Below are 123,350 nucleotides of genomic sequence, written 5' to 3' on the forward strand. Positions count from 1 at the left end.
GTATTCACTTTGACTCCAACTTTCCCTTTATACATCTACAGCAGAGGAGGGGTATTTTCAGCTCATCTTGCTTTTTTGTATCTCTCTTAACGGCCCTGCTTCCTATGTTCAACATGTTTTCGTAGCCCAGGTCTGTCTCGTATCATTGTAATTAAGACCAAGAATTAGCAGACTGGAATCGGATGAAAGGCTCATAAAGCAGCGCTGAATTCACTATTCGATATGCCAGAGGCCAGCTCAGTTACAGACCTAATTCATGTTCCCTTTGTTCCTCTCCAATCTCACAGAGGGCTCGAGGCAGCTGAAGTACTAGTGACAATATAACAGGTATTAAATAGACCATTTCCAGTGTCACCATGTGGTAACTGAAGGCTTCAAAGAGCCAACAATTTGCTATGAAATTAAACCAGGGATCAGTCTGGACCACATGATAAAAGTATATCTTCAGCACTGCTATGTGAAATGTTATGATGGAGACATTTGAAATGGCCACAACAGAGACCCCTTAACAATGTTATTTCCCCACAGATATTAGTCCACTGTGGCACTCGTGAAGAGTTATGTTTAGTTTAACTGTATATAAATCAAGATGTGATTTTCTGTGGCATGGACCGGAGTGTGCTATATCATCCATTTCTCCCTTTTTTGGCTCAAACCCTCTAATAGGTTGTTTCAAGTCTATTTCTGTAAACATGGCAGAAATTATGCTATCTAACTTTGCAAGTGAAACGATTCTGTTAGTAAAGCCTGTTTGGTATTCCAGTCATTCCCAGCTGAACCATCTGGTGGCGGTCTTTGCTCTCTCCCAGTGGAACATTACTCTTTGTGATCTTGTTGTCCTATCAACTTGCTACCTCATTCAAATGAGTGATGATAATAAATCCCAAAGGCCACGTGCAATGAAATCATATTGATCTTCAAACACACAAGCAGATGCAAACCCGACCATCATACTCACATATATCAATCCAAGAAAAAAACCCTGCATAAGCAGTAAGAACTCTACTCTCTGCTCTGCTGTTCAAATATTTCATTTCAAATCCCTTTTCACAGCCCTGTAGGTGCTCAGTACATCCACACTATAGACACATTCTGAAGGTTTTCAGAATACAGACCAGAGAGGAATGTTTAATCATCCAAGGTCAGTGAATGTTGCCATGCACTGTTGTTGCGGGAGGCTGGCGGAGAATAGAGGGACCATCTCTCATCTGTATTCTGTTCAGATGGCTAGGATCATGCAGATATGGGATTTTTCTCAGAATTAAAACCCAGATGTCATCAACAAGAGACACACATATCCTCACCACAGTAAAATATTATTTATGGCTCTGCAGTCAGCATAACTAATGCCCCATACTCAGCAATCACTCACTGTGGACATAGCAAAAAATTCTCCTCAATTTGAGCTTGTTGGCAATGATCCATTTCGACCCTCTAGGTCTACAAATTATTTCACAGAAAGCAAACATATGTGTTTTTTTCTTGATTTTAATCTCACTATGGACTCTGCTATTACTGGATGTAAGAGTGAATGTAAAAAAAACAAAACACAGAGTAAAGGGACTTCAACAGAACACTGCATAAATACAATAGCTCTAAAAAGCCTACACTTTAAAGATCCTATTACCATGAATGTTGAAAGCACAGAACACACTGCTATCACATTTCAATGTTTTATGTAATGTTGGACGTGAAAGGTCTCCAGATAATTAATAATTCCTTACCAAGGTGAAAAATGAACACCCTGCATTCACATCATATATGCAATATGAAATTGCCTTTTCACTTTAGGGAAACACAAACACACACACACACACACACACACACACACACACACACACACACACACACACACACACACACACACACACACACACACACACACACACACACACACACACACACACACACACACACACACAGATAAGATGACAGGTCACATATCAAAAGCTGTTCTCACAAAGACATTTTTAATGCATTTCTCTTCATTTAATGTAGTTATGATGAATTCACATGTGCAGAGCATTAATGTATCTGCAGATGAATTTCACAATATGACATGTTCATACATTTTGTTGTGTTGCATAAATCCCTGATCCATCCTGAAGTGGCAATTGACTGAGCTACAGATACGGGGCTGCCGAGAGCCTTTGCAAGAAAACAGAGGCTTTGATGTCCCCCAATAAATTGTGCTGCAATAACTGTGTATCTACCAAAGAGATAACATTAACACACTGCAGGTAGGCTACAAGGAATGTAACAATATGACAACTATATTCATGCAATATTTGATTATGCTAATGCAACAAATAAGGCCAAGGCATGAATATAGACACCAAAGAGCTGTTTATTAAGTCTGTCCTCCTGCTTCTAAGAAAAGAAGCCAAATTAATTATTTTTATGATTTCTAGCTTACAAAAGAGAACAGATATCCAGACTTTTTGCCTTATAAACCCCCAACTTCTTATGAAACCCCTGATGGGATAGAACAAGCTGTACTATGAGCTATTCAGCCCTAAGGCAGAGTGTGGCGCCTGCATGAGCAGTGAATTTGAGAAAAAAGGATTTAATGTTTTCAGGCTTTGGAACAAACTAAAAACATTTATCCTAGAAAGGTTGTTAAGCTTTCCTTTTATATCTACTAAGGCTTTATTTAAAATTGATGGCTTATAACCAACATCATTAAAAAAATTCAGATGCTGCAATTGTATTCGAACAAAGCTATTTCCATAGTTTTGTTGTCCATTTTAATAGCTTGTTTTTTTTGCAGCTGTATTCACTTTGTTTATTTTATTTTTTAAATTTAAATATAGTAAAGCAGAACCGAAGTGATTAAAAAGTCTGACTCAGTTCAGTTCTTAACTGAATTTTTATTAAAATACTAATGAAAAATATGCAAGTCTTCATCCATTAATGTTTGACACACAGTTCTTTGGGGAACCTTTGAGTGAAACCTTTTTGAGCCTGTGCCCATATTGCATTCTCTGTCCTCTGTCATTATAATTCCACACAACGGAAAAGCAGCCTTAGCTCGTGCCAGCCAACTATACTTAAAGCGGAAGACATTAAATGGAGACATACCTGAAGTGACACAAACTTGGCAGGGCCGAAATAGTTTCCAGATAGTTAATTAAGTTCAGTGACTGGTACAGCATTCATGTGTGGCTGGTCAGTTGCAACGTGTGCAAGGATAAATACAACCAGTCATGTTGACATGTCACAGTACATACATGTCATGTGTGTACTGCCAGCTTCAACACTTTGTTTAGAGCTGAGTTGCCGCTGTGTTTTCATCAAGAAGCGGAAAACTAGGCAGAGACGTAACGCTGTGCAAACATACCAGAAGTCTCTCTGGCCATAATTACCTCAGGTACTTTGTGAAATTATATTTATGTAGACTGGTCAAACTATGTTTTCTGGTAATTTTTTAAAATCATAACAAATGTATATTATCTATACCTTAAGGTTCAGCTCACAATATGACAGAAAAGGTTTTACATACTGTAATAGACAGACATCAAGTTTGAATTCTTAACCACCAAAAACACACAAGTGTAGCTTCATATCACCAAAAGCAGGGCTGTGTGGCTACCTATTGTTTATTTTGTGATAAAGGCAACACATTTGTATATTTAGATTAATACATTTAGAAAGAAATATTGACATCAGGCCACTGCAGATCATTACTCTGATGACAAGCGGCAGCAGTTTTCCCAAAAACGACTGCATGCAGTTGTAGTTTTGTTACAACCAAGCTTCTGGTTCAATGTTTTCAGCCACCAGAAATATCAATAACATACAAGTGACAGTAAAAAATGTATTCTATTATAGTGTAAGGCAATAAAGCAATAATAATTCAACCCCCTGCCAATAGGCGGCTGTATTAACAGGCAAAAGTTTAACCAAAAGTTGATGACACTTTTTGCACAACATTAAAAATGATTATGATGTCACCCCACTTTAAAGTGCATCAGTTTTTATTTGGGTAACTTGCACATTCAAAAACCCAAATTACATCATACCAGTTTAGAAAGATAAGTCAGTCCACAGAGTTAATCTTCAACTATTTAGATCAATCATTAATTAATTATTGAGAAATACTTTTCAGGCTCTAGCTGGTTGAATATAAACATTAAATGTTCTTTCTGAGATAGCAAACTGAATATCTTTTGTTTTTGGTCTATTAGTCGGGCCAAAAATGATATTTAAAATGAGTCAACTTGGGAACACTTTTTTACTATCTTCTGACATTTTGAAGACCAAATAATTATACTTTAATATAAAAACAACTTTCAAATGGCTAATGATAAAATAAATCTAGTTGCAGTCTTGTTTAGATCACTTAACGATGGTGAGTGAGTGAATACATTATTGCATTACTCTGTTGGAGAGCAGTTTAAGTGCCGATAGGTATTGAAAACCACGCTGACATTTGAAGTATTACAGTGGTTTTGCTGCATGAAGTCCAGATGTCACTCTGCTGTGATTTTATGGGGAAAAAATGTCAAGCTAGAAGGTGGCAGCCCGAAGTAACTATTAAGTCCACAGCGCGACACAGACATTTATGAGAATATCTCTCCTGGTTTGGACCATTTCCATGTTTCTCACAACCATCAAATATAGTTACATTTCGACAAGATAAAAGCTAGTCTCCAACCGTTTCTATAAATGGACTAAGAGTAAACATCTGGCGGGTAACACACCTCACAAATTCTGGGGAAAGAAAAAAAGTCATCAGATTTGTTGAAAGATATTGCATGTGTCAGAAAAAATTGATAGAAAGTTGCTCTAATGAACCCTGAAATGAAATGATGATACTTGCATGGCTATGATTAGACAAATGAATAGAAAACAGGTGGAATTGGCATGCACCCACGAGAGACACTCAATTTTGCAAGCGCTAATTTTTTCCAGGCAGTTTTTCAGCCAATCCGATTTTGGGGGAATTCAACAAAAAATGCACATACTGTATGCTTCAGCTGCAGAGCCTCTATGTATCTTTCTAACTGTGTGCATGGCAGTTTCTCATACCAGGTTCATCCTCTTAGTTCAAACGATGGGGATTGAGACTTACACCTGGAACAAGGCCAACTACATCAGAGGAAAGTTCAGCATATGACTCAGTTTAATCCCGAAACAGTTGCCTTAAGACTTTTGTCCAGACAAACAAAATCAAAGTATTATTTTGCAGCAATTTGTTAAGCAAACCTAGTCAGCTTGTTTGAAAAGATATATTAGCATGATATTGATGTCAAAAACAATCATGGCTCAAATGTTGGAGATCCCAACTTCTTTCCTATGAAAGCTCTACCGACGTCATACCCCCACATCCATTGCCTGGTGTACCCCTGTCAAATTGCACCCTGATATTTTGTTTTAGCAGGGCTGAGGTGATTTAAGAAATGCTAACAGAAGAAGACATGCGGTTTGTATTCTCATGGCTGTCTCAGCTTAAACGGCTCCAGATTCTTTATGTAAGGGATTGTACGGGGTGATTTGCTGACGTTATTTACATGGAGAAGGGTTTGCAACCTCCCTGTTGGCCAGAACATCAGGATTTTGGAATTTCTTGGCAGTGACCTACATCTGGATTTCTGCACTAGAGGGTGCCCCACCCCCTGTCAGCCTCACATAGAGCCACAAGCGTGATTTCTCCCTCTTTCTTCGAGTTACACCGCCAGCCACAGCATTCTGAATGTTACCCTTCAATGTTGCCTGTCACACCTATCAGAGCAGCAGACCTAAAACAAAGTCCTCGATGGATCTCTGTTACAAATGTGAAGCTAAAGTGAAAAAGAGACAGAAAATGTCCTTCTGAACCTTTTTTTTCGTTCATGCTGTATGTGGAACAGTATGTGGAGCACCAAATCTGGTTTTCATCCTCGTTGCCCCACCCTGGCTGAAATACGATGGATTGGGAGCAGGCCTGTGACTTTTAACTCACTCTGCAGATTCCACGCTCTGCCGCCAGTCTGGCCAATCTGCAGCCTAGAGAATTCCCTTGATGTGTTGGCCAAAGCAGCTTTGAATCTAATCATAAGGCCATAGGTTTCCTTGTATAGTACATCCATGTTCTTTCAGTCAGACACAGGGGAATTGCATCTATGGTCAGCAATGTGGAAAAAGACTGATAGATTTTAGCCATGAATCTTAGCTTCCAAATCTATTGCGAGTCACAGGTAGTTTAGTAAACCATCTTTCTCTAGTTAATCAGTGTAATTCTCTTTTCTGTATTCTTTGGCTTGAAAAACAGTTAAAATGTCATTTTTCTTGAGTTGTTGAAATTTTACCATCATTTGAATATAAGATCATAAATAGCCTACTGATTGACATACTGTCCAGGGTGTAATCAAATCTATATTTGTCTTTGTAACTCCAGTCTGTTATTGCAGCACAGTGTTCCACAATAGGAACAAGAATGGACACTTTAATTAAAGAAAGCTGGGATGAATGAGTGACTATGTCAGTCTTTGAAAGCCCAGTTGTTCATCCATCAAACTTTGAACTGCAGTTCTACAGACATTCGTGTCTCCGCAGTGGGTTTTGAATGATTTTCTTGTTGTAGCCACCGTACAAACAAAGGCACCCCTGTAGATTTATGTCTCATCCCTCTCTCTCATATTGGACTCTGAGGGCTTTAAGGCTGTAATTAAATTCCAATCCCCACTCTCACTTCTCCACTGACTGTCCCCGTCTCTGTGGGAGGTTGAGAAGCTGGGTTTACCGCCTGTTGTGGTTTGTTTGAAAGATCCAGACTTCTCTGGAAACCCCAGCCATTACGATAGAATTCACACATGTGGTGCAGAGAGAGAAAAAGAAAAAGGCCTGAGCTCATGCACAGACCAAAGACTGGTGTGACATCCGGTCGGCTCAAGAAGTTGAGACATGTGTGCGTGTTTTCCCTGCATCGCCATCTTTCCCTGTGAACTTCAAGATTTGAGCATTCTCACGTCAAAGTCAGGGATCGTCATTCCAACACGCTGCTATTTCATGCATATGATAGTGCTTTTGGGGTGTTAAGATGCCCATATCAATAACTCCATCATTGTACCTATCAAAGCTTTTGCTTCACCAGGCGGCCACCCACTGCCAAAGCACAGATTGCTGGCATCAGCCCGAAGCAGCGCCAACAAACCGGAATCAGCTGCAGAAGCAGGCTGTCAGTTGGGAATCTTGACAGCGATATGAGGGGCGAGACTGAGCAAGTCCAGTCCGGCGGGGACCAGCGGGAGAGGAAGGATGAGTTCTGCACCACTGATCCAAAGTGACAGTGATGGACAGGTTCAGAGAGGAGAGCTGATGGCCAAGGTTTTTCTCCTGTCTGGACAGTGTTTGAAAAGATGGACATGACGGTCGCAAGGCTTGGAAGTCCAATAGGGCATGTGTGCCTGTGTGTATGTGTGCCCGTGTTTGTGTGTGTGTGTGTGTGTGTGTGTGTGTGTGTGTGTGTGTGTGTGTGTGTGTGTGTGTGTGTGTGTGTGTGTGTGTGTGTGTGTGTGTGTGTGTGTGTGTGTCTGTTCTAGAATGTTGGTGTCTGTCAAACGGTCAAGCAGAGCAATAAATGTGAAAAGTGACACTGAAATATGAGATCAGAAACTTGTTTATTTTCAATTTTAGCTTTAGTTTAGTTTCAGACAGCCATGTGTTGAATGAACATGTGATGTAAAAATACATTACATATACTGTTCAATAAATGTGTCTATAAATCTACTGATTATTTTCAAACTAAGTGGTTAATAATCATTTGGGTGTTAATTGTAAAACAATGTCCAACCAATAGTCCAAAACTTTTGTATTAGAGTAAGATTTTCTTCCATTAAATGAAACACATTTTTTTCAGCCATAAAAAAGCAGAAACATATGTTTGGTTGTTGTCATGACAACAATAGCATTTATTTACTAATTACTGTTCAAGCACACGTAACAGAGGGACATATTTGCTCTTTATAGTGTTGGGAATCAGATCTGTCTTGTAAAAACCAGAATTATTTGTCACTAACCGTGCTCCTCTGCATCTCATGCTTCATAGCGAGTCAGGGTTCCCTTTGACTGGTTATTATGTCAAGAGCAAATGTTCCCAAAGGCACCAATTAATGCTGAACTCATAACACGCAATGATGCCCAAGGGCCTGGATCTAATATGAACGTTGGCACCCCTTGTTGTGCGGTTTACCCCATTGTCTTCTTTCATGACTCACATACTTACACAGTTTTTCTTACTAAGTTGTGTGTGTGTGAGTGTGCTTGTTTTTTTTACATTTGTTCCTGATTTCTACGAACTAAAGTCCTAGAGACATATTATATGTGCTCTCCTACTCATGGACAAGTAGTAGAACTAATTTTTTTTGGACACATTATCGAATTGTACAACTCCAGGACACAACCTGGCAATATATCCCCTTTATGGTGAAATGAATCTCTTTTGACTACTACATCTCCTTCAAGATTTGCTGCTCCTTCGGGATATATATGTCCCGCACATCCAGGAAGGATTCCTTTATCCCCCTCCTGGAAATAAGCTACACAAGCCCCATCCTCCCTCCTTGATGCCTTCAAGGTCTCTCCACTAGGCTATATCTCACACACCGCAGTCCAAATTTGAACGATTTTTATTACAATTCATCCGTGGTCAGGAGGTGCTTTCAAAATCAATACTTGACAGGCTCTGTCAGAGAAAAGAAAGTGAAATGACCATCGCATCTGCCCTACGTGGAAGATTGACATGCAGCATTTAGAGGCTGCAGTTTGAGGGACTGCTTTCCCTTTTCGTGAGGTGGTCACAGACAGCTCTGGGTTTGGGCTTTAGAGGCTTAGCGAGGTTGTTAAAAAATGTTCCTGTTCACTTTTCCAGCTGCAGCCTTTTAACGGTGCATTAAACTACAGTTACCCCCGGAAAAGTCACCAGGGAAAACAAGAAATGCTGTTTGAAAATCAAGGGAGGGTCAAGAACAATCCTTTAGGTCTATTCAATCTTTTCTTCTGGAGTTGATGGGATGTGCAAAGAGAAAAACCCAAACGACTTTTTTGGCCATATAAGTAAGGAAAGATTTGCTTGAACGCTTTCAGCTAAAGACATTTTTCTGTTAGATTTTGCACAGAATAAAATGTATCCTATGATGACATATTAATACAACTGTCTTACTATATTATCTACATGAAAGCTCAATTATATCTACATTATCTACTACATAAGAGAAGGCGTTTAATGTTGATAGACTAGAAACATGCCTGTTTTTTAATATCATCCTTATAAAACTTTCATAGTCTAATGTAAATCTTTTAAATGTACATATTTTAAATAACAGATTAAACAAACATTTTAAAACATTTTTACTTTAAAATTGAGTTTTGAGATTTCATTTTCTACTGTCACCATTCTTTAATGTTCACAATTGTGGCAATACTGATTCCCTGTAATAATTATGAAATAAAAGATAATATGGACACGTGTTTTAAGTACACTTTCAATAAAAACAAAACGATTTGAAAATCAAGCCTGAAGGCTTTTCAGATAAACGTCATTTTGAGAGATTAAGTTACTGAAAGAAACTAATTTTTATTTTTATCATTAACTCACTTTTCTATGAAAACTACGTGTTATTTTGTACAAACTTGAAACTTCAGTTTAATTCAACTTTAAACTAATGTTACGCATTGTCTCTTTCAACTCTGTTTAGACAAAAGTAAGACACAGGTTGGTCAAAAAGTTCACCAAGGTGTAAATGTGAAATGTTTGCATTTTTTTGTTTTCATTAAACATGACAATGTCCTTGTTAATATTTTATTGCAAACGTATGTTTCTTATCTGAAGAAATTAAATGTTGGATATCATCAAACACCAAGAACAGTTTAGCTCTTACAGACATGTTATCAGTTCCAAAAAGTTGTATTATTAATAACATTTTTAGATGTGCTGTATTGTACTGGGGAGAGCGCGGCTGGTATTAGGACTCAGCCTCAAAACCCTCGTCACCTGCGAAGCTACCTGGGTGCCCTAATTAAAATTTTTCATTCATTGTCACAGTCCTAACAGATGCTGTGCTCTGCGCCTTCAGTAAACGCCTCATGAGTCCTTTGCAGACAAAAGGGACACGGCACCCCAGGCAAAAATACCGTTAGTGGAATATGACATACACAGGCTTTAATAAATACTGTAACACACACAGTGTGAACGCATTAGAGGCTAGGGGGGGAATAAATGCTGTTGTTAGTGAGAGGGATGTAAGAAACATGTGTTATTTTCGTTCTGAGTCCTCCTGACACATAAACCTGACGTGCTGCCGTGCTGAAAAACTCTGACATGGTGTTTCAGGGTGTGTTGAAGAACTAAATAATCAGTCAAATAATCATGACCATAACTCATAAAGAGATAACTCAACTTAAGTGAATGTACAGTATTTTCAATGATCTAAACCTGTTTTTCATCACATAACAACAGTATGGCATCCTTACAGGATTTGTGGTAAAGTGTCAGAGAATATCGCCATCTAACTCTTTTGCGGTGGCTCCCATACTGAAATCTGCCGTGAGAGGAAAAGAGAATATAATCCCCAGCAATCAATAATGTTAAGAGAGAAACATATCAACAGGACCTGCAGTTTATGGCTGAACATTTCTACTGAAAAAAGGTCTCAACCTAATCAAGGAAGGATCAGAATGGCCTGGGTGCGCAATTCCCTACTTCCCTTAGGACTTAAACAAAGCGTTCCCTAAATTTAATTGGGAAATCCCAACTATTACTAAAGAAGGAGGTCTGCCAAAGTTAAGCTAACATATTGTTTTCCATGTTCTCTATCTTGAAATAGAGTGTTGGCATGCTAACATTAGCTAATAAACGATAACACAAAGCAGGCCAACAATTTACTTTGTCTGATGGTGGTGCTACTGTAAAACTCAGGGGATATCCAAAGTGAGTATAAGCTAAAAAATCACTTTAATTCATCCAACAGTAAGATTTATAGTGTTAACTAAGATATTTTAGTTAGTTAATAACAAACCTATCTATCCATACAGATCCATGCTATCATCAAAGACTCTGCTTACTCAATTCAATATTTATTGTTGTATTAGCCCAAAAGCTACATTTTGATTGGACATTTCAACAAGAGGTACATTTTTTCTGCCAATTTAAAAAGCCCACACTTACGACCAAATTCTATTCATCATATTTCTTATAAGTATAAACCCAAAAGAGAAACAGCCTTCTGTATTGCCTTCTCGCTTTGTATTTCTCTTATTTCTTTTAGAATGTTTTATTTAAAATCACAATACAGATGACTCACATTCTCAACACTTCCTGACTCAAAATTGTGACAAAGAAAGAAACCGAGGGCACACAATAAAGGCCCCATGTGCAGTGGTGGATTTTCCCTTCTGCATTTACTGAAAATGTTTTCCTCGTTTCCCTAACAAAGCAAACAAGGGCGAACATTGTGTGGGGGATAGGGGATTATGTCAACCCTAATATGTAAAAACATTTAAATGTGTACGCCTTAGTATTACAAAAAATAAATTGAAAACAATATGAACAATTTGAACATTTAGTGTTTAATCAACTCGAAAACTCTGAATGATTACTAAACTCATCTTCTATTTAATGTGAGTGTTCATGCCAACAACAGGGAACACAACAGGCGTGCTGAGTTGATCACCTACAGGTCTGCTGCGAAGTGCGTTTAAACAACAGGTCTCTAATGCAAATGTTAAGCGTGAACCGGTTTGTTACTTGTAAAGCACATGTTATTGGGTGTCAGTGTAACAGGCTGTAGGATGATCGTAATTCATGTCACTTCAGGTCTGTAGTTCTCTAAAATTGTTAGTCACCTCTGATGTCTGAAGTGCTCTCCAGAAACAAAAATCCAAACAACGTCTGTAGGATGGGGGCGAAAACTTAAGACATTGTTGGTAATGCCTCAAGCTTTTATTATTTGATCTCTGTAAGAACCGGGAAAAACAGCGCTGCAGCTTCGAGTACATTGCCACAAAAACTCTTGTTGACTACTGAATTCTTTATCTAACATTGCAACAAAAAAAAAGAAAAAGAAAAGCTCTCTCTCTGAACAGAACAGAAGCAGATATTTGCACTTGGATTTATTATTTATTTCTCCTTCCATCCATCCATCCATCTTCTCCCGCTTTTCCGTCAGGGTCGCGGAGGTAACAGCTCCAGCAGAGAGCCCCAAACTTTCCTTTCCCTGGCCACATCAACCAGCTCTGACTGGGGGATTCCAAGGCGCTCCCAGGCCAGCGAAGAGATATAATCCCTCCACCTGGTCCTAGGTCTACCCCTCGGTCTTTTCCCAGCTGGACGTGCCTGGAACACCTCCCTAGGGAGGCGCCCAGGTGGCATCCTCACTAGGTGCCCGAACCACCTCAACTGGCTCCTTTCAACGCGAAGGAGCAGCGGTTCTACTCCGAGTCCCTCCGGGATGACTGAACTTCTTACCTTATCCCTAAGGGAGATGCCAGCCACCCTGCGGAGAAATCCCATTTCGGCCGCTTGTATCCGCAATCTCGTTCTTTCGGTCATGACCCATCCTTCATGCCCATAGGTGAGGGTAGGAACGCAGATAGCCCGGTAGACAGAGAGCTTTGCCTTCTGGCTCAGCTCTCTTTTCGTCACAACGGTGCGGTAAAGCGACTGCAGTACCGCTCCCGCTGCTCCGATTCTCCGGCCCATCTCACGCTCCATTGTTCCCTCACTCGAGAACAAGACCCCGAGATACTTGAACTCCTTCACTTGGGGTAAGGCTTCATTCCCTACCTGGAGTGGACAGTCCATCAGTTTCCTGCTGAGAACCATGGCCTCAGATTTGGAGGTGCTGATCCTCATCCCAGCCGCTTCACACTCGGATGCAAACCGATCCAGTGAGTGCTGAGGGTCACAGACCGATGAAGCCATTAGGACCGCATCATCTGCAAAAAGCAGTGGTGTAATCCTTAGCCCACCGAACTGCAAACCCCCTCCCCCACGACTACGCCTCGAAATCCTGTCCATGTATATCACAAACAGGATTGGTGACAAAGCGCAGCCCTGGCGGAGGCCAACCCTCACGTGCTGCCGAGGACCCGGACACAGCTCTCGCTTTGAGAGTACAGAGATTGGATGGCCCTGAGCAGAGACCCCCTCACCCCATACTCCCGCAGCACCTCCCACAGTATCTCCCTGGGAACCCGGTCATACGCCTTCTCCAAATCCACAAAGCACATGTAGACCGGATGAGAGTGAAAAGCTGGTCCGTCGTTCCACGACCAGGACGAATACTGCATTGTTCCTCTTCAATCTGAAGTTCGACAATCGGCCGGACCCTCCTTTCCAGCACCTTAGAGTAAACTTTCCCCGGGGAGGCTGAGTAATGTGATGCCTCTGTAATTGGCACACACCCTCTGATCCCCCTTTTTAAAGACAGGAACCACCACCCTGGTCTGCCACTCCTTCGGTACTGTTTCCAACTTCCACGCAATGTTGATGAGACGTGTCAACCATGACAGTCCCTCAACACCCAGAGCCTTCAGCATTTCTGGGTGGATCTCATCCAACCCCGGGGCTTTGCCACTGTGGAGCTGTTTAACTACCTCAGTGACTTCCCCCCGTGAGATTGGAGTTGATCCCCCTTCACACTCCAGCTCCACCTCTAACATAGTGCGGAGTTGTCGGATTCAGGAGTTCCTCAAAGTGTTCCTTCCACCGCCCTAACACACTATCAGTTGAGGTCAACAGCGCCCCATCCTTACTGTACACAGCTTGGATGGTACCCTGCTTCCCCCTCCTGAGGTGTCGGACGGTTTTCCAGAACAACTTTGTTGCCGACCGAAAGTCCTTCTCCATGGCTTCTCCGAACTTCTCCCACACCCGCTGCTTTGCCTCGGCCACGGCTGAGGCTGCTGCCCTTCGGGCCTGTCGATACCTTGCGACTGCGTCAGGAGTACCCAGGGATAACATATCCCGGAAGGCCTCCTTCTTCAGTCGGACGGCTTCCCTGACCACCGGTGTCCACCACGAGGTTCGAGGGTTACCGCCCCTTGAGGCACCTAAGACCTTGTGACCACAGCTCCCTGCCGCAGCTTCGGCAATAGAGGCTTTGAACACCGCCCACTCTGGTTCAATGTCCCCAGCCTCCACAGGGATGCCTGAAAAGCTCCGCCGGAGGTGTGAGTTGAAGGCCTCCTGGACATGGGACTCCTCCAGACGTTCCCAGTTCACCCGCACTACACGTTTGGGCTTAACAGGTCTGTCCAGAGGCTTCCCCCGCCACTCGACCCAACTCACCACTAGATGGTGATCAGTTGACAACTCCGCCCCTCTCTTCACCCGAGTGTCCAAAACATGCGGCCTCAGGTCCGATGATACGATAACAAAATCGATCACGGACCTTCTGCCTACGGTGCTCTGGTACCACGTACACTTATGAGCATCCTTATGTTCGAACATGGTGTTTGTTATGGCCAATCCATGACTAGCATAGAAGTCCAGTAGCAAACCACCACTCCGGTTCAGATCAGGAGGGCCGTTCCTCCCAATCACGCCCTTCCAAGTGTCTCCATCATAGCCCACGTGTGCGTTGAAGTCTCCGAGCAAGACTAAGGCGTCCCCTTCAGGAGCCCCGTACAGGACTTCTTTCAGGGTCTCCAAGAAGGCCAAATTCTCTGAACTGCTGTTTGGTGCATAAGCACACACAACAGTCAGAGTTTTCGCCCCAATGACCCGCAGGTGTAGGGAGGCAACCCTCTCGTCCACTGGGGTAAACTCCAACAAAGCGGCACTCAACCGGGGGCTTGTGAGTATCCCCACACCCGCTCGGTGCCTCACACCATGGGCAACTCCGGAGAAGAATAGAGTCCAACACCTATCCAGAAGTAAGGTTCCAGAGCCGACGCTGTGCGTAGAGGTGAGCCCCACCAGATCCAACTGGTAACGCTCCACCTCCCGCACAAGCTCCGGCTCCTTCCCCCCCAGAGAGGTGACATTCCACGTCCCCAAAGCCAGCTTCTGTCGCCTGAGTCTGGTCCGTCGAGACCCTCTGCTTTCACTGCCACCCTTCTGGCAGCGCCACCCGACCCCATCGTTGTTTCCCGTAGGTGGTGGGCCCGCGGGACAGAGAAGCGGAGGTGTTGCCCACGTTGCTTTTTCGGGCTGTGCCTGGCCGGGCTCCGTGGCTAGCCCGGCCACCAGACGGCGGCTGATGAGTCCTCCTTCTCGGCCTGGCTCCAGAAGGGGACCCCGGGCTTCCTCCGGGCCGGGTATCCTCACTTCCAATTGTGTTATTCATGGAGTCTTTTTGAACCAATCTTAGTCTGGCCCCTTACCTGAGACCAATTTGCCATGGGAGACCCTACCAGGAACACAAGGTTCCAGACAACACAGCCCCCAGGTTCATCGGGGCACACAAACCTCTCCCCCACGATAAGGTGCTGGTTCTCGGAAAGGCTATTTCTCTTCATTACAATTCTTATATTTTATAATCTATTCTATCTAGGACATCTAGCAAGTCTGTGTGAGCATGCTGGCTTTTTATCAGATCTCTGATTTATATTCATACAGTCATTCACAACAAAGAAAATCTATCGAGCAGTTGGAGGAAAGATCAAGATGGTCCAACTGTGAACGCTGCGTCTATGGATTCCAGGACTGTGAGCAAGTAAGTAGAGAGTAGGGTCCCCACAAAATAAGATGCCTCATATCCATTAGCAGTCTTTTTTCAAATGTCTTTATGTGTTTCTTGTATTGGGGTAATAACTAGTGGTAATTCAACATGCAAGGGATTTTTGCTTGTTGGAGAAGATAACATTTAAATAAGCCCTATAAAACGACATGAAATTGATAGTAATAAAATATAACCTGTAGAATAAAACTGAAAACATGACCCTCTTGTGTTGGTCGTGATAATGATTTCAGTTATTGGCATGTTACTAATTTCATACTGCCTTCTAAACATAGACATGATTATTTAAAGCATGCGTTTTTCATACCTTTCTAATATTAAAATGTTAGTTTTTTTTAAAAAATGCTCTTATTTTGAGAAAAAGGGTTTTAAATTAGTTGTAAAATTAGCAGTCATATTCCCTTTTATATTAAAAAAGGACAGAAAGGGAAATTACACATCTTACTTCTAGGGATCCTGCTTTCTTCCCTTGGCTCACAGACTTGGGATCTACAGACGTTAGTTCAGGCCCTTCTTGGAAAGATGCCTTCAGGGAACGCTGATATTGGGAAGTTAAAACGGCTGAGCATATTCACTGAGGTTATGAGTACGAGTTTCTTTATGATATTGTTAGCAAAACCTTTCCAAAACAAATTTCACAATGAAACATTTTGGTTTGTTCCCGTTTGTGTTCAGTTTTTCTATATTTGTGGGTGGTTTGGAGCATGTGTCAGCCTTAACTTCTAAATCAAATATTTCGATGAAATATGAACCGTTGTTGATGTATATGCAGTGAAGTTTCATTTAACAACTACAAGAAAGCAATATTAAACATGTCACAATGTGTAGTGGCTCTGTTCATCATAGTTTCAAGGCCGAAGCTGAACCTTTATTCAACCTTTTTTCTTTTTCTTTTACCCGTCACTTTGATTTTCTAACCAATGGTCCAACAAAAAACATTGCTCTGGGCATCTTTTGAATGCAACTCCAACCATGACATTGATTATCTTAGCTTCATAATTATCTCCACATGCTACTGTAACTGTACCGCTGTATTAAGCAGTCAGACAAGACTCGGTACATCCTAGGTGAGTGATTATATCAACTGTAAGTAAATTAGCTGTGAATAAAAGCCTTTTAATTATGGCAGAGAAGCCCTGCAGTTTAATGCTATGGATTTTCTCAGTGATCCAACTGTGTAGTCAGTGGAAGCAAAAAGAAAGTACTTCTGCGACAAAGCTATTGTAACATTCAACTTTCCATTATAAAACAGAAAAGGAAAACTGAAATCAGCAGTCAAAGCCTCATTTTGATGTTTCATCTAGTTTCTTTTCCTTATTTGGTGATGAATTTGAAATACTAAAGACGTACAGATGTGTTTGTATAGTAGAGGTTTTTCGTGTAGATAATGGCTATACAATTTCATAGATACATGAAAAACATCTGTGAGAATGGTCTGTAATTATCACTCAGAAACCCCAATGAATAAAACATTTATATTATATACTATACAAGTTTCAGCCCAGAAAAGAAAAATATCTTTCTCATTCATCAAAGATGTTTCTGTTCCAGTTGTTTTTGACAACACTTTCTCCCTGAATTGGCATATCAAAAGGAACTTTGAAGTGGGACATGCAGTAAAAATGACCATATTTTATGTTCAAATGTGTTTTTGAAGTCATGTTGGACATGTTGGACTGGAATTTATTTTTACATTAACATTTTTTTCTCTCCCAGTCCTGCGTCTTTAAAATTACAATCATTACGTTTTGTTTCAAATAGCCAAAAATCGGTGGTACCAATTTATTAAATAAGGGAAAATTCCTCTCTAGAGTTTTGAATAATAGCATTCATATGTATGTACCTCTATTATTTTAACAGAGACAACCCAACACTAACACGGGCCTCTGTTGAGTGTTTACTGTATAATGGGTGTGACAGGCTACCTTAGCCCAATTCTGAGGTCACTGCTGGTGTTTCCTACGAGGTATGGCAGTTTTACAGCGGCAGGGGCTCAGACTTGGATAGTTTCTGACATTTCAGACTGCTGCTGCTCTGGGGTCTGTCTCGCAATTTCACCCTTCTCTTTCTCTCGCTTTCTTCATTCCTGCCTCTCCAACTCTCAATATGAAACACTCGCCTTTTATTTCCTGCCTTTATTTTCTCACACACACAGGCAAGAAATGATATCAAGTGGTTCTCAATCGAATTCAAAGAGGACTCTTGAGCATATTTTAAGCCCAAAAGTCTTAATCTCTCATAATGGGCTTCTTCGTGGTTGTCGAGGAGAAAGCCCATATTTCTTTTAAACAGCTCTCTGTTGGTGTTGGAGGGGACTAGATGTGGTTATTTCTAACAAGCACTCAAACAACAAACTAAAAATGCTAGAAGGCTTAATTTATTTTTGGGGGAAACGCTTAATTTGCAGTAATTGCACCAGGAGATTTTGCAGGAGAAAAACAATAGCTTACTCTAAAAGCTCACCGGGATTTTCCCATAGTGTGGTTTCTGTATAAGTATGTGCAGCTTTTCCTCTACACACATGCTCTCACATTTACATCCACCCTATAACACAGGGTATAAGTGCTATTTTATTTATGCACCACAGCAGTAAGAAATGTGAGGGACACTGATTACGGCTTGTTTTGCTGTTTTTGCAGACAGGCATTCTCTGTCTTTGCACAAGCTTTAAATGTGCAGAGAAGCCGAGTCAGCCAAGACGCAGCAGTGTGTTCGGCGGGACAGTGGCAGGAGTGATTCAGATGTTCTTTATCTTCCTGCTGCAGAGTGAAATGTAGAGGAATGTAAGCTGTACATTTACAGAGGCCCTGAGGAAATATAATACTCTTTCTGCATTGTGGCTGTGCTAATGCAATTATGCATTGTTCCCCGCACTAGCTAAAGATTGAAATCCAAGAATATAAACATTGTCTGCAAGAACACCTTTTTCATTTTAATAATATTATTATTATGTCTTTTTTTCTTTTAAAGGGCGATAGCTGGAGCGGGTCAAAAAGCTGATCCTATATGAACATTATTTTCATTCCAGTTTTGAGCAGAGTTTAGTATAGCTATATGAAATCTGCAAACACACACAGACACACATACACACTGGCCCCGGCCCTGTGATCTGATTTTGAATGCAGCATCTTGTTTGATGTCTTTTTGATGATGGACATGAAATAATGTCCAAATCACCAGCGGCTGGAACATCAAAGAGATTCAAATGAAAACACGGTAATGTCTTTTTGGACTGAGCTTTATTGCTCCTTCATTTGCCACTGCCCCATGGAAGCTGGGCTTTGACTACACAGAGATAAAAGATGAGTTGATAAATGAGGCACTTTCATCTCCAGCAAACTTTGACAAGTTTTTCATTTGCAGTGCAAACACTGCATGGCTAATATGCAGCATCATAATATAATCAGATAATCACAGATGGTAATGTCTGAAAGTCAAAAGGTGCGGGGAGCATCTGAAGAGGATGAATGGCTGGTTATCATCACAGCAGGATAAGGAGAGCCCAGGATATGCTGATCTTCGTACCAAAAACCCTTCCAGTGTTATTGGGGAAAGGATGTGATCATTTATATATTGTTCAATTTCAGAATCAGAAGTACTTTAAGATAATAGGGTGAGAGAGCTAATACAGGTGCACAGGTGACTTAGTGATAATGAACCAATATATATGCATCATGCAAAACCGATCCTTATGCTTGACAAAGGGAGCCCAGCACATTCATTCATCACAATTTTGTCTGTTATGAAAACACAGGTGAGAAAACTTTCTCTCCTCGGAGAGACATTACACACCCCCCCGAAGAGATAGTCTCATGTGAAGCGGACAGTGAGTCGCTTTGTCGATTCTACAGTGTTAATAAGAAAGAAGCTTTCACAGACGATGCCTGGCCCAGTCTCCGTGAAGCGTGAGGGGGTCATTGACTTTGCATTATTTCTGATTTATATTTGAGCAGAAGCCAAGTTTCCGAATAATTCAAAGAGCAGTTGGGTGTCTCTCTGGATTTTCTGGACGTCTCTGTGTAAACTGAGAGGCTGATGTTCAAACAAAGAGGCAGAGAGCCATAGTGGACTCAGAGCTTTGCCTTGGCCTCAGCGTCAAGTCTCTTGACAGCAAACTGGCATCAAGCTCCAACTAATAAAGTGCACCACCCATATTCTACAGCGGCTGCATGTACTGTTTGTCTGCTGAGTGTGTGTGTGGTCAGTTGGAGCGGGACACTTGGAAAGAAGAAAGTCACGGATGAAAGACATATCGAGTGCTAAATCTGCTAAATCTATGATGCGAGTCCCATCCACTCTGTCTCCTCTTCAGATGATGTGCTAACTGTTCAGCACATGGAATGATTTAGACGGAGATCAAAAATGATTATTGGAGATCTTGCTCTGCATAATTACTGTCACGGTTTATTCTTACAGTGGCAGTTATACGATGAGTCTATCCTGTATTTTAGTTACTGATGAGATATTGTCACATGCGACACATTTAAGCAAACTTTAACATTTAAAACATTCTTTTTTATAGGTTTATTTAATTCAGTATTGACTTTAAAAGTAATTGAGAAAATATCAATTATCACAGGGTTTCATAAACTGCTTTATAAATGTTTGTCAAGGGACATTTAAAAAAATAATAATTTTACTGCTACATATAAATTACATAAAAGTTAATTAAATTATTAAAGAAAAACTTGATATTTGACTTTATTATTTGGTTTAAATCCCAATGATAGATTACATGAAGAAACACAATTGTAATGTCTATTGTCATATGGACAAATTCAGTACATTTTGAAAAATGTTTGCCGAATAAAAAAATAAAATAAAACATTTGCATGGATATAAAACATATTAAACTGGGCACTTCAAAGATTAAACCAAAGAAAAGTTTCTCTGAAAGAAGCTTGGTCACTTATCACCTTATATAGATTTCTTCAGATTCAAATAACTTCCAAGTATGTGTGTGATTATAAACATGAGAAAATGGGACACAGTCAACAGTCTTTCAGTAATGTGTAAACAAAGATGGAAAAAGTCCTATGTTTTGATTATTATTGATGCATTTAAGTGTTTATCAAAGCTGTAAAAAGTGCAGCTAGTTTGAACTACTTTGTATACTGCAGGGTAGATTGTTCATTTACTCCAGGTGTAACTAAAGTATAATTTAAGTGTTGATTATATTTCACATCATTAATCCTATTCTGTAATCCAAGTAACGAAAGGTAACATGGTAAAGAGTAAAAGTGCAAGATTTACCTCTGAATTTTAGGGAAGTAGGAGGACAAAGTAGCAAAATTGGAAATACTCAAGTAAGGGAGCTCACCTGCCTGTTTCAGTAGAGGTGTAGATCCGGGTTCTGGGTTGGTTCCAGGAGATCAACCTGGGAGCTTAGTCTTTTCAAACCGATGGCTGGGACACACTCACTAACTCCTGGAATCTGTGGATCTCCTCGCTTAATAAAATACTTTTTAAGAATCTGAAGTGGAACTCAATAACATCAAAACTGGCGTCTGTGGCTTCTGCATGATAACCGTTTCCTTCTTACCTGAAAAAGCTCACCTTAAATAATTTTCTTAACTTTGATACTGTTTCTCAATTTCTGTTCATCTGTCAACGCGCACGCAGCTGCTTCAACATTCGGAAAAAAATCGCGATATCGCGGATGATACTGCTGTGTGTCATATAGCCTACCTCGCTACTTGCTTGCAAGCTGCACTGAAGAACTTCCAGTGGATTTTACTAAATGCACTGCAACATTTTTTGTTTATCTAAGTGAAAAAGGGCATGGGTGAAACACAACATTTGATGACGTTAGCACAACTGTGACGTCTAAGAAAATAAATAAAACCAACAACTTAAAACTGAAGTCCACAGTTAAATAATGTATAAATTCTTCTGTTCGGCTGGGTTACAGCAGTAATGCTATTAGTAAAAACATTCAAAACATGAAAAAGGAGCCAGACATCTGCGAACAAGAAAAAATTCACATTTATTTGATATCAAACAGGAGTTGAATTAAATATCAGCTGATGATGGGCTCTTACAAAAGAAATAAAATGAACCTAACCAGTGCTGCAACAACTTTTCACACTTTCCAACCATGTTCTTTTTTTCCTTTTTTTTCTGAATAGTTCAGTTAATAAATTAATTAGTGTCAAAGGATGAAATATGTCCTCAAGAACGGCAATATCGCATTGATGTGAACATAAGTCTTTAAGCTGACAATTTCTTAAAGTAAAATAAATTACACAAGTTTCCAATTCACTCCAAATTTGTGCATGGCCCGGGGTTAACAAATATACTACTGGCAAAACTCATCATTCATGAAAGCAAAAGCACTTCACAAGCAGAGACGTGAGCATGATTTCATATGGACTGATATCTCTCCAAACTTTTTTTTTCATATTCAAACATAATACAATGAGTCAAGTGTGAGAGGAAAAAGTACATTTCCACGACTTTGAGTAATCTTGTCTGAATAATCTTATTGACATTGAAAGGGCATAACTACTGAATGGTTGCCTTTTTTTCTTTTGTTTTTCTTTCTTTCTTTTTTTGACTTTTTACACTAGTGGTACAGCAAAATATAGTTTCTTTAGCTGTTACTTTGACAACAGTTAAATGTGCAATAGAGAAAATAAAGGCCTGAGTCTGAATTAGTGGTTTCTTAACTTTACAGTCTTGACTGTGTAGTGGAGCCACACTAGATCTAGTTCTGTACTTCATGACTAAAAAGACCCTGGTTCTGCAAAGTCCCCAAAGGATATGTCAGGAGTTTCATAGTTCTTTGCTTGGAGTATTTTTTTAATCCCTTATTCTTTGACAGTACAGTACAACAGAAATGCCAGACTTATCTCTGACAGCGTGTTATTCTCTGCACCTCTTTTGTCCAACAGCAGAGCTCTCACAGTCCACATTTGTCTGGCCTCGGATGAATGTGTTTTGTGTGTTAATGGTATCTGTGTGCAAAAGTCATTTCTTCATTCGTTTTCCCACCCAACAACATTTCACTTCCTGTCCTAAGAGAAAGGGCATGTGGAGTGTGTAGCCAGACTTGCCAGCTCTCTTGACATCAACGGAAAGGCAGCCATCTGTTCAAACCTGTGCAAACAAAGAGGGCCGGCTCAGAGGCTAGTAATGAGCTGCATTTGTCCGTCGCTTGGTGCCTCTCCTTCCTGTGCACAGTCTTCATTGTTGGGCGGGATGATGCATCCGTCGCTGGTGCCTCGGTTTATGTGGTAGTAGGACATGGGATGCGGCGCATCACCGAGCTCAGGCATGCTTTTGTGATACGCGTCCTCGCTCTCACTTCGGGGTGAGGGGGAGAGCTCCTCTTCCTCCTCAGGGGGGTACGGCGAAGCTGAGGGCGAGGGTGAGTCTCTCAAGTTTGGCATGCTGGTGTAAAGGGAGTCTCTGTTATTGTTGGGTGAGTTGGAGCCCATGTCCTCCAATGCAGTAACAGTCTCAGAGCCATTGCCGCTCTGACCCTCCAGGCGCCTGGGGGCCTTCTGGGCGCTGTAGAGCAGGGAGTGAGTCCTCTGGGGCAGAAGAGGGGCCTCCAGCACCTCCTTGTGGTGGGGGTGCAGGAGCAGCTCCAGGGTGGCGTGGCCTCCTCGTCCACTTCCTCTCTGGGGGGATGATGCCTCGGCGTGATCCGCCACAATGGCGTCATCCTCGCTGCCGCTGCCACCCCCACCTCGGTCCACTGTGACTCTGGTTTGCGGAGGCAAGGCTCTGTCCTGCTCCCTCGGGGCGTCGCGGCCTTTTGGGGCCCCACGGGGCCTTAGGTTGTTGTGGACAATCTCAGATATAATCATCTTCTCAAAGGCGGCATCATCAAGGTGGAGACCCCCCAGGTCACCCGTGGCTCTGACACCCACGGTCTCATAGTCGTCGTCGCGCAGGGAGTAGCTGTTGTTGAAATTGCCATTGAGGGGGAGGGTGTCCATGGCACTGATGTCCCTGCTGTTGCTCAGAGAGTGCTGCCCTGCAAGTAAAGGCAAAATGAATGTTTGAGATGAGATTTTTGCCTTTTTTGTGTAACAAAACAGTGTCCACTACACAATCCACATACAACTTGATACTGCTCAGGACACTTCGCTCTTTTGCTCTTTGATCTCTGGGTTAATTTCATTTTTATGCAAATATTAAAAGCTTTGAAAATTCAAAGGAGAACCCAATCAGCTCTCCACCATGTCCATCCTCATTATGGCTGAATATCATTAAAGCCAATCTAAGAGATTATCCTGAACAATATTGGAGAAATGAGAACAAAGAGTGAATTAAAACTTTAAAAATATAGTACAGCAACACGCTAAAGAGTAGCACATGACCAGGTTGACAACACAGCAGCGCACAAAAAAAGCAAAATGGATAAAATGAGAGTAAAATAAATAAATGATTTCAAGCTGATGGGGCAGTGTTGTGACATTGACAATGAATAAAACATTCCACCTGTTTAAAAGAAGGCAAGACAAAAGAGTAATGTCGAACACAGATGGCCAGCCACCTCTCCGCACCAGGGCCCCACAAGCACAGCAACAACCCCCAACACACCATGACAGACAGGCACGGTGCAATGACTCACTTTGCCAACACTCACATCAAGTGTGTCTGCTCAGGCTATCTGGCCTAAGAACAGCTGATGTGCAAAAAAAGTAAAACAGATGCTTTTTTTCAATTGCAGCAGAAACAACAGAATCAGTGAAATAAGACCAAAGTGGAAAGCTTGTAACATCCAGCCTGGATTCAGTCAATCCAACACATTGTGTCCTTGCTATTAACTATAATTTAGCTCACATGATGCATAGCTCACATTTTTGAAGGTGGATGTAGAATGACAGCAAAATTGTGTGTTTATCAGTTTGAAAGAGCTAAAGGACAAATCAAGGACAACTGAATCCTGGACTACACAGGTGAGAGGGTTCAGCAGCAAGCACAGCTTTGCTTTAAAGGTCTACAGTGAAAGAAAGAGCATTTCCTGATTTCCTGAAAGTATTTCTTTGAATGCCGCTTTGTTTTCCTTCTTTGAAGTGTACATCAATTTTACGTGAACAAAATACGCGCACACACACACACACACACACACACACACACACACACACACACACACACACACACACACACACACACACACACACACACACACACACACACACACACACACACACACACACACACACACACACACACACACACACACACACACACACACACACACACACACACACAGTAGAGTCCTCTTTCCTGCAGCCCGATGACTAAGCTCAAGTAGCAGGATGACAGTGAGGGAGGGGGTAGTTTGATTTGATATGAGGATTTTTTTTCTATTTACTGGGTAGACCTTGGGACTGTAAGTTAAAGGCTGATATTTTACAGGGTGAGGGCGATGTCGTCACAGGGAGAAAAAAAACATGGGTAAACTGTATAAGCATGATAGCAACTGAGGTAAACACAACAACGACATTTCGAAAAAGAGTGAAACGAGCATAGAGAGCAAAAGGGGAAATTGGAAGGTTATTAGACATCTCTCTCAAAAGATCCGCCTTCAAATTTGCATTTTTTATGTTCAGGCAGTGATGTTATTGCAGACAGGTACTGTCTACCGGGAGAGGGGGGAAATGATGTGAACAGAATTCAACTGGACGCGGCGACAGCTGCACTCTGGGAACGGTTCCAGCAGCGATTCATCCAAGATGTTCTCCTTACTGATTTTACTGCATCGGATGAACATCTGCAGAGCATTACTTAGCATTAATACACTTATAATAGAAGACACGCTCATCCTTTCCAGGAGCCAAATGTAATGGCTATAGCAGGCAACATTTTCAGAAAGCTTATGTTAAACTTGACAGTCTCTCAGCGCTTATTTCATACTTGGTTGGTGATCTTCACACCAGGTTTTGACATTTGCGTGTCATGCTGCTGCCTGCTCTCCTCAAACTAGTTTCCATATGTTATATTGTTTTATCCTGTTTGTCGCTGCTTCCTGACGCTCCTGTGTAAAACACAGCTAAGTGCAGCGGTACGCCTCAGTGGGAGAAGTGGTTTCTACAGGCAGAGGAGATGTTTATTTCTACTGACGTTCAAAATGACGTGCTAATTAAATATCAACACTTTTTATCTGTCTCTGGTGCACCAATGTTAAAATGTAATTACTACAATGATTAAGCAGGTAAACATTTTAGGGCAATAAAGCACAAGCTGTCTGAACACACACAGACTTGTGCATCGAGGCTGCTCGCCTGCTGCTGAGCTCACAGACAGATAAAAAATGGTCTTTGATTTTCTTTGCAGACATTGTTTGGTCCCAACCCTGCTTCATTATCTCCGAGTGAGAAGTGCTCTCGTTGCACTGTAAGCGAGCTTGTAGGTTAAAGCTATACATTATCGCAGTGCCTATACTTACACACTCTGCCATTCTGCTGTTTTTGTATATTCTCTTTTATCATCAAATGCTTGGAATATCTGAGGGCTACGACTCTGCCCGCATTGCGTCATGAGCTTCTGTTTTTTCTTCTTCTTTGATTGGGTTTTTTTTTGCTCTTCCAGTGAAGAACTAGGTCACCATAAACACTGACATGATTTAAATCGATTTAAATCGTAGAAAAACTGAAGACAATCTAAACATATATAAATATAATGTATAAATATCATTCATGCGAAAAGAGTAAAGCCATAAATGATCCAGAGCAACATGTGAAGCTCATATTCAACAGAGAGGAATTCCCACCTGACTGCTCAGCTAAAGAGAAGAGATTGCATTGACGTGAGTTTATCTGCTTCTGTGTTTACAAAGGGGAAACATGCTTAGAAAAGAACTTTTAAAAATTCAGAGGTGTGAATGAAGAACAACAAACAGTGAATCTAGAGTAATTATTCAAAACATTTTAAGTGCAAGCTGTGTCAGAGCCCTCAATATTCTTCATGTTTTTTATAAATCTAACACACTTGAAGGAAGTTCAATGAGAAGACTAATAGCACTGAAGCTACAGCTACAGTGGGGCAAAAAAGTATTTAGTCAGCCACCAATTGTGCAAGTTCTCCCATTTAAAAAGATGAGAGAGGCCTGTAATTTTTATCATAGGTATACCTCAACTATGAGAGACAAAATCAGAAAAAAAAAATCCAGAAAATCACATTGTAGGATTTTTAATGAATTAATTTTCAAATTATTGTGGAAAATAAGTATTTGGTCAATGACAAAAGTTCATCTCAATACTTTGTTATATACCCTTTGTTGGCAATGACAGAGGTCAAACGTTTTCTGTAAGTCTTCACAAGGTTTTCACACACTGTTGCTGGTATTTTGGCCCATTCCTCCATGCAGATCTCCTCTAAAGCAGTGATGTTTTGGGGCTGTCGCTGGGCAACACGGACTTTCAACTCCCTCCAAAGATTTTCTATGGGGTTGAGATCTGGAGACTGGCTAGGCCACTCCAGGACCTTGAAATGCTTCTTACGAAGCCACTCCTTCGTTGCCCTGGCGGTGTGTTGGGATCATTGTCATGCTGAAAGACCCAGCCACACTTCATCTTCAGTGCCCTTGCTGATGGAAGGAGGTTTTCACTCAAAATCTCACGATACATGGCCCCATTCATTCTTTCCTTTACACGGATCAGTCGTCCTGGTCCCTTTGCAGAAAAACAGCCCCAAACCATGATGTTTCCACCCCCATGCTTCACAGTAGGTATGGTGTTCTTTGGATGCAACTCTGCATTCTTTCTCCTCCAAACACGACGAGTTGAGTTTTTACCAAAAAGTTCTATTTTGGTTTCATCTGACCATATGACATTCTCCCAATCCTCTTCTGGATCATCCAAATGCCCTCTAGCAAACTTCAGACGGGCCTGGACATGTACTGGCTTAAGCAGGGGGACAGGTCTGGAACTGCAGGATTTAAGTCCCTGGCGGCGTAGTGTGTTACTGATGGTAGCCTCTGTTACTTTGGTCCCAGCTCTCTGCAGGTCATTCACTAGGTCCCCCCGTGTGGTTCTGGGATTTTTGCTCACCGTTCTTGTGATCATTTTGACCCCACGGGGTGAGATCTTGCGTGGAGCCCCAGATCGAGGGAGATTAGCAGTGGTCTTGTATGTCTTCCATTTTCTAATAATTGCTCCCACAGTTGATTTCTTCACACCAAGCTGCTTACCTATTGCAGATTCAGTTTTCCCAGCCTGGTGCAGGTCTACAATTTTGTCTCTGGTCTCCTTTGACAGCTGTTTGGTCTTGGCCATAGTGGAGTTTGGAGTATGACTGTTTGAGGTTGTGGACAGGTGTCTTTTATACTGATAACGAGTTCAAAAAGGTGCCCTTAATACAGGTAACGAGTGGAGGACAGAGGAGCCTCTTAAAGAAGAAGTTACAGGTCTGTGAGAGCCAGAAATCTTGCTTGTTTGTAGGTGACCAAATACTTATTTTACCGAGGAATTTACCAATGAATTCATTAAAAATCCTACAATGTGATTTCCTGGATTTTTTTTTCTCATTTTGTCTCTCATAGTTGAGGTATACCTATGATAAAAATTACAGGCCTCTCTCATCTTTTTAAATGGGAGAACTTGCACAATTGGTGGCTGACTAAATACTTTTTTGCCCCACTGTACCTGTTAGCTTGCCACAAAGAACGGAAAGGCGAGAAAACCTAGCCTGACTCTTTTTGTTTAATCTACAGAATCTATATTTAATGTACAGAATATTAGGTGTCAATCATAATTTGGGAGATTTACAGGGATTATGTAGTGGACTGTTTTTTTTTTTTTACCAGGACTAGTAATGTTTTTGAGTCTCCACTGGTTTCTTAGCAACTGGTCAGAGCCAATAAATAGTCCAGCACACCCCCTTCATAAACTGGCGAGTTAAATGTTTATATTTTATGCATTAAATCAGCAGTACTCCCACAGAGCTATCAGATGTTGTACTGCTTTATCAACACCAGCTATCAGGTTCAAAATGTGTTCATTGGAATATTTGATCAACTGGATGTTATAAAACACTAATTAACAATTTGTTAAAAGATTTTCTCATACAATTAAATTGCCAATGTTAAGGATGGTTTGGATTTTTAGTACAAGTGGTAAAAGCTAAAGGTTTAGCTATTTTAACGATTTACTTTTAGTTAGCAAACCATTTTTAGCATACTGTTTAGTCTTCTTTGTTCATTTGCCTAATTTTTTCTCCAACCCTTTCAATTGAAACACACTGTGTTCATGTTGCAGCTGACTCCTTATATGGATATAAACTGTATATATTTAATATTATTATATATTTAATTTACTTCTATTGCAGAGGTATAGTTGGTAATTACTGAACTGAACAAAGGAGATATAACCTGTTCATTGTTGAGCTTTACAGGGGCTACTTACAGACGGATATGAAAATGATATTATCTTTTTGTCCCCTAAAAATGAATTTGAAGTGTATTTCCCAAACTGTCAAACTTTTACCTTAAAACAAACACACACACACACACACACACACAAACATCTGCACAAATCAATGTAAGAATAAAGTGGAGGGAGGATGTGCACCTGGGGAGTGAAAGGCCGGTGGAGAGGGGGTGTTGCACACCACCGTTTCTGCCAGCAGGTTGTTATAAGGGTTAGTGTCGTGGGTTCGGAGGAGAGGGTTAGTTAGGAGGTAGTTGCCAGTCATCCCTGAAATAACAGGAGAGAGAGAGAGGGGAAAAAACAGTTGAGGTAAAAGAGCTGGAGGTACTGTACTTCATGGTCTGTGGTGGTGCGCTGCGTAGATGTCGACATAAACAAACACTGACATTTGCTGTCCAAAATCTGACATTGCACAGGATTTATAACCTACAATGTCTGCCTTCTATTTCTGAACACAAAGCAGCCATATAAACATTGCTCATAGCAAGACAATATATAAACAGTCAGCTGATTTAACTGACAAACAATATCATCGACAAGTGTTGACCAAAGCATAGCAACACAATCATCTCCAGTGTTTATGTGACACAAATCTCTCCAAACAAACTTATCCAGTCGAGAAACTAGACAAAACATGTCTGAGGGGCCCACCACAAATAATACAGTGCCTTATCATCCTGAGCATGCCTGTGGAAATCCTCAGAAATGTAATAACTACCCTCAGTTATTTGGATGGATTGCTTAGAAACTTTGTTCTGGCATGTGTTTAAAAAAAAAAAGAAAAAAAGAAATTGAAATGAATTCATAACTACAGCCAAATCTGCAAAGGCACAGTCTGAGAAGCTGGGATCTCTCCCAAAACCTTGTCTGACCTCAGCCTGACTTTGCTCATCTCCCCAACCTCTACCTCTCCCGACAATCACTCAAGTGAAGATGAGTCAGTGAGGATGCTGCTAAGCTATAGTCGCTGAGATTTGAACTCAAGTTCTCATCAGTGTCTCGCAAATATCACGCCTTTTCTGTCTCAGCTCCTCGCCTTTTACGTTATCCAACCGAGCAGGAAAGTGTTGGAAAAATTCTGTGAACTTTAGTACACAGGTAGCATTAAGCGCTGTCTTTAGTTCAGTTGCTAAACATTAAGAGAAATGCAACATTCAATCGGGTCTTATCTACCACTTTTCCCAGGCGCTGCCTCGCCGTGTAAGCTCCATTGAAGTGTTTATTGTGAACTCAGATCACAAAGTGAATGGCAATGTGTCTCTTCTGGTGGCAGTGGAAGAAACGGTTGCTTACCCTGGTTGAGCGTGGAGGTGCTGTTTATGTCTCCTGAGATAAAGGATGACTCCGACTGCTTCCTCACCGTGTCGTTCCACATCCGCCTGATGCGGCTCTGTGAACAGAAAAAAGCAGCCATTGATCAGGGATTCAACATTGTACCGCTGTTATTCAAGGCTTTTGGGGTAGGAATGAGAAGCTACGTGGGTTTCATGCCTCTACACTTGTACATATGATTCAAATAACCCCTGCCTTATGACAAAGTCAAAATAGAAAAGACCAATGTGTCAAATTCAAAGATATTTTCCTATCTTTAAAAAATCCTTTAGGTTTAAGGTTAAAAAGATTTTTTTTTTAATAATTACAACAATGCTGTCCGTCTGCTAGCTTCAATGTAGTGGCAAATATACAAAATAATCTACATTAAAAAACTAAATAATATTATTCGACTGGAAAAGGAAAGACAGTCCATAAATAAAAAAAAACAGATTTGCCTGACGTATAATTAACTAGAATGATTTCACATTAAAACATTTTCACGCATGGTGTTTCTAAAGACTAATCCCCAATTTATCTCATTCCCAGGGGTTTACACGCACCTGTGTTGCAGATGAGTAGCGTGCCGTGGATCGAGACGTGGCGGTCTTGGCTGCACTGTGGGGGCCCTCTGATGGCAGCGCGCCACAGCACTGGGACTGACGGAAACATTTGCTGTACTCTTTGCGGACCTGCAGAGAAGCAAAAGACGGGCACAGACTGAGCACACAGACGGCGAAACAACAATCCCCCTATGGGGGATGCAAATCCCAAATCTTTATCAAATGCCAACCAGCTGACAGCAGTTTAAATGCCATATCTGTAAGGACAGGGATTTCAAACACTGTCATGATGTGTGGAAATGTTGTAGAGAGGAAGCACTGTGATGTAAGGGTTGGAAGTAAGGATGTATAAATATCATGAAAGAAATATTTCAAAATATTGCAAAATAAATATTTAAAGATTCAGACCTGCAGAGCAAGGATTAGAGAGATATGGAAAGTAATTTGCAATTCTTGACGGTTCCATGTTTTACATTTATTACATGAAGGCTTTCAATAAATATAATTTTCATTGTCGATTATTTATTGGTAATTAATAAATAGTTTTGTTTATGAAATGGCAAAAAAGTACCCTGGGCCAAAGATTATCTGAAATCATGAAATGTGATTTATTTAAAAGTTAGCTTTAATGATGAATTGATTATCAAAATAGTGGATTCTGTGTATGGAGTGATTGATTAATCGGCTCCATTATTATGTAGAATAGTCCATATTTGAATTCTTACCTTTTTCTGGAGGAGGCAATGGAAGATGAAGATAAACATCCCTTGCAAAGTGTTGAAGATAGTGAAGAGGTAAGCCATCACAATGGACGATTCATTGAGGAAGAACAAGCCAAAGGACCAGGTGAGGCCCAACAGACAAAGCAGGACAAACGCTCCCAACACCCACGACCTACAAAAAAAAAAGTAGCGAAGTATTAACAACTGAAACTGTAGAGAGTTGCAGAAGTTTTCATGTTAGTTTGACGTTCCTCTACTCCTGGACAGCAGCTTGTTAAAAAAAGAAAGCAGAAGCTATTTTGCTTTTGGGCAAGTTGCTGTAGCGGCGGCATGGTGTGTAAATGCTGATACTAAGTTGTGGAATGAATGTGCATTTCTTATTTGACACTGAGTCAAAAAGTATTTCCTTGGTCTTCCTTGGAGTTGTTGGCTAAAGAGCATGCAAGCACAGCAGGTTCTTCCTCGGAGGCTTCCAGGAAAGCCTAGAGGAAATCAGACAACTTCAGTTTCAATAAAGATGCCTATTCGTTATTGATACACCAGAGAGAAGTGAGCCATGCTGAGAGAGATAAGGTAGAGAGGAAAGAAATGGAACAACAACATGTCACTGAGAGAGGATCCACACAAATAATGAGAGTGACGGCTCATTAGATCTGCTGTCCAGTATTTGGTGCTTTTTAAACAAGAATGAAATAAAAAATACAGAGTTATCAAACCAACCAATGCAACCAATTATTTCCTTCCTTTTTTGCGAGTTACCATATTTGACACAACAAATAAATAAATAGCAGATTTGAGGTAGACCCTAATTAATGAGAGCTAATGAGTTTTGACTTCTTAAGATAATGTGTGATATCCAGCATTCCTAGACGTGGGCTTTCTGTGTGCCAAAAACAAACCTTAAAGCCAATCCAATGCCGCTTTTTGTCTGTTTTGGACCAAAATCAGAGGGGCTGCTAAAAAAAAATCAAGCGCCCACATAACATATGTTGGCCTGCCCTCAAACACATTGTAGAGCAATAATCCAGGCAAACAAACGGACAGGGACCTGTCTTTTTGTCGAGCTAATGCAGCACACTTAAAATGAAAATATGGAGGAGGGAGACTTTAGTTTTTCCAGTTTTTACCATCGTTAAATCTATACCTGGTTCTCTGAATCCGTCTTCGGAGGAATTTGTTATGTATGCCAGTAGAGGAGCAAAAAGGCCAGAAATGTAGAAATGAAGAAATAAAATAAAGGCAATATAACCCTGCATAGTGCAAATAGTAAAATCATAAAATGAGCAAAAAAAGGCAGCCCCTTAAGGGGGGCAAATAAAATCTGAAAGGGAAAAATGTTGGTCCAGTCGGGTTTAGGAGAAAAGGAAATCAGATAAATGTGTTGGTCAAATGTGGCTTTTGAGATTCCAGGCGGGAGGCAAAAGCAGTAATGGTTCATATTACCCCCACTCAACACACACACACACACACACACACACACACACACACACACACACACACACACACACACACACACACACACACACACACACACACACACACACACACACACACACACACACACACACACACACACACACACACACACACACACACACACACACACACACTCTCAGAGCAAGCAAACCACAGTGTGGCCACCTTATCTCCCAGTGGTCAGCCCTCACCTGATACCCCCAAGCCTGGATGAGTCGGGTTTCATGGAGGTGGAGTGCTTCACCATCTTGAACATCGTCACCATCAGGAAGATGACATTGACCTGTCAAAACAGACGCGTATCAGGGTTAACAGACAGCACTTAGAAAGGCATCAGTTTTCTGAAGCTGACAGTGGGTGGAGGAGGTACTCAGGGGTCTTTGACTTAAGTAAAAGCACTAAAATCACACTGAATAAATACTCCTCTACGGGTAAAAGTTGTTCCTTTATCGTTTTTTAACTTAAAGTATGTAAGCATAATCAGTAAATGAACGTCAAGTATTTACAGAAATCAAATACTCAATTAAAAATAATAATCATTGAAAGCACAAGTAGGAAAACGCAATTCAATACACAATCAACTTGTATATTGAGTTGGGTTGTTTAATCAATAACTAAGGATCGTATTCTATAACCTTTTTATGTATGTCCTCAAGTAATATTGGAAAAACAAGTATGATATTCCCTTTTCTGTAAAGGAGCGGAAGTATAAAGTGGTATGGTAAAAAATACTTAAAAACTTAAATATGTAGTACTTATGTGGAATTTTATTTGTTTTGTATTCATCTACAATAGTTGTTTTTGCTCTATTGTTACTGAGCTCCGGAATTCCTTTACAAGGAGGATTAAAAAATGTTTTGCCTCATCGCAGACTATAAACTTTATAGTATAAAGTCTACCGACTTCAAAAGAGAGGAAAACTGTGGGAGTTTGACTTCTTTGGTCTAATTCACAAAGCTCTGCCCTTTAAAATACTCTACATTCAAAATGTTTCTAGACTTGTTTGACAATATATTCAATCCAAAAGTTCAGATCCTTGTCGAATACAAAAATGTATCTCTGAAGGAGTCCATGCAGACCTTAATAGAAAAAAAAAACACAGAAAGGAAAGAATGGAGCAGGGACCTTACGTTCGAATCAATTTTTACAGAAGCCAGGAAAAATATTTAAGTGATTCAAGCCATACGTCCAGAGAGTTTCCATGCTTTCGGTATGACTCTCTAATTACGGGACAGCCCGAAAAGGAGGAGATGTGCTCTTATTTGGCGCCATACCTTTGAAATACAGTTCTTTAAAAGTGCTAAGAAAAACAAGTATATGTGCGAAGCTATTAAAAAATGTTTATCCTCTATTTTGTCTGCATTTCAAAAGTGTGACCGCACATGAAGGAAAATGAACATAAAAGTAGAGTTGGAAAGAAAACAAAGTGTAATGATCTCGGTTTATACTTCATTTTGGATTCTTCATTCACAAATAAGCAAAAAAAGGATCCTGATTGTTTTCCCATATGGATGCATTCTGAAAACTACAAGGCAACAAAAGAAAGGGTCTTAAAATGGAAACAAAGAGAGTGAGTGGAAAGCAGATGGAATCCAACTACAGCAGGGGAGAAGATGGAAGAAAAAAGGAGTGGCTTAGAAGACAGAAAGAGGCTTTTAGATCACAGCTTAGAGTAATGCTGAGTTTTGTCTCCTAGCCACTGGGGCCGATTCTCGTCCGCATGAGTCGAGTGGCTGTAGATGCATTTAACACATCCGCGAGTGATGACACAGATCCGATGAGACAGACAGACGCACGGACAGTCGGGGAGGCACTCTGCAGAAAGCTGAGGCAAACTACATATGGACTCCCCCCACCTCAGTCCCTGTCTCCAAGGGGCTGTCCGCTACAATATTCAGGTCTCTCTCACTTTTCTGCCAAATACAGCGCAAAAAACAGCGCTGCCGACACAGCACTTCTCCCTGTTTCTGCATGTATTTACAGCCTATGGACAGATTTACATGCGTGTTACCATATGCGCTTTATGGAAACGCAATGTTTGTTCAGGGCTTTGTGCATACATTCCTGCATGTGTTGTGTGTGTGTATTGAGAACACCCTGCGCACCACATAAAATATTAAAAGGTGAAGATGGAGATGTCTGTGTGCTGGGATTGGCTGGGGACGTGTCATGATCCTCAGCAGGGCTACGAGCTGTGATAATGGTTGTCTGGCCCACCCACTCATTACTTCCATGTTCACCCCCCCCACCACCATCATCCTTGTTTTCCCACTGAGCAAATGACCTTCATGCCTGAGATGATTTCCCCTCCTGATTGCAGGAGGGGAGTATTCTCTAGATGTACAGCAAGGACCAAACAGCTTTGAGTTGTTGCTGCGTACCAATTCTGATTTCAGAGGATTTCATAGCTGAGTGGACACTGATGTCCTCGTGTCAGCTATAATGGGACCACTTTCCTTTCATGCAAATTGATCTGAGAAAGTAGAGCTAAGAGGCTGTCAGTACAGAGAGAGGGAGAAAATCTATAAACTGTTTTCAAAGATTTTCTTTGGAAGAAGAAAAAAAAAGGGGTTATCACAAAACCTTACAACTCACCACAATTATTACGGTCACAGGTCCAATGAAGCTCCAGATGAAATGGTTATCAACCCTGAGCCAGCATCTATAGGGTGCAAAAGAGGATATTCAGTTCACGAAATTATCTCATTGCCAAAACACAATTGTGTCTCATCGATCAGGGCCCAGCAGAGCCGGCTGGATGATACACCACAGCAACAGAATAGAGACTCCTCTGACCACAGAGAAGAAAACCCAACCTTGAGGGAGCGCTGGCCCCGTGCCATGAGAATCTGCAGTCTAAAAGCCAGCGGTTATTGGACTCATGACTTCACGGCCTATAAATGTGGGATGTCTGACTGTGTGTATACCTTAGAGTCTGAACAGTAAACAATGTATTGTAGACAGTTCGAGAATGAATTGCAGTTGGGTCTGTGTTTATCACCAGGAAACAGAAATGAAGTGAAGACTACAACGATAAAATAGAGTTTGAAAAAACGTTTCCCTAAATTCCATAATTTGGAGGATTGCAGACTTACAAATCATAAAGCTTGCTGCTTGGATGAAGACCAGCAGAGGAAGTGCATAAACTTTTAACTGACAAGGGCGGCAATTATCCACATACAAAGAATAAAAAACCCAGCAGGCTAGTGCAGCTAGCCAGCGCATTCATTAAGGTTGCAGCTTTGCTCACAGCCTGTCAACGCCCTGACAGGGTGTAATTCTACCAAGGGGCAGAGGTTCACCACTCTTTGTGATATTAATATCATTAGCACACACATGCGTACTGATGGGGAGAAGGGAATACTAATGTTCCTCATTTTATCCAACAAAAGAGGAATCCCTACAAAGATGTCACACTTACGCCCGCTGCGTGCCATAGCCTCTGTAGTCGATGGCGGCTGAGATTCCCACAACCAAAGCCGGAATGAGGTACCCAGAGATGTAATAGTACTTCCTGCGTGAGAACTCGCTTTCAAACACCTCAACCAGCATGAGGTACAGCTGCACACCCTCCAGACACATCCAAGCGAACGCAGCCAGGAAGCAGAAGTGGAGAACGCCGGCGATGATGGAGCACACCAGCTGACAGGAACAAACAGGCAGACATTACACTCAAATGTAAGAGGGTGTTCAAAGGGATAGTGGAATCTGTCTTTTCCTAGTTACTTATAACTGTTTGATGCTTTTAGTTTAAGAGATCAATAATTGGTGAAACTAGCCAAAATTAGTAAGATCTGTACAGGATCAATTAGTGGCTGTATTTGAAGCTCACCCTATCAATATTTGTGATTTGATCCAATGAATACATTTATTGTGAAAGGAGTTGCTCAAGGTTTTTAGCATGTTTCAGCTCAATATTTTTCTGCAGCAGCAGGCAGCTGTTTACAGCAAATAACCTTTGATAAACCAACTACGCACAACCTGCCTGGAACACAGACAAACAGCTTTAGCTGCCAAAGAGCCAAATATTTCCCTCAGGAGTTCTTAGAGACAAAATCAGAGCTAAAGAAGAGTGAATATTGGCCTGACATTCATCAGGTGGACACACTGCAGTGCTCTGCTGGATGTGTTGAAATGCTTATACCTTTATAAGCTGATAAAGTGGCAATGTTTAAATGTATTCAATTCACCACTAGTTGTCCCAACAACTCAGAAATGACATTACAGTTTATATGAAAACACAGATTTGGTAACATTTTTATTATTAGACCTTAATGAGCAAATATTCATTTAAGATGGGTATTTAACAATTAAATAAATTAGCTTAGCTACGCTAATAATAATAGTCAAAAACAGTATACATATATATAAAAGTATTAATACAATGCACTGTGCAACAAATCTTTGTTCAAAGCCACATTTTTTTATTTGAAGTTTTACTTAAGATGTAAATGTTTTCAAAGACCTAAATAATGCAGGACAACTGTGTATAAGGTCATGTATGGAATATTTGTAATTGGTAAAATAGTGAAGCTTTAGCAACCCTACACCAAAAGAAAGTATGAACATTTACTCATTTACTCATTACAGCATCATAGATATATATTGAAGTGTTGCCACTATAAAGTTAGATAATCTATATGTATTTAAATATAATGTGTATTTGATGCTAACTTAACAGCCACTGAATGTACCTTTGGTTCTGTCATGTTGATGCCCACAAGGTAGACAAGCTCGCCAATGAACAGGTTAAGGCAGAGGTTTTTGTGGATGGTGTTGCGGTCGCTTTGTAGACCTCTGAAGAAGAAGAATGTGAAGAGGCTAATGGCAAGGCAGACGAGAGACACAGCGATACCCATCCGGGTGATAACGGTGAGCAGAAGATCATGGACGCTCCCTTCCCCCTATAGAGAATGAGACACATAGTCTTAGAACAAAAGCAGAAGCAGGTTTTGCATGCTGTGTTCCTCCTGTTCAAAAAACCCATTAAAAGGCCCCTTTCTCAGAGTTGGTGCAAAATCCAGTTCATTTGAGTTAGACAAAAGACGTAGATTTCTATCAAAGTTAAAGTCTTGCTGTGTGGTAACTGTTTCACTGTTGCAATGGAGGTAGTATACGTTAACAGTGAATTTTTAGAAGATATACAGTTAAATTGAGCAACTCAGACACCGTTTGTGCCTTATATTAGATTCAGAGAACCTAATCCTTTACCCTGATCCTACCTGATTAAATGTGGCACTAAAACACGGAGCATGCTTTGATCGCATGATGGCCATGTGGCAGAAAGCATCAGTTTTAAAAAACGACCACAAAAACCACGTGATTGAACGTCCACATGTTGGTTCTCCTTTTTGAGGTGAAATCAAGCAGTGTTTCAATAAATGTAAAACTTAGCCTGTTTCAAGATGGGCACCATGCAGGCAAATGTGAAAATAGCAGCCCTGACCATACAATTATCACTCAAGGACATGGTGGCCCGAAAGTGAGGCAATTCCTCCTGTGATATTCGTAATTGTATTGAGGGCAGGAGTTGCAGTTGAGGTGATGTGCAGGGAATTGGTGTGAGGCTAAGCCTTTCCTCGGGGCTCTGGTTTCCAGCTGTGGTTAAGGTTGAGGTTAAGACAGATGACAGGGACAGAGTTCATGAAATGGGACGTATTATTAAAAGAACCACAAACTTATCCTTCACATTTATTACTGGCAAGGTCCCCGCTACACATGCTATTCATCATGTAATTGGATTGTAATTGCATTTCTCGACCAAATGGTTCCTACACCACTTCAAGCAGGGTGGAAACACAAGTTAAATTTGAGGTTACACAGTGCCTTATGATTCGCAGGAACATACGCATGGAGGAATAATAGACACGGACCATAGGTAAAATATAATTACCTCTGATAATGGTATGACACCTCCTATCCTGATCCACAATCTCGCTCTTTTAAAGTGACAGCACGCTTCCTATTCGCCACCTCCTCCCCCACCCTTACCTTCTCCTCCAGCAATAATCTAATTATCTCCACTGAAATGCCATTCTTGTTCTTCGCCGTGTGTACACAAATCTGTCAGCGAGACGGAAGAACAACTAACCTGAGACAGAAAATAGACCCTGCAAACCACAAGGAGAGGGCCACTAACCACATTTCCCCGATGAGCCATGAGGATGGCAAAGTTGGTCAAGTGACTGCAGGAGCAAGTGGTGTGGCTCTTGTTGGTGTCCACCAGTTTACAGCCCTGAGTGGACCAGTATCCCATCATGCTCCGCTCTGAGTAATTCCAGAAGGAACAGTTGGGATTGTAGTAGTGCACCTTCTACAACACACAAACAAAGAGAGAGAGAGAGAGAGAGAGAGAAAGAGAGACACACATACGTTAAAACATATATGAACATGCACTGCAATATGCATGACTGTACACAAACACACCTTGTGTATTTCATGTCTCTAGCTGTAAGAAACAGGAAGTCAGTGTTCATGATGTGTAGACTGCGTTTTATGTGCTTTACCCAAAAGCATATATTGTGCTATTAACATTAGACTAAAATACTATGACACTTGAATTTCCCTACAGGGATCACAAGGTGCATCCTATCTTATCTTATCTTAACTACAATCTACGGTTGGAAGAAAAAGATCCAAATAAAGACATACAATGTTAATATGTTGTGATGTGGTACGATATGGCAGCTTCCAAACACAGACGCAGCTTGACTTGGATCTCTATCTCTTCTATTTTCACCACCCATAACACTTGTATAATATAGATGGCTTCTCTTTACTCCAACAGTTTTTCTACAACAATGATCCATCAAAAGGCTTCATTTGCCCTTCACTTCAACAGTTTTTGCAGCTGTTTCAGCTCTACAGTGAGGTGTGGGTGAGTCCCAGGAGAAGGCTTACATCCAGGTGCTCCAGTGTGAAGATCACGGGGTCTGCCACAAACACACGGCTGGATTCCTTGGTTATAGAAGCTGACAGGATGTGGGAGTTGACGGTGAGGGAGAGGTTGCGTTTGCTCAGGTCCCCCATTCCCCTCAGTGTTGCGTTCTCGGTGCTGAGGAACTGACCCAGGTGTTTGTAGAGAACGAATACCAGCTTCGCCACACCTGCAACCGGCAATAAAACAATCATCAGACCTTCATACAGCAGCATAAAAGATATATTTTGTGAAAAGAGATGTTTTAATTCATTGATTTTGTATTCACGGACCACATTTTTAAGAAATACTTCCACATGTTTGGGATCACTTATCATAACAATGAATAAATGTTTTTGCAGCAACTGTATTTCCTCACCATTTTTGCTGTTGACCTTGACCGTGTTGGAGGAAAGCTGAAGAGATGCTCCACCCTTGCTTGTCTGAGGAAACCTGAAGTCTTGCACCTGACCATCGGTGCTTAACACATACACATCCAACACTGAGAGAATGTAGAAGGTGAGAGGAATGAGAAAGAGATAGAAAAAGAGGGATGTATTAGTCATTGGGAATAATCTCAAAAGCAATATGTGGTGTTTAACACAGCTCTACCGCTAATTCTCAGCGGGGTGTGTGTATAGACTCAAGGTTCATTGTACCAGTAACAGAATCTTATGTTATTGGCAAGACCCCGTAGAGTGTCATTTACTTAAAAAAAACATGTCGCTAAGCTGTTAGTTGGCATTGTGAAAGCCTCCGAGGCAGGAGCTAAAAGATAAAATTACAACAAGGGCAGTGATCGAGGATGAGCAAATGCAAGCATGCAGCCTACTGCAGCATGAATGTCAAATATTCATAGGATCAAAAATATCATTGAGCTTTTACTTTTACTTTTTTCTCCCCTGTGGGTTCAGATAACTCTGGGCTCGACAAGCAAATCTCTGAAAATCCTCCAAATTCCAGCTGCCCCTCTCTCCGGTATGGCAGCTGCCGGGTGGTGTTCCCTTTGATGTGTGAAATTACTGAGGGGTCAGGAGGACACACGTATCAGCACACTCCCTCCCATCAGAAACGGCCTCACTTCCTCAGATAGATGGCTTCTGACAGTCGGAGATGAGGAATTGTTTCTGGTTACACCCCTCCTCTGTCTTGTTTCTACTTCTCTTCCCTTCCCCTCGTCCTGGCCTTGATGCAAGCCTCGGGGTGCCATTTCTTTTTTTTTTTCTTCGACAAACTGCTAATTAGCAGCAACAATCATTTTCACATTTTTTTCCCCAACTCTTCAAGGAAGGTTAGGTAAGCTGCTCTCAGAGATTGTATGTTTCTGCAAGTGGCTGTTTTCATGTTTCTCCACTGGAATATTATCTCTAATATGCAGATAAGCAAGAGCTTGACAAGCTCATAGAAACTGCCTGAATGCGCTGATTAAGTGTCCAATATAAAGCATATTACACAATGTATTAATCAGTGCTTTTGGAAGAGACACAGCAACTAGTCCTTATCAGCTTAGCTAACTACCACTTAATGGGAAAGGCTTGGAGAGAACCGATAGAGTGCTGTGTGAATGGAACAATGCTTTTCAAATGGTTTCTTTGTTTCCCCCCAGAGGTCTGGACAGTTCATCTTTCAGCACACATTCAATGAGGTGACTTTACTATGCACAGAAAAAAGATTAAAAATCAATGAGGTATAAGACAAAAGGGGTGAGTAGGAGACCATAACCATAGCAACGAAGAGCTATGAGTAGAAGTATGGCACACAACACAATACAGACTTAAATGAATGAGATCATGTTGCTAATAAACTGCCTGTCAGAGCATATTTCCTTCTTGTGTTGGATAAATCTATCTCTATTTGGATGTCAGTGAGATGTGGCCCTATTAAAAAAATAATTTCTCCTTGGGGAATAGGTAAAAAAAGTGACAATTTTATCACACAGTTTAAAACTCTTTTACAGATATGTTAACAGCTCCAAAAACATAACTACGCATTAGCATCACAACTTGTGACTGACAGAAGTGTTCCTGTTATTTTTGTTTGTTTTTAGAGATGTTGGAGATGGACTTACTGATATTCTCTGCGGGGACTTTGACTATCGCTGGCTCGATCAGGTTTTCGGCAAGGACAAATGCCCCTTCCTCCAGGGTATCCAGTAGCATTGTGGCGGCATGCGATTGTTCCGTGGAATTCATGTCTTTCCAGGATTTCAGAGCTTCCGGCCTCAGGAGGTTGTCAACAGTGTCCACGATTGCCTGTATCCATGGAGACAATGAAATGTCAGCTTGCTGTTTCCACCGATCATAATTTCAGTTTAATAACAAAAAGCGGGATTGGGCAGCAAATAACACAAAGGGCATGCATGGCTAACAGTGACAGCAGCAACAAGGACTGACACTGAAATATCAAGATTGCTCTGACTGAGGGTTCAAGGAAGTCAGGGGTAACTAAAATAATAATGATGATAAAAAATGCAGTATGTTTTATTTAAAATTCTGTTTATGAAAAAAGGCTTAATCAAAGGAGACCTCTTTTGGACCACTTTCTTTATTGAATAATGTAAAAATGCTTCAGGGGACGTAAAATACAAACCAAATGTTTTGTTATTCTCTTAACTGAAGGATGCTGCCTTCTTTCTCAGTCTCTTATTTTAAGCAGCTATTTTCCAAAAGAACAATTACCACCATAAATAACAGTGCTATTTCCCTAACCGGATCTGCACATAATGGCCTTGAACACTATTCTCCTGGAGGAAAGTGGGCATTATCATGTAATCCATGTCCAGAGTGGCAGTTTGAGTCAAGATGGGGGAACATTTCTGCTTGTTTTGAATGGCAATCCTTTCATTTCCTGGTTTCTGATAAGCAGTAAGTTAGCAAAACATTCCACCGAACCCACACAAGTATCATATGTTGATAAAACAGGAGTTTCCTTTGACCCTGGAGGAGTTCATGACTCCTGCCTGACACAACAGCCCCAACCTCAATTTCCAAAATCCCAACAAACACAGACAGTTGTACAAAGATTCAGAATCTAGCTCAACCCCTGGTACAAATCAGAGTGACAATTTAACCATAGGTGCCATTAACCACAGCAAGGCCCACCACAATAACGGTAATTAACCACAACAAGCACTACTCACTGTACCAATTAGTCACAGCTGTGATTATCCAAAACACTAATTGACCACAGACAGGATTATCCGTTTGCCTGAAATAACAAGAAAGGGAATCAACCAAGTCTGCACCACTGTATGATTAACCGCAACATTTACCCACTGAGCTCATATTAAGCACAGCCATGATGACTGTTTCCAGACGCAGGGCTCTCAGCGTGTCTTAATATCTCGTCCAGAGCACAGAAATCAATCTCTATGGCCCTGACCTTGCAGGCCACTGGAAGCCTGTGAGCTGTGACTATGATGGGAGTCAGTGTCCGTGTCCGTATGTGTGTGTGTGTGTGTGTGTGTGTGTGTGTGTGTGTGTGTGTGTGTGTGTGTGGCAGGAGAGAGAACAATGGCTATCATAGGGTAGGAGCCATTACAACGAGACAGACACTAAATGCCCCCCTCCCCCGGAGAGCCATCCTCAAAGGAGCCATGAAATCCAAAGGGGGGGAATAAAATCGTGTCTCTAATTTGTGAAGCACGGGAAGAATCGGTGTATGGACTGACTCCTCTTTAATTCTCGCCTTGGTGGAGGTCACTTTGCAAATCACAGGGGCGCTACCAGAGGAACTACCATAACTTGCTATAGCTAGTGAAAGGAAATGAGCTCGGCTAACAAGCCAGCACTGTCTTGAAGGGCTACAACCGAATAATGAACGATTACACAAAAACTAGCAGATCTTTGAGGCTGTACTTGTATGCTTTTCTTTGCGCTTAATGCTAACATTAGCATTAAAACAGGCTCCCTAATACGATGCAATGTTTGCCAGGTGTAATGGGCAGCGCTTAGTGTGATAGCACGTTAACATTGCTAATTAGCCCTGCACACAAGGTTAAGATGAGGCAGATGGTACCTTTTTGCACTCAAATTCAAATTTAGACCAAATGATGTCACTGGAATGAGAGTTTATGGATCACCGAAATTATGTAGGATGTGAATGTCTGCACTAAATGTTAAGCAAATCCTTCAGATAGCTGTTTAGATTTTTTTCTTACAGGGTAACCTACATATGAAAGTCTGTTTACAGGTTTTGAGATGATGTTTGTGGTTCAGCTGCATTGATTTTAATATATTCTTCAAACTGTCTAGCATAAGTCTGACAATGCATGCAGGAGTCCAATGCTAAACCCCTGTATTTCTTAACCACAAATGCCAACCTCATAGGGCCTCAACTTCAAAAGTGAAGTGATCTACAAAGTCATTAGGATTCATTCTCTGGTCATCATGGATGTCTGTAGAACATTTCCTGGCAATTCATTCTGCTGTTATAGAGATATTTCAGTCTGGATCAAAGTGGTCTAGGCCTAGAGATGGGCTAGACAAGACTTTCCATAAAGATATGCTGCTAGCACTGCTAAATATATATTCTTAGGGAAATGTAACGACTTTTTCTCTCAGTAAAATAAGACCCCAAGAAAAAACAACTCAAACTTTCAGGGGCCCCCATGAGCCACTGAACGAAACAAAATCTGTTCATTTGTATAATGCCATGCAAGGCATCTTCTCCCCAGTGTTTACACCATGCCCTTGTCTACCAGCAGAACCTAACCGAGGAAATATTTCTCAGCACAGCAGAGGAAAAAAAAAAACGTCTGGGGGAAAGATTACAAATTTTGAATTGAACACAAACATATTAATGGGCTCAGAAATTAATCTCACAGATAGCACACCGCTGCAAAGGTAGAGGAGATTTTTTTTTTTATGGGGACAAGGGAGACTAGAAATTGTACATTATAAGCAAGTGAAAATTGAGCACACTGCCACTTTGATCACACTTCTGGCTGACAGGGAGGTGCAATTACGACCGTGGGAAGGCAATTATTCACACAATGTATGAAGAGTCGACAAGAGAGACGGAGAGAGGGAGGAAGAGTGGGGGAGGCAGAAAAGCAGGAGAAATGAAAAAATAATGATAGATTTACAAGTGATAGCACGCAGAGGAGGGGAAACAGGACAAAGACGGAGGGATATTGACAGTGGAGTCCTCAGTTGGACAGAATGAAGGGAGAACACACAGCCGAGTCAGAGGAGGAAGCAGCTACATCTTGTACAAGCAGGTAACCAGGCACATACTGTAACAAGACAATCAAGGACATGGAGACAGACACTGCTGCATGCTGTTGGTATGGCATTAGGGATAGGGTTACAAAAGCAACACGGAAAGCCTGCAGTAGTAGTAGTTATACCTTCATGTACGCCCTGCATGTCTTCTCTCTTTTTTGAAGCTTTTCCACACAACAAGAGGATCAAGCACAAAAGACAGATTGTAGAAAGAGGTGGTAAGAACACAGGAAGCATTAAGTCATGCCACTTACCATAAAATACAGAAGTAATGAAAAGAAGAAAAGGCACAGGTCTATAGACTACAACCATGAAATGCTCCGTCGGCTATAAATGTTTACCGGGGAATTCTAAATATGAATATGTATCACATTAGTGATGGGAAGAGATGAAAAATGAACAGCAATGTATGGTAAATGCTGAGACTAGATTCTGATGCTCCCAATTAGTGATGCTTTAAAATAAATTGAGAGATAAAATATGCGTGATGAGGTCATTTGTATTTCATGGCATGGAGATAGATGAGTTTATATTAAAACCCTTTCTTTCTATCTTGGGATTAAATAAGTCTATCTCCTACCTAATTGAGTCCAACCGAGGCAAATCACATACAGTGGCTCTCACACAGAATTGGAAAACAAAGAGATAACATTTTATTATATATTACAACCTTTACATAATAATAAACGCCTCCTGGAAACACACAGAGGAAAATATTTCTTCAACAAAAACAAGGTTGCTGCCATTTACAACTCCGTTAACCACTAGTTGCTTTGTGGGAATGGACAGCTTGACATAACAGTGTTTAAGCTACTTCAATACTAATCATGAATGTGTGATTTGTAGTTAACCCAACTAAACTTGCTGGTCTCCTTTAACTGTTGTCAGTGTTGCTTTTCATCAGTCAATCACAAGCTTTTTTTTAATGTACACCTCAGTTAGAAACCTGTCCTGATCTTCAAACACCGTAGGTGTGTTGAACATAAAGGCACAAAAATGGGGCATCATTCTGGTGCAAATAACCTTGTTTACAGAGTAACTGATGTCTAGAAAGTCTGAATAACAATGTAATTTTTCAATCTGTCACTCATCTCTCCATGGGACTGCCTGCAGCTGAGAGCTGTAAGTACGTCTTGGGCCTACTCCTTTCCTGAAGAGCGAGGAAGCAGTTCCACACTTGTCAGCATTGAAGAGTTATTCTTTGTGTTGTAAGGGGGCTCATGGCCATTAGCTTCTTTAAGGTAAAACTGCCAGGTGAGCCTGGGTTTCCAAAGCCGGTAATTACTAGGGAACTGTAGAGGAATGAGATCCCCTCAGGGCTAGACCTGCCTCCCTAACCCCCTCACCCGAGACTCTCCGTGTCCATGAATGTGTGTGAGTGCATGCACATGTTTTGTGTGTATTAGTAGGTGTCCTGCTAATGAACGTCCTGAATCACGCTGACAGAGTTTGGAAGGGGGGAAAGAAAAACAGAGTTTTTTGCTAGACATGAATTTCACAGTACCTTGTTGAAGCTGCGCCCAGCTGAGTCTTTCTCGCTGGGTCGGAGCTCCTGCAGCTGAGCATCCAGGATATCCACGAGCTGCTCCATCAGACGCACTGAGGAGCTGACGTCTCCGGCAAACACCGGGCCCTGTGTGTGCCTTGCCAGCTCATTGGCTAAATTAGCTGCATTTTCGCCACTCCGAATCTAAAAACAGCAACGAGGGAAAACATGGGTATGTCAGAGAAGCAGGCCTGAGATTCTTCTGCACGCTGAAGCTAAAATAATCTATCCCGTATACACCCTAAGAGTCATCATCCATTGCTTGTTCAGGAGGAAAGAAAGTAATTGTGTGCAGGCTGAATATGAACACAGGGACGCATGTTTACCACGGAATGTAATGACATGACTGTAAAATAAATAAAAAATCTGAATCAATAAGCTGTCAGTGTTTCCTCGTCAGTGATCAGTGTGTTTACAGCTGTTGTGATAAGTGTTTTTTGGTGCCTTAACTTAGCTGTGACCCAATTCCATACTAAATCTATAGAGGATATACTATATACCTATCTCCAGGCTATAAGATTTTTGCACTTCGTATTCAAGAAATCAATTTACTCTTCCATTTTGTACTGAGAGGAAATGAAGCAATACATGCACGCATCAATCAAAATGTGACTTTGGACTTGCACCGCCAATTAAACTTCACAAGGAGAAAGCTAATGCAGCGTTCATGTCATTTCATACAAGCAACGGTTACGAGTGACTGAGTGGGAGCAACATGCATGCCATTCCGATTCCAAGGTGTCAGAGTCAGATATATCAGTATATCTCCCACTAGGAGAAAACAGTCTGTATAATGGCTACAAACCACCATTATGTGGAATTCCATTTAAATAAAATTCAATGCCATTTCTAATAGAATCAATTCATCCAATCATACACATTATGCATCTGCTTTCACTTGAATATGAACAAATATGTTTTGAAATAATGTCCAAACAAGATTAATATTACTCTCTCTAGTATCACTGCTAGAATAGCAATGTATAAAACCACCTCCAAATATTACTGAGCGTTTCTAAATTGGAATTCATTTCAGGTTTAACATATTCCCAAAACTGACAACAGCATGTTTGCAGTTAATGTGTTTCCAGACCTATCACATTGAATATCATCACCATCCACAATTTATTTGAGTTTTTTTGCATCTGTGAGAAGTTTCAAAAATGGTGTGATGAAACACACTCAAACATTAAACTGATTTCCTGTGGAGACTGCTTGTTTCTTTAGTACACTTTTAAAACCTATAATTATTAATTGTGGCAATGCCAGCGACTTAAAACCCTCTGTGAACCTCCTGCAGGTGCAAAGTGTTTTTCAGGTCAAGGTAAATCTCCTTAGAATTCAATATGTTGTGTGTTTGTGTTGCATTACGGTCTGTTCAGGCTACAGAAATCGTTATCTGTGCGGGTCTTCATTAGATTTCTACCTGCATGACTGTTGAACTTCAAAGCAGACGAGTCAGAAGAGAAAGAAGCTCTGGCTCTTTGATTCTCAGATACTGACTGCAGAACATTGCATTTACTCTTGATAACTCATTTCTTTTTGCCATCACAATTATAAGCTACATTTTTTTTTTTAAAGGGGAAAAAAAGGCTTTTCATGTTATTCACTCCTGGCCAGTTCCCTGCTAGTATACGAAAAATAAAGATAGCAAGCAAAAAGGGCAAAAATTGCCACTAGATGTTTTATTTTTTGGCGTGTAACATGTTTTTTGTTGCTATATTTTGTAACTGACACATTGCTGTTTTACCTTTTGTGCCACTTGAGTCACCCAGTGGGAGGTGCAGTTGCTGAGGTCTGGTCCTTTGGAGCACCAGGCCCCTGCCACAGTGCAGAGGAAGGAGGCGATGCCTGCAGTAACACAGAATAAACACAACAGTTGGAGGGAAGCCAAAACCTTTGCTCAGATGCAGTTCCTCCCGCTGATACCTCATTCATACAGGCTCTCTGGTGCAGGAAACTAACTGTTTAGCAGAAGCAACCACTTCCAAACAATTTGAAAGGGTTGCAGGCTTTGTACGGTCTCCAAAAACAGAAAAAGACGTAGGAGGCATACTAAAACATTATCAGGTTCCTACATAGCTTGGACAAACCTGGCAGAAAACAAAGGTCTGTGATTGACTGTAAACATTTCAGTATTGTAAACACTGTGTATGCCATGCATGTCTAAATAAAAAATATTCCTAATGAACACCACTTCACTGACAACAGAAACAACATACATTATACAAACTAAGACTCGTTCACTGTCACCCCCACAATCAAAACATTGTCTCTTTTTCACTTTCATCCCACAATAGCCCTGCTTTTCATGCTGACAGTCCTGTCAGTCTCTGTGATGAGGTGTTAAGGTAACTTGTGAGAGATTTCTGTGTGAGCATCATTGTAAACTGAACTGCTACAATAGCACAATGATCCCTTCACTGCTGACTTCCTCCACTCGCAGAAGAAATTATAATGTGAGAAATAACTGGGAATACACTGTCTGAATGTAATTAAGACAAAAACAAGACATTGGATTTTGGCGGCGCTTTCTATTTCATAACTTCCCAAATGATATCCATTAACTTCATTAGTTTCTGTGCTCTGTTAGGAGGGAAATGAGGCAGAGTCAGAACAGATAGATCCGCACACCAAATAGCTCCTGTTTGAAGGATTTTGTCACAGTGTTATGGGGAAATGGGCATTTTTCTCTCTCCCTGTGCTCTGATAGGGTTTCAAAATTACACACAAACAGGAGCAGCTTTCCCATTTTTTAGGGAAGAGACAAGGCTCTAATCATGCTATATTATAGTTTAAAATCTGACATGTCCACTGGGTAAAATGTCATAGACTCAGAAGATCGATGCAAATACGGGCATAGCCATATTCTTTAAAGCTTCCTTCCTGATCATTTGTATGCTGAGAATGTGATTCTGACTTTGATTGTTAAGGAAAGAACAGGGGGGAAAAACTATTCCGGTTTGCCTCCTACAGAGTCGTAGTAGCGAATAATCAAGAGTTTTAAAAATAGCTAGACTTGATGAAGATGAAAAACTAGCAAAAACATGTGAACATGATTGTACAATTGACCTTTTGCATTTCCTTATTCTTGTAAAAACCATAACACCATGTAGCTCCATTTTTATGTCTTTGTTCACAATACCATTTCTGAAAATGACGCAACTAGCATCCTGCAGAGAGAACATCGGGGAGTGAAAGAGTTTAGAAAATCTAATCTAACTTTAAATCTAAAGAAACTGTTACATAAAGTTAGACCATCAATATTTATCAAACACTAACACACAGATGGGGGGCCTACCTCTGGTCCCTTTGGGGCAGGGCCTCTCGACAGTGCTCCCAGTGTGGGTCTGGGGCCAGTCGATGGCTCTCCTCCTGGTGGCCTCACAGAAGCGTCTGGGTGTCGGTGGCAGCTCAGGGACGGTGGGTTCTGCTGTACTTGATCCACGATTGTCCTCAAACGGGTCCCTTCCATCTCTTGGATCTGCTCCTGCTGCAGTGGTGTCGCCCTGGCCCTTCATGGTGGACACAGCCGTGGTCGTGATGACTGTGGTCTTGCTTATCGATGGCGAGACAGAGAAATCTTCACTGGTTGGCACTAGAGAGAGGGAAGATTGTAGATGTTAGTCATAAATGTGCTTTTACTTGAGCTGCCATGGTCTCTAGCAATGGGGAACTGCGACTGTTTGGAGTCCTGTGGCTCGTTGGTATTGAGTTACTGCTGCCCATGATTTCTGGAAATAAAAAGCTTCATGCAGCTTTCACCCATAACTCCACCTCTTTTCTGTTCCTTCACTAAACAAAACAAGGCAAACCTGCCAACACTAAACATCTATCTCTTGCTATTTTTAGTTTACTTAAGGCCATACATAAGACAAGCAGTGGTGGTGGGGCATCCTTTGACAAAAGCAGCGATTTCCTTCCAACAGAGTCACTACCTTGGGCTGATTAAATGTCAACAATGAAGATAAAGCCTGTCTGCATTTTGCTTTTTCTGCCTAGTTTATCTCTGTCACTTTAATAAAGCTGCTGTGCTGAAGGAGAACTGCAGTGCTCCAGGCAAAATCATACATCAGCAATAATGTGATTCCTCTATATTCAATCCACGCCCACCCTGCGAAGCAAATCTATATGTGAATGTGCACATGCCAGTGTGCAAGTGCGCTTGTGTTTGCTCCATTGCTCAGGTGTGTTTCTGCTTAAGACCACTGCGTCCGCAACAGATGTATAGCCACTGCAAAGAGCCTGGAGATAACTAGGAAATGAGAGCCGGAATAGGAAATCTATCAATTTTATACAGTATGAATAGCCAATATAAATAAAAAAAGAAAACACGGTGAATGTTTATATGTATGTGGGTCTATAGGATAGTATCCTCCTATATTAATCATCACACATTTTGACCCCACAACCACCTGATTGTATTTAGAGCTAAAAGCAACTGCTCACAATGAGGTCTGCCATTGTGAAAGGCCCTATAGTGTTGTCTTCACGTTCCCTGGTGCTTCTAGGAAAATGCAATATCATGCTATCAGACACACTCCATCATCAGACAAATATCTCCATTTCCTGAGAGAGAACGGTGACAACGCCCAGATTTCACATTTCACACTAATCAGCAAGTCAGGGGAATCTTTGCTTTTTCATTTCAGTGAAATATCTGAGTTTATTACAAAGCTGATATCTGGCGATGTAGTCAGGGGGCCACGGCAGGGAGGTAGCAGTATTTCTGTGATGCTCACTGTAAGAAAATAAACTGCAAAGCTCCCTACAGTGCCGGCTGAGTTGTGACATTTCACTAAATGACCTTTACTCCTGTCAGGAGCTCCGGCTAATTACCTTACACTCAGTCATTGTGTGTCTGTTATCCACTCGTTCACAGGGCAGCACGGCTACAAAAGTAACAGCTGACGTGCGGTTAACTTCGGCAGACTGTAATGAAGTGTTCAGTTATCACCCAAAGCTTTAAAGGTATCACAATTACTCCCAGGAAACAAGGGAGTAATTAGAAATGTTATATCTCTTAGTGGACACGATCACCATTGTCTTTTTTTCAGAAGTAATATCAAATAAAGATATTTATTTATATTTCAACATAAATTAGTTGAAAGGAATATTCCATATAGAAGTAAACTTAAACACTTTCCCCCCTAAACTGAAAAAAAACTTGCTATTTAAAAAAAAAAAAATGTTTCGAATATATTATGTATAGCCTTTGAAGCTTTTTTATTGACTCAGGAAAAGAGAGATGATTCATGGGCTGACTCTTTTGATTCAATATTCAGGTATAATGCAATACAAGGGCAAGTGTAATTAGGTTTGAGAATATTAAACCTCTCCATACCTGAGCAAACTTCTGCTTTCCACAGGCTGATATGAACCCTAATTTGCATCTGCCTGAAACGACTTGCTTGCGTCAACTGATTAACCTGCTCCTGAAACCATATTGCTCCAACTCATGAGTCCAAAGCCCTCTGCCACCCACACACACCCTTGATCACAAATTATCATACAGCACAGAGACTTTTTTTGTTCAGTGTTTCTTTGTCATTTCTGCAAAAGCTTTTTAATAGCCTTAATTATAATCAGTGATTGAAACAATTTAGAGAAGCAGCAAAAAACTGGGATTATTAAGTGAAATATAAACAAAAATATGTGTCCACATTTACATGTTAGTGCTGCAACAAATTACTACTATCATTTTTAATTAAACATTATTTTCCTTCCTCAGTCTTTTAGTGTCCATAGTTACCATAGCGTCATTTGGGTATTCAGACTGCTCATACAAAGAAAACCTGAAATATAAAAGGAGACAGATCTAGAAAAATAGTTGATGTATTACCTGAGAAGATATTTGGCAGAGTAATCTAAAATGTAAATATTATTTGCAGTCCTAATTCCTTTTATCCCTCGTAAAACCCAAAGGAAATGAAACCCTAAAGAAGATTGTAATTTTGTTTGTATTGGTGTAATTTCATAGATATTAAGTCATTGTCTAATTTTTCACTCTGTGACCAGGGGTTTTCAGATGTACACTGAATCATTTTTATTAAATCAAAGACGAGATACAATCTTCGTGGATATTTACAGTCAGTGTGTCTAGGGTTATCATTGAGTAATTATGAAGGACATCGAGAACATCACATCAAAAAACCTACTCATTTAATATTACATCAAGCAATGCGCTTGTCAGATGTTGAATCATTTGGGGGCTTATTTTGATGTCTCTCCAGCATACGTGCTACAATTTTCTTTGATTGTTGAGAGCACATTCCCCTCCAGTAAGAGCGCTGTGTCCTCTGATAGCACTCAACCAAGAGAGGGCTGCACCAATTAGCTGCCATTTCTCTCAAGAGGCAGTGAAGTCACTCTTTATGGGCAATCTGACACCAGAGGCATACTGTCGCCATATGCTGAATAGTACCTCTTGTAAATAATAGAAGAGTTGGAGATTGAAGATTTGACAAATGGCTGTCACTGAAGTTCAAACCAGAGTGTGTAAATTAAAACAGAGCTTAAAGAAATAAAAACCATTAAGCAAGGTCATAAATCAAGATATCAGAAATGAAGTAGAATTAGTTTCATTACTTTATAGGCCCCTAGAGTAATATAAGTATCTGCGGGGAAGATGACAAAACAATATTAAAAGAGAATCAGATGATCAGAGATGTAGATAATGTATTTTTCCTTGCTTTTCCAGCTTACACTGTAATATTAAATGAGCCTTTTTCTAAAATCACATACAGTCAAAAGCAGTTCAAATTACAAACGGCAGGAAAAATGCATCATAAGCTTTCCTAATACCGGCTATTACGGAAGAACAACGACAAGCTCAAAGCCGAATATTGCTGTTTTTAATTGGTTTAAAATGTTGAAATCAATCACATACAAGGCTTATCCTCCAAGTACAATGACAAATAGACACTTATAGTTGTCAGGAAAAATCAAATAGGCATTGCTCAGTTAAAAGAATATCTCTACAGCAGGGTTTGTTTGCACTGAACAAAAGGCTGAAAGCAATAAATGTGTGCCGCAGTCCTCTTTTCTTGCCCTTGAAAGTTAGCTGTTGTCAAAGTGAGAAGCACCTGATTCAGCTGCATACTTTCTAAACTAAATGAAAAGGTGAGCAAAATGAAAATGAAAAAAAACTAAACAATCAAGAGCAGTGACAGGTTCTTTTCATTTTTCAATGTGTTGTGAACTTGAAATTCAAGAACAAGAAAAAGGAAAGGTAGGCATACAGCACGATACATATAAGGGTGTAGCCAGTTGCTAGCTAGCTTAGCTTAGCAGATGGACTGGAAACAGGAGAGGCAAGATAGGGTTTAAGCACCTCTAAAGCTCAACATTTTTAGAGTAAAAATGTGATTTTTCCCTTTAATGATGGGTTATCTGCCTACACCAAATCACCATGACCTTGTGCTAACAAAAGCAATGTATTCCAGATAGACAGCTATTTCTGTTGTCATTTCAGACGTAACTTTAACGTTTAAAGATTATAGTTAAACATTATGGACCAATCTATCTGACGTTCCTGCCATTCTAAGAGTATGTGCGATGCAGCATTGCAAGCCTAGGAGAAAGGAGGGAATGAACACATACAATCCCAAAATAGCCAAAACTTTTGCTTTAACTAAACCAATAGGAATGTTGCCACTGACAGTCCTTATACACCATGAGTAAGACACGGTGTGCCTCCTGTGTGGGGCTTCATAGGCTATATCTTTATTCATTATGAATTAAAGCTTGACTCAATAACAAGACCGTCTCAGAGGAGAGAAACCGTGTGCGAGCTACAGTTGGTCTTTTTTGTCTCTTTACCTAGAGCCAGTGCTGGTAATTAATGACAGAGAAACAGGTCCCTGAAGACATGAATTTTACATTAGGCTGTTAAATGCACTCATGGTGTTCTGCTTTATCCAACCCTACGTGACAGGAGCATACAGCTTGGCATGGAAGGTAAAAGGCCACAATTCAGCCGTGGTTTCTTACCCAATGCTGTGGAATATGTCTTTATTTCTGCTTAATGGAAAAACTCAAGGCATCGATAAATTGTTTCAGAGCCTCACTGCTTTTTTGACACTTGTTCTTTAAAGAGCACTAGACGGAAAAAGCTCTGCCGGACATATCCTGTGTCTGTGCAGGGTAATTTATGATGCCTGAAACTGAGTACTGGGGAGCAGCAGAAACAGAGCAGTCACAACTACATCGTCTGAGTCAGAGGAAGGCTCACAATAAAGACCCATGCATGCAGACAGGAAGATATATGTGCAGACAGAAATACACTCGGAGCAAAAACACTTCAAACATCCCTGTCGTCTGCACATATATATGACGACTTAAACAATTTTCTGCCATAATCTTGCTGGGGTTGATACAGGCTGAGAATAAGAATAAGTAGAGCTATTGCAAATCTCCTGACTCCCTTACCTTTGCCTTTATTCCTGTTGCTGAACATCATGCTTCAGAGGTGGAACACAGGCTTAGTGCATGAGACATCTATAAATGTCCTCAGTCTTGACGGCCCTAACGGAGGCGTCGTACAGGGATATAAAAGCATTCCAAAGTGCATCAAGATGCTCAGCTGGGTTTACTCACAAAATGGCTGAGCAAAAATAAAAAAAACAGCAGCTTTGTGATGATAGATATCTATCATGTGGCATGCAGGATATGAAATAGTGCTTTTGCTTGACATTTCAATTCAGCTCTGAGCCCACTTGTGCTCACTGCTACCAGATTAAGCTGAGTGGCTAAGCCTTTCGGACAAAGCCATTCATTTTATGCCTCTCGTCTTTAAGGCTTCAGATCAATGCTACCTCAAATACAAATTAATTTTCTCCTCTCTCTCCTTGTTAGTTTGAAATGCTCTCGGCAATTGCCGACTCCCCTGATTGGTTTTTCTGAATTCATTCGACTGAAATCAGTTAATGCTTTCGCACATCAGAGAGAATACATTAACAGTGTCCCTTTCAGTTTTGTAACAGCGCCGCTTTGGTGTGCTTTTTATTGGCATGCACTTCTTTCAGACGGACCTCTGAGAAGGTGGACTCTGTAAGTATTGATCATTGCTGTTTTGTGTTCACAATGAATTAACAGAGGGTAGACATTTTCTTTAAATGTGCGTGAATTGTCTGCAGCAATGAGCCAAAAGATCAATAGGGGGAAAGATCTTGGATAATCACTTCAACCAGGGCCAGAATTAAGAAACCCATAGTTTTACAAACACTCTACACAAGGTAAAGCAAAATGCCGCCAAGTTGCTAGGGTCAACTATTTCTGCTTTGATCACTTTGCTCAAACTATCTTAATATAAACCCCTAATCCTGCCGGCACTTCAGCACCCCTCTAGGATGAGCAATACAGTGAAGGTCGATGCTGCTGACAGAAAAGGACACTGACGCTCATTGTGTTTCATGAGTTGTACAAAGGAGAGAAATACAGCGGGTTTGGTGTTCGAGGTAACTTCTCTCTGTGGTCGATGAATCTTAATGGGCACAATTAATTTTCTTTACGCCTCGAGGGCCCCTCAGTTTCAGAGAGAGAGACATTATTTCAGCACCATTAGATTACTCTGCAGAATAGGTTGTTTAATTCAACACCATATCACGGGTAGCAATAAATCCTAATAGCTACACAGTAAAGAAGTTAAAGGTGTAGATCCAGACAAAAAAAAAAACCCCTAATAAACAAGAACCAATTATTTTGAAGTGCCATTCAAAAAAGTGTGGGTGCTGCCAATGGCTGTGGCACAATGAGATGTCCCCTCTCTCCTTCTTGAGCTTACAACATTTCGAAATGTTTCCATGAAATACACTTAATGATGCACAGTGACAAGTTATGTTGCAAGGACGCATTTCTGATTGGATCCCAATAACAAAACGGCGAAAGGATACGGGTATTTAGAATAATGAGTGTGAAATCAACTACTATGTTCTGTTGGGTTCCTTCATTAAACGCACTGTTCATGAAGCAAGTGGCAACTCTGCGCCTATGTGGCATTTATGTTTACCGAGGCATTACAGTAGCTGAGAGAGCACATTAAACCCTTCATTGAAAATGCTCTGTGATGGCCACTTTCCTCTTCTCCCTGAGCCTCTTTTGAAACAAGGAGGGTAATTATGATAATTCACTTGTTAATTACATTTACATACATCAGGACTTGAACAGTTGAGCAGGCAGTTTGCATGCATGGAGAACTCATTAAACTTTGAGTATTTTCATATCTCCTCAAACATACTCTAAATGGAGGCTTTGGTTGTTCAGCAGAACAGGCGTAAAGTTGTACCCCCACCACCCCCACCTTGTGGGTGTCGAGTTATCTGGGGAGATTCCAGGGAACGGCAGGAATACAAACAGACTTGTTGACAAGAGGCCAGAGTTCAGGAGCACACAGCCGCCATTGAGACATCAACGCTAACCCCCCCTTCAGCAGCTCAGGTCAAGACTCAAATTTCCCCCCGGCAACCCCTCCCGAATATCCAGAAGTTAAAATCATAATTTAATCCAGACCAGTGCTCAGGGGCAACATGAGCTTCTAGCGTAACTAGACTTGGGGTCAAGATCTTGATTTCCCCATTTCACACAGGAGACGTGGCCCGGCTCTATGGGATAAAGCGGCTGCTGTCAGGTAATTAAGCCCATTATAATCCTAATGCAAGGCCTCTGTCTGATGACACATATGTCACCTCTCAGCACTTCACAGATTAATTTAAGCTCTCTAACCGCCTGACAAGATTCTTCACTGTAATTGATCTCTCTTTTTACAGCTACTCTTGCGTGCTGGTTCACCATGTGGTACACAACTCACACACACTTCAGCCTGGTACTTTACAATACCAGGCTACAATAGGATGGCTATTATCTCCTGATCTATTGTAAAAAATAAAAAAAAAGGCTGTGAAGTTGATGAAGTAGCCATGGCTGGCAACACAACTTGAAATCCCAAGGCAATGGGAAGAGGATCACCTTGGTCAGTCTGTGAACAATACTTCTAAAATGTATTCCCGGTATTTCATATTTATATTCACAATGGTTTCGGGTAAAGCCTGAGATTAAAGAATTTGATAAGGTCCAAGCTTCAGCTCGTGTGAGTGCCTCAGCTTGCCTCATGGTAATAAAGAAACGGGTTTCTGAAGAGGCGCAATCCTTCCGGGAGCTATCCCTCATTCCAAGGTGAATGTGTAATTTCTGTCTGCAAATGAGCCCTTTCCCCAGGACTAACACAGCCCTCTTTTCTTGATCACACCTGAATTGCATCCAAAATTAAAAGGCAGCCATCTGTGATAGCTGTAACCAAACAATAGACAAAGGAGAAAACTTAAACAGAAAAATGGAGCAGCTCTCACTTTCAGCAGGATCCGGGGGCCCGAAGTCCAGGTCGTAGCGCAGGATGTAAAAGTTATTCCACACGTATAGCTGGTTGTCCCTGGGGTTGTAATCCACAGCGGTGATGTACTGGTACTGGTTGGGGAAGAGGATGTCGGTGTACTCGCCCTGGCTCATCTTGGTGTTGTAGATGTAATCAATTTGGCTCTTGCTGGCCTCGCTCTCGTTCTCTTCGTAGGTCGAGCGGACCACGTGCAGCACGCCGCACACCATGAAGGCGTTGGAGGCAGAGCGCTTGTCGTATGCCGTGTCCCATGTGGCCTCAAAGCGGAGAGTGTACGGGTTCAGCTGGCTCACCACAATGCGCCCATTGTTCTGCTCTGTGGCGTAGATTACCCATAAACCCCTCTCATCTACTGCCAGGTCAATGTCCGTCTTGCCACCCCAGCGGTAAGGTGAGGTGTCGTGATAGTTTGCATTGTTAACAATAGCCTCGCCGCTTTTGATGCGTGTGCGCAGGTCAAACTTGACAATGTTGCGAGTGCGTTCTTTGTTAAAGAAGATCGCGCCATCATAGGCCACAAAGCCTGTCCCGTCCACACGGTGCGGCAGTTTATAGGTGGTGGTCTGGCGACCGTTTTTGAAGTCTTCAAGAGAGGCATACTCAATGAGGGTGTCAGTGCGGTATGGCGTCCAGGGCATGAAGAAGACTTTATCACCGGCCTGCAGCGGGTCTTTGCACCAAGACCCCGCTTGCTGCTCTGCCTCAAACAGGAAGGTGGCGTCTCCTATACCCTTCAGAGTCCCGGGACAAATGAAAACTAGTGACAGAGAAAAGAGTAAAACAACATACAGTAAGTACAAAGTATTTCAGACATATGTAACACATTTGACACGCATCATTCTTGCTGCTGTACAACTCAAGTGCAGGATAAAAAAGATCAGGGATTGTGTGGGATTTGGAGGAATGCGCTTTTGTACTACTGCTAATGAATGGGGAGAAAAAGAAAATAAATGAATGTGTGCGTTAACGTCAACTTGCATCTCAAGCGTCTGCTGCTACATCCTAACAGGGACAAAACAACATAAAATGTGAACAAAAAGGGTAAAAATCCTGCAAATGAAAGACACGGGAAAGGGAAGAGTAGAGTTCACACTTTTTTTTTCAAATACCAGCCTGTCTCTGACGTCAAATGCACATTAACAGCTGGGTATATGGACACACTGCACATGCATACTAACATGAATGAGGTCATAAACCAAAATGAAAAAGGGAACAGACTTCACATCTTGTGATAAGAGTGAACAAAAGGTTGTCAATGATGGTGGCGGCAGCAAAGCAGAGGTAAAATGAAAGTGGAGGTTGGGAAATAGATCGAACAACAGTGGTAAAGGATTTTCACTACTTCTGTGGCAAAACACAGGAGTAATCACTGATGGGTGAGGGAGGCCATGGCAAGGATCCAGTTGAGACGTTTTTAAATTAAATTGGTTCTGGATAAAGAGGAACAGAGTTGAATTCTTGTTTTCCTTTAAACTTTTATTTTTTCTGTGCCAATCTCACTCAGCCATCATTGCTATTTCACATCACGTGCTATGGGTGCAGCAGAAGTTGGGCCAAGCAGGACTATGCCAAATAAGAATATATAACACAACTACTCATTCTTCAAGGGGTTCACACAGTGCTAGGCAAGAGTCCCTGGAACAAATCAACACCCAACAGTTGGTGTTTTCTTTCATATTGCGAGAAAAAAATCTACTTTCCATGACCGTGGATGTCATATGAAATTCAGTTTGGAAATTCATTTGTACTCCAAGGGTGCAACAAATCCTCCTATGGGTCTAGCATTTGACAGTAGAGGCAATCAGGAGGGGGAGGAGACGTGAGGGGAGCTGTACTCAACACCACAGAACAAGGAGCCAGAGGGGAGGGAGGGGGACCAGACCACTCATTTACCTTTTTGCTCCACTTCTATTTCAGGCATTGGAAAAGAAAGCAAAAAAGAGTGCAAAAGGGAGAGAAAGGTTATCATGAGTCAACTACCAGGTACAAAGAGAAGGTTTAGCTGGAGGATATGATCATGAGATGAACTGCAGGGCTGCTTTGGGAAAAAGAGCTAGGGAAAAAAAAGTGTTTGTTAGTGAAACAGCCTCTCTTCCTAGGATATAAAAACAGACAAGTTATGGCTGGAGACAAGCTATGTGCAAGGATTTCCAGCGCAATACATTTTGCATTCCTTCTGTCTTTAACTGCCAACAAAATACTGCATTGGCCGATGATAAAGCAGAACAAATCCCTCTAAAAATGCTTCTCCTAAGAGGTCATATTTAGATGGATAACATTCTTAGTGAAACATCGCAGGAGTTATCATTGGCATGGATTGGCTGAGGGTGGATTTTGTTCAAACTTTATAAACATAAATTAAAATTTGATTCCAAATGTGCTCGCCCACACGCGTAAAACATGACACGGTGCTAATGTTACAGACCAAACTCTTAAATGAGCCAAGGAGAGCGACAGCACATGAGATGACTGATGAACACTCGGCCTAATATGGAGTTTCTTTACTGGACTGTTGAAACTGCTGGTAGAAGAGGAGAGGCTGGAGACAATATAGTGTGAAAGATTATAAGTTAAAAAAAAAGAGCACAGAGGTTAGTCAGGGGGGGAACGAGACAGGAGGTGAAAGGGAGGTCTGTTTGAAAGAAGAGAAAAAGAGGTGAATATTTCAGAAAATGTTTACAATTCATCAACTTAACTACTAAGTACTTTCACAGGCAGGAGTGACGCCTAAAGCTGCTTTTATAAACTACTCCAAAACACCTTTTTAAAAGGTAGATTAACTCATATCAGATACCATAGATAGAGTTTATAATAGTGTTGGATTTAAATAACTCTGCAGTACATTTAATTATACCATGTTCACAGCGAAACACTTAAGCTGATCAATGACCGAACACAGGAATTTGGTTAAATTTGTAGGATTATTGTCGCTTATGCTGTTTCACTTTAGTGGTTTCTGGAGTACGTTTCCACAGGACATTAAGGAACACAATGTACTTATGTAAGACCTTTAATGTAGCCATTTCTTTGAATAGCCTCCTTTTTCTATTTCAGCTAAAGATACAAAAAAAGGCAGTGTTATTAAAGCAATTTAGAATGTGAAATCACCTTATTTCCTCAGTTCCCTCCTTATGGTATCTCGTCATGCAGATAGTTTTGGCTGTATTTGCCAGGTTTAGAAATACCTTCCACTCAAATGTGAAAGAGTTGAATGGAATTTGGTTGGGAGCTCACAGCACTACTGGGAATATTTATACTTACGACTTCAGTAGAAAGTTGTTTAATCAAAAGTGTTTCATGGATAAACAGCAAAAAATGTTTCTGTTGTTGAAATATTTTTAAATCTAGTTTTAAAAAAACTTAAATTCCATTTACTTTTTTGAGTTGGAAGCAGAAATCTCGCACATTCAGGAATGGGGTTTGTATTCAATCTTATTTAGTATCCTGAATTATTTCAAATTAATAAAGTTTAGCTTCCCCATCTAAAAGTAAACTTCTTTAAAACTAAAATGTGAATTTCCATTCTTAACTGTCACCATTTTCACTTAATTACTATACTTCTAATGTCATTCATAAGGTTTAGAGAATATCTAACTACCTAAAAAGACATGTTAAATGGGTATAACTATATTATAATAACAGTCAGATCCTACTTACTTTTACACCTTATTTTTCACAAGCTGTTTGGCCTAAAAACCAGAGACCCGTCACAGAACTCATGGATTAAATTATTGATATGATATGTTTAGAAGTTGGTCGCGTTGAACGAAAAAAAAACATCCGGTCCACTTGCGAGTCTCCATCACAAACAAACTTGAGTTCAAACACTGGCTTGCAGATAGCACATTAACCAGACAACAAACAGAAGTTTCAGATAAACTATAACTAAATTAACATGAATTAACATAAATAACAAAAGGGTCCAATAACGGAGTCTTTAGCCCTTGAGCTTAACAAATCTGGGTGCTTTGCCAACCGGGAACCAGATTCAAAAAGGAAGTAGCTATCAAAGCCTGAAGACAGAAAACTCAGAACCTGCCAATTTTAAACTGAAACCATCTGCAAGGCTGGATTCCAAAGGAGATAATTGAAAAATATATCTTTTGTTTGTAATTTGAGGGAACTGATCCTTTAAATGACAGCAATACGTCAATACATCAACTTAATTCATCATTGTTAATGCCAGTCGTCCGGTTGAAGTACCATCTGTAAAATAAACATTGTCTTCCAACCATAGAAACTGTAGTTACAGCACATCTGTCTAGTCTACAGAGACACTTTAAACACACAATAAGAGTTCAGTATGAGATTTGGATGGCGATACTTACTATAGGGAACACACTCATACTGGACCTCTAAGTACTTGTAGGTGCCAGGGCATGGATCAGGAAAGACATCAGAGCCAGTGATAACCACACACTGCGTACGGTTGTTGCACCTAGAAAAAGAAAAGATTGACCAGAGATTTCATCATGACTACCCACAGCAAGAGTACTCCGCAATGACAACATTAATAATGCAGAGCGGGGGGAAAGTTCAATGTTACAGCTACAAAGATATTGATGAAATCCCAGCCAGGACTGTCACATATGCATTCAAGATTAAACCTTGGCAAACAGAGAGGAATGAAAGCATTAAAAGGAGAGTAAATGAATGTAAATGGATGTGATAATGAATAAGAGAGTGAGATAGCAGCAGCTAAGGCATGTTAGGAATTAGCAATGGCATTTCCTTTAACAGCGTCTTCATATCGCTATTGAAAGGGAAGACATTCATTAAACACACGGGACAGGTGGCGATGACATGTGAGTGGACTGGAATGGTGGCCTCTGGTGAAACGGTGCCCCTCCTTTGCATGTGCGCAACAAACGCGACTTGAATGTTTCCTTCTATGAGAGGTTATTTGTCCTCCAGTATGAAATAATGCACATCGGTAAATCAACACAGTTGTGTGAATTGCAAAGTTAGTGTGTGTGTTTGTGTGCAGATGTTTCTGGGTGCTTTGAAAGTTCAAGTAAAGACGGAGAGGGGGAAAGAAGAACAGCAGAGGACTGAGTTTGTGTAAATACTGTATAGGGTGAAATTGGCTCCACTTCAATCAAGTTCTCTTGAGGCCGAGGGATTGAGAATATTGTCAACGATTACAGAGGCAAACAAGAAAAAATTGGCACCAAAGTAGGACATTCAACAATTTGCAAGCCTGAGATAAATATTTCAAAAGGTCAGTAGCAGTCATGCAAGCTGGACACACATTTCAACATTGAGCATGACTTTCAAAGAATCATTAGTAATTCAAGAGGCTTTTTGTTGCTGCAAAATGGGTTTGTGCAGCACAACATCCTCACAGGGCCTTGACTGTGCAATTTCAGCTATGCAGGACGTTAAAGTCGCGAATAAAGAGGTAAAAGTATTTACATGAACCAGAAACATACGTTGCTTTCAGGCTTCACAGCTATGTATTTTGATTACAGAAGTCTTTGAACTTGAAACTAATGGATTATTAAACATTGCATATGAATAAAAAGGCGCAAAGGCCATTATGAAGTTAAGAAATAGCATCTGCTCAAACATCACTGACAGCACCGTGCCGCCTGCACTTAACAGTTTCACTCTCAAGGCTTCACTGCTGTGAGATCAGCTGAGAGGCACAAAGGTCACTGCATGAAAATGTGAAGAGACTGGCGGCAGATACAACGAGTCAATCGATTTAATGTAGGTATTTTAAAGTCTGAATGACACATTAGTAAAACAATATAATACAAACTACATTTATTCAGGTACTGTCCATATGTAACATTTTGAGATACTTAAGTTAAGATTTACCATAAACCAGTTTTTAACTCATTTAATAAAATACATCTTTAAATATAATATCTATGAAATGGATATATAATAATATTTGATCCACTTCCACCAGCTACACTATTGAATTGTGGCTTGCATGTTGCTGCAACAGTCAAAATAAAGCTAAACTAAAATGTTTACAGTAATAAAGTGCTTGAAAGGAGCCATTAATAGCTCATCTTAAATAGTACATTTTTAATACTTAAATGATTTGACTTAAGTCAAACTTTTAACACAAATGTTTTCACCTGTAATGGAGCACTTTTCAAATGATTCTGCTACTTTCAAAACCCACAGTTAATGTTGTTCAGTTAAGGTTTAAAGCTGTAAAAAAACAAAACATGTTCTGAAAGACGTAAAGCTGTGCAAACTGCAAGTAGATGGATCATTCTCCTGCCTCTCTTCAGTTTATTTCAAAAAGATTGATTTTTCAAGGTTTGTAAATTATCTAATACTTCTTCCACCACAGCACATTTTTTTACATTGTGAGAAACCACAATGGAGTTTTTTTTGTGGTGCAATTTTTAGATCCTTTGGAGGAAAGGGAGGTGTTGTTGCTAAGCATTTAGACACGCTTCCTCAGTTTTAAACTGCTGCTGAAATTGCGGCATGTAATCTCCCTATTGCACTGAGCTCATGAAGTGTTTGAATCTTATTTCTTTCAATCTAAAAGCTACTTCTCTGACGAGGGGAAACATTTATTACGTTGGTCTCACTGGGTCAGAGGATTTATGGCCATTGGATGAGGTAATGTTAGTCTGCAAAGCAGCTTTATTTAGATGATCTATCATGTCTTTTGTTGGTATGTGGGTGTTTCTGAACCTACACTAGTAGAAAAATGGGTGCATGTAACAATGTCGACATAAGAGAAAGAGAAAAAGAGAGTTCGGATCACCTCGCATTTACCAGACATCTTTGATGGAACGATCACCTGAATATCAAACAGGGCATAGGTTTCCATCAGTGCCTTTATACATTTTTCATCCAGTCATGTGTCCAACCAAACATTTCCAACATTGAGAAAACACTTTCATGTAGATGTTGAAGAAAATCAAGCCATTTCAATCCTGCCAAGTTGCTTTTGTTGTGAAAAACGGTTTACTGATGAATACTTTTCTTGTAATTTCAAACCGACAAACTGCTATTCTATTCGACAGACTTTCCGCTGTTTCTATCTTCCCAGTCTTGTTTAATATGTTTGTTTATCTGTCTCTGGTGCTGCCTTTTGTTAATCTTCCTCAAAATGGGCAGAGAGCTGTCTTAATGTTTCGCCATTTAAACATCCTCCTTGTTTTAGTTTGCTGCAGACTGAAAGAGGACTGATAAGGGTCTCCCAAAGCTTTGTGACTACTTAAACTTGCCTGGTTATCAACCTTAATTATGGTCAGGAGCCCATTTCCTCTGATCTGAATCATTAGAATAATTCTGGCTAAGGGCTGGTGGTGCAGAGTCTTCTCAAAGCCTCTGTCACACACTGCCTCCAGGGAAACTTCTATGGAGATAAGTTTGGAGTTCAGCAAGAGGGAGTCTAACTTTGTCGACAGATGTGGTGCAGAATGTAGCAGGTTGCAGTCAAACAAAGGGGCATGGACACTGTAAGAGGAGTATGAGAGTGCTGGGACCCAGCTGTAGATTTTAAAAAGACTATTCTGTAGTGCTGCACCTCTGGGAGTAAATACAGAGGTGAATGAAGGAAAAAACCCAGAGGAGTAAGATGGTGGGGGAAGTTAGCCTAAGGGGGGGCACGGTAGGACAGAGCAGTGCCTTAGAAGATGAACAGTGCTGGTTACTATTTATGAATAGTTCATCCAGTGCCCTTTAAAAATACACACACCTCTAGGGGTAGGCAGCAGTAGAGTTATGGTGTTGCCGTGCTGTCGTTTGACGGAAAAGCAGCCTCTGAGAGAGGGTAACCGGGATAAAAGGCATGATGATGGGCACTGCTCACTACCTGAGGCAGAGCCACTTCAATGAGGAACAAGTGTTTGAACAAAGCAGGGCCAATGTTCCAGATAGGGAATTAAGAGGGTGTTGATATGACTCGCAGTCTTTCTGAGGTACACTGATTATGACTCAAACAGCAGCAACAACGCGCAGCTGGTGTGAAGAGCTCTGCCGCATGGATGTCGATTTCTGACTGTCAGGAATGAATCTGCGCCCCAGTTTTCTGACTTTAAAAATACCACCTACATAATCTAGTCAATGAGGGAATAAAGGAAAACATTTGGGAAAAGGTGTGACATGTTGATTTATTGTCCGGTATTTATGTGGGTGCACAAGCAGGGTGAGAAATTAAGCGTTTCTTTTGTGTGCAGAAATGTTAGTTGCAGCAGGAAAGAGAAAAAAAAGAAGTTCATATGTTGCCAGCTCCTGGTTTTGTTTGTGAAAAAAGATCCCTCCTCTGCCCAGCATTTTACCTTTGTGATATAATCTTGTAGGCATCGGGGAGGTAGCAGTTGACGTTCTCCATCTGGAATGGGTCAGCGTCACAGATCTTGTCGTCAGTTCGGCCGTAGTTGGCCGTCTCGATCATAATGACATCACTCCCCGGGCAGCGGAGATCAATTGCATATCCTTCACATGAGAGCTCCCTCCTGACCAGCCCGAAAGGCAAGGCCGCACGGCTGAACCCTGACAGAGACACAAACACAGAGAGGAAACTTTAGGCAAATAATAAAAACTAATGAGTTGAAAGGATCACTGCTTCCATACAATAAGACCACACATCATGCAGATAAATCCCCTGGCAAAAAATAAATAGGCAACAGCAGTCCAATGTTTACCACAGTTTCAAACAGACGGGCCATTACACGCGATACAGGAATGGAGAAAGACGAAACAATACATCTCTCCATCTCTCTGTGGTCTTGGATGTTGGCTAAGACATCAGATCTGTGTCACTGGAGACCATTGGTAACCTCATAAATTCTTGTGCAAACACAAAGGCTACAGAGCATCAGGAAGGCCTCCATCTAGAGAACATCCACCACGGAGCCAAACCTATCTGGACGGGGAATAGTTTGTTTTACAGTCTTACAAGCCGACTGATTTGTTTCTTTTTTGCTTTACTGGCTCTGTCAAGAAAAGATAGAAAAAAAGGCAGAATCCCGGCAGAATGGAGTGTAATACAATCCATTTTACAGTGTCGGGGATCGAAGAGTCTGGAGTCCACACAGTAGGAAAAATCTATACGTGGAACACAACACAGCAGATGGGAGCGCAGCCAAATAGCTATACTGTGGGGGGAAATTAACTATTCAACTCTAATCTGTCCCATTTTCAGAAAATAACAATGAAATAGGTTACTCCTCTGTATCTCTCTCCTTCTCAATAATAAAATGTCCTCTCACAAATATGGTGGAACTACAGATATGCAGATTTTCGAAGAAAGAGAAAAGTAAGTAAAAACTAAAGAAAGAAAGAAATCCATTATCTGAGGTTAAAATGATTCTGAGTAAAAATGAATTTAAGTGTCTGCAATTCTGACAAAACAATTAGGTAAAATCTAAGTAGAACATGCAAATGTGTTCCATTTAAGAAGTGCAAGCAGAGCTCTACATGAGCTGTCAATAATCACTGTTGTTTGTACCAATAGTGGGTCCTCGAGGGGGCAGCTACCATTTGTATTTTCTGCACTGCTCTCTCCTAATTAGCCCTTCTTTCAGCCTGTTGCCTTTTCCATTCTCCTATTGGCTCCCGAGCATTGTCATGTAGCAGCACTTACCACCTCGGGTTCACTTTGCCCCCTCACTCTAATTATCCTCATGCTTCTGACAGTCAGGGCCTGACGCAATTAGCATTGTTTGCACTGCCCCGAGTTGAAGTGGTTCTGGCTTGAAATTCCTACCCTGAAACCCCCGACCCACATTTCTGCTAGTCATTTCAGCCTGCTGTCCATGGCTCACTTATAATGATATTCCATGTCGGCCTGCACATTTCACACTAGCAAACAGACATCTGTGAAACATTGTTCAGAATATAATGTTGGAGTCATCCCATATTAGGGAAAAACTTCTGCACGCACTAGCAGTAGTAGCTCTATAACAAAATATGAAACTAATGGTATAAATTGTCTGGCATTCGGCCACTAGACATTTCATTATAGTGCCATGATCTGTCTAATGGCCAGTAGATTCTGCTTAGCTGGACTGTTTATCACCTCATTAGGAGACGTCAGTGTAGCCGAACCATAAGTGGAGGGCTGTGGGGTCACTCCATCTATTCCAATAACCACTACAATTACCCAAACCTTTCGAAAAACCTGTCCAGAATGGTGGATGATAAAACACATAGAGAAATCGCCGGCTTTACTGCAAAAACTAATGATCATCCCGCCTGCTATTCCTCATGGAAGGAGTGACGGGTTTATCGCGGCAGCTACAGACAGCACACAGAAAGAATGCATTTCATGGGGTTTTAAAATTCTGAGCGGAGCCAGAAAGACCGTCTTTCGGCTAAAAAAGCCCTCACACATGTAGAAGCCATCTGCCTTCATAACCTCTTTTTTCTGGCTGTCCACTGGCAACTCTGCCCATCTATCAGACCACTAAGGCATGATAGCATGCTGCTGTCAACAGAGGCTAAGCGATTGATTGGGCTTGTGCCCTGCCTGCCTCCTCCTCCCTCGCCTGTATAGATCTCTCTGGTCATAGGCTAACACTGCATCAATTAGGGGAGTATCTACACTGTACTGGCGTCCTAAAGAACAAATTGCTTCTTCTCTAAACTGCGGATGGTCTCGGCCTCATTAATGACCGTCTTTTTAACTTGTAATGGGGCAAGTAACGACAAATCTGTCTAAATATTTAAAATGTATATAAAAGAAAATATTTTGCTCTGTAGGACGAGAACTGAATTTAAGGGAATATTTTTGGGTGGACTCAACTGTATGTTACTAAAGATCACAGGCTTTAAGCACAGCTAAGTAAAGAAAGCCTTGGTACAACAAAGGTTTCTGGATGTAGGTATTTTTTGTCTTGGTTTAGTCAAGTTTTGTGACATTTCGGAAAAGGGGACGAAGATTGTTTGTGTGCACAAATGTCAATGTCTTAGGGAGGTATGAAAAGCTTTTCATCTTGCGTTCTGTGCTTTGACTGCTAAACTTTGCAGCAGTTGAAAACTGCGACAGAAGGGCAGCAGCTGCAGGGAAAACGGTGGCAAGAAAACTGTATGAAAACAATCTATGACACGGTCCTGGGTTGTGTGTAAAAAAAGAAGAAGAAAAAGAAAAGCCTGCTCTCTCTGTGTCTGTACCTTAGATCAACAGTAAAATTATACAATCGGTGAGGGAATTGAAAAATGCTTTATATGACCACTTTGCCAAATTGCCATGGTAACCACTTTGACTTAGCCATAATTGGCTGTGATCCCTATTCCTGGCCTTGTTGACACGAAGCCTTATCATGCATTCTGGTCAGTGAGTGACTGCGAGGGAAGTAGCTTTTGAGATTCCTCCCCCTGACCTGCCTGCTAAGCCGTCTATTGAGCTCAGGAGAGCAAAGCAGCGACCAAGGACTGGTTCTCAATATGTTGTATTCTGGGAGTTTCTGTTCTTCTCCAGTTGACAGTCTATAATTCACTAGCGACAATCCCCTCCCTCATAATACATATTTTGTTTTCTATCAACACCCCTGAAATTGGAAGTAGTACTGTGGCTCACATGGATGCATCTGAAACCATCCACAGAGATACACTTGGTGGCTTTAAAACCCTGGAGATGAAGGGAAAAGATAATTGAGGTTTTGGTGTCGGTATTGCCATTTGGCAAGTGCACGCACCAGACCATAACACACATGTGGAGAAGATGTTCTTTGCTGCTCTGTGTATTAGCTGTCGCGACTAACCTTTAACCCTAAAAACTCCACAGCGTCGGGATATCAGACAGTGGGAGAAAGAGCTAAAGGAATGTTTGATCAGCCCAAAAGAAAAGAAAAAAAACTAGGCCATTTTTTGGAGGGTAGACGGAGTGGCGAGGGCCTGCACAGACAGAGAGCAAAGGCGTTGTTTGACGCTTGTCATCCTCCATTAAGGCTCCTTTGATTGGCCTTTGTGGTCCTGGAAACGGCAAACAGCTGCATGCAAATGGCCCTTTTCCCCCAAGGCTGGCCCCCATTGTTCTGGGCTTGGGTTTGACAGGGACGCTTTCTCTGCAGCATAAAGGAGAGTGTAGCCTTTAGTCAAATAAGAGTGCCCCCACCGTGGTCCCAGCAGGAGTACTTCAAGATTGTTTGTCTTTTTATGTTGTTTTACTCCCGATATTACTGGTAACCAACATCTTAGGAAGAAAGCGCAGATCTTAAGAGTCAAGCTTTTCCTCCATCAGCAGGGGATGCCGCCGTAATCCAATATCCGGAGGGACAAAATGGTCTTACAACATCTTTTGCTCTGTTGGAGATTTTGAATGGGAATTAATAAAGTGGGGAAAAAAAGAAAAACATATTTAAATTCTGAGTATTAAGTATTACGGAACAAAGCGTCATCTATGTTTGCCTTTCCAGCTCTTTTCTTTTTTACTGCAGTATCTCTAGTCTGTTCACTGGACCTTTTTGATCACTTGCCAATAAATAAAATTAGCTTAAATTTTTTTGAATCCAAGAGTCCATTGTGTTAGACCTTTTATGCATTAAGCAAAACAAAACTACACATCACTCTCCATGCGCATGCCTTCAAACCGACAACCCTAATACAAATTCGGCTTACACTGTACAAAGAACAAAGACAACACTCAAAATTTCCATTCCCTCATTCCTACATTTTAAAGGCATTCACTGTTGCTGCCAAAAATGTGCGACACATATTCACAAATGCAGTACATGACCTCCCGTCAGAAGTGAGAGACACAGAGGACCGAGGTGGGAGATGAGAAAGGAGATTTGGGATTCACAAAATAACACCTGCTTTTCATATACAGACAACACCCGGAGATCTCCTCATTCTGCCACAAGGGCTCATATTTCATTTCAACTGCCAAAATGCGGTGCAACACTGGAAATCTAGTTGGACATATGGCACCATTTCCCATGACACTTTAGTCCTCCTCTAGTCTACCTTGCTGGGAATTGTTTCTAAAGACGATGTCAGACAAGACCACAAACCCCGGGGCTACTCCTGCCTTTCCCAGACAACTGCTATCAGACACTCTTGATTCCGATATAAGTATTCTAAAATAGAAACTGGCAATATAGGAGTCACATAGATGGAGTCCATTTGTGGTGAGATGAGGCACGCTGAGTCATATCTCTTTTCTCCTTTTGGAGATACATTAATTCTCTGTAGCCACTTCACTTTCCAAAGCCACCATTTGTATTCATTGCCATGGCCTTTCCTCTAATTCATGTTCTGAATGTTTTTTGTATTAAAAAAAATGAAGGAGGAGTAAATCACAAGCTCAATTTTGACGCATGTCTCGATGAAGGGGTTTAAGATTGAGGATTTATCATATTGCTGAGGATAAGCATGCAGACCCTGCTGTTGCCTCTTAACTCCTCAGGTGGGACTATTTAGAGAAAGCTTTAGCGTATCACACCAGCTGCAGGCGTGAAATGTAATGCTTTTTTAAAGGTAAGCATCATTCATTTAAAGGCAAAATCTGCTTATTCTCATAATTGTGATCATTAGGACTAATGGGACACGCTCTCACCTTCCTTTTAAAGATTAAAAAAATGCATACAAGACATTAACTAAAATTAGAGTGGCTTCCCAATTCTCCAAAAGCTTTCAAAGTTACATTTGATTTACATTAATCTGCTTTGAATATATTTGTATATGCTGTTGCCGGAGTCACATTCCCTGGATCTCTGGAACAGAGGTGGCGGCTGTTTAAAATGTGCCTGAAAATATAGATCTCTCAAAATATCCAATTATGAGAGTAAGACCAAGGTTGAAAAATACACCCGTGCAAACCCCTTTATGAAGCATCTAACAACCCGTCGATGTTCATGAAGTACTTGAAATGCACAGAATGTTTTATTTTGATGTCTGGAATTACAACAACTCACAGGAAATGCTGAGTTTTTGACAAAACTGATGCACAGTCTACAGAGCGGATTACTTTGGTTCAACAGAACAGCCGGCTCAGCTGCAGAGTGGAAACCAGATGAAGAACTTCTCCCGAGGGAGTGACAACATAAGTAAAAAGTGGAGGGCTATAATGACTGTGTCTTAATTTGGCCTCGAGAATCAAGTTTTTTCCCCTGTCGATTAGTAGGATGATCCCTGACCCTGCGGGCGCACATCAAAGAAAACCAGCAGAAAACAGGGAGGCATCATTACATCACCAATATAATCCTCTAAATGTAATAAGGATCAGTGCTTAATATAAGTAACAGGGACAAGTGACAAGAATAATTCAGTTGCAGAGATGCTACGAGATGCAATCTTGTCTTTTGTCTGGGTTCATGTACACATCACTCGGATAAAAGCAAAGTATAATTCGACACATTGTATAGTCTACTGAGAAAACAACCCTTTAATAAAAGATACAAATAACTGTCACAGAGGCTAAACTTAAAAATTTAAAAACAGTGTTCGACTTAGAAGATAAAAAACACCTATATGCTCCCGGGGGGATCCACTCTGACAGAATTAGTTCATTGCATGTTCAATCTCTATCATATCTGTTTTTTGCAGGGAAGTTGATGAAACATTCAGAAAGAGGTGAGTTAAAGAAACCCGTCTTAATGCATCAGGGGGTATAGTTTCACAGGTTTGATCTACCCTGAGTGATGCTTAACTCCCCTCAAAGCCCATATTTTACCCTTGCACTTAAACCCCCGCTGGATTTTCCGCTCAAGAAAATGTCTCAGAATAAGTCAGGTGCCTCCCTGAGGGTGCGGATGGAGAGGGGAAAAATGGAGGATGGGAGTTGGGAAAGAGGAGGAGGAGGAGGAGGATGTGGGTTTGTCTCCATCACATGCTTGTGTCTCTGTTCTTGTTTGCTGGGGCAGAGGCTCCCCACTTCACCCTCTTAATCAACCATCCTCCACCTAGCCCTGCACGTACAGAGCCGAGCCAAGCCAAGCCGAGCCGGCTTACTAAGTACGTCACATAGACATGGTGTCAGGAGAAGCTGCAACTGGAACACGGATTACATGAATAATGAGCCACGGACTACAGGGATGACAAGGAACAGAGATCAGGGCCTCTCGGTGATAATGAACAGACAATTCTGATAAGAGACACAGTCTTTATCTTCATGCAGAGCCTGAAGTAGCCTTTAATGCAGTGGTGCTATCACTTTCACTGGGAGCAAATCCATTTTGGTGCTTTAGTGTCTCCAAATAAACCCACTTTAGCCAAAGTGAGTAGCTGAAGTTGTGTTTATGTAGATGAACTTGCGCAGTGCAATTTTAGTGCCGTTTTAGCCTAACTCAAGAATGTGATTTTATCTTTTTCTCATTCAAATGCAAAATGAAATACAACTTTTTTGCACTTAAGACCGAGTCTGTGCTGGCTTAGATTAATGGATGATTCTTATCAGAAAAGTCTCCAGGACACATCCTGAGCTCCTGCTCGCAATGTTTATCTGGCTGCAGCCATTTTTCCAGACTGCATACACTGCAACAAGACTGGACTTCTGGTTGACAAAATGTAAAAAAGGTTTAGCACTCCAGTTTCAGGATAATAAAGTCGACACATACATACTAGGGTGACTCTCATGGTCTCAGCTGCAATCTGCAAGGCGAGGGTCACGCAGCAGTTGCAGCCGAGCTAGCATTACCAAGAGCAGGCTGTGGGTTTGATGATTTAGTTTTATGCTTTTTTATTGAATAAACGCCTTTAGCCGTCTCCATAAGGCATGTAAGCCAGGCTTTGCAGGTCAAAGAGGCCCGTCAAAAGTCCCACTTGCACACAAAGACATTGCTAGCAGACCGTGTATATGCACACACATGTGAATGTACATACGGTGCAACAGGGGAAGCCTTTGTGGAATTTTACACAGCTCTGTTTGGAGGCTCTCTGAGATTTACCAGGAAAGTCTATGAAAAAAAACATCCAGGCACATTCCTTGGCAATAACCCGCTGCTATCTCTGGAACACTGACCACTTTGATTGGCTTGAGCGTGATGACCTTGCCCCATTCCCTTCCACCAACATTCCGGTCAATGCGAGCAGAAAACAGGAGCACTGATAAGAGACGCACAGATGGAGAGATTTTGATGACAGACAGTTTCCTGCCTATGGTCTTCGATGAGGCCATTGTGACCGACGCACTCACTGGGGATATATAAGGTACAAGAGGGGATCAATACCAATAGTGCTAGGCATACAAAAACTTTCTTTGTGCTTTCCCGATTCCCTGGCATTTTTCTTGCTGCCTACTTATTCAATTTCCTGCACGGCAGGAGAGGGATTCCTTATCTTATACTGTTTATACCTGCAAATCGGCTGGTGGCCTTTTGTTTGCAGGTGACCCACCCTTAGGTGACATTTAATTCCTGGACAAAAAATGTGTGGTCATGCTCTATGGCACAGCCTCTAGCCTGAGGAGATTACTAATACAGTGAAAGCAACAGAGCTGCATTCATGGCCTGTAGCGAGAGCTAGCCGACAGACACAGCCAGAGAGAGCGACTCAACACACATTATTACACTGGTTTGAACCACACATGACCATAAGCCATGAACAACTGAGTAAAATAAAGGAAAAACCACTGGAGAACCAAAGTAGGAACACTTTCATCTTATATTCACCCACTTGTACCTCTCCTTCTGTGTTTAAAGAAAAGACACATCAGAAAATCTGTGCGCACTAAAATCACACTTAAATGGCACAGAGAAGCACATTTACAGAATCCATCATCATTTCTTCTATTGATCGCCATCCTTCCCCTACTGTCGACACTAGTCTTACCCCCAGCTGTTACTTTGTAAATCATTACCAGCAAAAACAAAACAGTAAGACCTGAGGTGTTATGACATATCTGATACAGAGGGAGGAGGACAGAAAAAGCATGGCATCTTTTTTGTTTTTACGTTCACACCGAGTAAATATAACTGATGACTCTTATTCTTTTGTAATAGCAAGGGTTGTTTGTAGTAATGGCCTTTGTGGTTTTTGTACACATGATGTGTCTCAAAAATGAAGGTCGCTTCAACAAATTAATGCTTCAAATGTACTGCAATTAAAACAAAAAACAACTGCAGGAGCGGCTGTTCTGAAAAACAAAATTTGCTGCCGCAGGTATTTAGTGAAAGTAACAATCTGCTTTTTTTGCCAAAGCACAAAGTCCCTTTGGTGTTAAATGTTATATGACTTCCTTTGTTTTGAAATGTTTGTTTAGCTCCTTTTTTTTCAAATTAAATTAGTTCTGACATGCCTCCGAGCTATTTCAAAGTACTGGGTAAATATGGAACCACACTGAAATCCAACAGGTTGTTGTTGCCTCCGTAAATACCTGTCTTTGTTCCAAACCTGATTTTATACTGTTGGCAATGACCTCCCCTCACACTAATAAAGGAAAGAAACTCAACAGCTTTCATTAGAGTAGACTTATACAAAACCCTTCTGCTTCCACTCAAGATTAAATGCATTACTTTGTTTTGACAGCTGAACCCTCCTGTGAAGCAAACTTACACCGAGCAAATCCAAGAGTTTAGACTCTGAGGCAAACTACTTTGTGGTTGTAAGCGGGACTCATCTATTATTTGAATTAAGCTGCCTGGAGAAAAAGAAATGTGCGGACAGCATTTAAGAAAGGAAAGAGTGAGGTAGGCATCTGCTCCAATGTTTATACAACTTGTTACCATAAGGGGTGTGAATGGAACGGCTCCAAGATGCTCCGAGCAAGAGAGATTTAAGGCGTGCTTAACAAATGAAATCAAACTGTCAGAAAACTGCTGCTCCTAGTCAAATAAATTAAGTGTTAGTTCATCAGCTGGCTATGTAACAACAGCTTTTACAATCAAGTCCAACACATAATAAAAAGCAAGCTTCTCATCTAAAGGGAAAAAAGTGTTGCTCTCACAGTCGCATACTGGATGGAGACATGTCTTGCTGATTTTGCTATACAAAAAACTAACTCAGGAAATCGCTATTGTAATAAATCTAAGCTGACCCTATCAGGGGTGATATTGTATTTAATTTCCTCTGAGTGAAATACTGATCCTCGAGATTCATCTGTCTTAGGCTCATTTCAGTTTCGTGTTCTCCCACAACATTTTCCAGTTCTTCGGTTACTGTTAATAGCTCATTGTTGTGAAATGCTTTACAGAAATACATCTGGTGCTCCGGACATTGACTGAAAAGCTGCATACTGCAAGGATTGTAGCAAACGCTTATACAACAGATTTGAAATTAAAGGAGACAAACTATGTCATATATCATTTATCTGTCTACAAGGGGGCAAGAAAGTCCATTTAATCCAGATGATGAACCCAAGCCTTTTTTCTTGAAATACTTTCATTTGGGCAGAATTTTCCTTCAAGGCGGACGTATCAGATTTTTTTTTTTTCCTTCCTCACCACACAGATTGACCAGTCATCTGTGAATCTCCCATGGTTTAGCTGATAAGTCATGATCGCCCTGGCATGGACATTCAATATGAATTATAAAATGGCAAGCCAAGCATATCAATGGATGACAGACTGGATGTGTATGGCCCGGGGCCAGAGAGGAGTTAGAGCACAATGGCTTCTCCATTCAGTCAACCCCACGACTGGAAATGCCAGTGTGGCACAAGGGAGTTTCCTTTATCTGCACAATGTATGGCACTGCTTGAGACAAATGTTGTGCTCAGATGTATTGTTAACCTTTACAACCTTTTGGGGAGAAACACAAGCATGATGGTATGTTCAACCGAGGAATATTTCACAATCCCCCTTGGAGAGAAAAGTGCAGCATTTTATCCAGAGCAGTGGGGGGGGGGGGGTTCAAAACTAACAGAAAGAACAGAGCAGAATTTTTTTAAGGAATTTATCCTTTTTTCTTTATGCAAGATTTGTATTTCTACTGACTTGATTATTAAAATAAACTGAATATTAATGTCCCTCATTCGTTTTCTCTGTCCATACTAAACAAACACTGACTTTTCACTCTGATCCCCATCTCTGCAGATATAACACAAGCCCCTTAATCTTTTACTTTTCCCTTTTGTGCAATATTTATATATGAAGGCCAAAGTGCCCTCTCTGCTTTTGGCTTTTAAATACATCAGTCAACTAAAAGCGTTGACACTAGACTTGCAATATAATCCTCCCTCAAACCTGGCTTTCTTTACTTTAAACACTCAAATAACAGCTTTCATTCAGTCACAGCAGATATGTTCCTGTGCGAATGCCTCATCTTTGTGGCCACTCCCTTTGAATCTTGAAGTCTTCTTTCATAATGGCTAACTGGGCAGTCTGAAGCATCTAAAACAAATCTGAGATCTGCATGCCCTACTTAACTTTAGCAGGAGAGTCCAGATCTGTTACACGACATCCCAAGGATAAAGAAAAATGGAGTAAAAAGATTGAGACCAACTAATAGTATATACAGAGAGAATTGTCTATGTGATGTTGCATCTCTCTCCTCCATTATACCATTTAAAAATACTAAAATAGAGTCATTAAGAATAATAATAAGTGAGATAATTTAATGCCATTTTTCATAATAAATATGGTATACATTTTCAGAAATAGTCATCAGGTGTGATGCCGGGTACTTAAGAGGTTTGTGTTAAAACTTTGCTATTATCAGTTATCACAACTGGAGAGTATTTCTTCACAGAAACAAGAGCAAAGAATCGCTGAAGGCTTTTCCCAATCGAGAAGATACGTTCACTCTCTATTCCCGATTGACTACAGCTAAGGACTGCTTTGTTGATCTGATTGGTTGAAGTAGCCCATGATAGAGGGTAATAGACAGATGGTTCATCCAATAACCTGCCAAGCACACTTTTAAAATTACCTATCCTTTTCCAAACCTTATCTCAATGACAGCTTCTCAAACGGTTCTGCGTACCAACCATCTGGTGCGTCAGGTGAAGGGTCCAAAGTGCCATTGCTGGATTCAAAATAACTTCACACACACCCAAGAAATTCCCAGGAGAGCGAAGCATGAACACAACCTAGCGTTAGTGTATTCATCTCAGTGATAATAATGTGAACGTTTTCTATTTTCTTCCTTCACACCATATCAAAGCTGCCCTTGGAGAACAACATTAGCATTTGGGGTCTTAATTCTGGCAACCAGCTGAATGTGAGGCCAATATTACATTTCTTTAGCTATGTTTTTGGTAACAACTCCTGAGGTAATTTCTCTTAAGATACTAAATTATGTTCAGCAGCAAGTCACACATTGTGTCTGTTTGCTGTTTCATAATGAGAAGTTAGGGGTCAGAGGTTTTTTAAAAACGTTTTACTAAACTTCGCTACGACCTTAAAACTGAGGGGAGCTTCAGATTCAAAAGATATTTAAACTGTCAGTTCAACACTTTGATTATTTTACCTTGCTATTAAAAGTATAGATTAAATCTGTTTTAAGGGTTATACCTTTAACTGAACACTTGCAAGTGATTAATCTTTATTAAGTTTGTCAGAACAGGCCCAACCGATATTCATCCTCCCCACTGGCCCGTGAGGTCAATACCAAGAGAAAGAAAACTCACTTTCTTTCAGCAGAGCATTTCATTCAGAGTGAGGAATGTTTTGGTTGAAAGCGATAACCTGATTATACTCTCTCCTGGTAAGGGACAGGAGGTAATTATCAAGTGGACTTTTGTTGCTGGCACTATGATGGAAGCATAGATCATAAGGATGCAGGCCCTCAGGGCTGGACAAACTGGAAGTGAGTGGCATGTTGATAGAATCAGATATTGTTTTCAGAAGGACACACGGACACACACACGGGGACACACACACACACACACACACACACACACACACACACACTCCTTCATTGATGGATGGGCAAATATGCATTCTTAGACCGGAGAGCCCTCGCATCAACTGAAACCCAAAACCTGAGCGTTCTGCATACCAAGCAGTATTCTTCTTTAACAAATCCAACAGGACTATTCAGTTCTTCAATTGCCTCAATAAGACTTTTATATTATCTAAGATTGCTTATCTGCTAAAAAAAATGCATCTCTGCTTGAAAGCTGGGATAGCGGGCTCTATTGCAATATGTCTTTGTTAACACATTTTACACCATAGCCTAAAATAAAACTGCAAGAGAAATCTATCAGAACAAAACAGCCGATGGAGAAAAAAGGATACATTTAAATTGAATAGGAAGCCCCGAAAATACAGTGATTCAACGATCTATCTGTAATCAATGCTTGGCACACAAGCATGTGATTTTGGGTTACTTTGTTCCCCAGTACAATGGGATAGAAAGAGGGAAAAATCTAATGATCATCATTAAGCAGACACACCAACATCAGTGGTTTTGATGGGCATGTAACAGACAGGAGTGTTTTGTGACAATACTTGTAATTACAGCCAAATGCACTAATCAAAAGTGAGGGAAGGAACCAAAAAAGAGCCTTGGGATGTCATTGCAGACAATTAAAAACACTGACACATACTTTCCTAGTTCCAGCGTCTGGCACTGAATCAAGTATCGTACTTTTGATGCTTTCAGGTACCCCTAATGTTCAGAATGATTTGGTTTAGGCAAAAATAAAAAGGAACGTATTCTCTGCGGCTACAATACCTCCAAATGTGCAGAAAAGGTGCAGCTATGAACAGTTATTAATGGGAAGAACTATGACAAACCGTTTGACTGTTGTTCTGAAAGTGAATACAATGTGTGAGTGAATGTGTCATTAATTAGCACTCGATTTCAGTGAAAGTGTTTGAAACACATTTTTCACTCTTCAAGGGTAAAGGCACTGGAGGAGATTATTATTACGTACAAAAAAATGTGTGCTAATAAATTCCACTCATTCATAGCTGAATAATAAGTGTTTTTTGAAAAAGGTTGACCACAATAACATTAGCCACGTAACTCCATGGTTACTCACCTTGTGAACACTGAAAGCAAAAGAGGAAAAGCAAGAGGCAGCGAAACCACGGACACCTCCACAGTGCAGAAGCCATTGTGCACTGTATGCAGACGATCCAGGGAACCTTTTCGCTAATAATAGTGGTTCAATGTGTTGCAGTGGAAAAGTGGAAAGCTGGAGCGATGTCAACGATCAGTAGTTCTCAGAGAAGCATCACCAGTCATCTTCTCATCTGGAAAAAAGAGAGGAGAGCGCATAAATTTGGAGGTAATGGACTGCTATCATGAGTATCATCACAGCCTTAGGTGCCACATTTATTTATTTTTCAAATCTGGATTCTGCATGTGTGCATTGTAAGACATCAAATCCAAACCCCCTGAAAACAACATTTCTGACTGCTGTTCAAATGAATAGACAAACACATTTTGGAGAAGTTTGCATAAATATTAAAACATCCTTTACAAATTTGTATTATGGCAAGGACGTTATATCGAGCAGACAGGGTTCCTGGTTATATCTGCACTTATTCAGATCTGTGGGACGTGTTACAACACAATGTTTACACAGCTTCCTATTCCAAATCTTCCCTGTTCCACCTTCCCCATTTACTCTGGTTCCCTGAGGGAGAAAGCTTGTCGCGCGGGCAACACTTTCACATAGGACGCCATTAGAGACACAGACGCTTTCTGAGCTACTTTTGTCTCCTTCCTTATCAAGGGGTGGCAAAAACAGCCCTTTGTCTGCAAAAGCTGCAAAAGGTTAGAGCCTGAGAGACGGATGAACACACCAGACAGATAAGCTGCTTACTATAGTCAAAAGCCGAGGAGGGATGTGTTGTGTCATATGTGAAATGCTACACACACACAGACACACGTATGTATGCCTGCACAGACATATAACCAATGACACACTCCTGAAGACGTGGACACTGATGCAGAGACAGCAACACACACATAAATATATTGTATCTTGTTTATTCATATCTTGTTGCCATTCAGTATGTCCCAAATGCGCACACACACACACACACACACACACACACACACACACACACACACACACACACACACACACACACACACACACACACACACACACACACACACACACACACACACACACACACACACACACACACACACACACACACACACACACACGCAAACAAGATCGGTCACTGGGTAGCCGTCGCTATGCAGATGCAAGTTAATGTTTCAAGTGACTGAATGCTGCTCCTTCAGAGCAACTCGTCAACTAGCCTGATTATTTTATAATGAACCTAAATTTGAGCTGCACAGCAGTCAGCTCTGATCGCTCTCCAGGCCCCACTAATCACTTGGATATTTTTGGCAACATGAGAACCCACAAAACATGGGAAGCTTTTACATTAGCATACTGAGTAATACATCAGTCACTATGAGGTATTCTATACATGACTGAAGCCTGGTCGTGGGATAATGGCTGAAAAAAAAGCCCACCGGATAGGCACCTAGCAGCCTGAGAGTGTTTATTTTCATTTGAGATCACCCTGGCCGAGTAGTTGTACAGCACAGTCTGTGCCAAGGAAACATACATACATACATACATACATACAGCTAACTTGTAATTTATCAGATAAACGTGGGTGGCTTTCATGGCTTTTGTGGTTATATTTGTCTTCCAGTTGTTTATATGCCAGTGGCGCCGAACCAGATCAGATGAGACAGAATAGGTGGGTGCAAGCCCTCCTGCAACACTTCTAATAAGGCTGCTCACACTCTCAGGTCCTCTTACAGGATTGCCACCAGTTTAATATTGGGCAGAAAACCAAATCTCCAGAGACTTGTGACTTCTTCCTCAGCCATTTATCTTCTGCAAATATGGGGCCTGGGGCCACGGGTAACCATAATAGTGGTTGACAGGAGGAGATTGGAAACTGATGGGGGGGACATCCCCCTGCCCTTCTGGCCTGCTGGGCAGGCTGAGCTACTCAGCCCCTCCAGACACCAGGGGGCGAGGGCCTGCTGGCCTCTCGGATGCAGACCTGCCTTCACCACCCCGGGGTTCTTTCTCCCAATCGGCTGTCTCCCTGCTGAGTAACATGTCTCCTTTCTCCCTTAAGCTGGTAGAGAACACAGCCCTGCTCATCTTCCCAAAAACTGTTTTGTTGGGTGGGATTCCTGTACTGAATAGCTCTGGACTTGAGATAAAAGGATTAGGCGATTAACATTTAGATGCTCTACACAGGAGGGATCCAAGATGGTGGCATAGAAAACAGATGCAGAAATCAGGTCCCCCACAAACTATTGCTTTTTACTCCTACTTAGTTTATTTTAATCCCAGGACAACTTTCTTGCCGTTTTAACTTAAGGTATACCAATAAACTGGAAAAGCTCCAAAAAAACATAGACGAAGGATGTAAGTAAATAACTAAATCGCCTACAGCTAGCAATAGCATTAGTCCTGCCAAGGCTAACACTAAAGTACCACCGACATGGTTTCTTGAAGAAATGGAAAAGGGGTTTGACAAATTCCAACTCTGAAGGACCACAAGCTACACTTTAAACATTGCTGTAGAAACACTTGTCAATGAAAATCGAGCTCTGGGGTCTTGTGTAAAAGAAATTGAAGACAAGCAGGCTAACCAAATAGATAGTCTCAAATTCCTACACAGAGGCCTCGCTGACTATAGAAGATAAACTGAGGAAGAAATGTGTGGAATAAAGGAAAAACCTTTTTACAGGTAAGGCCAAAAAGACCTGAAAGACCAATATTCCCTTTCAGCCACCCACTCAATGTCTTACATACTTAGGTTTAAAAAAAACCCACAAACTGGGAGAAATCTTTTTACTTAATCATTACTGCTTAGAGAGGTTGGGAGGGACAGGGCAGATGGATGCATTTTACAATGTCCCTGATCGAAAAAGTCCTACATTTCTTAACCTATTTCAAACCCTTGCCATTTCTGTACATAAGATTATTTATTTTAAATTAGAGAGAATGATGAACTGCCTCAGTGGTGTTGTCTGTCTGGAAGTAGGGGTAGGCAGGACCAATAAATAAAGTGTTAAAAAAAGAGGCTCTACAAAAGCAATGACAGACTTATCATGATTTTACATCAGGGGACAGGGGGATGGCGGTTATTGGGGGGTCAGATGTTCTCAAGCAGAAAATGATTCGTAAGTGAGGCATCGTTAACCCCCCTGAGATGGTGCTAAGGAATTATCTATAACAGCCCCCTCCCCATCGAGGCTTGAGAATTGAGGTTACTGGCCAGCAATTTGCGCATAATGATCATCATGTTCAAGGCCAGGCAAAATATGTTAAAAGAAAAGAAAATATTCACAGTTATGACTAACTGTCACCACCTAGACTAAATCTAATGAGCAAAAACATTTAAATGTACACCAGAAGACTAAATAATAATTATGTATCTTTATCTGTGCCTCTGGGTCTTCTTCCTAGGAAAATACAAGTACATATGTATATTCCCTCAGGTTTTCTGTCTCTATTAACAGTATGTCTTTCTGGAAACAAGACCCAAAAAAAAACAACCAATGAAATGAAAAATGATAGGCAAATATTCACGACATCTGTTTTTCTTTTGTCTGCCATGCATACACAGTGGAAACCCAAGGAGAGAAATCTATCATCAGTTAAGATAATGGAGAGAATCACAGTCCACAGCCAATTTTTCACATCAGCCCGATAGAAATAATAAGCAAGCATTTAAAAGAGGACGGCAAGCAATTAAAACATAATTAAAATAAATGGATAGAAGGAGACAGCCCACATGTCTTCACATGAAATACTAGGCTGTGTGCAACAGCCGGCTGAATGAATGTGGGTCTCCTTTGACAAAGCTTGTGTCTGCCTCACTCAAGCTGGAGAGGCGTCCAGTGAAAGAGGAGTGCGAGAAGGGGGGAGTTTGGGAGTTTCTAAGCCGGGAGGGACTAAATGGATGGGAGAAGGAGAGCAGAGGAGGAGAAGAATGGAAGGGGGAGAAAGAAAGGGGCGGTCGGGTCACCCAGAGGATTGACAGCCTGTGAGTATGGCCTGACCTCCTGGTTTCGCCTCCAAGTTTTCTCCACAGGCTTAGTGAAGACAAAAATAAAGACCAGGAATGTTAATTTATTTTCGATTGTCAATGGCGAGAAGAGAGATAAAGAGTGCATACATACATATCAAGTGAGACTGGAACAAAACTAATGCGCAAGTCCAAGTGTAAGCTGAAAACCTACAAGTGAAATAGAGATGTTGAGCAGGATCTAGCCAACACAATGATTCGTCTTCCACTCTTTTGAGTAACTGCTAATTTGGAGGACTTTCTGCCCCGCCCACATGCCCTACATTCAGGGCAAAAAAAAACCCACACATGTGAGAGGGGAATTTCAAACATCAGAAAATGGTTGATGGGCTAAAAGAGGGAGTCTGGAACTACAGGAACTAAGAAAACCCAGCCTCCAGACACTTTTTTTTCCAGTCCTTGGTTCACCCTGATGTTCCCAAGGAACTCTTTTGTCATGACAGTCCTGTCAGGGCTGCGCGTTCATTCCCTGCAGGGACGTGATGTCATTTCCTTGGCTCCATCGCAGATGTAGAGAACTTGCCATCAACTGCCAGAAACAAAGATGAGCTGACATTGAGCTCAGTGTACAGTGTGTTTTCTCAACACTGCTGATAAGATACACTGTTGGGATGAACAGGTTGTAAACTCTGGCTTACAGCTGCACAATAAGGGTTTCTCAGCTGACTACAAACAGTCCTTTTGCTGAACAAAGTTATATTTTATTGACCAAATTACTAACCTAAGACAAGTCTAAATTTGTTTTAGAACTGTTAGAACTTTCATTAGCAACACCATATCCTAATCAAACCCTTTTTTAGCTTTTTTGATTAAAGTTTGGAGTTTTTGAGAATATGAAAGCTTCTGTGCTTCTCACTCATAACCCTTTTCAGGATTTCTGAGTCTTTAATTATGATTAAAGGAATACGTTTGAATACATTTTGAGTTGTTGATTAAACAATGCAAGCCATGTTTTTTGACTTTTATGACTAATTTGTTAAGTGAGAAAAGCCTCACACATAAAGAGGTTTAAAAGCAATAAATTCATAAACTAATTTGAGAGCAACAAAAAATTCAGCGCAATTATTTTTATTCTTTATGGATGAATTTTCTATGAGCAAAGAAACAGGATTTAAGAGATATTATATTGCTTTGCGATTTAAATTTAATCACAGTTTCCTTTCAAATATTTCAATTTTTGGTAATCTACAAGGTATTGCCTCAGTTAATTGTGGGCACACCATTTACCAAAACTAGTGAAAATATATATTATAGTCCAAGAACAAGGTGACATCTCAAAATGTCTTTATTTGTCCGACCAAACGACCAATATTATAGAAACTGAGAAAAACTTATTATTGGAACAAGAGCAAAGATTTTAGCCATACAATGTAATTTGGTAATTCCTGTCTTTAAAGAGGAAAGAAACAGTTATTTTTTTAAACGGTTGCTTATTAGTATTTCCTCCTTTGAATTGATACATTGGCCTACAATTTCAGTTTGAGTTTGGCTCAAATTATTTTAGGAAAAAATAGTATTCTTCGTATGAGCTGGTGTGTGCTACTTATTTCATCATAATTACAGCTTGCTTCAGAGCCTATAAATAATTTATGGGCCAACAGATGTTTATAAAATGGTTCATAGATCATGAAACTTCTTACATCTTTTGTTTAGGTGTGGGTCAAAATGACTTCCTGTAGCATTAAAAGATGCACAACTCTAATTCAAAGCACTTAAATTCCAGCTTTTATGTCTTCTTTTGTTTTCAGGATAAATGGCTCTACATTACAAAGGCGACATCTGTAAAGAAAATGCTTTTAAGTTGAAATGTTCGTTAGTGCAGCTTAAAAGGCCCAAACAGAAAACCCCTGAAAGGTGCAATGCTTTACTGTTTTATTGAGAAAGAGCACAACAGTTGGTGTGTTCAGTAGCTCTCGGCCAAATGATTGAGGCAGTAGATAAGATAGAGTGCCAGCGGGCAGATGGACATAGTGAAACAGAGAGGGGTGAGCAAAGAAGCTTAGTAAAGTGAGGAGAACAAAGAAGACCCAGACTGAACAACCAGGTTAGTGTCAAGCAAAATGAAGAGAGGGCAGTGTGAAGTCTTCAAAAATGAGCCGTGTGGAGAAGCAAGCACTTATACACAGGGCAAAAGTGGATCTGTCAAGGCTTTGTAGTTGAAATCATCTGTCAATGAAATAATTAAACGTCCTACTATTATTATCTCTGCCTGCTTCATCCATCAATAGCCAAAATGACCCAAGAGTTGAAATTTAATATAATTAATCCATGATTTACTTTTACAGTTCATTTATTTATTGCTTGTCTACTACATTACATTACCCAAAAATTGTACAAACTGCTTAAAGGTTCAATTAAGTGTAATGGAATAGAGTTTGTTTTGCTATTTCACTTCCAAAAGCACTTAAATGATTATCAGACGAGTTGTTTCCTTTTATTCGTAATTTTCTTTTGCTAAATCGACAAATTGTTTCAGCTCTGACTGACATGTTTGTAAATATTACTCTTTCTATAAATGTTAACATACTTAAAGCAATTGTTTGCTGGAGAAATGTTTTATTGTAAGAATCTAATTTTAAGATTCAGAACATTTTTCAAAGGTTACTTGGGCTTATTGAGATCATTCTGCAATAGGCTGAATTACAAATGTGAAAATGCGAGGGGGGAGAAAAGGAATGAAATGTCTTTTTCATTCTCCAGTAATTTGCCACAGGTTACCCTGAGCTTAGCAGCCAATCCTGCTTGGCATTGAAATGAATAGGCTGACCTCAGAGCAGTTGGTTAAGCAGTAGGGTCACCGGAGAGGAGCGCAGAGCAGCTCGACACTGACATGGAAAAGAGAGGGTTCGCCTTTTCAATCAGTCTCTTAATAAATGCACTGACAGCCTCACTTCTCGCCTCCTCCACGCATAATTCTAGCACTCCCCACACAAACACACCCACACACACACTGCTCACCTCCAGCTCTGTCCAATGTTCAAAACACATTTTTACATGAGAAACTGTGATTGGCCCCGCCAGTATCACCCCCCACCTAAGTTCACAAAACACTCACAACAAATTCATTCACTCCTTCAACACGTTTCCAGCAGGTGATGTGTTGATGTTCACACCTTCTGGGGTGAAATGCATTGACACCATGTTAAAAAATGTTACACACTGTACCCCATTCAGACTGGATTAGCTTTCAGCAAAATGTACATAAAGTGACTGCTAATCCATAACATGTGTGATGTTAATGAACAACATACAGACCAGGAGAAATGTGTTGAATTGGTTTAGAGTGTTACAGAACCCTATTCATGTGCTGGCAACACAACAAAAATGCATCATACTAATAAAACATGTTTTACGCAACCAATATAAAACTTGTTTGAACTATGAAATGAAATCAAGCAGTAAAGGAGAAAAAAAAGTTGCATTTGGAAAAGTCAGTCGAGTGTGCAAAGCCCCTCTCTCCTCAAAATAAAACTGAAAAAACCATCTCAGGGTTGTCATTTCAGATTGGCCTAGCTGAGTTCTTTTTAGAGGTTATTCTGGAGGTCCCAAATTTAGCCGGCCGTTGAAATCTGCACAACATACTGACATGGCAAGATTCGGATGGGACTAAAATTTGCAGACATGCTCCAATTTTTCGATTACACTTTCCCTTCCTCCCTCCCCGTAAAACTAATCCTATCCAAATGGGGCTTACAAGAAACTGGTACAATGACAAAGTGACATGTTTGTAGCCAAACGCAAAAAGCTGTTTCTTTTTTTTTAATCAAAAATATATATATGCAAATTGAGCAAACACCATTTATCCCCGAAGGGTGCAAGTAGTTGGTGGTGTAACCGAAAAACTAACCCTGAATTGTATGCTAATTAGCTGATTTGGTTTCAAAAGTGGGTGAGGGGCAGAATAAGTAAGAGACGCTTTGTTCTAAATACTTCTATCATGCTAGTAAATAGCACATTATTATGAAATTGGTTTTGGAGGTTGCCAAATAAATGTTTTTCTTTTTTTCTTTTTGTAATTATATGGAAATTCCCACATCATTAATACTGTAACGCCACTAAAAATCCAATTTAGATCTCCTGACACAAGAGACTTGATTTGACAGAATTTTAACGGAAATATCAGTAGCTCTATTGAGTCATAATTCAGAAAAAAAATGAGTTTAAAAATGGAATATTTCCAGCTTCTTTTTCTTGTCTTCCATTTTCGTAAACTGTATCTCTGGGTTGTGGACCGATGATATTAAATTGGGCACACCACTTTATTTATTTTCTATTTTTAATTCAAGAAAATATTAAAATATTAAAGTTAAAAACGTCAGTTGCAGCCCTACAACTTGTATATGACAAATACACATAGATAGATGGATGTTTAATAATTGTTCACAATTTGAAATAATATTGACAGGGCAAAACGGAAACATACCATAGATAAATGTTTTGTTTTCACAAAAACTAAGGAACAGAGGCGTTGCAGAACATTTTCCAGTCTTAAATACTGTCCTCCTTTTAGGCTGCTGAACAACCCCTACCTAAAGAGTTTAACAGGCTTTTTTCATGTAATCCTTGCTGAGCAAAATAATCTTTAAAAAGTTTAACAGTTGAATTGTCTTCGTATAACACTTATGGAGTAACTACAATGCGCTCTGCCAATAGGAGCATCTCCATTCCCTCCTTCAGCCACACAGATGTTGTGTTATGTAGTGAGGCTTTATTTTTAAATCACAAGAACATTAACTGTTAATCAGAAATGTTACATCACTCTAACAAGCTGCTTAATTTTCTCCTGACATCCTGATTTACACTTCATGCTCAGTGCATCTTATTGATTTAGAAGCTATTTAAAGCTGTATGGTTCCCTTAAACTGGAAAATACTTTAATTTAGTGAGGATGACAACTTCATGGCTCGCTTCATGTTCACTGACACATACATCCCCCTGGTTTCATCTCATTCTGTAGTAGATCCATTGTAAAGTTTAACGTTTTGCCCAACTGAAAGCACATTTGGGTCCCAAATCCAGTCTGCTTTGCATTACATGTTCAGCACATGGGCTGCACCCATACTCTGTGCGTTTTGTGTGGTCCCTTTTCATTCAGCGTCTTTAGTGACTGACACGCATTCATTTGCCTTAATTCAGAACTGCAATGTGCACTCAGGAGCATGACATTATTGGATTGTTGCTTTAGTGTTACAGTTGTACACAATGTAATAAAGGGACATTTTGTTAAATAAATTAAGCAAAAGAGCGAAGTGTAAAGTTAGAAACAAACAGAGGCACACATTCCTCCATACCAGGGCTGAACACAATTTCCTATTATCAATATACAACCATAATTCAACAAAACCCTCTAAAATGAAGATTTAATCCAATTAAGCCATTTAAATAAAAAACATTTGAACTGTCATTATGTAGGCGTATAAAGACTATCTATTGTTTTTCCGTGTTTCATTGCAAACTGAATTTTCGGGGGATTTTGGAAAGTTGGTCAGACGGAACAAGCTTTTTGAAAGGGTCACTTTGGATTCTGAGAAATTAAGAAAAAATTGAAAAGAATTGCCAATTAACTAATGAGGAATATAATCATTTTCTGCAGCCTTAGTATTGTTTGTAAATGCACATAACTGCAATACTATTATTTCCTAAAAAAAACAGTTGACACATGTAAAACAAAAATGTCCGCTACTCATTTTGTTACTTTTCAATTAAAACTTGGTTGGAATCGTTAAATTTGTCATAATATTGTAAGACAGTATCACAATGTTAGTAAGTAAAGTCCATGTGTTAATATGACCTAATATTCAAGACTTACTTTACATATGGCAATCTAACAAGACATTAGAACCACCTTAAAAGGGGGCATATACGGGATAATTGGCTTATAGAGGAAGAGTAAGAATACGATCAATGTGGAAAAGCTAATATAGTGAGTAGAAACCTTTGAACATATAAATATCAAGAGTGTAAGAGGAAGCTGTGACTACATTCCCTACAAGTCTCAAAGTGTGCAATTTTCTTGGAGAAGTAAAGTCTCTGAATAGAGAGCTGAAAGAGGTGGAAATCTGCTCCACACTCTGCACTGCAGGATTTCCCTTGATGTTAAATACTGTTTAGATCTGCTGACGGGGGAATTTGATTAAATTCATGAAACCACTGCAAAACACGGTGCAGCTACAGTAGTCCTGTAAAATTGTCTTGTACACCTTGGACATACACAACGGAGTGGAGTAATAGTCAGTCCTAATGAGTCCCACGAGAAGTCTGCCAATGCTATTATAGACTCACCACCGTGTTTAACAGTCAACAGCATGTTATCTCATCAGAATGTGGGAACATGTGAAAGAAACACGTCTTCGCCCTGGACAAAAGTGTTTTCTAAAGGGCATCTTTAAAATCAATACCTGCTCTTAATTTAACTTTTCTTTGTTATTTGAATCAGAAAATAATAAAATGTTCATTAATCTGTATCTTCTCTGTGATTTATTTTCAGCTCTGTTTTTGGTCTCTAATAATTCTTAAGGAAAATATCTGGCTTTTTACCGGCTACCGGTTATCCAGTTTCTCACTTAGTTTATGGCACATGGCATGTGGCACTGAGCAGGTAGTGTACAATGGGTTTTTGTAGCTTTTTGAAACTAAAAACACATGATATGAGAGCCGTGTGATTGAACCAAAACAGTAAGGTTGTGAGTTGTACCATAAAAATAATAATCTAAAAGAGTTGTGGGAGAATTGCAGATTTCAATGATTACTATCTGGGTTCTTCACTAAAAGAAATCCTGCAATCAATTTTAATGTTTTTTAAAAAAGTATGTGAGTAAGTGCAGCATCAAATCTTGATTTTTACAGACTATTTTATTTAGGCAGTGGTTTTGTTTGGCTAACTGTGCCTGAAAAACACTTCACATTCGTAGGAAAATAGTTACCGTTAAATTATTTTTAGCTTTAGTGGCAGACAACCATCTCTGTTTGGAATTGGTAGTTACGCCATTTCAATTGAAAACATTTGTGATTAGCCTCTTTTAACGTGGAAACATAACTGATAATTTAGCCTGACATCAGCTACCGTATAAGCAGCTGAAATTGAATTACATTTAATAAAAAGAAAGGAATGAAAGGAGATGTTAGTGGCAGGAAATGTTGTTGTGTTTGCTCTGATTTGGAAATTGGGGAACATTAACAATATGTTATGAATCTTTGAAAGCAGGAAAAAATGACAAACGTGCAAATGTGCTCCATGTTCAGTTGTGTGTATTTTTGGTTGTAATCATTTTAGAAAGAAATTCTGAGGAATCCTGGAGGGATTGGCCTGGATATACATTTTGATTCAATTTTTCAAAACATTATTAAAAATGCTTTATAATCTTAAATGAAAACATGTTTGCACTGGCCTGTTCATATCTCATAGCATTCATTAGAGGAAGATCATTCAGAATTACTGCTCTAATTAGAATATTTATTTTGTAGGCTTAAAATATTATTATCAATTTCTAAAATATGATATTGTTTGGCTCTACAGTTTGGCTGTATGGATTTGGAAATTAGCCATTGACTTAATGTGCACCCACGCTCTGAAAGCCTAGACGTGTTGCTTGTTTCAATTGAAAGTCGTTTTCTTCAGTATTGGTTTGTATTAATTTGTCCACCCACTTTGTCTGTTCCTTTAGAAACAAAGACATAGGCTTCAACTTGCAGCTCTTTCAGTGGGAAATGGAAACTGGATGGACTTGTTTTTCTTGTTTGTTTTTACATAATTACTTCCTTTCTTTGCAGTGACAGTCTCAGGGTTATTTCTTAAGACTTAATACTCCTGGTTCAGCTGTAAAGCACATTTTCATTTCTGAAAGATGTACCACTACAGGTTTACCAGTGGGCTTAAAATGCCTCCTCCTTCATATCAGTTAGACTAGTAAGACTCACCCCTGCTGTTAAACAAAAAGCTGAAAACATACTCTTCGTAAGGACTGCTTACAGATGCAACCTGAGATTTTACTTTTAAGTCAGAATCGACAAAAATACAACATAATTAGTACACAGCATAGCCTCTCAACAACTAAATAACTCTGGACTTTTGGAAAGCAAGATTGGCCAGACTTTAGGTTTTAAATGCACCAAAATTGCAAGATTTTGACCAAAGAAAGACGGTTTACAGAGCCAAAAGTGCGACTTTAAGGCTGAAAAATGGAGCCTAGAATGCATCTTAAAAGGACAATACCGCTGAATTTTAGCATGCCAAATTATACGCTTTAAGCATTTCCACAAAGTTTTTCTGCTCGCTCCATTGTGATGCAAACTTAAGGGCCATGCAAGTGTGGGGAGACTGAATTGGAACAATGATGAAAGTGCGTGCTATAAGAATCAGGACAGCTGTCAGGCTGTACGGGCGCACATTTAGTGGTGAAGGACAGATTTGACTGAAATGCAGCAATGTGTCTGTTGCACAGTTGCTCTATGTGCAGCATGTTTCACTGTTTGTCATTCAGGGTCAAACCTCCATTTCACAGTTTAAAAGCAGATTAAACTGGCTGTGCGGTTTCTTCCTCCAGAAATGCTCATAAATACTGTTTATGCTGCCTTGGCCCATGGACATAAAAATACAAAACCCCCATATATAAATAAAAAGGTTCATTATGAAATGTGGAAGTATTTACTTTTGGCTTAACAGTTTAAGCGCTAGAGCATCTGACCACTAGACTGTTCTTATAAGGTTTCAACCTACAATTATTTTAATTAGCTTAATCAGTTGATCATTTTACATTTAAATAATGAATCCTTTACAGATTAAAACGTAAAACAACAGGCAAAACAGCATTTACAAGTTGCAAAACCTCAATTTTTTTTGCTTCATTTGTCTGACAGACAGTCCAAACCTATAAGATATTCAGTGATACATAACAGGGAAAATCATTTCAGCTTTACTGGCTACAATGTTTAATTGTCAACAAAACCTCTTAAAACATTTCTGACTGAATGTCCATTTTACAAAAGTAGCTAACTCTCCATTTTACAGAAGTAGCAGGGCCAGAGTGTTATGTGTACTCCCGTAGAAAACCAACACATATAAACAACAAAACAGCCACCGTAGCATACTCAATACTTCAGAAAGAGAGAAAATGCTTCTATAGATTCAATGCTATTCCTTGCTGCCAAGTTTCCCTTGTGCTGTGAGGCTTAGCCCAACAGTAGTGTAAAGGATGCATGCTTCTTTTATTTTATTTTGAGCCCCCCGCCTCCGTTTTTTTTCTCCTCCAGTACATCATTCCTTTGGGTGTTTGTGCGGTGTCCCTTAGTTACCGGATAAGAGACCCAGCAGCTCAGAGAGTTAAAAGCATGACCCGTCCCACTCATGCTAACAAGACCATCAATAATTCACCCTCATCGGGAAGCATTATCTAACAGCTTTATAAAAAATTAAAGATGGTGGGTGACAACACGGAACCAGGAAGAAAGTGCTCAGTAAGAGGACACTTCAGGTGGCGACAATGTTGGCTACAGATATGTTAAAGTAGAGGCAGAGGGAGGACGTTGTGTCAGCCAGCTGATTTAACCATTACACATAAAAGACTGAGGCCTCGCTGACTTAGAGGAACATCAACAAGAAGAAACATCTCCTCTTGCCTCAGCCGTCCCTGTGTGTGTGTGTGTGTGTGTGTGTGTGTGTGTGTGTGTGTGTGTGTGTGTGTGTGTGTGTGTGTGTGTGTGTGTGTGTGTGTGTGTGTGTGTGTGTGTGTGTGTGTGTGTGTGTGTGCAGCACAAAGGTGTAAGCATATGGCAGGCTGTATTAACGCCCAGGCTCATTCTCATTGACAGTGAAATCCCTCTAAGCCTAGATCAATTAAATCCAGCTCTGATGTAATTAAAATGTCCTAACAAAGGTCTTAGGAGCACAGGACAGAAACCTACCCATTGACAATAAGCTCAGTTCAATCTATAGCACCATCTCAAAGAAAATAGTCTAAGATTAGAACCGGGCTTTCCTTGGTCATGCAAAAAGAATCCATTCACGGCTGCTGTGCTCAAGACAAGTCTTTTTATGCCTACATAATGTCAAGATATCACTTAAGATAATGTATAAAGTACATGAGCTCACATGAAACACAATTATGCTGTAAGATTTTCAATCTGTTACATACATAAAATACAAATATTCATTAGTCTACAGTCCTAAAGAAACATTGGCTTGTTTATGTAGCCTGGACTTGGAAGAAAACAAAAATGATTTCTTCTTTTAAGTACATCTGATGCTCGACTATGCTCTGCTGAGAAATGACATAATGCTTATGAGTTTCCTAATTAAAACTCGGCAGTGGAGTGATTAGCAATCACAACTTCACTCTTCAAATATCAAGATCTGATTTGCTTGGCTGATCAACAACAAGCCTCCTTTTCTCCCTGCAACTCACAGAGCCAGCAGTTTCCCTCTCTCTGTAATAGGGAAGCTTTTGAAGTAGAGGAAATCAGCACAACTATACTAAAACAGGGCTCAGCTGAAGTTAGATGTTTTTTTTGCCCATGTGTCATTTATATTCTAAAAATATTAAACGTTTTTAAATGTTGACTGCCAACTTCCATAAAGTGATTACACGCAACTGATGAATATGTTAATGTTTTTAGTTTTACATTATAATTCCTCATAATATGGATCGTAAGAATAAAAAACATCTATAAAATTACTTATGGCAGCCTCCAAAATTAAACTTGAAAGATGTTCCCTTGCTGCTTCGAAGAGGGACTATTCAACAGACAGAGAGAGAGCAAGATGGCTGACTGCACTGACACGTTGTGAAAGCATGCCCTGCCATCCTAGGTAATAGATTCTCTTTGCTGTGTGACTCCCACTGCTTCTCATCTTCTGTGACGACACCTGCCAATCACGGCCTAGGGAATGTTCAAGGTCTTTGACAATATATTCTCATCTTAAAAACACATTGGCTTCATCACAAGACACCAAGTGACACCAAATAGGCTTCAGATAGCCATTAGACGTGGCAGGCGAAGAATAGACAGTTTACGGGTAATCCAGTGCGTGTTTTTTAAAACAGCACTCGGAAAACTGGCATTAAAAGCATTTTTATCATAAGATACTACAAAAAATGAATATGACAATGTTAAGAGAGTACTAAAATATGGAAGGATTTTATGATTATTTTAGAGAATCCGTGGTAAAAATAATCAATTTAGCCTTTTAATACACAGAGTAACTGGTTTCTCTGGAAACAAATGTACCTCTGCCGTTCATATGAAAGCATTTAATCAAATAATTCAAGCTTTCTATCACCTGGAGTCCCTGCAGATTGCTCAATTGGAATATAATAGTTGAGTTTTGTTGTATACCTGTTACAATTTCTTTTCAAAGTAAAATGAGAAATAACAATGTTACACCACATCAGCAGAGTGATTTGCATTTTTATGTGATTCATGAATACATTGGAGATTTTTCTGCAGTGAAGCATGGCTTGAACCTCAATTTCTACGATAATTATATGATACTAGTTAGGAATTTGAGGAAGAGAGCATTTCCCAGGTTGAAGACAGATGACCTGTCAGATACACCTAATAGCAACACAAAGCCTTTGGCCTTTAATCTGCACACTTCCTGTGACCCATACTATGACAGAACCAAATAAAGAACACTATCTTTGTTTCCCCCTGAGAGAGACCAGTGTCCTCCTATGCTAATATCAGTTAGTGTTGGAGAAGAAGCTCTGAGGGCGGCCCAGACAACTCACAGGTCAGTGCTAATCTTCTGATATATGGGGCCTAAAGACCCGGGACACATCCATCACACGCCGCCAACGGCCTCCAACAGGGAGAGATCTGCACACACCGAAGGGTTAACACACAACCCAAAGAGACCTCTGATGATCCATCACTCGAGAATCAGCCTCCTTTAGAGCAGGAGCGTCCTTTAAACAACACAAAGAGGGGAGCTTTCTTAGCTCTGCGTTGAGAGCAAGCGTGACTGCTAGACCTTAGCTCCAAGTCTCTGTTGATCATTAAACATCCATTTTAAACCAGTGGGGGAAAGTTAACTGTCATCTTAAACACAGGAGGTGGTAGCACGTGAGAGATTTTTCCCTCTCAGATGTATTTTCTCGCTGAAAGGGGCAAGACTATATATCCATCCATTGAGTTAACTACCCCAACACGTAATCATTCGTTCCAATCATCTGTCGCTTTATTTTTGAGCCTAGCCACCAAATGGCTATGATGGGTTTTTGCAGTTAAATCGGAAACTCACCCCGTAGCACTTTGTTGAATAAACAAAATGCCTTGTGCGTTTCTTCCGCTCCTCTGCTGCATATTTTTCTTCTTTCTCGGGCTAAATGTTAACAGCTTCGATGTTGCTTGAAAAATGTTTTTGGGGGTTGGTGCCTCTTCAAAGAATCCCGGTAAATGTCAGGTTTGGTGATACCACTTCAGAATCAGAAACTACTTTCTAGACTCCAGACCATTTTGCAGTAACACTCAGCCATGAAGAAATCCATCGTAGGATGAGCACTGATGCCTATTTCTCCACTGATGGCAGCCTCGAAAGAGCAGAATACATGTACCTCTCCTCTTCAGCAGCTTTTTAATAATTTGAACAACCAGACTTGGCCCGGGACACCACATTATGATTTCCACTCCTCTCACACCTTTTCTCCTCTTAACAAACTAACCACACTTGCTATTGCTGTCGCCCATGCCCTCTCCTCCAACACATATGCTATGCAGAGAGAAGTCTTTTCTATGGGCTTTGTCAGATGTCATTGTAGGAAACATAACTAAAAAGGAAAAGACTGCTATAATAGGCAGTACAACAGGAAAAAATGATTCTACAATTCATCAGAAAGACAGGTCAAATGCAATCAAAACTGTCTCATCTACCATCATTCATCACTCCCTCTTTCTCTCCATTTGTTTGTTCAACTTTTTCACTGTGAGCGTGTCAGAGAAACTGAACAAGACAGCTGTCAAACTCGTCAACCATGAGTGAAGATGGCAGGTGGAGTCCTCTCTTTTTCCTTACCCTTCCTGCTCTCTGGGTTCAAAACTCCCACTCTTGGCTCCTTTTTTTTACTTTTGTGAGGTTATATTGTCCGAACAAAGGAAGGAGCAAGCTCTCCTCTATGGCAGGTTGGTTCATGTTATTACCCAGGAGTGGATGACCATGAAGGGGCCACCGACCCCTACTGCGCTCCAAATGGCATTTACATTCCCTGTCTCCGTGTAATAACATCTTACACGCTGTACTTTCTTTTACTATTAACCTATGTTGATTCTACTTCCAAAGTAAGGGCATGCACAAAGGCAAGAAAGCACTTTATTGTTTCTCTTTTTGCTTGGTCAAAATGCTCCTCTATTAAACCAGCCTTAAATTGCAGAAAACATTAGGCCGTGATTCACAAGACAAAGAAGAAATCCATCAAAAATAAAGAGTATCCTGCCACAGTCTTTCCCTGACAAACAACAGCTGCACAGAATGGGAAATAAATATTATCTCTGCGACAGAAAAACAATCAGACACCACTAGGTACTCAGAGTCGCTCACAAAGCTTGAATACTCTCCGTCTTCACATCTACACTCGCTGAATGTGGAATTAAGCAATTTATTTAGCACCTGAAAACAAATTCAGTTTGGAGATTTCTGACATGCCGTGTTAAAATTACCAGTCAAAATAAGTAAACAGATTTTCGTCAAGTTATTTATGCTTTTTCTTTTCTCGCCATGGACGCAGTGGGTTATCCTTCTCCCTGTAAATCCAATAAAGACCTTCCTTGAAGTGTTATGCTCTTGCTAAGAAATAGTGGGGTAAATGTTTTAACAGAAATCTTTTTAACATAACCACGTCACTGAACGGCATCCAACATTTCCGCTGAATACATGGCTTCTGTTCTGGTGTTAGATTATGGCCAACAATTTCTCCCAATCCACACTAAATCTGTTTCCAACAAAAACACTTGCTTCACACACACACACACACACACACACACACACACACACACACACACACACACACACACACACACACACACACACACACACACACACACACACACACACAACCAACTGCAGTGTCCAGCAATCCTGTCAGAAGTCTCTACCAACACCAGCAGCAGCGGCAGCAACACTCTCAGAACAAAACTGCTCAGAGGAAGGGGGCTGGAAGCTCAAGTTCTCCCTATTGAAATTCAGACACTTTGATATGGAAATTGGCAGCTACAAAAACGCGCTAGAATTCACACTAGCAAGCATTGAAACCATTTGCGCAATGTGAGATGAGATGGCACTTCCTCCCAAGACAACACAGACAAATGGACCAAACCAGCACGTCTGGGGCGGGTGAGAGATGGAGTGAAGGTAGAGAGGGGAGGGGGAGGAGGATAAAGACGGAGGGAGAACATTTGTCCCCCTCCTCTGTTAGAGTTCCTTCAACAGTCCCAGCATTTTGTTTTAAGAAATAGAGTTGTATCCTGAGCTGAAATGCAGAGGATTTTTCAAAGTCCAACATCTGTATTCACCAGTCATACATCCCATCAGCAGGGGGATAAAATGACCTTTTCCTCTTCAGGAATCACTGATGGGCATGTTAGCATCAAGCAACCACATTTAACTTCACCCAAGCCAAGGAGACTTTTTGTCTAGTCCTCCAAAATGGCTGTCATGAGAGAAAAACTTCCCCGCCACGGTCAAAAAATGCTTGGATTAGTCTGGTGAAGAGTCCATTTCTCACACTGTGCATCTGTCTTATATAATGTTGCAGTTGTCTTTGATCAAACCTGAATCGCTGAATGCTTTGGGTTTGCTTTTATGTCTAAAAAAACTGCTGGATTTAAGGAGAGTCATCATATGCATGTACTCCCCTGCCTGTAAGCTGTTATATAAGTATATGCAAAGGGGAGCTCTCAGTTGTTTAAGTTGTCAGTTATATAAGGTTGCACCACGTTCCACATTGGTACTGACAGTATGGATTTTGTGTAAATGTTATTTAACCTTGATATTTCAGTCTGCCACAGCCTTGCTCTCCTGGGGTTTCAAGCTCAAGTCTATACGTCCCTATCTCTAAGAGCTTCACGTGCGAATGAGATATGGTTCCCTTCGCCTGTAAAAACTCTATCTGTCAATGTGTGTGTGTGTGTGTGTGTGTGTGTGTGTGTATCCCATCATCACACATGGCTGGCTCAGGTCTGTGAATTATACATGCTCTGTGAAATGATCTTATTTTATAGCCGCAAAATGGAGAAGTAAATGGAGACAGTAAGTGACATCCAACTACTTAGCTCCTGGTGTCCTGAAACTGGGTGGAGATGTTTGTGTGAGCTCTTCTTTTTCCCATCATGTTAATCTCGCTGATTATCACCGCTGAATTTAATAAACTCCCATTTGGCTTTTTACAGGCTTTTGATTCATACACAGACCTTTTTGTGTAAGGGTACATCCTACATACAAAATAATCCAATTTTTTCCCCTTAGAAATCCCCTTGAAAACAAGCATTTTGAGAATTCTTTAGCGTGTACTGAAGAAACCATTTTCAGTGAGCTTTTGATTTACACTTAAATAAACAACACTGGTATGACCCTAATGGCCAAGTAATTTAATATTTATCAAAAGTCTGGAGGCTCCAGAGACTGTAGGATAACATCATAAGCCAGTATATATTGTATATTGATCTCATCACAACGGTTTTAAACTGCTTGAGGGGCCCGTGGACCCTTTTTCTGACATTTGCCTTATGATATCCAGGGATTTTAAATAAATGGTATTGATTCGGCAGAGGCATAACCCGGCATCTCCCTTGAAACACTCAAATCATCCGCTTTTAAAAGGCTACTTACTGTGATACGCTGTGCCAAAATATGGATCCCGGAATGGAGTGTGAATTTCAGATCAACACCAGGAGCCCCCCTCCTCTCCTTTTTTCAGAAGAGGCCCCCAGAAACTAAGCAGCGGGTCGCACAAAGACGGCTTTGGCTCGGCTGCATGCTCTACTTTCTTCACAGGGGAGAGATGGTGGGGTTTGCTGTGGCAGGTATCTGTTCCTCTTCAAGCCAGAAGGTCCGGGACCGTACGAATAGCTCCATGGCGAAGGGTCTGTTCAAAAGTAATGATCGTTAGTCCCCCCCTCCTTCCTCTTGTGCGTGCAGCCAGGCTCCTTCCGACGCGAGCGCTATACGGGTAGACTGCATAAAAAAAGATCACTTCAAGGAGACGAGATGCGCCCCAGTCTCGGTACAAAATGAAACTCCGATCACGTCAAGTCTGTGTGGAGGTATCCAGCGGCCTGGTTGTGAGAGATAAAGCCCCGGAGAGGGTTATTATGACTTCTTCAGACTAGCTTTCGCTGCGCTGCTGGTTGTTCTCTCTGTGTCTCATCCACACGCCGTGCAGTCAGTCGGAGCTACAGCCGGACTGGAGGCAAACAAGGCGAGGAGAAACGGCGCACCGGTCCCCTGCTCTGCAGCAGCTGGCTGTGGAGGGCGGTGCACAAAACCTGTGCTGGAGTCCTGGCGAGGCACGGACTGGATCCTAATGCTAATTATGACAGCCCGCATTAAAGGCTAATATTATAATATTAAACCCTTAAGGCCTATCTGGTGCGTGCTCAGATTGCATGCAAGTGTTGAAGCACAAACACAATCTGCTATATTTTCTCCTAGCTTAAACAAACCCGTGATTCCCCACTGTTTGATCAGGAATGTGAAAAAAGGCCAATTATTGCCAAAAGCATGTTAATGATAATTAGTATTTTATGATAAAAACATTCAATAATGAGGATGAAACTAGACTTGATTTGATTGGTAGATTCCTACAAAGAAACCCTTTTTCATGAAGTGCATTTCTTAATAAAAGTAGTGCTCCTTGTAACGGTCATGTTAGGATAGAGATTCATCTTAATTTAGCACTTGAAACTCATCTTGTAACTATTCTATAACATTAAAGCATCTCATCAGATGGCACAAACAGTAGGGTGTAAAGACAAAAGCATATGAAGATGAGAGATAAAGTTGACTGATAGAAAATGATCTGCACCTATATTATAATTAACTAATCCTTTAAGATAAACAGTGTATTGTCTCAGCTTCCCACTTATAAAGATGAGCAGTTCTCTTTGTCTTTATGTGACAAAAACAGAATATCTGTATGGTGTTTGAGTGATGATTAGAAAAGTAAAGCTATTTGAAGAAGTCAATTTGTGTGTTATAACATTTAATAGATCAAATGATAGTTAATACTCATCAGTTTCATTCCTAAAATGGACAAAACTACCATTAAGGGATGTAACTGCAGCTATGGTATGTCAGCGTGGTAAATTCCAATTGCGTAGAGAATGTAAAGAGTCAATAAATAGTGCGTACAATAGAAACAAATCCAGATATGTTATGTACAACATAGCCAATGAGTGGGTTGTTTTGTGTACAGTGCAAACATTAATATGAAATACACGAAAATACTTGCTGAAAGAAAAACCCCAATATACAATGGGAGTCAACCCTCACCCTTCACTTTGCACACAACAAATCCAGTAGTCATTCATACAAACCTGCACCTAACCTTCCTGAATACATTGATATTCATTCAGTTTCTCAGAGCAGGGGGTGATACACAACGTGTGTAAACATTCAGTGTCCTTTCGTATGTTCATGGCAAGATATTTCAATGTTCAGGGCCTTGCATTTAATTGTATTTTTATCAACACAGAAAAGCATCTGAAACAGTACAATCATGTAAAAAAAACTATGTTGAGCACGGAAAGCTTTTTATATCCATTCATAGGTAAAACTAATGAATGAATCGTCTGCCTGTATTGTTTGTTGTAACACTGTTGTTGCTGCTTTTCTTGGCCAGGTCTCTCTTGGAAAAGAGATTTTAATCTCAATGAGACTTACCTGGTTAAATAAAGGTTATATATATGAATATCATTTTTGAATGGTTTCTCATAGGTTGTAAAAACTCCAAATATACTATTTACAAATATATACTATTTTGGGTCTTGTTTTTTGCATTGAGGAGAAAATGCTGTACAGTGGTTTAACCAGTCTCTCAATGAAAAGGAAGAGATACAGATACCTCTGAGCAACATTTTATCAGGAATAGAACAAATGACCTGTCACTGGTAAGAGAATTGGAAGCTTATAATCAAAATCTGAAGGTTACTTTTTCAGTGTCAAGTGCACAACAATTCCTAAAAAAAGCACTAGAATAAACAGGTGAAGTGCTTTGCAAAGCTATTATTAATACTTCAAGATATAAGGTTAGCTCTGATTAAATTGGATGAGGGAATATCAACTGGAATCAATACAACATTCATAATAAAAAGGTATATGGGGAAAAACATTATACTTCCTTGTCAAGCACCACATTTCAATAATTTAAAGCCGTAGACATTTAATTATTTTCTTTTGGGACCAAAACTACTCCAATACAAAGCCATTAATGGGTGTGATTTGGTAGTAGAGGAGTTACAGCACACCCCACTTACGAAACAACTCTGGAGTTGATGCAAGCATTCACACGTTTCTCTTGTAGACAAAGGTGAAAAGAAAACATGTATATAATAAAATAAAATAAGTATTTTATTGAGAGACAGCAGGAAAACACCAACGATAATGAAGATGTTTCCAAATGTATGACTACCTATTTCACTAAATCATGTCTACTTTATTCTTTCGCTGACAACTTAGCATGCTTTCCCTTTTCCTAATGCTTCAGGCAGGCATAGTTTCTATTCATTTACAGTATGAACATATAACACTGCCTGAGCAATTATCCATCACAGATCAGCAAAAATAGTTCTTAATTGTTGCATCATATCAATTGAATTTGAGCTGGATGAAGTAGAGGCTGATATCTATTCTTTAAACCGAGGCCTAGTGGATCACAAAACAACTTTCTATAAATGGCATAAGTGGCACAAGTCCATGATCTTGTCCTGTAGGCACATCACAAGTCCTCATAGGATATGGATTTTTCAGACTACGGTTCTTTATCTTCTGTCATTGTGTTTCTTATGGAAAGGAAGATAACCACTATGGATATAATTATGTGCAATATATTTGCCTTTGTTTCTACAGATGCTTAACTTGGCACCCCAAAAAATACCTAACTATAACTGATCACTGGACATGTTTTGATTTGTTGGTGAAAATACACTTCAAAGCTGGACCCCCGTAAGGATTTGACTGTAAGCTGCAAAACATAAGCATTAATACGCCATCAGCAAACAAATATGATATAATCTGAATGACAAACTGGACATTAGCGTGTTTCAGCAAAGCAGATCCTTAATTATTTAGTCATGATTTGTCGCCTGCTTCGATTTGCCAGCTGCAGGCTACATATTTTTCTGTCTTGGAAAAAACAAGAACAAATAATGTATTTCATGATGTTCTGATTTATTCAGACATCACATTAAGGCTATCATTAGAAGCCATTATGCCGTTTTAAGCCAAAAAAAACGAGCACAATACCAGTTGATGAAATGTGCAATGTTTACCTGTGCAGTACTACCAGCTGTGTCCTCATTTTGAACAGAGGTGTCTCTGCACAGACGCCTTCCTGCTTATCTGAGACGCAATGTTTAATATGCTGTCTGAGCTCTATCATTTTTCTTCAAAATATCATGTGAAGTTTCTGTTGTCATTTCTCAACAATCGATGTACTGTAAGAAAAATGATCTGCCCAGCTGGGAGCAGGTTTATGGTAACATTTTCCTCAGGTTTCTAAAGTTCAGCCCCATGCAGCTCTCTTTTGAACATGATATTATACTGTGAGCGGGAGCTTTCGTTCTTCCCTAACACTACGCCTATTTTTAGACTCTAACTTCTCAGCATAAAAGAACCACCTCAGTGGTGCAAATTTAGGCGAAGGACATATTTGTCTGAGAAAAGTCTGAGAACAAAAACATAAAATCCAAGTTTGGAACTATTAATGTACCAAATATCACATCTCTTCTCTTCCTCTTATGAGCCAAAGTACATAGTTGGGTCAGTAGTCTCAGTTACACGTGGCTTCAATAAAAAACAGTCCCCTGGCCGCACGGGGGGAAATGTGAAATTGGGTCAAATTCACCAGGTGGAAAGTGAGAGGATTAGTGCAGATCTCGTATGTTTTCTGAGGCATAGTTTTACATAATAAAGAATCGAAGAGTAAAAAGAAAAACAGATGTATTGATGTTGAGTCACTGGAACATATTCTTATTTAGAGAAAGCAATGTTTATGTATGGCCAACTACTGAAAGTGTAAACTCTGTATTTCATTTGAACTGACCCAGCAGTGCCTAGCTTGCTGGTGTTTTATTCATTGTGGTCATGCAGTATATATGTAAATACACACAGCCGGCCCTTGTCTCTGTTTTTCCTTCTTTCTTTTTTGCTTAAAGGACTGATGAAGTTGTCAGAAAATGCTGGGCTTCACTTTTTTGCCGCAGCATTCATACTTGTCTGCGTTCAGTATGCAATCAAAACCTTTAGTAAACACACAAAAGAACAAAGAGTCAAGACTTATTTTTGCTGCTGACTCATCCAAAGAGTGTAAATAAAATTCACTGCGGGAGATTAGACTTTATCATAAGAACAGCCTCCATGCTGTAAATTATAGGTATTTATGAGCCTCCAGTGTAAGCCACATTGAAATTACAGCAGTGCCGAAACAAGTCGCTCACTTTCTCGTGTTTACTTTCCTAAGTTTTTTTGCCAAGGCTTAACCTTCACATTTGACCACAGTTTTGCTGAATCAATTTGTGTTAAATAACATTTGGAAGAACAAACCCCATGCACGCATACACATTACTTTCCCGATGATTGCTCATGATTGCTAATGTGGGAGAGAAAAAAACCTTGTGGTTTACCTGGATTAGCAACACATGCTAGATGTTATAGAATACATTGTGGTCATGTTCTGTTGTTTTGTGATTACATATGTTTATCAGATTTATTGGTTATTTAGTTGTTCACTCATTACTATGTGCACACACTGCACCAATTGCTTTGAAATTGCACTTGGGTTCTTTTCATTGAAAATCAGCTCCAGAAACACAAGTAAACAACAGCCTGCCTGGCTTCAAATACAGAGTCAACTCCACTTCCTGTAAATCCAAACTTAAGATTTACATTGTATTATCAGAGTGTTAATAAAAAAGCCACAGAGACCCAACAGAGAGTCCAAGCTTCCGAATTCAAGTCCTTTTACCTCAACATGCTGTTTTTGATTTCTCCTCATGCATTGTGTGTGTTCGCCCCCCAAATGTGCCTTTCACATTATAAGAAAAACCTCATGTAATAATGTGGGCTGTTTCAGCAAACATTCATGCGGGAAATAAGAAGGTAGTGGGGAATGCTGCGGTAAATATGTCTCGAGTCATTATTAGGTGGTTTTACTCATCAAGATCAAAAGCTGCAAATTCAAAGGCAATCTGCGGGCTAAAAGGGAAAAGATGTATTGAAAGAGGAATAATAAAATCAAAGGATCTCAACTGAGTTTTTTAAGGATTTTCTAAGGGATTTGATAAATGCTCTTGTTCCACGCAGACAGAAACACTGTCTGTTCTCTCTGCACGGAGAGGAAGCTAATTCTTTGCGGCATCCATTTCCCAGCTTATTGTGTGGAGTAGCTTTCTATAGTTTTGTAATCATAGGGCAGCTTGGAAAAGGGTGGGAATTATCATGATCTTGATGGGTTTGTAATGACGGTTCCCATGATGGAACGGGCTCGATTATAAGGCTTAACCACAAGTGAACTCTTCCACATTCACAATAAGACAACTGAATTCAATGAGGACGAGGAGGATGAGTTTCCATCAGCTATTCATAAATTCATTACTTAGATTTTATGTATTGTCCTTACGAAGTTCTAGCTTTACTGTGTGTCCAAAATATCTACTTAATCAGGTTGCCCCGTTAAAACATAAGGGATGTGGAAGCTATGAGAAATGTAAATAATGTATAAAAACTGTTTCCAGGAAACAATTGTAGCAACCAGCCAATTTGAACTTTTAGTTTAGAGTTAGTAGTGTTCAGACATATTAGAATGAGTGGAAAAGTATGCTAATGTCAATGAGAGTAAGCCTGAAGTTATAAGCTTAACTATGTAAATTGAGGGATATTGGGAAATCTTGCAAAAACTATTAGTAATTTGAAATGTCACAATTTAGATTTATATACTAATTCTGAACCAGTTCAGGAACATTGAACATATATCATATTGTGGCTTTTATTTAACACTCTCAAGTAAAAGTGAGTTTTAGCTAACATTAGCTACATAACATTTATATCTAGCAGTAACTGGATGAAAATATTCAATATTATTCATATAATACTTAACAACATATAATGTAAACTTGATCTGGTAAAACTGATTACTGCAAAAATGCTTTGTAAAAAAATAAATAGTTAAAAACCAGGTAATTTAGGATCTGTATAGCCTAATGTTAGTCATAGTAAAGAAAGGTCAAAAGTGGAAACTCAACTATTAATTAGGGCCTTTAAAGTTGCTTTGGAGGTGGCTTTGAATTTTCAGAGCCTGCACAATATAATCTCCATTGTGAAAGATATGTAGTCCTCCCTTTTTCCCCCAAAAGACTTGTGTCGACTGCAGACTCCACTGACAGAAGTTACATCAAGCATAGAAAGCAAATTCGACTCTCTACAATAGATAAAATCTGACAAGCAACATGGATCCAGACTTGTCTCCTCTATAGATCTTTTTTTTGGCTCACAGAACTCTGCATTTTCTCTGTTCTTGGGACCTCTTTAAAAATGCTCTTGTATGTGGGAAAAGAACCGAACAAATGTAAGTAATGTACCATAGTGACTGCTTTCCAACTGTGTTTATTCTCTCATAAAAAGAGCCCAAAAACATGCTTATCTGAAGAAACCATCTCAGTCTATGCTTGAGCATTGTAAAGCACTTGGTAAAGCACTTTGGAGCATTTGCTTTAATTTACTTTGCAATGGTAAATGTTTATCTTAGAGTGTAACTGTAAGTGTTGTAGCTCCGTTGTTGTGCAGCGAGGCTACCCTCTTCCACATATGAGGCAGAAAAACTGAAACATTGGAAACAGATGCTCATTGTTCCAGTGTGAAAAGGCAGAGAAAAAGGTCAATGCGAAAAAAAAAGATTTACAGCATGTAATGATTCTATTAAACCGTAGCTGATAGTTGAGATTTCTTACTGCCAATACAGAAGTCTCTTTAAAGAAACACAGACAGAAGTATAAACTATTTCATACCAACAATAACTGGTCTGGCAGAAAATACCGTGTTGAACAAAGTTATAACATCACTTAACCTCATGCTGTATAGGTGGTGGTAAACTTTTTAGGAAAAGAGGAAATGGGTCATCTTTGCGTGCCGGTGAAAGGAATCCTGTCACTCAAGTATGAGTTCTGGGACCGCCTCTATTTTTAGTACCTCGAGTGTAGACGCATACCACAGTTAAACACTGACATAAACACAGACGAGATAAATAATGAATCCACCAAGCAGGAAAATATTATCCTCTCAAAGGTTGTTTGGAAGTCATTAATTTGCAAAGCAGCTTGAAAGGAGAAAGAGGTGAAATAAATCCGTTATGCAAAACCACACGGAGGAATTGATGCTCCTGGAAATGAAGCAATCTTTATGGTGGTCTGGGACTTTTGCTGCATTAGCACTGCCTAGTATGGCACGGCTCTACTCAACTCCAGTTTTCCATTAGCAAAAAGCTGTGTATAGTACCTGTTTTTTATACCACCTATGGAAATGTGAGTGGGAATTAAAACACTGCAGACCACTGATTGGTCAGAGAGATTACACAAATTTGACAAGGGATAATCTGCACCAACCCACCATTTTATTAGCTAAGCTCTGAGTTTGTTGTACTTGTTTGGGTAGCGCAGCTCATGCAATTCCCACCTTTGCTCCACCCAAATCAAACCTGAACAGATGCCGGTCACAAACACAATGATCTGCATGGGTGTGGTTGTGTCTTGAATTGCCTTTGAATAACAAAAACCACATTTGTTCTACATCGTATGTTGCAACATGGAAGTTTCTGTTACAACCACTAAGGTTCACAAAATTCTTGGTAAGTAATATGTTAAATGCCTGGAAAAGCAAGCAAATATAAAAGGCAGGTCAGCTAATTTATGCTGTTCAAGGTCATTAAAGGCAAATTAATATGTAGCCCCAATATTTCCAATGCTCTGTATTTAACACTCAAACAAACAACAGTCTTAAAAAAGTGATTTCTGTTCTATCCTATCTCTGCCTTCCAGCCCACATATCATTTAGAGGGGGAAAATCATGTTGTCATTTTGTTCAAGCTTTTGACAAAGAAAAATATGTTTTTATTCTCTTCAAATACAGAAGCTAGGGTGAAAGTTGGAGTATTGTAAGTCATCAAGGCCATTTCCCATGGCCAACCTTTTGATACAAAAGAAAATCAATAAACACTTCAGTAGAATAAAATATAACCTAACCGTTAAATCAATAAAAACCCGGTTACTTCATTGTCATCTATATGACTTGTGTGACAATTACTTTTGTGCTCTGGCGAACATGTTCAGAAAACACGTCTTATTTCCTGACTGCCATTCAGCCGTTTGAAGCCAACATCTCTGCACAGCACCTTTCCGTTTAACGTTGCGTCAACTGATAATCACAGCATTTTACAGCCCCAGGTATGTCAGCGTGCAGAGAGCCACCAGAAGGAGGCTTTCGCAAAGGTTTCAAGCAGCAGTTTCTGTAAGTGCAGGCTCTTGTTAACTGCAGTGCTACAAATAGATAGAGAATAACAGATACTCTCTGTTGAGAGTAGAGTATAGCATGATATTATTCTGTAAATTACATGTGTGCAGTAAAAACACACTGAGAAGTGAACACGGTTGTTTGGTCTGATATTGATGCATTTTTTCTTGTATAAAACCTGCTATACATAATAAAAAGCAATACACCTACACATAGATATTCAGTTCCATATACTCTACTGCATTAGCAATGATGTGATGGGTGAGGAAGCACGTAAGGGAGATACTTTTGCTATTTGCAAGACAGGATTAGAAAAGGTCTCCGTTTTTGAAGTACTGGTGACAACCCCATCAATCTGAGTTCATGTCCAATATGTTTGACAAGATTCAAAGAGGGCATTTAATGCCATGACATTTATGTTGAGACTCAACAGCAAAGATCAGAGAGAAATCTTATTGTTCTGCAGTATTTTATGATTTATGCCTTTCAAGAAAGATTGATTCACATTTCAGCTTTTCCACCTTTTCCTTTCATATGCATGCCATGTGTTGAGGACTGTGGATGAACTACTGTGCTCGTATTCCGGCACAAGACTTCATGACAGATACTTTACACATGCCAGACTGTTAGACGATGGAAGACTGTGAGACAACGATAAAATGTTCATATTAAAAGCATTTACCCCTCTCCAGGCGCCAGACTGTCTGACACTGGCTCAAATTGATTCTTAATTGGGTTTGTATGGACCTCGGATCTACTGTTGATGAGCACAGTGAAAAGTGGACATCTAGGGCTTCAACTCTCCGCAGAAATGTGATAACACAACTGACCGAACCGAGGGGAAAATAACTTCTTAGAGTTCTCGGCTGCATTTTTAAACAATAATAATTATAAAAGAGATAATCTGCACATCTTGAGAACGGATTTAAAAGAATGATCCATCATGCAGACAAAGCAGAACAAAGCAACGGACTCAAAGGGATGTCATTACTCATCACAAGTCACAACCAGTTGGCATTAACCAGCTGTATAGCTAGATGTCTTTTTAGGGGGGACTTGTTTTTTTTTGGGTTGTAATAAATCACTCAGATTTGCTGTGGAATGCAACCCATTCCTCTGGAACAGCTTGGTCTTGGTAGAGGTGATTTTCAGTTTCTAGGCTGACATTCCCTATTATCTATTTTGGCTTGCTTAGCGTGCACACTGGGTCGTAGAAAAGGCTGGTTAAAAACTCATCAGTGAGGGGTAGAGGATCTTGAATGCTCCCCTGTGCCCCCCTACAGCCACCCTCTCTGGTGAAGCTCAGCATGCATCTATTTGAAGAGGAAAGGAGGGAGGTTATCCCTACCTTTGACTTGCTTATGAATTTTTTCTCCCCGGTCACAGAGATGAGCTTGTTACCAGAGCAAGCAGACATGGAGCATAGCCACGCTGCAAAGCTTCATTCAAGCTGAGGGGAGAATCTGCTGTGGATTAAGCCTCGTCCACAGTCTGGTCTTAATTTCCCTCGGTTTGTGCAGTCAGACTGCAGGAGGGCTTCTGATTACGGTCTATAGCTTTGAAGGCTCACTCAAATTTGAACAATTTCAGGAGTCAATAATAATAAAAGATAATAAGTATAATGCAGCTGAAATGGGCCTCAATTATATGTCTCATAATTCATAAGCTGTAAATGGCGTTAAAATGAGCTTAAGCACACTTGATTACTGTGCAATACTGAGCATTTTTATATCTGTATAGAGTTTCTACAAATCACTGTGAGAGAGACCTAAACGCAATGGAGGTAAATAGGAACACACATTTAAAGGTAAACTGTGGACTTAGAGGTTTTTTCTCAGGCCTTTAAGCGTCTTTAAGCCTTACGTTTTTATGTGTATTTCTTGCTATTTTGTCATTTATATTTTTCACCTGTTCCTTTCCGTTTCATGTGGGTATGGGGTAGTATTGTAACGTTATTTCTTCGGTTTCTTTTGCTGTTACCATGGTATGTAATCATTCTTTATGTTATTTTATTGTACAGCACTTTATCAACTGTGGTCCTTTTTTAAATGTGCTTCATAAAAAAAACGTGTTTAATTGCTAAATCCATCTGAGAAATGGTTCTCTATAGATTTTAATGCCATAACTAATGATAACTGTGCATGTTATCATAAAGCGCTTATGTATAGTTGATCAGTGTGTGATATTGAGCGCTCCGATATATGAATCGAGTCGTACAGTGGCAAAGATATTATTGCTTTGTATGTTTGTATGGGGTTGTTTTTGTATTATTACATGAATTATTATATTATAGAATGTCAGTCATCAACAGGAAAACTATTTTGGGAGCTGAAAAAGGAGATCAGATATGTCTTATGCATATTTTATAGAAATGCAGAGACTGATGGAAAATTGTGCATTTATCAATATATTAATAGTCTTTATCGCAGTTCTTCAAATGACCAGTGACTGAAAGGCAAAGGCATAATATGTAAACAAGACAGAATGAGTGTAACTGTTACAGGATAGCAATCATGCTAATAATGGTAACAAAGAAACCTGTTTGTATAATAAATCAGGAATAAACCCTTGAAAGGAAGCAGGACGCAAAAGAGCAGGTCCATGATTCAGCCACTTGCTTTCTAAAGTGTTTACAGTGCAATCCCCCATGGTGGGTGTCATAAATTGGCCGAGGCACCCTGGGTTTAGCAGCCTGCTGGGGTGGTCCTCCACCAGCCTTATCCCAGGGTGGGCTTACGTCAGCCTGCAGGCCCAGTGGACTCGTCAATGTCGCTTTGCTGCTTCTATTCTGGTCGCCAAGTGGAGAGGAGCAAGTGGGTGAGTGTTTGAGTGTGAGTCAGAAAAAAGAAGAACCTGTTGCCAGAGAAGGTATGTTCCAAGCACATGGTGGTCTGGTCATTTCAAACCACTAAAAATGCATTTAAAGCAGGGGTGGAAGAATTTACAAGTAGACGGAGCAAAGAGAAGGGATATTCACAAAACTGATATTGCAAGAATGTCATGTATGAGCTGCGTAAAGATGGTATAGCCACAGCAAGGGCTCTGCTCAGCAGGCAGCAGGAAGTGAATATAAGAAAATCAGAGATTCAAACACTGAGCTCCATCCTAAATCATTACTGAGCCATTGATCGCACAATTCTTCCATCTTTCTTACGCATACCATGCCCTCTGTTTTAAAATCTGACTTAGACATTCATATTCGAAACAGATATTTAATAGCATGATTATTGCAATTAAAGCAAGATTTGGGTGGTTTCCTAACAATGGGATTTTTTGTTATATTAATCTGCAACGTATTTAAGCCATTGTTTCATCTGTGCTGAACAAAGGAGTGAACTGATGCCAAACCAAATGTCCAAGTGTTTCTCTTTGAAGACTTTTATTATAATTCTCTCAGTTGGTAGAGTTAACATTTTCAAAAAGCAGGGCATTGTGTTTGAATTGTACCCTATTAATTAATATGCAAATAACAAGAAGTAAAACTGCCAATGTATTACTGCTTCCATGGTCAGTTCCTAATTAGGATTAACAAATTGCATGATTTTATGTGCTGCAGATTTCTTTCTACTCTGCAGACAGAACATTCCTAAGTTATGTGATAACCAAAACCCTCTTGCAGGATGTGACCGCCCCTTTCTTTATGACCCATAAATGAAAAGATTGTGATCTATTTGTTCCTTTATATCCCTTTTTTGGTCGTGCGACATTCTTAGATCCTTTGTGTAAAGTCAAATTTGGCTCTTTTTATACATTTTATTGCATTCCTTCTCTGACCAAATTCCTCTTGTGCTTTAATGGGTGGATGTTCCTCTGTATTTTCACAGAGAAAAAGCTGCTGCTGCCAGATTTGTGGCCTGTTGTGGTCCAAAGGAACAGCACCACAGGGAACTTCAGAAAAGCTAACTCAAATTTCAGTTTTGTGAAATACAGTCATGCCTAGGGGGCAAGAGCATCTCCCAGGCCTACATTTCAAGTAAGAGATGGAATTGTACTCTGTTCTGCAAAGAAGGGAATATGGCCTCTCCAGAATAAAGTTTATAACATGAAGCTCCACATATGATAGCTGTGCTGCTGAGTGCACGTGGTAACAGGCTGACACTTAAGTAACCCCTGACAGGTGCTCAAGTCTTACGTGTCTGAAGGGCAGCTTAAGAGTTTTCTGCTTTTTTTACAAGCCCAGCCTTGGCTCGTCCAACCCACACATGTTTTACAGTGCTCGGGCAAATGGCATGACACGCTGCAGTCCATAATGTGATGCAGTGTCCACACAGTGAATAGAGCCATTGTGGATTTCTGGAAAAGCATAACCTTTTACAGAATTACACAATTAATGTAATTTATTGTGTAGTAATACATCTTTGAAAATGTTTTGAAGTGTCATGTTATCATAGGGTCTGTATGCTGTATGTTGTGAAAGGAAGGAAATGTTAACTGAATAGACCCTAAAGGAGATTGGGAAAAAGTAACATTTTGAATAGAAATGGCATATTAAAGGAAAAGTTAAACATTCTGGTGAATGCACCTGAAAACAAAAGGCAACAGCCTGCAGCAAGTTAATTTAGCTTATCATTAAGAGAATTATTGTCTTGTCATCTTAATTTAGCAAAAAAGCTAACGCTAAAATATTAATATTGCTTTATATAAATTGAAAAAAAATTATATAAAGTAATTCAATATTCAAAATATCTTTCACTCTCCCCAAAACATAACTCTTTTTTTCACTTACTGTACACTAAAGGTGGATAGGTTCAAATAAATATGTACATTTAGAATATAATGACGCCTAGCCAGTGAACTGTGGATCAGCATGTTTACATTAATGCAACACCGCTTTCACTTGTTTAAAACCAAGCATTTATTGAAGCATACTAAGTCAACAGTAAATGAAGTTTAAATAAGTGAAGTTTGCAGTATCCTATATAAACAGCATACATTGATTAGTTCCTGCATGGTATAGACCCTGCAACTCCCCCATTTCTGCTTCTTATGTTGCTCATTGAAAATATGTTAATGAGATCCGTCACGATCGCTGATTCCCTTTGAACTTTTTATTTTGTCATGGGCTGACTGAAATCACAGAGGTAGAGAGCAGGAGGTTTTCTGCCGCATGCCCACGGCCCCTCTTCCACCATCTGCCGGACCTCATTTCATTTGAATAATAAATGATAGCCTTTTTTTCTCTGCTACACAGAGGCAGGCGCTTTGGCTCCTCATATGTTTTTGCAGTTTAAGGAAAAAGCAGCCACCAGCCATGACGGAGGATTGTTTTTCCCTCACTGTAGAGCCCTGCCCTGAGTCCACAGGCCACACCAGCCTGCAGCCGTTACACTGACGCAAAGCTGAAATGTATTCTTCCCAGCCTCACACTGAAGGGTTTGGACTCTTCCTTTATTTTGAATAACTGCACATGAGTTGAAAAACCTAGGCATCCTGTTTTTCTTAAAGAACAAAAAGATATAAAAAAAAAATTCCATGCTGGGTTAATTCCCTCAAATGAAAAAGTTCAGTCCCAAAGAACAAACAAGAAATAGATTTTATCAGCAGGATATGCTCATATGGTTACATTCTGGCTGTTGATGGCCACCAGATAACAAGAGGAGCTCTCTATTCCATCATTCATACATATCAATGTATATACTAGTCACTCAGTGTAGAGGATAGAAAATGCTAGTGCCTGTGGCTGTAGTGCTGAAGGGAGAGGCTTTAACTTTTTTCTTGCACAGATAAGGTTCCTTACTGTCAATTTACATAGTTCCCAGCTGGAGATGTGCTGAAGCAAATCTAATTCAAACTTTTCAAACCTCAAAGACACACAGCAGTGCTCCAAATAGCAATAAAGCCACTGGCCTCTGCCCTCTGGTGTACTTCCCATCGCTACACTTTATAACCCCAGCTCTCAGTGTTGAGATTGGAACATGTGCTCACCAATGGATTCAAATAGAGTCAATAGGCGCCTCTTTCCCCTTCAGCAGTCAGCATGTGGATCTTGGTGTCTGATTAGCATGAACATACTTGGTGAGAATTCAATCCATTATAATTTCCACTTCATAAGAAGCAAAAGCAGAATCAGAACGTTAACGTTAACAGCATGATAATCATCCTTTTGTCAAAAACAAAACAAATGATGTGTAAACCCTTCAGTGTATATTTTCTTTTGAAGGGAATAGAATTTACAAGACTCTCTATGCTTAGCTTTTTGTTAAAAACAAATGTCTTGAGGAATATGGAGAGAGTACATAAATCTGGTCCCCTGCTGTGCGCCTCCATCAGGCTCTTACAATGATTGTCCACTGCAGGTTTCCAGAAGCCAAGAAACAGGCAATGCCCTTGACACTCTAGGTATGAGAGAAAAAAAAGGAAAAACTAGCTGAAACCCGAGGGATCAGAGAGGGCAGTGAAGCAGGTTGTTCCATTTCCCCTTCGTTTAAAAACTACTGCCAAGCTCTGCGTGGACTTGGACCCATGTGCCCAGCCAGGAACAACAGGAGCCAGCTAGAATTAATGAAACAATTATCGGCAAACCTCGCAATTAACCAGCTCTCCAAACACTACTCTGCATGAGTTGCTGACCGAATATCAGTTTGAATAAAATATCCATGGGTGCCATAATAAAAGATAGAAACTCAAAAGGGCCTCGGAAGGGTGTCCGTGGCTCCTGGGACTCAGAGGGGCCTCCCCTTTACCCTTCCTGTTTCCCTTTCCAATCAAAACGTTTAGTAGTGATAATAGAAATGCACACACCCCAGCTGCTGCCTTGTAACAGCATTTCAATTAGCAGGGTGTTTAAAATATTTCAAGCGAGATCACTGGGGTATACCAAGCAATAGTATTCAACACTCCTGACAATAACAAGGTGCTAATCACTGCGAACAGCACGAGCCCTACTATGAAAACATTCTGCATTGTCACCTTTGATCAAGTACAAGCCAGATGCGTGAGGGGTAATGGCACTAACATGAAACAGCAGGGGTTGCAGCACGTTGCATCAGTTGCTGGTGTTTGGAATCAGTCCTGATCCTGAAATGGGATTTCTCGATGTAATGTGACATTGTGGCGCAGCACCTTTGGGTACCTATTAAGTTTAATTTCATGGTGAGTGCGACATGTTGGAAATACTGGTCAGTGGGCCAACTGAGCTAACAGGTTAGAAATCTGTTCTGCCCTACATAGGCTAAATGCAGTATCCACCTTTTGGGGATCTGGCGTCAGGGTTAGGGTTAAATATGGGTTAGCGTTGGATTTGTTTTGCAATTTTAGAATGAAATCAACAGTACATAAAACATAGCAAGGTTTTATCTTTGAAAACGAGATAAAAACCAAGTTGAACAACAGCAACTACAGCTAAAGCAAGAGACCCACATTTATCAATATAAAGCTAGCCGTTTATATAGCCAAAGCCAACTTTAAATCTACAAGTATGCATGAGTTATCCCTGGCTTACTCAGTAAAAGAAAACTATGATAATGAAATAACATCTTGGTTTTTCAGTTAGTCATTTTAATGGAGCAATAGCTAAATTCAATAATTATGGAAAATAAATAACGTTTCTTGAACCATGGTAAACATGGAGCAGTTAAGCTATTTAATCACATATAAATATATCAAAGTATAAATAATGTATTTATACATGCAATAGTTAGTAAATGTTTAACCTAGCAAGACATAGATATATCTCATGCATAAGCTAAGAACTATCATTAATCACAATAAGTTTATTTTCTATAAACAAGGTTTTGTGACATTGGTTTTTCCTTGTACCCCATGATTGTTTTGCAATTGCCGAATGCATTATCTGCATTTTCCGGCGTTATGTCTTTTAATTGCGATAATTTAAATCAGTAAAACAATAAGGCACAGATGTTGATAACCTATCAATCAAATCTTTCTTTACGTTATGTATTTTGCCAGCCAGCCTAAAAACTTGAAGCCATTAGCCATAATGACATACGCCTGGCGTGACACTTGTGAGAGGACCAAACTTGTGAAAAAACTAAGTTTGTACTTTCAAAAATATAAATAAACATATGGATATTTGCATCATACAGATGCAAGTTGCATGTAAGCATATGTGATAGTATATTGCTGGAAAACAACAAGAAATAAATGTTTTATTATGCACTACTTTTACTCTATCCCCTGGACAAGGCTGCTGCAGCAGTGGTTACCCTGAACAATAAACAAACATAAGGACATTATGTTTCATGCCGTGCACTCAAACAACTGTTCAGGTGATTGTGTTTTAACTACGCTCTTGAGGCAAACCTTAAGTTTTGATTTTCTTCTTGCTTTACTTTTCTCTAACACATTTGAACGTGTCTGTTCCACTGCAAGGTTGACGGTCTTTGTGTACAAATGCAAATAGAATAGAGAGAGTCGTGGTGCATTGACGCACATTTGTCTGACAGTCCCGAATTGTGGTAGGCAGGCTGGATCCGTCCTGAACGGGAGGAGAGAGAGAGAGAGAGAGGGCCCCCGGCAAGCTGCCCTGGCTTTGTTTACAACAAAAAGCCATTGTTTGATGTGGTCGCGCAGACGGCTCCAAAGCTCCCGCTCCCACAGGATGTGCTCTGGGTAAAATGCCAGACGGAGGCCACTGCTGGATGACTTCGACCTAGCCATACTGGCACTCTGAGCAAAGTCCTCCTGAGGCCTCTAGAGACTGTGAGAAGTCTATAAAACAACAACAGTTTGACGCATTTGTTTTGTGTCTATTAAAGGAGATACTTGGGAGGAATATTTGTCTGTCTCTCTAGCAATCGAGTTGAGGTGAAATTAGGGGAACAATATCAGCTGTAAAAAAATAAGTTTGTAGATGTTCGACAGCTAGGGTATTCCTAATTTTCTTTTAATTCAAAGACCTTTATATTTGTCAACTTTACAGAGGTTCTCAAATGGCCGGATAGGTGACATTTTAAGTTGTCATCATAATCATCAGTACAATCAAGCCACACACTACCAATTAACAGATCCCGGAGAGCGTATTGTGTTTATGATACAACTATTCAATCGAAACAAATGTAGGCCATGTACCGGATGTGTCATCCAAGGAGACTGCAAGCATACCCAAAGCTTTATTAATCTTTTATCACATGCAGTGTCCTTAAAAAGGGGTGTCCGGTTGAATGCCTGGCTGCAAATCATAATAATAAATGGTTAGAAAATTGTATCATCATAGTGAATGATAACGGGGAAGAAAAGTATATGGTTTTATATTATTACAGCAGTTCACAGGTAGATGATTTTCATTTAAAGCTCATTAAATTGCTTCTAGATGTAGCTTTGTTGATGTTTATTTTGGTAGGAAATCCTTTAAGAGGCTCTTCAGTTTTTGAGGTTTGTGTATATTTTTATCAGTGAAGTGAAGAAAGGGCTCTGGTTGCATAAATATGGAAAGAAAGGTATAAAAAGTCTTCTGACACGCCAATCATGATCTGCCAAGGCTCACAAGCCACAATGGTAGGCTGTAACAGTAGCCATTATATATGGTGATAATCTGTGCCTGAAGCAAGACTGGGCAAGCAAAGAAACATGTGGTGGTGAGCCAAGCTCAAATCCCCTCTGACCTTGCCCCTTTACCCGCAGCCAGGATGAGATGAAAGGAAGTGTTGATGCCTCTACTGCCCCCCAGAGTTGTTGGCTTCACAGGCAGGATGGGGACTCATCTTGAAGGCTAATCTTGAAACACACCACTAATAGTTTGTGTGTTGCAAAAACTCTACTTTCGGCTCATGAAGCCTGAGTTTAGATTTTGACTCACTAAACAGTTTTACATTATGATGTACTACTTTTGGAGAAACAAAGGAGGTTCAAGATACTGTAAGTCCCAAGTGTCTGATGCAGGATACATTTAATTTGTCATGTCAGTGCAAGTACAGAACAAGCACTAAACCACAAAAAAAAAGGCTACCTATAAAGCCCGTGAGGAATCCTAAGAAATAGTCCTAAGTGAACTGTTGGGAAATGAAATATTCCTTCTGTCCTCCCTCTTACAAAGTGATGGTTCTGGCAGAGTTGGGGGAAATGTAGCACAAGTGTTGATAGAGAAAATAAAAAAAAATCTGTATGGCTGTCCCTTTTTTCTCTCCACAAAAAGCACACGTTTGTCAAGATAGTTTATGTCCAGCTGTTTCATATATCAGTAGTCATGGCTGGAATTAATAGACCCTTAAACACAGACAGCTGTGAATTTTCTATACTGTGGCTTGTGGCATCAGGAATAACAGAGGTTTTTCTGATAAGATGAAACACCCAAGTATGGATTCATCTCACTTGAGAACAAGGCTGCAGACAGACAGCACAATACGCAAACTCAATCAAACAATCAGATTGTTCTGGGTCAGCTTTGATGAAAGCTGGTGAGCTTGCCTGTGTTTTGCATAGTTATTAAAGAAATATATGATATTAATATGAAGCCATGCTGACATCTGATTGACATTTTGCGTGGGTGTTTTAAAAAAATGGGATTAATAAAAATGTAAGAAATGCGGGAAGCCAGTATGCAACAGGCAAGGGTTTCAGTTTCCCGACCAACTGTCATATGTAAACGATTGATTTGCTTTTTGTTTGTTTGATATCAGTGACAAAATGTATAAGCAGATTTATTTCCTCGCAGTGATATGCGGCAGCATTCTTAATACTTCTTCCTGCACCATGATGAGTCAGGGTAAATCTATACACTGAATATAAATAAGATTGTGCCTGCAGAGATCTCTAGTCTGTCTGCATCTCCTCTCAGCAGCTTCACACTGCAGGAACAGAAATCTGGAAGTCTGAACTGTCAGTGACCTGAGCATCGAGCAGCTCCTGCTGAATCTGCTCTGCGTGATTTGTGTACAGGGGGGCTTGTAAACCTCACCAGGAGCCTGTTTTGCCACATGCTGTCAGGACAGCTGGCTCTGAACTTGACAAGAGAACACCTACCAACACAACCGTTTCACCTCCTGATCAATACACCATCGGATGCTGCACAGATATGAGCACCACCCTGCATGAGCAAGCAAGCTTCAGTCAACAACTACAGCATTACTTCCAGTCATATCCATCTCTCATAGTCAATCTCAATCCCAAACTAGAGACCATGCTGTGATTTGATCCCACCAGCTGTGATGAAGCGAGGGGGGGGCTCTTCCACCTTTTCCTCACTACTATTTTCGGCAACCTTGCTCGAACCACACCCATCTTCCCACTCAGCCTTCATTTTGATCTCGATTAACATGTGTAAAGTTTCGCAAAGCCTAATCGGGCCAGGGGCGCAAAATGGGGGAACCAATGGCCCCTTTGGCAACCTTTGCTTGGACCACGCCCATTTTCAAAATGACTGTTCTAAAAGCTTGACGTTGGATCCCAATTCCCATTACAGAGACTAGCAGATGTCAAAAGTGGCAAACTACTTCTGAGCCCATTGTTTTCAAGAGCTAAACTCTTAAAACAAATTCAGACAATTTCCCTTTAGGCGTGCTACTCTTAAATGTCTTTTTACAACCCAGTCTTTATATTTACCAATACATACATTTGGGTTACTGTAAATACAGGATTCAGTCTTAAAATAAATATTCAGATGATAAGCTCAATACATCTTTTCCATGCATTATAGTGGTTAGATGTGTGTGAGATGCAATTCAGATGGTATTTTTTTAGACAGGGCATTTATAGGAGCAAGTGAGAGAACATCTACCATATATTAAACCAAGCAAGGTCCCTTTCATGTGATCTGAACTATAGATTTTATGTTTTGTTTTCTTCTCAATATGTCACCCACGGCGATTAATAAAGGTACATCTTATCACATCATCTTACCTTATCTTATCTTATATCTCCAGCAGAAGGCAAAAATATAGGATACTAATTACCAAGACTCATGCAACACTTACTGGTTGGCACCTTTTGGCTTTTCAAACTTTTTGTTGTATACTAATTAATTGTGTTCTAACAATTACAAAATGTCATTTCTGGGCTCAAGCTCACAATGCAGACAACCACCAACACAACAACAACAATAATAATAGATAAGCCAAAATAAATAAATAAAAAAATACTTAAAAAGATAAATTAACATTATTATTTCCCAACTAGATCTTTCTTTGAGCACATAATTATAGCTTGTCTGTAAAAAAAAGGTAGCCGCAGGTGTCACGGAACAACAATGGAGGGCATTTTCTTCAGCGAGTGACATTCCTGACAAATTATTGCGCTTGTCCAACCAGCTCATTTCTAGCCAATATGTGTATTATCCTGAATGGGAGTATTTGACAGCTCCACTGCTTTTAAAACTGCGATTAGGATAATTACATAGGACCACTTTTCAACTGAAAAAGAGGACAACTTTGACTGTAGCACTGGAATTTCAATCAGGCTCATATACAGGAACTCACCTCTCTGTGTAGGAGAGTGAGAAACTTTGGGGATAAGACTAACTTTCATATGAAATGTATCTGAAGTTAAGCATCACTTTGCAGTCAGCGAAAACCAATGTCAAGCAGCAGAGAAATGCAACATAAAAAGAATCGACGATACGAAAATCTCAACGGAACGGCATCCATATCAAAGCCAATGATTATACGGGAAAAGCCTTGTCTGATTGCAATAGCAGCTAGTGAGAAGATGAAAGAATGGTCTCCCATGTGATGTATACCTCTATGCCTCTGAAACTGCACCATGTGTGGTTTAACCTTTAGGTGGTGTCAAAAAATGTAAACTGCATTTTGGAGTCAAATGGACATTATGCCAACATTCAGGTGGCAACGCACCTAGGGTTAGCGTCTTCTTTGCAGCAAAATATCAACAATGACTTCCACTTTTACCAGGAGATTGAGGGCAGTATGTACTGTAGATACAAAGCTAGACCAACTAAAAGGAATAAATCATCCTCCATTTTTTGTTGCTGTAGGACTATTAAACTCTAGTCATATCTTTTCTTAACTGGGTCTGTTAACTTCATTTAGGCAATTGATGCACTAGAGAAAGGTTGGCTAAAAAGATGGATAGTTAGATATGTGTGTAGATAGATAGTTAGATGTGTGTGTAGATAGATAGTTAGATGTGTGTGTAGATAGATAGTTAGATGTGTGTGTAGATAGTTAGATGTGTGTGTAGATAGATAGTTAGATAGTTAGATAGATAGATAGATAGATAGATAGATAGATAGATAGATAGATAGATAGATAGATAGATAGATAGATAGATAGATAGATAGATAGATAGATAGATAGATAGATAGATAGATAGATAGATAGATAGATAGATAGATAGATAGATAGATAGATAGATAGATAGATAGATAGATAGATAGTCTTTTATAAATACTTTTGACCGATCTGATTTGGGTGATTTAAGTTATGAAATCAACCTGGTGTAGCTAAAAAAAAACTACAAATCACCAGGATGACCGAGTTGTTATTGGATCTTAAGTCCAACCCCTTAACCACTCGATCCAAAGCTACCAGGAGTGGGGTTCGAACCCACCAGTTTGTAATCTTAAGTTATTCAAAGTTAGGTGAATGGAATTGATTACAAAAATAGATGATGGCTAGTTGTAAGAACTTAAATAATGACCATATAAATATACACTGTGAGAGTCAGGGAGGGATCCATGCAAAGAGTCATTACTGCGCATCATCTTTAATAAATGTACCATCGAACTACTGCATTTCAGGTAACGGATTTAAGTTATTTAAGTGATCAAATCAACCTCATGCAAGAGTCACCAGGAAGGCTGAGTGGTTAAGGCATTGAACTTAAGATCCAATGGGCGTATGCCCTCGTGTGTTCGAACCCCACTCCTGGTAACATTAAGTTAACTACTAATGACACTGATTGCAAAAAGTTGAAGATGGCTAGTTGAAATAACATGACTAATTACCCTTTCAGAGTTAGCGAGGGATCCATGCAGAGAGTCTTAACTGCAGCAGAGTGGAGTCATGTTAACTTGGATGGTGTAACACAGCTAATGTTATAGTTTTCTCCATGCTGGATACTCTCAAATGTCAGCTGTTAAAAAAGTTTCTAATTGGGTAGCGCCACCATTTATTTCCAACTGAATAATTTCCAAAATTGAACTCCTTCAAGGTTGTTGAGATAAGCTCTTCTCTGTGTTTAGAAAACATGGTAGGAGTAATAGCAAAGCAAAGAAAGTTGGTTGAACAAATATCAATTAAGTGAAGGGCAGAAGCAGAGAAACTAATACCTGTTATTACTTTAGCTAGGTTTTCAAATAGTGTTTTGTTTTTGATAGACACAGGGTTATCCGACCATTTGCAGGCAAACAGTGAAAGTTTTTTTACTTGTTTTTGTACAGAAATAGTATATCAAACCAAACTTCAGAGCTTTTTTAATTGACAGACAGACAGACAGACAGACAGACAGACAGACAGACAGACAGACAGACAGACAGACAGACAGACAGACAGACAGACAGACAGACAGACAGACCTCTACCCTATTCAACAACTTTTGGGATGAATTGAAACACCTGCTGTGAGCCAGACCTTGTTACCAAATATCAGTCCCCCGACCTCACTAATGCTCTTGTGGTTGAATAAAAGTGAATCTTCACCTTCCAAAAATCTTGGGGAAAGCCTTCACAGAAGAGCGGAGGATTATATGGCAATAAATC

At 40.3% G+C, this 123,350-nt stretch overlaps 1 protein-coding gene across 4 annotated transcripts; it reads right to left on the minus strand.

Annotated features, from left to right (window-relative positions):
• Positions 1–21,629: 21,629 nt before the first annotated feature.
• Positions 21,630–100,412, minus strand: LOC134866270 (adhesion G protein-coupled receptor L2-like). Of its 4 annotated transcripts, XM_063886350.1 has the most exons (22): positions 99,851–100,412; positions 79,986–80,199; positions 66,457–66,670; positions 62,524–62,633; positions 58,152–58,952; positions 50,108–50,404; positions 48,557–48,657; positions 46,765–46,950; positions 45,386–45,424; positions 42,104–42,287; positions 40,415–40,537; positions 40,020–40,225; positions 39,259–39,432; positions 37,814–38,023; positions 36,541–36,761; positions 35,715–35,781; positions 33,311–33,402; positions 31,647–31,815; positions 30,922–31,050; positions 30,341–30,437; positions 29,189–29,314; positions 21,630–23,646 (listed from the first exon to the last, which is right to left on the minus strand). In XM_063886350.1, the coding sequence occupies exons 2-22, from the start codon at positions 80,059–80,061 to the stop codon at positions 22,784–22,786; spliced, it is 4,485 nt and encodes a 1,494-aa protein (XP_063742420.1). In that variant the 5' UTR covers positions 80,062–80,199; positions 99,851–100,412; the 3' UTR covers positions 21,630–22,783. The 4 variants fall into 4 exon arrangements, with proteins under 4 accessions (XP_063742420.1, XP_063742421.1, XP_063742422.1 ...); XM_063886351.1 differs by lacking the exon at positions 45,386–45,424; XM_063886352.1 differs by lacking the exon at positions 29,189–29,314.
• Between the last annotated feature and the right edge of the window lie 22,938 nt (positions 100,413–123,350).

The sequence above is a fragment of the Eleginops maclovinus genome, chromosome 6 (assembly GCF_036324505.1).
Source record: "Eleginops maclovinus isolate JMC-PN-2008 ecotype Puerto Natales chromosome 6, JC_Emac_rtc_rv5, whole genome shotgun sequence".
Lineage (NCBI taxonomy): Eukaryota > Metazoa > Chordata > Actinopteri > Perciformes > Eleginopidae > Eleginops > Eleginops maclovinus.

Bases quoted from the DNA above. Each gene is read 5' to 3' on its own strand.
- LOC134866270 (XM_063886350.1), bottom strand. From the start codon at position 80,061: ATGGCTTCTGCACTGTGGAGGTGTCCGTGGTTTCGCTGCCTCTTGCTT. The intron at 40,226-40,414 runs GTGAGGAAATAC...TGCCGGTTGCAG, and splicing joins CAAGGTCAACAGCAAAAATG to GTGTGGCGAAGCTGGTATTC. The intron at 31,816-33,310 runs GTGAGGGCTGAC...TTTTTTTTGTAG, and splicing joins TCCAGGCTTGGGGGTATCAG to GTCGTGGGTGTTGGGAGCGT.